The sequence below is a fragment of the Solanum dulcamara genome, chromosome 9 (genome assembly GCF_947179165.1).
Source record: "Solanum dulcamara chromosome 9, daSolDulc1.2, whole genome shotgun sequence".
Classification (NCBI taxonomy): Eukaryota; Viridiplantae; Streptophyta; class Magnoliopsida; order Solanales; family Solanaceae; genus Solanum; species Solanum dulcamara.
In genome coordinates, this window is record NC_077245.1 from 75,219,079 (window position 1) to 75,338,432 (window position 119,354).

Here is a 119,354-nt window from a genome sequence, read left to right on the forward strand (position 1 = left end):
AATTAATTAATGTTATATGAAGTCATGCAAAATTACGGACATAAGCAAAAACTTGCCATATTTAAGAGTTTCCCATATATTTAGGACTCATGTATATGTATAAAGCAATATTAAATATATAATAAAAATAATGAAATAATAATTGAAGGAAAATAATAAAAAGACGATATTGTCTAAATGAAAGTCTTTTAATGAAGGGTAAAAAAATCAATCAATATTTTAAGGGTCTTCGTGTTTTTAATATAGTATAGATTATTTTGACTTAATAAAATAAATATTTTAAAGTTAATTGTTACTAAATACTTTCTCCATTCTATATTAGTTGGTTATTTTACTAAAAATAGTTGTTTTATATTAATTGTCACATTACCCCTGCAATTAATTCTTTTTGAAAGTGTTCACATTTATTTATAAAATTTTCAAGGATTTTTTTAAGAGGTGAATAAGTAAATTTACCTTCTTATTTATGATTTCTTAACATGAGTGTAAAAAAGAAAATGACCAACTAATATAGAAGAGGGAGTATATAAATAAATGTGTCATTATTTCTTGAAACTAACTAAAAAGTAAAGTTTGTCACATAAATCGAAATGGAGGGATTAATATGTTTTGGAGTATCGATAAAAGAAAATGAGCTTGAAATATCACATCACTATGTTTGGATGAATTGTTAAGAGTTACTATATATAAAAAGATAAGGTAAAAGATAAATAAGAATTACTCCATTAAATAACAAGTAAAGATAACATGAGAAAGAAAAAAAGAAGTTACACGATCATAATAAATCCATCGTTACACAAAATGAAAGATTTCTTCATTACCTAATGATGAATTTTAAGATACAGTACAGTAAAATTTAAGTAATAATTAAAATAAATATTATATTTAAACTAACAACACAATACAATATGATAGGTGCCATAAAGAATAAACTTAATTTCCTTACTTTCACTAATAAGAAAGTCATTTTCTTCGTTTCGGAACTTATTTTCTTAAAAAAATTAAGCAACCAAGTATGGAAAATATGAACACACACCCTTAGTAGTAACAATTTTATACTTTGATTTTCTATTAAGAAAATAAATTTAGCTTCAACTTAAGGCTGTTGTATATCACCTGTGTTATGAGTAGCTTTTCTTTTCTTTTTGGATCTTCATTCTCCTTTTAGTTCAATTTGGTATGAAAGTAAGTGGGAAAGAAGGAAAACATTTGGTCATTTTTTGTTTTATCTAAAAGAGAGAAAAAGAATGCCTCCTTCCATTTAAATCAAACAATAAAAAAGAGGGAAAAAATGAATCAATTTTTCCTTTCTTTTTACCCTCATTTCCATACCTCTTAGTAAAAATGTTAATTCCGCCGCCATGCAGCATATTACATATAGTTGTTTCTGAACAAAAAATTCACTGATAAAACAACATCACAGCTATATGTCTGAAAGAACATGCCATTTTCTTATAACAGTAGTGTCCAAGCCAGATAGAACGCTCCCAAACATTTAACACAGTTTCAATAACAATGGTATCCAGGCCAGCTAGGGCACTCCTTGATCACTCTCAAACATGCTAATTTCTCCTGAGGGTAACGCAGTTTCAACAAACTCTCATTATTATCTCTTTTCATTAAATAGAAAGGGGAAATCTAAAGTGACTTCAATAACTGGCAAACTAATTTCTAACCAACAAGTTATTTCTTAGGGTATGTTTGATGATCAGGTCCAATATCACGCGATCCTGTGTTGATGTAAGGGCCACGAAAGGTCGCCTGGGGTGGCAATGGCTTTGATGAATCGATGACTGGAGTTGCCCTTGATGATCTTGACCTGAATTGAAACAATGATAACTTTCAATCAAGCAAATACTATGAAAGATCACCTCTTTATTTTTGACAAGAGATGAAGATTTGCTTACGCCATGTAAAACGGAAAGGATAAGCCAGCAGATGCAAACACTAGCAAGCCTGTGGCAACAATGACATTGCGCTTCCGAGACATCAAGTGAGATAAAATAGGATGTTCAAAGTATCTAACGACTGAGAGAAAGAAAAAGATGAGAAATAAGCGAGAGCCAAAGAAATTTTCCAGGAAATAAAAACCATTAAAACTTCAGCTACAACTCCTATAAAAAAAAAACTACAAAGGAACTATAATTTTGAGTCAAAAGACTATTTTCCAGATAACCAAAAAAAGTCAAAGTTTGCTTGAACAATATTCACACTGGTTAAGAGACATCAAAGACGGCATGAATAATAGGATTAAGTTCAGGCACACCTTCAACATATCTTTCTGCTATACATAACAGTTCAAAAGTCACTCGAACAATATTTATACAGGTTAAGAGACATCCAAGATGGTACGAATGATAAGATTACACTCAGGAACACTTACCATGATATATTATGCTGCTCAGTGATGCACGGAAGTTTTATCAATTAATCGAATTCAAATTACAGCTTAAAAGAACGATTTCCAAATGCCATATCTAGGAGACTAGGACTGATATCAGAAGATAAGACAGAAAAATCCTTTGATTGTACTCTTTTCACCTACAGCTATGGCCTATGGGTACAAGTACTAAAATAAATGATGTCCTTTGTCCTTTAGAATTGATTTTGTAGGATAAAGCAAAAAATATAACAGAGAGAAAACACTGCCTTTCATTTTTTTGTGAAGGAAAGACAAAATACTGCCTTTTTAGGTGAAACATAGTGAAATATAAGTATTTAGCAGTACAGGCACAAAGTTAGTAATAGAATTCCGTCTTGAGGTTGATGCACATAGAGAAGTCATTAGTAGGTTGATAACAATTCTTAACAACTTGAGTCACCTAATACCACCTCACAAGCAAGATCCATCATGATTGAAAACTCCCAATTTTAGATCCACTATCCCCACTATAACTCCTATTTATGATGGAATTATTACCTAAGCTATTAAAAAAATTCTTCCGAAGCACCCAAGGATGTGGCCAAGTGGTCAATGAAGTTGGTGTGAACTTTGGAGACTAGTGTTCAAATCCTAGCAGAGACGAAAAACTCTAGGTGTTTTTTCCATCTACTAAGCCCAGCTTAGCAAAGATAACCGGTACCTATGTTGGTGGGAAATAGCGAGTAGTGTACCTGTAGAATAGTCGAGATGCATACAAGCTGACCCAGACACCGTTCTTATAAGAATTTTGAAAGAAGAAGCCATCTGATGCAATTGTTTGAGAGGCTTTGGAAGAAGCGGTATGTCAAGAGAAGAGGTACACATTACACATTTGTTTTTTGCTAATGACACATTATTTTCCAGTGAATCTCAATCTCAACAAATCATAGCATGGTTTCAAATGCTAATACAGTTTGAGGCAGTATCTGGGTTGAGCATTAACATGAGAAAGCCAGAATTGGTTTGGAAGGTGCACAATAAACACACTATTGTCAAGGTGGGAGAATGCACAAGGTAGTTGAACTTTTCACAAATATTGGTATTGTTAGGAAGAGTTCAAGGATGGTTAACTTCCGAAACTAGTTATATAGGAGAAGTGGCTGGAACAATTCCTCTCTAAGGAAGGAGAACGACTAAAGCAACAAAAGGAAGGAGGACGATTAAAGCAACACTGTCAAGTATATCACGTGGTCATAGTAGCTGAGGGATGAAGAGGAGCATATTCAATCATCTGGATACGTATCCTTCAAAATAGCTTTACAGAATTCGAAGTTGAACGAAGTGAGGTCATTATATTGTATGTACTTTTTATACACAGTTATCCTCAAAATGCTTCTTAATAAAACCTTTTGTAGGAGAGTTTACAAGGGTTGGAGGACCTAGAACAATGTGCAAAGTTTTGTGGCGATCTAAAGCTCCCAAGAAGGTGGAATTCTTCATGCAACATGTTGCGTGCAGAGCTGTTTTGACTGTCGACAATTTGGGGAGTGAAAGATGCATTTTCTTTAGCTGGTGTTAATTATGCTAGAAGCACGAGGGAGACATGAAACCCCTTCTATGGCATTGAAGTTTGCCTCCAAGTATGGAGTATGTTATTCATAAAGTTCAACATTAATGGGGTGATACCTAATTCTGTGGCGGATACAATGGCAAGGTGGACATTAAGTAAATAGGACACAAGTAAAAAGTTGCAGACTGCTCCATTTTGTATCTTTTGGTTGTTATGGAAAGAGAAGTAGGAGAAAATTTGTAGGTTCCCAGAGCACGACATCGAGGTATCAAAAGTTCTCTCTTGTTTATTCCATCTTTCATGCAAATATAACACACACACGCACACCATTTTGGTGCTGTATTAATAGTATTGGAAAAAAAGAACTTACCTCAAATGTTATGACAAGCAAACCCATTGTGTAAAGGGGTTTGCTTGTCATAACAGTGCAACTATCAATATCTCAAACATACGACGCGTGACATAAAAGATCCACTAAGACTCAGATAGTATCTAATGTTTATGTTTAACTAGTTTCAACTATCTCCCCTTAAACTACCTAAATACAATAATCAAGATCAGTACTCAGAATTCACAGCAACCTAATCTTAGATTTGATTTTGTGGTCTATCTACTGCTTGTCAGTATCAAGCCACAAAATGAATCCAAAATATTAACCTCTAGACTCGGCAATACTTACTAACTCTACCTACCAATGCCATTGAACAGAAAGCTCATCTTGAAGGTCAGAAAATGTTGTAGTGGACACTACAGTCAATATTCATTCTTAGGTATCTACAACAACAACATACCAAGTGTAGTCTCACGTGGGAGGTCTAGAGAGGGTAGGAAGTACACAGACCTTACATATAAGACAAATGAAGCAACAAGACAATACGACATATTGGAAAATAAGAAACTACACCACAGCTAAATACTACTAATACTAATGAGTTGAGGAGATGAAGCCTCTCCCATATAAAGTACAACAACAATCGACTAGCTACTAATCGTCTATCCTGATTTTCAACCTTCAAACCTTCATATCTAGGAATCATATCTTGTCCTTCTTAGGTATCTCATTCATAATAATAATAAGAAGAAAAAGATTGCATCTTGGCACCAAACCTAATGAATCATTTCAGCAATGGCCTATGTGACAAACACTTAAACTTTACCAAATAAAATATTTTTAACTCAAAAATTTCAGAAGTACAATAAATTCAGCTCTATAAACTTAACAAATCGAGTTTAAATCCGCTTCTGCATTTCAATTAAATTCAAAAAGCCCACAAAAGTTCCATCAATCATTCCACAAATATAATGAATTTTAACTAAAAATTAAAACGTTACCAGGAAGAATCTGTGCGGTCCTCCGACTGACGATCGCCGGCAAACTGAAGTTTTTCTGCTCCGGTGGTCTCTTCTCTATTGGCTGTACCCGACCCGCTTGATGATTTTGGTGTTGTTTGCTAAATGGACCACAATCTGTTCCCCTAGTTTTTTCTTTTCTTAAACTATTTGTTCAATTTTATTCCTCAAAATAATTTTTTTTTCCAATATAGTTTAAGAATTTAGGAAAAAGCTAAAGGTAAATTAATGATCTAAGTAATACATAACATATTATTTGTATATGACTTTAAAAAAATAAATTTTATCGCTTTAAATATGTTATAAAATTTGTATGACTGTGAAAGCTTCTTAGTAAGAACTAGTATGATAAAGTTGTGCAAGATTAATTTTGGGTGAATTTAAAAATATAGTACTTTGTTTAAGCTAACTAAAAAAATATGTGTCAAATGGACTAAAATGGAAGAAGTATTATTCTTGCAATTAAATATGATATGATTAATATTAATTATTTTCTTTCATTTTACTCTTTATATCACAAGTTTTAATTATTTTAAAAAAAAAAAAATTATCTCAAACTAAAGTATGTCTCGTAAATTAAGATGATTGTGAAAATATAATTTATTACTATAGATTAGATATGTAGTAATCGTAGAAATGAGGATGGTAAAAAAAAGGAAATAAGATAGAAATGAAGATATCTGGAATAATATGTTGCTCTTGATGGAGAACAAGATATAAGAAATTTGTTGGAGATGATTCAGACGTGTAAAAACGAAATGCACAATTATCCTAATGCAGAATTGTAAAAAATCGGCTACGGATGATTCAAGAGAGTCATAAATAGGGCGAAAAGTATAGGAGAGAGGATGACATTAGATAAGAGATTACTGAAACTATAAATTTTATGATAGAAAGTAATAGGTAATTGAGCATAGTTCCACTAATCCTTCTATGCTAGTAGTTATAGTATTACTTCTCCACTATGCTTCGTCATGCCTTATCTGATATTTTATCTTAATTTTTTTATTTTTATTATTTTCTTGAACTGAGGATCTATTAAAAATGAATTCTCTATATTTTAAAATAAAAGAAAAATTTATGTACATACTATTATTTTCGAATGATCAAACTCTACTTATAAAACTACACGACACGAAATATATTGTTGTTGCCGCTTTAAAGTTAACGGTGTCACAACAGCTCAACTGTTTCCAAATTTCAACTCTCATTTCGAAACACATCGCCAGAAAAAAAATGACCCACCCACGCCATCGGAAAAAATCCACCTCCGCCGTGAACCACCGTACAAATTCCCCCAAATCACCGGAAAATCCAACGCCACCGATCACCAAAACAATCTCAAAATCTCCAGAAACTCACAGAGTCTTCACCGAAACCGACGAAATTCAACTCCTCAAAACCCTTTCACAATCCCCAAACGTATCTTCTCCTTCACTCTCCGGTCTCTATACCGGCAATTTCACCGACACTCAGATCGCGAAAAAGCTGAAGAGACTCAAAGAGAAGTATCACAAGTTCGCTAGATCCAAATCCCTAATCAAAACTCCACACGACGTTGAGATTTATGAAATTGGGCGAAAGATTTGGGGTCGAAATTCCGCTAAGGAAAAGGAATTGTTGGTTGTAGAAGATCACGATAACGATGAAGATGTGAATTTGGATGATTTTACGTTTTTGATGAGTGAAATGACGACGGTTTTTCAGAGAAATGAGTATTGTAAAGAAGGGTTAAGGAGATTGGGGAAGATGAAATTGAAGGAGATGAATGAGAGATGGATGGAGCTGAAATTAGAAGAATCTGAGCTTATGATGAACAAAGCTCAGTTGTATCATGAAAATTTGAAATTTGTTGTTGAAGGTTTCAAAGGTTCTAGTAGTAGCAATTAAAGTATTTGATGGACGCTCTATGGAAAACAGTCTCTCAACTTTGAAGCATTTTACCAGCCTGAGGCCTTATTTATCTCATCAATCTATCAGAAACCATCTCTCTATCTCATCCAATATAAGGATAAGGGTAAGGGTATAAGGTCCACATATATTCCACAATTTTGAGTAACACTAATTTGAATTTCCTAGTGTAGCTCTGTTGTAGAATTATTGACGTAAAAAAAACAAAATTTCAAGTGGTATTGTAACGTACTATGTTGTTCTAATGGTGAACTTTCATTTCTTTATATTTGAGTATGTTCTTCATCTTTTGATGTATGTTCATATCTGTTTGTAGTTTCGATTTATCATAATTGAGTACTACTCTTTGGATTTCGATTTCCATACCAATCGATAATCACAGTTTATTTGGTTTTGGTATGATAGTTCAGTATTTATCATCGAAGTATGCACTCTACTTTTTAATTCTCAGAGTAAACTATAAGTTATTCAATTTTAAGTTGGAAGTATTTTACACATGCATTTCACGCGATTTTTCATGTAGGACATGTGTTTACTCCTCTAAAGGATGAGGAAAGAAGGGTGAAGGGAGTTTAAAGTTCTAGATTGACAAAGTAAATCCAATTCTAATATAACCATACAACTTTATAACGAGTAAAAGAATAACACACATTTTTTCTTCCACTGTCTTTGCTCTAACACAAACTGAGGAATGCATAGTCAACTCTGCTCAGGGAAAAAACAGCAGAAGGTCATTCAACTAGAGGAGCCCCTTCACAATAGGCTAGTTATAACAGAATGACATTATTGGTGAATATAGACCAACGAACTTAGATAGAATATAGTAAAAGGACACCTCAGTACACACACTTCTATGTGCTTTACTGCAAAGACTCAAGTTCCTCTTTGATAAAAAGTCAACAGGAGAACACGGTAATATGGTAAAATAAACAAGATATGGCATGTTAAGAGTAGTAGTATCACAAAAAGAAGTAGGAAGTCAAAATCACAAGAATTAAGCATCTCGACCAATGTATGACAAACCAAATTGATCCAACATTGTATGATGCCAAAGTAAAGAAAAGCAAACAGGTCCAGTGACACTTTCATAGAGCATCAATTCCAAGCACGCAGATATAAAATCTGATTGTTTAGAATACGGTAATTCAATACCTAAACTCCACAATATGAAGAGAACTAAGCAATACAGTACTTTTAACATCTTTAAAATCCAGACATTTAACTAGACATCCATAAACTATCATATCATTTCTAGATGAAATGAACAGTTACTATCTGTATATGATTTAATTCATTAGGAAAAAGAAACGAGAGACATGTTTCTTCACTTGGCAAGCAGAACTTGCTGAGCCTGGTTCTCTTGTTGCTGCTGATAGTTCAGTGGCCTCCTGAAGAGCATGATATGAGGCTCTGGTCGATGAATAGCATAGTGCACCCATCCTCTGCTCTGCTGAACTCCAATAGCCCGCCACTCATTCTAACAATCAATCAAATAAGACGAACAACATAAACAACATGCACTACTGTACATCACAATCAGTCGAAACGAAGCAGCACAAAGCCACATTTCTGATGAGTTTTCATTTACTGTAAAATGACAATCTAACTTAAGATAGTAGGCACTAGGCACTTATTTTGATTCGCACATTCTACTAATTATTTCAATAGAAGAAATTCCAAAATGAAAGCACAAATTATCACTGATTTTCATTTGCTAGGCACGACTATCACTTATTTTAATTAGCACATTCAACCAATCATTTCAGTTGAAGAAATTCCAAAATGAAAGCAAAAACTGTCAATGATTATCATTTGCTAGCACGATTATCACTTATTTTGATCAGCACATTCAACTAATCATTTCAATCAAAGAAATTCTGAATAACAGCACAATATATCACTAATTATCATTTTCTAGGCACGATTATCACTTATTTTGGTTAGCACATTCAACTAATCATTATTTCAATCGAAGAAATTCCAAAATGAAACCACAAAACATCAATGTTTATCATTTGCTAGTAAAGGCTATCAATTATTTCCAAGCAGCACAAAGATACATTCCTGACGAGCATCTGAAATGCAGTAGAAGAAATTATCACTTATTTTCCGTACATTGGATACTAATCATTTCAGTAGAAGAAATTCCGAAACGGAAGTACAAAATATCACTGATTATCAGTTACTAGGCACGAATCTCTTATATTGATTAGCACATTTGACTAATCACTTCAATCAAAGAAATTCCGAAATGAAAGCACAAAATGTCACTGATTATCACTTGCTAAGCACGATATTATTTATTTTGATTAGCACATTGAACTTATCATTTCAATTGAAGAAATTCCGAAATGAAAGCACAAAATATTACTGGTTATCATTTGCTAGGCAAATATCATTTATTCTGATTAGCACGTTCGACTAATCAGTTCAATTGAACAAATTCCAAAATGAAAGCACAAAATATCACCGATATCACTTGCTTTGATTAGCACATTCAATAAATCATTTCAATTGAAGAAATTCCAAAATGAAAGCACAAAATGTCACTAATTATCATTTTCTAAGCACTGATAAAATTGAATAAGGAAGAGGCTAAAAAGGAAAACTTTCTGTGTGTTTATTCATCATCTGTACATATGGTTATATAGAGATACATAATAGTTGTAATAGAGACAAGAAAGCATGGATCTCATTTGTCTTATTTGTACAAGTTTTTATTTTACTTGCCCATAATTATATGGGCATAACTATATTTAATTGGATGAGTACAAATTCCAACTGTGGGAATTTATGTGGATGGGGAGCTGCCACCTGTAAGTGTCAAAATGAAAGGCTGAAGAGTTAAAACTCTTCAGCTTCCTTGTTCTTCTTTATTCTTCTTCTTCTTTCTTCATTTTCTTCTTCTTTCTTTTTGTTCTCTGTCGCTGCTTCTTCTCTATTGCAGGGTTGTTTTCCAACATCCCCCCTCAAGTTGGAGGGAGAAGTCATGACCCCCAACTTGTGTAGAATCGCCCGGTGAGGGACCCCAGAAAGGGGCTTAGTGAAGAGGTCGGCAAGTTGTTCTTTGGAAGGAACAAACGAGAGGGTAATCAAACCTGACTGAAATTGTTGGCGCACGAAGTGACAATCTAACTCAACGTGTTTGGTGCGCTCGTGGAAGACCGGATTGCGAGCTATATGGATGGCAGCTTGACTATCTGAGTGGAGCGGAATTGGAAGTGAAATTGGAGCAGAAAGATCTTCAAGAAGGCGGACTAACCAAGTAAGCTCAGCGGTAACACGTCGCATGGATCTATATTCTGCTTCTGCGGAGGACAAAGAGATCGAAGTTTGTTTCTTCGATTTCCAAGAGATCGGAGCTCCTCCGAGTGTGATGAAAAAACCACTGACCGATCTACGAGAGTCTTTACAAGATCCCCAGTCTGCATCGCAAAATGCCAACAAAGAAAAGGATGGGTTGGAAGACAGCAGTATACCTTGACCTGGATCGGAGCTCAGGTAGCGTAAAACGTGTAGGGCGGCCGAGAAATGTGACAAACATGGTCGTTGCATGTATTGACTCAAAGCAAGGACAGCAAAAGATAGATCTGGGCGTGTGTTGGTCAAATAGTTCAATTTACCTATCAAGTGACGATAGAGGGTGGGATTATCCAAGCGAGGACTGTCATCAGCTCGAATCTTGAAGGAAGGATCCAGTGGAGAATTAACTGTGGGCAGATGAGAAACGTTGAATTCATGAAGGAGGTCCATGGTAAATTTGCGTTGATTCACAATAAATCCATGATCTTCTCGCAAAATTTCCATGCCAAGAAAATGGTGAATTTCTCCCAGGTTCTTAACTCTGAACTCTGTATTGAGGAAGCATTTGATGTTCTCAATTTCATACAAATCGTTTCCTGTGAGGAGAATGTCGTCGACATAAACTGCTAAGATGGAAATAAGTGTGCCATTGTGTTTAAAAAAAAAAGAGTAATCGTTTAAAGAGGAGGAATATCCTTTGAAAGCTAAGGCCCCTGCAAGTCGAGCATACCATTGCCGGGAAGCTTGCTTTAAACCATATAAGGACTTCCTCAGAAGACAAACATGATTAGAGCTAGGAGGTGTCAGTCCTGCGGGAAACTTCATAAAAACCTCTTCTTGGAGGTCACCATGCAAGAAGGCATTGTTGACATCCAATTGTGAAACAGACCAGTGCTTCTTAGCTGCAATGGTGAGGAGGCAACGGATAGTGGTCAATTTCACAACAGGGGAAAAGGTTTCTCCATAGTCTATACCTTCTCTTTGTATATCCCCCCTCACGACTAGTCTGGCCTTTAATCGTTCAATGCTACCATTGGAGAGATGCTTTATTTTGTATACCCATTTGCAAGGTAAAGCTCTCTTCCCTTTAGGCAACAAGACAACATCCCAGGTGCGATTGGTTTCCAAAGCCTGAATTTCTGAGTCCATGGCCTCTCTCCATTCTGGATGTTGGGAAGCCTGGCTATAGCAACTAGGCTCAGTGAGATTAGAAAGTGAGTGTAGTAGTTGTTGATTGTGGGGGGATAGTGAAGAGAAAGCATAGCTTTTAGGCTTAAGGGAGTGACCAAAACAAGTGTTCCATGGATTAGTGAATATCACACTATTGCAAATGTAATCTTTTAGGTAGCCAGGTTCATGAGACATTCTGCTAGACCTCCTTGGTAAATCTATTAGAGGCACAGGGGTAGAAGTATCTGATGAAGCAGGTTGAGCTGTAGTATCTGATGATGTAGGCTGAGGAAGTGTGAATTCAGATTGTGAACTGTGATCAAAAGTATTAAGTGAAGGTACTGAGGGTGCAGCTGGGTAAGAGGGATTATTAACAGGTGGTGCTGAGTGATTGTAGAAATCAAGGACATGATCTGAAGGAGAAGGGGAGGTGAAAAAGATAGGTGTGTGTGAGGTATCAGATGAGTTGAAAGGAAAATGTGATTCATGAAATCTGACATCCCTGGATACAAACACCTTTTGTGTATCAAGAGACAACAGTTTATACCCTTTCTGTTGTAGAGGGTATCCTAGTAAAACACAAGCAGTAGCCTTTTCATCAAATTTGTTTCTTCCTTGGCCTAGGGTGGAAGCATAGCACAAACAGCCAAAATTCCTCAAATGTTCATAGGCAGGTTTCTGTTTAAGTAATACCTCATAAGGTGTCTTTCCCTTTAGAACACTAGATGGCAGTCTATTAATGATATGAGTAGCAGTTAAAACAGATTCTCCCCAGTAGGACTTAGGCAATTTGGATTGAAACATCAATCCTCTGGCAATTTCTAAGAGGTGTCTATGCTTTCTCTCAACAGTTCCATTTTGTTGGGGTGTAGCAACACAAGACAATTGATGTAAGATCCCTTGAGAAGCAAGAAATGCTGATTCTTGTGTCCCTTTTCCTAATTCCAAGGCATTGTCAGATCTGATCACTTTGACCCTTACATTGAATTGTCTTTCTACCATAGATAGAAAATCCTTTAGTACAGAAAAGGCATTACTTTTGGTACTTAGTAAGAATGTCCATGTTCCTCTACTGTAATCATCTACTATGGTGAGAAAGAACCTGAAGCCATTGTAAGTATTACACTTGTAGGGACCCCAAGTGTCTATATGAATTAAATCAAAAATCTGTCTGGACTGTATGCTACTAGTAGGAAAAGGTTGTCTAGTTTGTCTAGCTCTGGGACAGATGTCACAAATAAAATCAGAATTGGATTCACATGAAAGAAAACTTAAATGTTTCATTGCTGAAAATGGAAGGTGTCCCAACCTGACATGCCAAAGTTTTACATTAGGAGCAGCATTAGCATGTACTGAATGAAAAATTGAAAATGGTTGTGAGATGGGATCTGAAGATACATGATTTGAATTGAAAATACTTCTAGACTTGTCACTATTGGAATCCAATAAATAGAGTCCCTCTCTAACTTCACCAAAAGCTTGAGGACTCTTCATTGAAAGGTCCTGCAAGAAACATCCACTAGCAGTGAATAGGACATCATACTGAAACTGAACACAAAACTTGTGAATTGAAAGTAAATTATACTTAAAATCTGGCACAAGTAGTACATCAGTGATGACCTGTCCTGAAGAAATGGAGATACTCCCTGTATGAGTTACTCTTACCTTGAAGGAATTAGGCAAGTTAATGTTCAAAGGCATAGGGAGAGGATTTAAAAACAAGAAGGAATTGGGATCAAAACACATGTGTTCTGAGGCTCCTGAATCAATTATCCAAGTATTTTGTTGAAGATTAGTGGGTACAGAGTTTGAGTATTTAAGAATGGTACCAGCTACTGCATTTGCATTGATTCCTGTTTTTCCTGCTTGTGTTGATTTGCTTTGCTTGTACATTTGCATCATTTCTTCAAGTTGCTGTTTGCTGAACTGTTCCTTAAAATTTCCTTCATTAATTCCAATGTCTTCATCTGTTTGTTGAGTCAAACTTGTGTTTGCCTTGATCTGTGGCTGATAGTTCCTGGAGTTGGTGAACTCAAAATCTGCAGGGAATCCATGCAATCTGTAGCAATCATCTTGCACATGCCCTGTTTTCCCACAATAACTGCATGATAGATTTGGATCATATCTTTTTCTACCCTTAAACTTGTTCTGTGCCTTGTCATATCTCTGATTCTGACTTGGATTTGCATACTTCTGATATGTGTTTGTACCTCTTATTGCTTGGTGTTTGAATCTCTGTGCATTTCTCCCCTGTCCACTAGCCATAAATGCTGCAAACTCAGCAATTAGTTTGTTGTTTTGCTGTTTTGCTTGACCTACTGCCATAAATGATCCAGAATCAGAGATACAATTTGTGTTTGCATATACTTCCCTCTGATTCTCATCCTGCAAAAGTAAGGAATATGCAACATCTATTCCAGGTAAGGGATTCATCATAAGTATGTTTCCCCTTGCCTGAGCATATACATCATTTAATCCCATTAGGAATTGAATCAACCTTTGATCTTCTAGTGACTTTGTTAACTTTGCTTTCCCATTACAAATGCATTCACATGAGCAACACACAGTTACATTTATCCCATCTAACTCATCCCATAATTTTTTAAGCTTGGTGAAGTAAGCTGCAATGTCACTGTTCCCTTGTGTCATACCTGTTAATTCCTTTTGCAGGTGGTAGAGTTTGGCACCATTTGATTTGCCAAATCTCTGTTCCAAGCTGTCCCAGAGTTCTTTTGCAGTCTTGGAATTCATCACACTATCTGCAATATCCTTAGATAGAGCATTTGATATCCAACATATGATCATATCATTGACACAACTCCATTGTTCAAAGTCTGCAGATTCCATTTCTGGAGCCTTGCAGGTTCCATTGATAAAGCCAAGTTTCCTTTTGGCTGATAGAGATAAGAGGATGGATCTCCTCCAACCTGGATATCCTCTTCCATCAAAAACACTGTTGACCAGAATCATACCAGGTGAGTCTGAGTTGTTTAAGTAATATGGATGGCTGCTTTCATATGTGGTTCCTTTCTCACCACTTCCTAACTTGACTTGAGTTGTTTCAGGCATTCTGTCTAACTGGAGATGATATTGATATCTAGAGATTTTGAAGGTGGTATTGATGTTTCTTACACAGATTCGGATTGAGCTTAGAAGTGCTCTGATACCATGATAAAATTGAATAAGGAAGAGGCTAAAAAGGAAAACTTTCTGTGTGTTTATTCATCATCTGTACATATGGTTATATAGAGATACATAATAGTTGTAATAGAGACAAGAAAGCATGGATCTCATTTGTCTTATTTGTACAAGTTTTTATTTTACTTGCCCATAATTATATGGGCATAACTATATTTAATTGGATGAGTACAAATTCCAACTGTGGGAATTTATGTGGATGGGGAGCTGCCACCTGTAAGTGTCAAAATGAAAGGCTGAAGAGTTAAAACTCTTCAGCTTCCTTGTTCTTCTTTATTCTTCTTCTTCTTTCTTCATTTTCTTCTTCTTTCTTTTTGTTCTCTGTCGCTGCTTCTTCTCTATTGCAGGGTTGTTTTCCAACAAGCACAATTATTACTTATTTTGGTTAGCACATTGACTAATCAGTTCAATTGAACAAATTCAAAAATGAAAGCACAAAATATCACTGATTATCACTTGCTAGGCACAGGATATCACTTATTTTGATTCACACATTAGACTAATCATTTCAATCGAAGAAATTCCAAAATGAAAGCACAAAACATCACTGATTATCATTTGCTACTTCAACTACTCCACACAAATTTAACTAGGAGTAAAACCGATCACTCACTTCAGAGAGAAGACGATTCTTAGGAAGCAATTTCGCTACATCAGGAGGAAGAACAACATGCCTGCAAAATCAAAAATCCAGAAAACACTGCCAATTAGTAAAAAAAAAAAAAACGAATACCACAAACTCACAATTTCCAAAACACTACAACAACAACAAAAATTACTTAAAATTCAAACCGATTAAACAAACAGAATACCTGTACTCATAGGTATCATCAAAATACTTCTCAGAATACTGGATCTGCCCCATTTTTCAGTCCAAAAACAACTGGAAAAAAACAAATTCATCAAAAAAAAACTGAACTAAACAGATCTGTAATGACTGGAGAAAGCAGATTCATCAAAATTGATGAATTTTGCAGAAACTTTTACCTTTGTGTTGTGCCGATGGAGAATTGGAGACAAAAAAAATGAGGAATGAATGGGGAAAAAAAGGAAGAATATTTAATGCTTTATATATGAAGTTTGGGCGAATTTGTTTGAATTAATAAATAAACAAAATTGTTATACCTCATTTAGAAGTTTTTAAATGATTAAAAAGGGAATAACGGTACCTATTTTAAATTTTGAAATTTGAATGATTTTCCCGCTTAGTTGCAAAAGTTCTTGATGTTTCTATTACATGTGGAATTTCTAGTTTTTTTTTTTTTTTTCAATAGAGAAAGTATAGTTACCAAAAATATAAATTAATAATTAATAATTTCCCTAAAACAAATTTATAAATGAAAACTTACCCACTTACTTTAGTGATGATTCGAGTAAATTGTATTTGCAAATAGTTTAGTAAGTGTTTTCTTTTATGCTTTATATATCGAATTAGGTCAAGTGATTGCTTTTTTTTTCGGCGCTTGACATATTTGGCTCGCGTAAGAATAGAATCAAAGGGGTCTTTCCGTTAAAATTAAGAGTAAGTATTTCTTATTATCAATTAAATCGAAAGAAATCTTTCCTTTACTAATGAGGTTTAGTTCAACTAGCCTAGACAGATCACTGACATTCAATGGGAGTAACCTTTTCTCTTTCTTTTTTTTCAAAAAAAAATTGGTTTTCAACTTAGTTTAATGGTCAATTTTAGAAGAATCGACTTAAATTTTGTTTTTAGAGAAACAAAATAAATGTTTAAATCAATTTTGAAAGATACTTTTTGTTGTTTGGGGGGCGGGGAGTGTAGATACCCTATGTAGTTGTCTAGCAGCTATGAAAGAGGAGAAAAAAAAAAGAAGGTAGGGTGGCAACACATCCAATGAAGCAAACAGTACGACAGACAAGCCTGTCAAGGCATAACATTAGATAATAGACAATCAGCATCACAAGGAACAGTTGTGACTTGTGAGATATAGGCATTCTAGAACAATCATTTGATTTGGTTCATTCTTTGATTGCTCTGTTCCCCGCTTCTGCCCCTCCCAAGAAAAGAAGAGATTGAATTCCTTCTACCTTTCTTGTAAAATTATATTAAGAAAAGTTACTCCTACTCAAGCTCTAAAACATCTTATTCGTTTTTACAAATAGAATAACAAAACCCATCATCCTCTCGATTTAGCTCAATTAACAAAGGTTGAGAGAATTATGTCTTAAATTACAACTTTGAGCCCTACACCAAGCAAACTAAGCATATTTAAGTGAAGAAGTTAGAGTAGGACCCATCACTCCTCAAGTTTCGAAGGCTGCAATTGGACCTGTCTGCTTGGCTAGTCAAGCATGGGCTAATTCATAGATCTTTGGGTTTTGATTACCAAGGAATAGAGACTTTACAAATAAAGCCTGAGGATTGGCATTCCATTGCTGTCATTTTTTATGTATATGGGTACAACTATCTACGAAGGATATTTTGATTAGCCAAAGGTCAATCGAAAAAGTTCCTCCACGGTACAAGAGTAAAGGTAAGATTTATGTACACCCACCCCTCCCCAAACTCCATTTGTGAGATCTCACTGAGATTCTACCCCACAAAGATAGGAGTAAAATCTATACACGTCTATCCTTCCCAAACCCCACCTATGGGATATCATGGGTATGTTGTTGAAAAAGGAAAGTGTGTTGATAATGATTAAAATAACAAAGCAAATGTAGTACGATAAGCCAAGGCGACTTTTCAATTGTTAAATGTAGCAAAAATGGAGCCATTTACAGCAGCACTGAACCATCTCATATAAGATATACACGACAGCACCCTATATCTAAATCTGCTGAACTTCACAGTTTGCCAACTTCCAAAACTGAGATAATCCAATGTTTCTGAACCATAGCTCCTACTAACAACTGAAGTAACATTAACAGGCGTTAACATATGATGTCTACGCTATTCCCTATATATACCACCAAACTGATACTAGAGCACTGTACATCCGTTGTCTTAAGACAGAAAGATCGAAACCATTTTCCACAAAATATGTGCACAACAGATCATGCATCTTCTAAAATTAAATTGTTTTCAGCACATTGAGAACCCCCGACTTGCTTCTGTAGCATGGATGTTCCAGAGAAAACCATCATCTGGTAATTTTTCCGATAGTGTTTCATCTGCAAAGAGAATGATGCATGAATTAACAACAAAAAGCCCTAGAAAAGGGATCGATGGAAAGGTAAGCACTTATTCTTATATCAATATCAAGATACCTGTTCTTCAGGGATCTTCGTAAAGCTAAATCTATTTGTCCAGATTGACTCTGCTTCTTCTGCTGAGGGAAGTACAAGGTTTTCTACATTCAGGGACTGCAAAAGGTTCTCCATACAAGAAAACAGAGATTGAAAGTAGCCCTGTGCAGGAAAAACAAAAATGTTTAGTTACAAAACGGAAAAGACTAGGTACTGAAATCAGACTTATTGTAAGCTTAAAATTAAGTGACCCACCTGTCCTTGACAATTAGTACTAGTCGCAACTAAAGGGAGTTCCGCCACTTCCTTCCCAAAAATACGGATAATACCAGCAGAAACAACCAATGAACTGCAAAGTGGAAAGAGAATCAGTATGGGTTACCATCTTACCAAAGACTTATCTGGAGTACTGGTGAAGTGGTTTCTTACTTGACCAATAATATTGCACAGAACATCCCTCCATAGTCTTGGTCCTTGAAATTCCTTCTGAACATCATGATATGTAAAATAGAGTGATTGAGGTTATGTGCACCAAACTAGGGAGTATTCACGAGAAATGAGAGATCAAATGAAAAGCGAAGAGTTATTACTTACCCATAGACCATGTGTGGGATCAAATCAAGACGGCTAGTACTTGCATCAGCAATTGGGTCAAATCGTTCCTACGCCACAAGGCAAAGAACAGATTATCAAACTCACATGTATATACACAATAAGAATCACTAATTAGCATGACAATTATCTACCATTTAAACTGTATTAGCAGATAGGTAACAAGATTACAATACAAGTGGGGTTTGTTTAACTGAACTGCAAATGCAGCTATACACAAAGGCAGTGTTGTTCGCGGATATGATAATCTGGGATTCTAATACCATCAGACTTTAGTCAAGGCATTGTGAATAGGATTTATAACATTTCATTTGCTTTATGAATTAGGAGTTAGATAGTAGCTATTAGTGGGAGGTAGCAAGTACCTAGTGCAATAGTCATGCACACAAAAATGGTCCGAACACAACCGTTATAAAAAAAAATGATTGTAGTTGTGATAATGGTTCTTTCGAAAATCATCACCAAACTTGACTTAATCCATATACAAAATAAATAAGGGGAACTCTTGAAACACAAAACAACTAATAATCAAGTTGGGAAATGACGGCAGTGGCTGACTGAGTAGTGAGTTAGCTGGTTAGAATTTTGTACCAGAAAGAGAAACAGATGTAACAAAATCCCAGACTAAGGGATGTAAATGCACCCTCATCTAAACCATCACTTGTGAGCCGTGACGCTCCTATTCCAACCCCCAACCCCAAAAAGGTTCCAATTTGATTAAGGCAATGGACCAACATTGTACCAAATTGCGACGAGAAACCGGTATTGGTATAAGCTGAGAGCTTGAAAAGTATTTGCGGGTGTCAAAACTAATACTTACTAAGAAGAAAGATGACCTCTTCTCACTAACCTAACAGGATATTTGAATTAATCATAAAAACACCTCCTTTTTTTTTTTTGGGGGGGGGGGGGTGTACAGGGGGGGCAGGGAGCAAAAGCTTCGTAAAGCTTAGAGTGGGTAAGGGAAAAGAAAACAGATTATTACTTAGTATGACCAGAAATGTACTAATATTAGAATACAGGCACACCAAAGCAAAGCATGGACCCTAAGAACAGGAATGGTCTCTATTTATATCTGATTTCAAAAAAGTTAGAGATGCAAAAATCGCTTGGTTTGCCTTCTAAGGAGGGAGGAACAAACAAAAAGCACACAAAAGTATAATAACCTAGGAGTATTCATGTAAATGCCTGAACGCATATAGAAAAGAGAAGAGGAATGCAATGGGAAAATATAGTTAAGCTGTCTCCAATTTCATAGGCAAAATGAGTTCTTAAAGAAACTAGTAAAAGAAACTTACATGGAAAATTGAAACAGCACTAGAAAGCCAGACCCTTGTTTCTTCGGATGACATTTTCCCACTTAGCAGACGCCATTTAATGTCAAGACTGGAGTTATTCTCTGAATCTTTTCCTTCGCTCTTTTCCTTCAAGACTTTCAACAGAGACTCGGGAATGTTCTGTTCTCCATCTGACACCAGCTTTTCCAGAGCAAAATGAATTCTACTGCAATCTGTGCAGCAAAACCATTTATCTTTTGGCAATTCCTGAAGTGAAGAGGGTTTCAAACGTTGACTAGAGATCAGTATGTGTGAATATGTTCAAGGTTAAAAATCTATTTATAAAACACAAAGGACATATAAGATATACTAGAAATAGAAAAATATGCAATAGAACAGGAAACTGTGCAAACCTGTAAGTCATCTATGTTGTGCTCCTTCAAACATCCAACATGATACTCCTTTTCACACTACAACAAGCAAGGGAAAATTTCTTCAATGCTTGACCTCACTGAGAACTCACAAAAGAGTAAAAACATAAGATATTATATTACTCAATGCTAATAAAATAATACCTGATCACAAATAATTACTGTCCGTGGGCCAAATCCTGATTTGCTGAAATCCTGATCCCTGCAACATCAGCGAAAGATATGAAACTACTGAATAGCACAGCAACAGTGGGAAATTTTCAAATTTTATATAGTTCTAATATATTTGACTTTGCAACTGAAGGAAAATACACATCTAATAATTTCCAAAAAAAAACCTCAATACATATCTGATGATGCAGCAGCATGATAACAAAATGGAACACCCAAAGACATATTTTATATAGAGAACATGTGATGATCACTACCACATGAAAATATCTCACAAGAACGTGATTCATATTCCAGGCATTGTGCTTATCTGGAACACATGCCAACACTTCAGTACTGTCAAGTAGGTAATACAACTTCCACAACTCTCAAGAATTTAAATACATTAAACAATTCAACTTGTAGACTTTGATATGATTTTTCTCTAGCAAACTAACTTTTCAACCATTGCTTTAATATTATTCCTCCATCATTACTAATATAATATCATAATTCAAACTATTGTCTTAAACTACATGTAACCATGTCTAATGTGCATATTGCATAATACGAGAGATTTGGTTTTGTAGTCCTTTACAAACTTGTTTATGTTTTATGCCCTTTTTACAAGATATCTTCATTATCACGCATAAGAGATCTGAAAGGTCATTTTTTAAGGGGCTATAAGAGATCATTTCCTTGATACAGGCTACTGAAAATAAACAAAAAAGTTACCTGCAGAGCACACAAACACTAACTTCAGTCTCTAAAGTTTCCACCATACGAATGCATCGTTTTGTTATCTGCTCGATGGCATCAATTCCAGCAACCCTCCCAGCAGCTATAGCATTGGCATTAGTCTCAACGAATCTTTCTTTTGCAAACATATTTTCACAGTATTTACAATACCAGGTACCCGTGGGAATACTTGGCAAAAACACACACTCTGCAATAGAAACAAATTTGCAATGAGCACATAATGCTCACATGAAAATTAAAGTCTAGGTTGCTTGTCAAACATTCAAATTCACAGCTTGATGACTCACGAAAATTTAATTGCAGTTTCATCATTACACCAGAAAATCTATCTTCAGTATTTCAAAAAATAACTACGCCTTGTATACCAAATTATTGAAACTCTTCCCCTTTTCTAAATATCCCAAATTGTTTTTGACACTATTGTGTTAGTATTATTTAATCCAATTCTCAAAAATTAAAATCATTGGACTATTCAAATTTAAATTTTTCTCCCTATCAAACTAACTCAAAAACTAGATTGCTGTCTTTTTTAACCACCACTAATATATTACAAAAGTCAAATTAACAATTTTAAACCAGAGTCTAGTCAAATAGTGTTACGTAAAAAGGAATAAAGTGAGTAACCTAAATGATTGTAGCAATTAAAACCGTTGTTCTGAACACATAGTATAATTATTTAAACAAAGTGACAGCTGATAGACCAAATAGTGTCACTAATTGACTATAAAGTTAAAGAGAAATCTTCACAGACATCAATAGAATGTACTTCATCCTTCAATAAGAGGAGCATACAGGTCTATCTGTAAATTCCATGTTTTCCATGAGAATGCTACAGAAGAGACCCCATTGGACTCTGCTACTATCTTGTGGACAAAAACTAAGAGTAAAGTGAATCTTTTTTCGGCAGAGGATCCACAAAGAGCAAAAGAAGATGACCATTGATTGCAAACAAATTAGAATTTCATGTAATTCCATCACATTACTATCTGATGAGTTCATCACTTTAGCATCCAAGATGGTTAAGCCTCATTTGTTTTTCAATAAGATTAAGACGTTTAAATCTTAATCATTCAAATGTATTCAGGGAAGGCCCATTGAGTAGTTGAAGCATTAAAGAAAACACTTAATAATTAAGATTCAAATGTAAAAACAAATAGAAATTAATGATTAAGATTTGAATAATTAAGATTAAGACATTCATTAAGTGCAAGCAAATGAGGCCTTAGTAGGCTAATGATGATTTTTTTTGACAAGTAAATGGAGTAAACCAGTATATCAATAGTTATTTTGTATAGGCAGTACATGATGATGAGTAGCCTAATGATTCGGATGGTCTTCTTTAGTCCCAAGTTAAGAAGCTACCAATTATGCAAGAGAGAAGCACTCAGGCTGATAGTTGATGCAGCACAATCCTACGTAATGGACAATGGAAGGAGAACCAATTGACTATACGTATTCCAGAATGTGTATGCCACCTTTTGACTGTATAAGCAAATGTACCTTGCTGGACAATACTAAAGGGGCTACTCTGTACAATGTCTATTTATTTTTCCACTAGCCCTTCTAAAACAACCCGTGAAATTTACTCATATTGTTATATCATTATCTCACTTTTACTATGCTAACTGGAACTATAAATTGGATTTTGAGAAAAGATATGCATCGCTGAAACAATTAACATGGTGCATTATCCCAACTTACTAAGACAATTTGACACTGGATTATTAGAAGGAAACGCAGATAGACAGTAGATAAAGAATTCAACAATGTAAAACACACTAACCTGCATGAAAAGCTCTTGGACAATTGTCACAGCAGAGGAGGTCCCCTCCATCAGCACATATTGAGCAGAGATCATCATTTTCCTCAGCTGAGGACCTTCGTTCTTTCGAAAGTTTAATAGACAACTCATGCAGAGACACCCCGTTGGATGTATATATGTACAAATAACTGTCAAAGTAACACAAAAGGATTAAGGCAAACTAAATCTTTCAGCCAAAGAAATTGCACTAACGCCATTCATGCATTTGAAGAACATTATAGCAAATTGCTTATTGACTTCAACAGACGACATTCTAACCGTTGATTGAAAGAGAATAAGCACTATACATTGAGTAAAGAGAGGGTATGCTACAGTGATTCGGGCGGTTATTCATTAATATGTCGTATACACAACCCATCCAGAAAAGGAATGTAAAAACCACAAGTCAATCAAAAAAGGGGGTAAAACCGGGAAAATGACTTGAATATGTCCCTGATTCCCTGATACCTTACACAACTTATCCAGAATAAACCACATAAGAAACGGACACTTACGGCTTCCGACGTGAAGCGCAACCTGCATGAGCCTCAAACTGTGAAGGGCTGACCTGTATGAAAACGAAGACATTAGCATAGGACTGCTGATTTTAATACTTACGGAACACAGGAAATACATACCTCAGTATTGCAACAGTAGCAGTAAATTCCATGACCTTTCTTATAACCCTCGAGCAATTTCTGCCAGGAGACAGCAAACAAATTAAAATCCCAAAGAACGTATATAACAAAAAAATCTAGTGAACAATTCTTTGATAAGTGATTAATTTTTATTCCACCAAAAGAGCACCAAGTGAATGCTATGAATGTACAAATATAGTGAACAAACTTCTAGCATGTTTGCAACCTATGTTACTCGGACTCTTCAAAGATGTCAATGGGTGCGTGTCGGATTCTCCAAAAGTAGTATATTTTTGGAGAATCCGACACGAGTTTCGAAAGCCACTGAAAGACTCTAATGAGACAAAGATGGGCTGTCAAGAACGTAGAGGAGGTAGGATGGGCAGTTGGTCAGATCTAGTATGGATCAAGCAAATTGTTGATAAAACTCCAAAATGGAATTTTCTTTTGACCCAATTTTTTTCTCTCCTTATCATTTAGAAAAGGGCGATTCCCGAAATGCCTTTCTAGATATTCCTCAATGTCCCGGCTATTCACGGAACGTGAGAAGCAGATGATTAATCATCTGTTTCCGGAAGAAATCGAAGAATTTCTTGGGAATTCTACGAAGAGTCTGTGCAACTTAGTTTGCAACAACACATGTGATGAGCAATTAAAATTGAACAATGTAATGTTAGTTTGAATATTAACCAGTTACAACACAAAAGTGGAGCAATTTAAAATGGAACTATCCAACTGGGTTGAATATTAACCTGTCCACGGACATAATATGCCAATGCAGTTCCATCAGGAAGTGCATCATCCTCAAATACAAGTTTGTGCATGCGCAGGTCCCTGTAGAGACAGAAGAGCAAGAATGAAGTTAAAAAAAAAACACAAACCGATAAAAGTACGAAAAAAAATAATAAAAAGCTGAGATACCAGAGCAATGGCAAAAATAAATCATCAAAAAACAAGAAGAGAAGCTTTAACAAGAAAAAAGGCTTACTTTCTAGTTAACTTTCCGTGAACTTTGCTTTGAGTTCCACTGCCAGAGGGCATTCGATCGGTCAACTTTGTAGCAGGCACAGATGATGTGGACCTGAAACAAATGTAGGAAATAACATATCGACATAAAATGGTGAGGAATCATGAGACCATAAAACATATTCAAAGGAAAATACGAGGCAAATGTTTTAATTATCTAAAACATGGAAATAACATAATGGTGGTATACCCCTTGTATACTATACGGCCAGTTTTTTTGGCCTTGTAAATAAGTGTCCGTTTGGCCATGTGAGATGAAATCATGATACGAAATCATATGAGATGAAATACCAAATTCTCCAAAAGCTTGATTTGAGAATTTCATATCATGATTTCACATTTTTCAAATACAAAAGTTGACCACAAGTTTATATTTGTAAAAAAAAAACCTCATGGTCCAAATGTTTATTTCATCTCATAATTTCAAATCACGAGATGAAATCGCATGTCCAAATGCCTACTAAATGAAATACATTTACATAATCAAAAAAATGGAAAGAACATAATGGTAATGTTCCAGCATCCCATGGTAGAGAAAATGAAATATTACTGAAGTAGAATATATGACAATACCATTTCAATTATTTTACTTTTTTGGGGATAAGATTAATTATATGACACTACTATTTCAATTATTTGACTTTTTTGGGGATAAGAATGTGTATCCATTTATTTAATATCATTTTTCTATTTGTTGGTGAAGCGAAACTGTCTCACTCTTACCAGAATGATTTCCCTCCATAATAGACAACAGAAATAGATCTACATATAAAGTTGGCAGATGTTTAGCTCTGATAGTTATCAGTTCTTTAATGATGCAAGAAGTAGGGATGACAATTCTCGGGCTAAACTCCAACTTAAGGCGCTAGCTTCAGTTTTGAATACCCCAGGCAAGTCTTATTCAACATTGAAATTTTATATGCATAAGGCTAACACCCCCGACCAACCACAGCCAAAAGAAAGAATGAGAAGGGGAAAGGGGGAGACAAAATACACTTGTAAATGACCATCCATGTTCTAGATGATTAAAATAGAAATATCGGATCAAAATCATAAGCAATATGTAAGGTTTTAAAGATATAAAGTTTCCACATTATCTTGGAAAGTGAATAATATCAAAGTAATCAAAACAATGTCACAAAATCTTGATAATAATTATAGAATGATGTATAAGCTTACAAGCAGAAACTTTCCATGACCACGAAAACAGCTAGATGTTTATACCTGCTACTAGCTTCACTAGTTTGAACAGGGGTAGATTTAAACTCCTGGGCAGTCGTGCATGCTGAAGAAAATAATTTGGGGTCTGCAATCCCGATGGCATTTTTTATCACTGTTTCCACTTCATCAGAAGGAGCATCTTTACACATACTTAATACATCCCTCAGACTTTTTCCATTCTCCAAATAGATGTATTCTGGTGGACGTTTGTTTGCACTATTGGCATGCAGCTCAAATTGATTTGGTGTAACAACCTGTATCGAGCAAGGAAATATATCATATAAGGCATACTTCAGATAATCTACTGAAGAAAATCCAAAAAACTAAACTTACCGATGTCCCAAGACAGCTATCACAGAAGCACAATATTCCCGACCCTCTAATCTCTCCGCGAAGTCCTTTTGCAGGACGCCCTCTCCCCTAATTACAATTATTTGGTTAATCTCCAAATAGAATTGCCAAACGGAAACTCAATAAATGCTTCTTTAAAACTCACCTTTGTAATGCCACGAATGTAGCGAACAGGTAAACCCTCCAGCAAACCTGTTTCAAGAAGATCTTTCAACTTTGTGGGAATTTTAGTTAGTGCAACTTTCTTGGACATCTTCAACTCCAACTTTGCAGGAGCAGACATAGTTCCTACAGAATCAGTTTCATGACTCTCCCCAATCTTAATGCTATCGCACTGAAATACCTTTGCATCATCTTCTGTTTTCAAAGCAGACCTAGTAAACCGCCTCATAGGTGTCTGAAACAACACATTTTGCTCATCTTTACCATCACCCTGAGCAGTGACAGCTAATTCAGGAACAACTCCAGGCATTGCTTCAACAATGCGAACACTAGCCTTCACTGTTCTAGCCATTTCAGTCTTCGAATCATCTTGACAATTTTGCTCATTTTTACCATCAGCCTGAGCTACTACAGCTAATTCAGGAACAATTTCAGGCATTGCTCCAACAATGCAATCACTGGCCTTCCCTGTTTTAGGCATTTCACTCTTAGTATCATCTTCAGATTTTTGCTCATCTTTACTATCAGCCTGAGAAGTAACAGCTAATTCAGGAACAATTTCAGCCATCTCTTCATCAAAACCATCATCGGCTTTCGCTTTAGCATCATCTCCACAATTTTGCATGCTAGCATTCCCTTCTTCTCCAGACCCAACAATTTCTTCATCCATCTTACCTTTCTTCTCATCGTCACTATTACAATCCACCACATCGCTCTTCGGCTCCTCCTCTTCACTCAACAAAACCAAATTTTCATCCTTTTTCACAACTCCATCTCTCTCCAATTCCTCACCAACAACCTTCGAATTCGACAAATCATCACTCAACAAAACCACATTGTCATCCTTTTTCACAACTCCATCACTCTTCAATTCCTCACCAACAACAGCCTTAGAATTCGACAAATCTTCACTAACAATCACATTTTTCACCTCCCTTTTCCTCTTTTTCACATAAACCTTATCATTGCTAACGTTACCAGGACTATTCATACTCGATTGTGGTGTTCTTGTAACCCTCTTTTGACCTACATCAATGTCCCAATCTGCTTGAGCCTTCATCATCATTGCAAACTCCCGTTTCATTCCAGTCCTAATGGACGAAACAACAATCTCCCCTTTCTCTGAACCGTTTGCCATTACAAAAAAAAAAATCAAACACACATCAACCAATCAATCAACAGATACACAAAATCCAACTCAAAAAATCAACATCCAAGCCCCAGCAGATTAAAAAAAAAACTAAAATTTCCTTCTCCTGATGATTCTCAATCAATCAACAGATCCAACCAACCTCCAAACACAAGCAGATTCACACAAAAAAGAAGCTAAAATCTCCTTCTCATGATCATGATGATTCTCAATCATAAACAAACCTTAAAAATCCTTACACATGCATATTGGGTGCGATTTAGGGTTTGATTTTTTTATCGGAAAATTTTTAGGAGAGGAAAAACAAAATTGGGGGAAGATGAACAGTTAGGGTTTTCCAGTGAATTTTTGTTCAGATATGAAAAAGGATTTCTTTAAATTCCCCAAATTAGCCCCAATTTAGTCTAAACGGCGTTAAAGTAGTATTATTATGAGGAGGTCCTCGACTTTTTATGAAAATGTATTTTTTATATAGAAAGAGCAATTTGTAAATCATACATGTTTTCATGACTCTAGTTAATTAGATTTTTTTTAAAATCGATTGGAAGAAACGTTTTTAGGTTTACACACAAAGTTGCTCATCTAAATCCGTATACATGTTAGATTTTTCGAATTTTCAGGGATTTTATATAAAATTGATACTTGTTAAAACTTTTCTTCTTAATCTTCTGATGTTGAGGTTTTAAATTTTATCACACCAGATATAAAATTGAACACATTTTTATGATCGGTGAGGTTTTTTCAGTTTACTCTTTTATCAGAAATAGTAGAAATCAGTTATGAAGTATAAAAGGGGAAAGAATGCTCACCATTTTACAACAATTGAGGGTGGTCAAAGAAGAGTTTCAGGCACTTGAAGAGACGGATCTTTCGAAGTAAATCTCCTTTTTTGTGAGGTAAACACCTTGCTAAATAGATCTCTTAAGAACGGCTAAAACAACATGATCTAACTACCACATTGGGATGAAAACGTTTCAAATCAAGGAGAGCTGAACTAAGACGAATCAAATTTATCTAGAAAAAATAATCAATTTAAAGATGGAATTGAAGGAGAGCGGCAGAAGGTATTATCGAAAGTCACGCCTTATAATGATGTTGAAAACCCTAGTTACATCAACTAATTATAAAATTTATCTTTGGGGCTTTTTTTATAAAAGGTAATTGTTCAAGAAATGAAATAAATGTCAATAGTGAAAAAAGACTTATTAATGTTTTTGCAATTTTTTGAAAAAAGAAAGCAAAATAATGAGAAATAGATCAATATAGATAAATAATGGTGTCGCTCAATTGTACACAGTCTCGTTTTTCTGCCATATTAGTAGGCGCATTAGCGCATTATAATTTTCTTTGTGGAGGACGCAAATTAGGATGAAAGGCTAGGTGACTCATTCTTTACACAATAGTAGTTGTAGTTCTGCTCATTGCTCATTGTTTATTGCCATTTAATTTCTGCATTGTATTATTGTTTATAGTTGTGGCGCCATTATACCTTCATTATCTTATTTATTTATTTATCTATAGTAGTTAATGCCTCTTTCTTTTCGTATCATTTTACCATGACTTTCTCACTTTTGTTATTCCTTGTTTTCATCTTGTTTGTCCTTATCTGACCTTTTATCTTGTTTTCTTCTCTTGAAGCCGAGGGTCTTTCGGAAACAGCCGCCCTACCTTTCAAGGTGGGGGTTAGGTCTGCATACACTCTACCCTCCCAGACCCCACATTGTGGGATTATACTGGGTTTGTTGTTGTTGTTGTTAATGATGTCGCTCAATAAGACATGTCACGTCACCTTTGTCACACATTTGTCGGAGCTCATTAGCATTTCAATTAACCATAAAAAAATCAACGTTATTTCATCAGAGATCGCCATACATACAACATATACTTCACATATAATTGACTTCCCATAGTTGACTAGCATTGTGCATACACACTTTGAAAACACATACGTTGAATCAAATTGGACATACACACAATTGATGTCCACACATGCATATACATACATCGAGTTTCTGCTTTGAAAAAGGACAACACACATATATCTAATTTTTTGTTTTGAAAACACACATATATATATATATATACCGTTTGTCACGCATATATACACACAAAATTATAATTAGATATTATATATGTGCTATTTTAATTAGGATTATAATTTTGTATGTATATCAATACAATATATTTTGCTACATTTAAAAGAAAATGTTGCTACATTTTTAAAAATAAATATAAAATCTCGATGTATTTTACAAAATCAAACGCATTTATAATTTTTCTCATTTTTAATCACACAAAATCTAAAGTATTGGTGGACAAGTAGATATAAATATATGTAGCTAGAAAGTAAGAACTACGTAGGACGTATAAATTATTTTTGAGTAATTTAAAATTTTGCTCTAATATGAAAAAAAAAATCCTAATAAAAAATATTTTTCACTTTATTGGCTATTACATATATAACGCGAATTCAAATTGATTGAATTTTTACATAGTGCGAATTCAAATTAATTGGGTCACCTTCTGCAAATTTTTAGCAACACTTTTACGAATAATGGCAACTTTTAACTAGTTTCTTATCATTTTCTCTTTTTTTTTCTTTAGTTATTTTGAACAACTTTCTCTTCTAGTTCCTCTCACTACTCATCTTCGCAGAACCAAATCTGATATTCAGATTCAGGTAAAAGTTTTTCCGGCCACTATCACATTCAGGTAACACCGGCGACCTAGTAACGCCGGCGACTTTTCCGACTAGATTTACTTTTACTTTCTCTTTTTCCTTTTCTTCTTCTCCTCTTCATCTTTTTTTCTCCTTTTTCCTCCTTTTTTAGCTGCAGATCGCCGCTGCTCCATCGCCGACGAATTTTTCCGGCAGCTTTTTCCGGCCATTTCTCCTTTTTTCTTTCCTTTCCCCCTCTTCTCTTCTCCCTTTCAGGTCATTGTGAATAACATCTTGACAATCCAACGTGAACAGTAATTCTGACGTGAACAGTGGTTTTCGCGCGGTAACCAGGTTCATTTCAACTAGAGTTGGTACATCCAGTTTCCATATCTATTCTTTGTTCATACACTTGCAGTTATATTTTGCTGACTTTAGATCTTTAAATAATTTATTAGTTCATACACATTTTCGTGGATTTGGATAGTGATGGTAGACTAGGGTCATGTTCTCATTCAGAAATGAGGACGAATACGAGGGTAAGGAGGGGTAAGTGGGTTAAAGGAGCATCTAGACAGAGAGTAAGTTCTTGGTACATTGGGACGTTAACGGGAAAGTCCATAAGCTAGTTAAGATTCTTAAGAAGATGAGGATAAATATAGCTTGTATCCAAGAGACCAAATGGGTAGGTTTTAAAGCTAAGGAGGTAGACGGGTATAAGCTTTGGTTTTCTGGTAGATCGAAGTATAGGAATGGGGTAGGCATCTTAGTAGACAGTGATTTAAGGGATCAGATGGTGGAAGTTAGGAGAGTCACTGATAGGATGATTTAGATTAAGGTGGTTGTTGAAGGGATCACTTTGAACATTATTAGTGCTTATGCGCCGCAAACGAGCTTAGGCGAGGAGGAGAAGAGGCGCTTTTGGGAGGATTTAGACGAGTTAGTGGGAGGCATACCGCCTACTGAGAAGCTTTTCATGGGAGGGGATTTCAATGGGCACATCGGGTCTATTTCGGGAGGTTATGATGATGTGCATGGAGGCTTTGGCTTCGGGGACAGAAATGGAGGAGAAGTTTCACTTTTAGATTTCGCAAGAGCTTTTGGGTTGGTGATAGCCAATTCGAGTTTCCCAAAGAAGGAGAACCACTTGGTAACCTTCCATAGTTCGGTGGCTAAGACTCAGATAGATTTTTTATTCCTTAGAAAGGATGATAAAAATTTTTACAAAGACTGTAAGGTCATTTCGAGCGACAACCTTACAACCCGACATAAGCTCTTAGTGATGGATTTAGGGATCAAGATGACGAGAAAAAAGAGAGTCGGGGAGGATCGACCTAAAATCAGATGGGGGAGTTTGACCACGGCTAGTGCCTTGGAGATGGGAGAGAAATTGAAAGATATGGGGGCCTGGGATAGTAGTGAGGACGCGATCAGTATGTGGGATAGGACGGCTAGTTATATTAGGGTTATAGCAAAGAAAGTGTTGGGAGTCTCGATAGGTAGTCGTAGTCGGTATCGAGGGGACTGGCAGTGGAATGGAAAAGTGCAAGGGAAGGTGGAAGCAAAGAAGATGGCGTATGCGAAGTTGATAGAAAGCAAGGATGAGATGGAGAATTGGACGAATAGGGAATTTTATAAGATAGCGCGGAAAGAGGAGAAGTCGGCGATTTCAACGGCAAAAACGGCAGCTTTTGAACACTTTTATGCTGAAGTAGAAGAGAAAGGTCAAGGAGGTTAAGGGTGTTGTTCGTAGGATGCGCTGGAGAAGAGCGACCGGACCTGACGAGATTCTTAAGGAATTTTGGAAAAGCGCGAGCTCGGTAGGTTTGGAGTGTATAACTAGGTTATTTAATGTCATCTTTAAGACGATAATTGTAACACCCCTCAAAATTTTCCCTAAGATTCGGGCCTTATTTGTATACGTGTGGGGCCCATCATATTTATTTCGAAGTATGTGCTTGAGTTAAGATGAGTCCCTGAGAAATTAGGAGTATTGGAGGTGATGTGGGGTCATTGAGGACCCCTAGGACCGAGCTAAGTCCAAGAGATCCGTTGTGGCTAAGTTTAGGACGAGTTCATGTAAGGGTCGACTTTTAACGACCCTATCTTTTGAAAGGCGTCAATCTGGGTGGCCCACGACCTATCAAATTAAAGGTCATCGAGTCTTCTTTCCAACGCCACCAAGAACGTAAATTTTAGAGTTCGGAGTCAAAAGATATGACGATCCTAAGATGAACTAGCACGACAGGAATTTCATTTTTTGGCCTGAGTTGCAACTGCTGGGGAAATGGCCTTGGCACTGTAAGGGCGCGATGCGCCACTATCGCGCCAGAAACATGCCTCAGTAGTTTCGTCCCTGGCGCGACGCGCCACTAAAAGTTGTGCAGGGTTTTTCAGGCCAAATTCCCAGAATTCAGAACAATGGGCTTGGCGCTGTAAGGGCGCGACGCGCCACTATCGCGCCAGAAACATGCCTCAGTAGTTTGGTCCCTGGCGCGACGCGCCACTAAAAGTTGTGTAGGTTTTAGGAGTGATTGGCCTTGGCGCTGTAAGGGCGCGACGCGCCACTATCGCGCCAAGGGCGTTTTAGCCTATTTTCAAAACTTTTGAGGAGGGGCAATTTGGGAACTTACCCAAATTATATATATGTAACCCTTGGTCTTTTGGGAACCCATTTGGCAGCCCCCACTCTCTCTCTAAAAAGCCCTAGGAGCTTCTCTCTCTCTCTCTTCTTCATCTTCATCTTCTCCATTTCCAACAAAAAGAGTCCAAGAGCTTCAAGATTTGAGTCCCCCATTGAAGACCCAACATCAAGGTTTCTTCAAAGTCTTCAAACAAGGTATGTAAGGCTATCCAAAACATGGGCTAAGTTCACCCATGTGCCCTATTCTTGTTTGAGGTTAGATATTCATGAAAAATAGAGTTCTTGGTATGGTGTATGTCTATATGAACTTTGTCTCCTATTTATATAATGCTATATGTGTTGATGTTGTTGAGCCAAGAAGTCCTTAAATTCCTTCATGATTAGTATGAATTGATGGAGATGAATTGTTGTTATGTTTTGTTGACCTCTTTAGCCATGTGAATATGTTGTTTAAGTCAATTTCCTTAAATGCGCTATTCTATTTGAATGGTTGAGTTGAAGTCATAGAGTTGTGTTAAATCTTGAGGAGATGTCATAAATGTTCATATAGAGGAGGCTTGATTGAGTTGATATGAGGAAGGAATTGGCAAGTGGACAAGGTCCTAAATGAGACTTGTCATTGTGCCTCAATTGAATTGCAAATGAGAACCGAGTTGATGAAGTGGTATTGTACCACATGAAAACTAGCCGTGAGGGTTTGTTTGAGATGATTTAAGGAGTCTTATGAGCATAGAGTCATGGGAGGAGTATCGAGCACCGAAGCGGGTGAGAGTATAGTCCATACTCGAACCCCAAAAACTACGCCGCCAACGTAGGTAGGGATGGAACCGTTAAAGTCGGATGCTTCCCGTGGGATCGAACCGTTAAAGTCGGATGTTTCCCATTTGTATTGTCCTGAAATGATAGGACTTGACTAATCGATGGTACTCATGATTAGAGAGGCGTTCATACCCTGGCAAGGTATGGACGGACGTGGCAACAACGTCAGATTGTTGTACTATCACCGGCTCATAGGTGATAGTTGTCGGTTAAGAGAAACTCCCATTTAGGCCTTGTTAGTGCTCTGAGTCAGTTGAGTTAAGTGGCTTATGAGTTAGTCCTGTCTAAACTATTCTTGTTGGACTTAGGACATTGAGTGAGTTGTGATGTATACATGTATGAGTTGAGGTCCTGAGTTGATATTGATGTTTTCTTAATGTGGTTTCATCCGGCCATTTTACATACTCGTACATTCCATGTACTGACGCCATTTGGCCTGCATTGTTTCATGATGCAGAGACAGGTACTAGAGATCATCAATCGGCGCTCCGTTGAAGATCCACATACACTTCCAGCCTGTCGGTGAGTCCTCCTAGTTCCCGGAGGATATTGGGCCTTCTTGTACAGTTTTGTTGTCTCTTTTTTTATTTAGATTGTTGGTAGCCATGGGCTTGTCATTGGCACCTTTTAGACTTGAATAGAGGCTTCGTAGACTGGAGTGTGGGGAGTATTAAACTGTTATCTTGAGGAGTCTTAATTTACTATTCTTGTTGGGTTGTAAATGTTTAGCCTTCGGCCCTTATAGTATGAAAAGTATTTCATTAATTGAGTTCCGCTAAGAGAATGTGAATGAATGAATGAGTGACTGGACCAGGTGGTTCGCTCGGAGGTCAGAAATGGTCTTCGGGTGCCGGTTACGTCTAGGGTACCCTCCCGGGGCGTAACAATAATGATGTCCAAAGAATGGAGGTCGTGCTTAATGATCCCTCTATACAAAAACAAGGGGGATATCCAGAGTTGCAACAACTATAGAGGTATCAAGCCATTAAGCCATATTATGAAAGTGTGGAAAAGAGTGGTGGAGAGGAGGGTGAGGAGAGGCGTGTCTATTTCAGAGAACCAGTTCGGATTTATGCCGGAATGCTCAGCTACAGAAGCCATCTATCTTATGAGGAGACTAGTGGAGCAGTATAGAGAGAGAAAAAGGGACTTGCATATGGTATTCATCGACCTAGAAAAAGCTTACGGTAAAATTCCAAGAGAGATACTATGGAGATGTTTGGAGGCTAAAGGTGTACCTGTAGCGTACATTAGTGTGATGAAGGACATGTTTGAGGGAACCAAAACCAGGGTAAGGACAGTAGGAGGGGACTCAAAGCAATTTTCAGTTGTAATGGGGTTGCATCAAGGATCAACTCTTAGTCCATTTTTATTTGCCTTGGTGATGGATGGATTGACGCAACAAATTCAAGGTGAGGTGCCATGGTGTATGTTTTTTGGGGAGACATAGTCCTGATCGATGAGACTCGTAGCGGAGTTAACGCTAAGCTGGAGAATTGGAGATATACTTTAGAGTCTAAAGGGTTTAAGCTGAGTAGGACCAAGACAGGGTACTTATAGTGCAAGTTCAGTGAGACACCTCAGGAGGTTGGCGTGGAAGTTAGGCTTGGTGCCAGGCCATCCAAAACAAAAGTAGTTTCAAATATCTTGGGTCTATCATACAAGGCAGCGGAGAGATTGACGATGATATCACACATCGTATTGGGGCAGGGTGGATAAAATGGAGGCTCACTTCCGGAATGCTATGTGACAAGAAGGTGTCACCACAACTTAAGGGCAAGTTCTACAAAGTGGTGGTTAGACCGACAATGTTGTATGGGGTGGAGTGTTGGTCAGTTAAGATCTCTCACATTCAAAAGATGAAAGTTGCCGAGATGGGAATATTGAGATGGATGTGTGGGCACACCAGGAGCGACAGAATTAGAAATGAGGCTATTCAGGATAAGGTGGGAGTGACCTCGGTGGAAGACAAGATGCGGGAAATACGATTAAGATGGTTTGGGAATGTGAAGAGAAGACACATATGCCCAATGCGGAGGTGTGAGAGGTTGGTCATGGATGATTTCAGAAGAGGTAGGGGCAGGCCGAAGAAATATTGAGGAGAGGTGATTAGACAGGACATGACGCAGTTACAGCTTACCGAGTACATGACCTTAGATAGGAGTGTGTAGAGGACCCACATTAGGGTAGAAGGCTAGTACATAGTCTCATTATTTTTGCTAATTAGTAAGCGCATTACAATTTCTTGTGCTCTGATTTCTGTTATTATCTATTACTGTCTATAATTTGATTACTCTATTTTATCTGTGTCGCTTTCGTTATTTGCTTTCCCATATCGCTTTGAATTTCTTAGCCTTATCCGACCTCTTTTTATGCTTTTATTGAGCCGAGGGTCTTTCGAAAATAGTCGTCCTACCTTGATAGGAGTAAGGTCTGCGTACACTTTACCTTCCTCAGATCCCACGTTGTGGAATTTCACTGGATTGTTGTTGTTGAGGGTATATTACCTTGACAAACAAGAACCTAGAGAGTCATGAAATCTAAATTGTTTAATTCTATTTCAAGAGAACCATAACTGAGGTTTAGATTCTTTACTTGATTTAATGTTAAACCATAAAAAGTACTAGCTAATTGCATAGGACAACAGTCCAGTGCACAAAGTATTTTTTGATAGAAAGTATTTTTTGTCTATACAAAGTTCATGAAAAAATCATATCTCAAAAAAATGTGATGTATGTGATTTATTATGATGTAATTATTAATAACTGATTTCATGGCTCAAATCTATGATCTACTAATCAAAATATACAAGCATATTTTATCTAAATACAACTTTATAATACACCCCGACACCCTCATAGACTTTGTACTACTTCACCTTAGGAATATCAAATGGGCGGATTAATATTTTTAATCTTACAATGCTCAACTACCAATTCATCAAGAACCCTTTGCATTACATCATTGTACACAATTATGAGCAAATCAATCGCTTTTCTACCCTTTGCATTATGTCATTTACATGCATTATTATATATTTTTGCTTATTTTGGCTATGAATTAACCATTGAGCTTTGTAATAAGGGCTTTGTAAAAGCAGTTGAGGAAAAAAATAATTTCAATTTATTAATATAAAATATGTTTAGGCCAAAACTCTAAGGCACTTAGCTATATAAAATACGTTTCATTTATACTCAAGGAGAATTACCCTCCATTCCCTATTATTTCAAGTCAAAGATTTTTTTTTAAAAAAAGCTAATGAGTTTTGTAGTCGAGTAATTAATAAATCACGAGTTTAATAAAAATAATTTTTTGCAAAAATATAAGATTGAATGGGACACAATCCTTCCTCGGAATCTATGCATATCGGGACTATTGAATAGAGAGTTATATATGATTTATTGATGACGTAAGAATATTTTAAGAGATTGATTTTGTAAAATAGGAATTAACTTTTTCTTATGTGTTCTCATTGTCACTATAAACATCACTTTCCGTTCGATTTGCGTGTGTTAAATATACGTAATTAGTTTGACTGTGTATATACTTTAAGAATGTAATTACGAGTGTTTTTTGAATGACGTTGTGTTAATATAATTTAAAATGTGTATAATATATTAAAACACTCTTTAAATCTTATGATCTTAATTAGCATGCTATGTGAGATTTTGAAACTAAAAAGTTACTAAATATATAAAAGGTGGTTTATTTCATAAATTCAAACAAAGAGGCTATAACTAATATGATTATTATCTTTATGTTATATATAACTTATAAAATTCCCTTTGAAAACAAATTGTGTACTATTGTTTAAATTTCCTTGTTACAATTCTAAATTATAATACCAATTTTAACAAGAAAATGACTAATCCATTGTGATAAAAGTATTACAACATATTGAAAATATGAAATGCAGGTTTGAAAGCATGACAATATAGTACTATATACATAACACTATACATCTATAGATCATAGTGCTATATATATTCTTTGATTATTTGCTAATATCAAAAATTAAAATAGAAAACCTAATTAAGGATACTAACCAAAATAATTAAGGAAATTAACACTGCATGATTAAGAGAAGCAAGGGGTATACTAAAAGAAACTTGAAATATTGCCAAAGGATTGGAGTTGCCCTGCAAAAGATTAATTATGAAAAAATTAATCTTTCTTCAAGATTCAACTAATTAATCATCTCATTTTCCTTCATTGATATGAACGGCGAAAAAGGGGTCCACCGGAGCCACCAACCACCGCCACAACTCACCGGGCTGAGCTGCCATGACTGACCGGAGAATCATGGTTGAAAATATTGAGCAACTTGACCTAGAGAAAATTCTTAAATTTTTTCTTCTATATTTTCAAGTTATAAGCTATAGTTGATGAATGACTAGGGTTTTGGACTAGAGCATCTTATAGGTATTTCTATAGGACTTAAAGTTAGGATACACAAAATTCAAAGTCAAGATTTAAATTTTATAAGTTCTGAATTTGCACAAGATTCATAACTTATGTGTGTTCACGCGCTACAAAAAGAATATGCAGTTAATAATGAAATTTGTTGCTACTTTGTCACCAAACTACTCGTAACTAACATTTTTTTTAATAGTTAATCGTTAATGTGTCGTTAAATAGGAACAACGACGAATTTTGTTGTTTGACTACAAAACATTACTAATTTATGTTTTTCTAGTTGTAATCGTTAGTGGATTTTCTAATATAAATAGAGTCTAAGTAAAAATTATTGAACTTGTCTGAAGTTATATCTGATAATGTAACTCTTCCCTTATGTATACACTGATATTGTAAAGATACTACTGGTGTATTTTTAACCTATAATAATAGCTTAATTATCATTTTATCATATTATTAATATCAAGAAATTTATCGATAATTTTTAATTGTATAAATATTTCTTACATTGACGGTGTATAAAAATTAATTAAATTAATATATATGAGAAAACCTAAAATTAGAATATGCTTTCTTCTCCCCATGGGGTTAGTAAAAAGGTATGGCATCTTCTAAAGGATATTCTTGCGACCATCTACATTGCTCCCCACATTTTGTCACTACACTTTTTAGTACCCTTTTATCATAATTTATAGTAACTTTTTCACCTTTTTTTTTAATAGTTTTTTAACCTTATTTTAAATTATATGGTTTTGTAATACCACGTGCCAAGATAAGCACCGTTGCCAAGTGTATTCAATATAATAATAAAATTATAAAGTTTGTGATAAATAAAACTTAAGTCTAACTAAACTATGATTTAGAGTTGTGATACGATAGATAGGATTTATTAATTCTTAGTTTAGAATTTATGTTCGACTCATGAGAATGAGAAAAGATTTAATAAGAAGCACTTTGTCAATTAATAAATTTTATTCAACACAAATCAAAGTTAGTAGAGAACTCTTTAACATGTACAAGACATTCAGTGGAAATAAAAAATTTAATTACACTTATTATCTAGGAAGATACTAAATGATTGAAATTCCTTTACTAGATTTGTATAAAAAATAATAGAGTCGTGGTTATTCTTTTATGAGTTTTGTTGGACTTTTGTATAGTGTAAAAAACTCTTAAAAGAACATGCATGTAGTAAACGATTTTTAAGAAGAATCAACTTAAATAGTTATTTCATTCAATCACTTAAGTTAAAATAATAATAGTAAGAAATAAAAAATTAAATACCAACTTGGCTATTGTTTAAATATAAAATCCCTGTATGAATAATATGAAATTATTTTGTTAGGAATAAGTATTTATCATCTTTAACAATAAATTTCATGTTCGAAAAATCTGGAATTTCGAATTGGCCAAGCTAAACTTCAAACAAAAACGTAGAAGTTTGTTTACACAAGCAAATCCCAAACTTAAGATATTTCGTCCAAAGTTAGGCCTTGACAAGACTAACGATAAACATCATATGTTTTAAGCTTGTTTTGAAACTTAAAGTTTAAATACCAAATGTCTGAAATTGGTTCAGAAGTAGCTAGAATCGTAATTTTTATTACGACTACAACTTAAATAATGATCTCAAAATCGACTATCCGGACTGTCTGACCCAATAAATCCATTTGGGTTGGTCATAGACTGGATCCAATATGGGCTTATGTGTGTTCCTAATTCAAATGGGCTTCTAGCCTACCTAGTACATCATGCTATCATAAACTTTTGGATAATTGTAATTTTGGTCTCTCAATTTTTAGTAAGTTTTAATTATGTCCCTGATAATGTATAATTAAGCATTTTAACCTTAAAAATTGGAACTATAATTAACGAGGAATTGATTCAAATAAATATGATTATTAATTGTCGCATCATGTTTAATGTGACTATTACTTATTTTATTGAAAGAAGACGAAATTATCGACAAGTTTAAGTTTTATGCATTAATCTAGCTGTGATTTAGATAAAAATAAGTAAATCTCTTGATAAACTTTAATTGATAATTCCATCGTAGAGATGTTAAGTACCTATAGACTATAGTCATATATTAGTTTATTTTAAGTTATGTTGAGAATACATATAATGTTTAACTACATATATACACAAAATTAACAAATTATAAGAATAGGGAATATGTGTTTGTAGAGAACAACTTTAAGAATGGTTTTCGAACAACTTGTTAGTTATCAAAAATTATTATCAACCAGATAAGAGGATTCCCTAATTAGGGGTGGATTTATAGTGACGATTACGAGTTCACATGAATCTGATAATTTTTATTTAATCCTTTATATATGTTAAGAAAAAATAACTAAATACTCATAAATATTTTTGTATGAACACAATTATTATAGTATTAATTTGAAGTCGTTATATGAACCTAGAGAGGTGGAGCCACAATATAATTTACGAATTTAATATAACTCAATAACTTAGATTCAAATTTTGTATTTATGTTAAAATATTTATTTAATATGTACGAATAATTTACTTACAACCTAATAATTGCACAAAATGAATTATAATTCTGAACTCATAAACTAAAATTTTGATTTATGTTTTTATATCAATTCATAAACTTCAAATCTCGAATTTGTCATTATTCCTAATTCTATCAGCAAAACTCCTTCCATATTAGAAAAGTTAACTCTCTAAATACTTTTCCTACCTTTATCTCTTCATGCACGATAAGAATATTCATGCAATCATCACTATACAAATAAATAAATATATTTTTTTCAAAAAGCATCCTACATTAAATTGTTATTATAGTTAAAAATAGAAAGTACAATTCCATAAGATCTCTTGAGTTTCTTGCAAGAAATCAAAAGCTAAAAAGCACAAACAATTCATCTTTATCAATTTTATAACATATTTTTTTTGGACCTTATCCTTCCCCTCCTATAAAACTCTCTGATTATTGCTATGTCGATAAGTACACCAACAACAAAACTAAGTCCTGTCAAATAATTCATTCTTAAAATCAGCGTTCTTGAAATCAAAATTTCGAACGTCAGAAAGAGTCGTAAAGACAATCCTTCTATAGTCCGATTCTTTTGAATTACGATAATTCTTAATATTCCTCCCGCCGTTTCCCTTTTTCGTCCCTTATCAAACTCTCTCATCATAATTGTCAAGTTAAGTCTGACAAAACAACATACTGTATTATTGAAATCAACATTTTCAAAGAGAGAAAAACCCTCTTGTAGTTGGATCCTCTCGAACTACAAAAATCCTTAAATATGCCTCCGGTCGCCCCTCCTCTCCCCCAACCTCCACGTGTCGCGCAGCCACGTCAGCCATTTAGTCTTTGCAGGTGCATGGCCATTTCAATTTTAACCCTACTCATCATAGTGGGAATAGTTGTGCTCATCATATGGCTAGTACTAAAACCCCATAAAATGGTCTATTCAATTGAAAATTCTTCTATCCATGACTACAACTTAACCAACAACAACCATTTAAATGCCAATTTCAAATTTACACTAAAAGCCTACAATCCAAACAAGAGAATCTCAATATATTATGACAACATTGAAGTGAAACTCTTCTTTAACTCGCAACCAATCGCATCCAACAATATTGAGCCATTTTATCAGCCTCGTCGGAACGTGACACATCTGAATGTGTCACTTCCGACTAATGACGTGGCGCTTTACGGGGATGTTGCACGTGATTTTAAGACACAAAGGTCAGGGGGAGATGTGGAAGTTGAGGTGAAAATTAGGGCAAAAATAAGGTTTAAAGTTGGTGCATGGAAATCAAGTCATAGGAAGTTGAAGATTTTGTGCACTCCAAGGGTGAATTTTTCTAATTCAAGAAAAAATTCTAAATCATTTTCTTGTGATGTAGATGTATAATTATTAAACTATTTTTTTTTTGAAATTTTTTGGGGTGGCTTTTGGATCTTTGTTCTTTAATTTTTTTTAATTTTATGATGAATTGTTGTAATTTCTTTTTCTTGGATGTGGGATTGTCATTCTGTTTTTTACAATTGTAACATTTTATGTGTTTTGAGTGAAAAATAAAGTGTCTATAAATGGGTGTTTTTTGTTTTTTCTAATCTATTAAAAAAAATGTCACCACCTTTTAAATTTAGTAACCTTGTATGTAACATATTGTGAATCGGTGACGGTTGAAATCAAAAAGGTGTTCACTGCGTATTCACTATCAAAATTGACAAATATGACAAAATTTTGGGAGATTTACAGATACATACGAAATAAATTCAAAATATTTATAAAATATTAAAATATTATTTGATTCTTAAAATGTAGCAATAAAATTTATAATAATATATACTAATTCCAATAAATTCCACAAAATGAGGAATTTAAAATTTTGTCTTTCTTTTATCTTCTCTTCCCACAAATCCTAACGGAACACTGTTTTCATCGGAGAATTATTGGAGTTCCGTTCATTGTTTGTGCTCCTTCATAAGAGTTCTACGAGTTTTATTCTTAGTTTTTTTTTTTTTGGGGGGGGGCATTTGGCGGACGTTCTCTCTCATGACTTCGTCAACTTCTTCTTTTGACGTACAATCATACTACATTGTATATCATTATAGATCGTACACATGTAACTTTAAAAAAAACACTTTACTTTGAGTAAACTATATCGAAATTGAACCTTAATATTATTTGCTTGAATAATTTCTATAACAAAACTTCCAATTAGAGAGAAAGACTAAGCTAAATTAATTACCTTAATCTCTAACATGAGTAGGGCATATAACTTGTATTGTCTTCAAGAAAACTTGTGAACAAAATTGAAATTTAATTTAGACTATTTTTAAAATATATAAATTAATTGGTGGGGGGGTGGGGGGGGGGGGGGAGAGGGGGAAATGTGGGAGGGAATCACAACACAAGATACGAAATCAAACCTCCACATGAAAGTGAAAGTTCATATAACAAAACCAACTAATCTACTAAAATTCTCTAAAGTTATTAAATTATTTCTAGATTGTTACATGTCATTCTTACGTAAAGATTATATTAATCTTCTTTATATCGTTCTAATTTTATCGAACGTCTCCTGAGAGACTATTTAGACTAAACTTTGGGAACAACAAAATTAGGTGGGTAAAGAGTGTGAAGTCCACCTCAAGTGGGAATTGTGAATGGTAGTTGATTAGTCTTCTTTAGAAATCACCTTGACTCAATTGCTAACCTGCTAAAGCTACATGTTATTAATTACTTAAGTTAAGTATCTGTTTTTTTTTTCTTTTGTAAATAAGAAGCTTCAATGTAATCCAATATCTATAAGAAGCTTTAATGTTAATCCAACTAATGCCTTAAATATTATGGTTTGAAGTTGGAGTAGGAATTTGATTATTGAAGAAAATAATTTTCATCCAAAACATTAATTATATTTTTAGGGGATTGATTGGAAAACATTAAGGAATTTTCACTACATAACAAAGTCTACAAATAATCATGTTAGATAGACTAAAAATGATAAAGATCAATCCAAATATTAATTCAGTAGAAAAGAAAAAAAAATGAATTTAGCGACATATGAAATCCGTCGTTAATCTATTCGTCTATGTTCTTGACAACTTATCTTTGTCGTAGTAGTTTTTAATTAATGAACATTTGGATCCTTTTCTTCATTACTTAAAAAGAGTGATCAACCATCGATTTAGATATAAGCTACTGTCATTTTTGTATGGACACTTAGATATTCAACCCATATTTACGACGACTAATTATATAAATTTCATTGTAGGGAAGGGAAAATTGAAAATAACCAAAGAAACATATTACCCATCAACTATCAATTCAAAAATAATATTTATATATTAAAAAAAAAAGAAGCATTTTCCTTTTATTCGCCGCTAATTCCTATTGTTTTGTACAGTTTTGAGACTGAGTTTTTGGAAATCATTTATGTTATTTGATTATTTTTAAAAAAAAACAACTAACTTTTCTTGTTTATGTAAAGTATGTTTTATTTGATTTTGGGAAATAAACATTTTTCAAATCAAAACACGTGTTTTCTGTTTTGTTATTTTGAAATGGGACTACTAAACTAAGATATTTCAAGCTGGGAGACATGAAACCTAATCCAATAACACTTTGTTTTTTTGGCTCTCTTTTTTATAACACAAATATAGGGAAAAAGAATATAACATTGGATAAGATTATTAATAATCTGTGTTACTAATATACTTATAACATAACTTTGCAGCACTTCGTAAGAAACAATAAAGTTTAATGCATATTTTCAAAAACAAAAAGTTTAAAAATCGGTAAAGCAAATGTATTCTCTAACAAATAAGAAATAATATCCAAAAAAAAATTGAGTTCACTGAATGCACACTGTATTTTTAAAATTATTCCCCTCACTCGAGGTTAATGAAATATATCCTCATAGAACAGAATGATTTTACTCACCAATGTATTGGTACAAAAACCAATATCACTCAACGGCAGTAAAGTACACCAGATTTATTTGTGCAAAAGAAGAAAAAGAAGAAGTTTCAGAAAATTCATTATTAAAACTGAGAGAAACCTCTTCTATTTATAGACAACAAAAGACAGTATGAACATGTGCTTATTGTGTCTTATCGAAAAAGTCACAACCCTTTGGAAAAGTTACAATTCTTCGAAAAAGTCACAACTCTTCAAAAAAAATCAGAACGCTTCATTTTCCATTCACACTATTTTTTTGGAACCCCAAGTTAACTCGCAACCGCTACAACCACTGCCATAGCCTCTGCCCTTCAGGCGAGCACTCTGTGATGTGCACTTTGTGCGCACTGGATAAATCTTCACTATGTAATAGCCTGCAAAACACACAGGGGATATAAACCGCACTAGGCAAGTCCTATGCGACAGGCTCGACTCAAAAGGCATTGAGGGAGATTGATCCCGGGTCATCTATGTGGATAATCACCCTCCAAATCAACTGAGCCTTCCTGAATGACCATTCACACTTTTTAAAACACAACAATTGGAGATAAAAAAAGATACCGAGTGGGGTTACTAATCTCTCCTTTTTTAAAAAAATAATTAATTATTAAGTGATTATATCAAATCGATAAATATATGAGATGTATTGTTACATAAATTGTTCTGTATAGTGAAAGTTTATTAACATATGGTTTCATGAAAAATATTTTTGCCCATGAGATATTTACATAAAAAAATAATTAATTTTAAAAGTTAAAAATCAAAGTAAAAATTCTCTCTCTCTATATATATATATATATCACTTGTTTTGAATGAAATACTGTGTTAGAATTCTCACAAAAAATATTGTTACACCCAGTAAAATTATCAAAATACCCCTAGACGAAAGAACGCTCGCGCAACACATCATCCTTAACTTTTTCGGCCAATCCGAGGTCGGAATATCATTCGGGGGGGGGGGGGGGGGGGAATTATGTGAAAAAAGTGGTTTCAATTGAATTTTAGGCCAATCAGGTCAAAAAATATTTTTGGGGGGCAAAAACAGCCTAACTAAAAGCGTGTGCGACAAGTCCGCGTCGTGGACCAGCCCTCACCTAGTTCATTTTCTCACTTTGTTCATAATACGCATTTGACAAGTGCATTTTATGTGTTGCGCGACTTTTGTATATAAATCGTATTTGATGAATGCGATTTATGTGTAATTTTTCCCTATGTTTTTCAACTTTAATGAGGGGAATTTTGATTTTTTTTCCCATCCCTCCTATAGTTAACCCATGACTGATATACGTTGTTTTCTACCTTATAAGGATTTCTAAACTCATTCTTTAGACTTTTAATGCTTTCAAGAAAAAAAAATTAGGACTAAGGAGAGGAGAAAAGGCCAGGGTTCAAAGATTTCAAGCCAGAATCTTGCAAATTTGATTGTTTGTCTTCATCTCAGGTGTTTAAGGCTAAACGAAAGCATGAATATTATTCTTTCATGTGCCCCATGATTGTGATAGGTTGATTTGTGAATGAATTGAGTCTCATGATTGTGTTTCTTGAGAATTTTCCTTAAACTCAACATATTTTTACATAATATGCATAATTGATGTTTTCTATGAACTTGTTTTTTGAACAAATGATTTTTGACTATTTACTTCATAAACTCTTATGACATTTTGACTAATATTGGATGTACATGACTAAGGATTGAGTCTAAAGCCTTGAACTTGTGACTGTATGATTGTGATTGGAATGTGAGCATGATGATAGCCTTGATGAAACTTGATAGTCTTTGTATCTTCATTATTGAACTCAATTGAATAGTCTCAACTAAATGTTGTCATAAATGATTGTCCCAACTATTCATAAATGAATGATTTGGGAATGATTGAAAGATTGATTGGTTGAAAGGATTGATTAGATAGAACCGATGAACTGATAAAAGTCCATATGAGACTTGTTGATTGGTTTGATTGGGATTGATTGTCTTATGAGAATTGAGTTTTGGGAGGAGTATCGAGCACCAAATTGGGTAAGAGTAAGTAATAACTCGTACCCAATAACTACGTAGCCAGCATATGGGAGGATTAAACTGTTAAAGCCGAATGTTTCCATTTATTTTAATGTCCTAAAAAGATAGGACTTGATTGGATGATTTGTCTTTTACCATGGCAAAGTACTGGATGTTTGTGGCACAACAACGGGCTTGTTGTATGGTCACTGATAAATGATTGTTGAGAAACTCCCATATAGGTCTTGATAGTACCTTGATTGGATTAAATTGGATTGGATTGAATTGTATATGATTGGTCTCTGTCTAAACTTTACTCTTACTTTAGACTTATGACATCTTGATTGAATTCCTCACCTTTCTGATTTGAGATATCTGAACTGGTATTATTCTACTTTGATGCATGTTTCATTCTGCCATATTACATACTCGTACATTCCATGTACTGACATTCATTAGGGCCTGCATCATTTCATGATGCAGAGACAGGTTCTAGAGATCATCAACAAGTGCACCGTTGATGATCTGTTCATATTCAGTTTATTGGTGAGTCCTCCCCTGCATTCGGAGGATACCACTTATGTTATTCCTGCTTTGAGTTTAGTCCTTTTTTCATTTTGATTTAAGGTAACCATGAACCTGTCATTGGCACCACTTAAACTGTTGATAGAAGCTTCATGGACTAATCAGTGATGTGTTGACTGAGTACTTTTATTTCCTTGAATTGTTCTTGTCAGACTAATTTTCAGGACATAGATTGGAGAGTTTGATTTGATGGTCCATGACCTTTCTTCCATGAGCTAGATTGTTTGATTGGGATTGTCCACCTAATTGTCTTTTTATTTTGAGTCTTTCGCTGATTGAATGAACGAATAGATGTGTGATCAGGCCAAGTGGTTCGCTTGGGAGCCATTAATGATTTCTGAGTGCCGGCTAGGGTACCCTCCCGAGATGTGACAAATATTTATGCATATTTAGTATTTATTATTTATATCATATCAAGTAATTTAACTTAAATTACTATAAATTTGGGGTAGAAAGTGAAATGTGTTAAAATATATATCTAACTAATTAAGAGTATTTGAAGACATAAAAGAAACCCACAAAATAGACGGTCTTTGATAATTATCGTGTATAATTATTCATCATATAACAATTCATACATTGGTATAATACTACCTATATGATCTTATATTATTATTTACTGCAAAATAATATTTACATAATTATTGGCAAAGCCAAAAATTTTATCAAAGATGTTTAAGATTTAATATATATATTTATGTGTATATGTATAATAGTATTTTGACCAATATATATAATTTTTTGACGAAATATATTTAACTAACCATCGTTTTATCTATGTGATTGTTCTACTATTTATAGTATAATCTCTACAAAGCTGGAGTGAGGAGGATAGGAATGGGCATAGTTTGGGCAAATTCGATTTCTAAATCGAAATTTAATTCGTTTTGAATTTTTAGACTGTGGATTGAATATCGAATTTACGTTTAAAAATTTTAATATTAGATTTGGTACTTCAAATATTTGGATATTCAAAATTCAAAATTTTTATACCTTATATGTAGTCCAATCAATTATCCATATATTCGATACTAATAAGTCTAATACTCTACCCATTAGACATTAACTCATATATGATATTAATAATTGAATACTTTTTGTTTGAACATGATTTTATAATTGTTAATTTCATATCCAATTCAAATTGTCTGAACACTCACCTTAGTGGAAGAATTAACTCTTAAATTTTCATATTCAATTCAAAGTGTTTGAACACTCACTCTAGACGAAGGAATTAAAGACTCCTCAATGTATATTCAAGCTATATAAATTAAACTTTCAACTACTCCATTATTGATATATATCCAATCAAATACTACTAAGAGCTAGTTGTCATCTCAAGAAATTAATTAATTTCATATTTAAACAATTAGTAAAGGATATTTTCAAGCCACAAAATTGTACTAAAAAGAAGAGACATTTCCATTTTTTTCATGCAAAAATCACATGTGTTTGGTGAAAGTCTTCTCAAATATTCAATTTTGGTCATAGCCTTTTCCCTTTCCCCTCTTTCTCTTAGGTACATTTTCAAGTACTTCTTTTTAATATTTTATCCGTTAGATACGCATACTGTTGTGCTTTCAAATGACAAAAACCCCACATATATCTTTTTTTTTTCTTTTTAGTGTAGGTGATATGTTCGAGTCCGTTTGAGTTTATCTCAAATAATTATATCAGAAGTAAGTGTATTATCTCTCATCATATCGATATCGGATATAATTAAAATAAGTTTTTCTTTCTAAGTGATAAAAGAAAGAAGAATCTATTTTCTTTCTTTTTTGATTACCTTTCTCGTGTATGCATAAGGTTGAATCTATTCGATTTCTTTGTCCATAAAAACTTAGATAGAAGAAAGAAATCGTAATTTTTTTTCGTTTTCCATTTTGTATTTGATATCTGCTTTGGGTATGACTACTTTTGATTCGCGTAGAAAAGTCCTATTTTTGGTTGAAACGTTTCCTATTAAAAGCGATTTCATATCATGGCTTGAACCCGAGGTCGCTGGTTAAGAATGAGGAACTTTTACCATTTCACCACAACTTTTGCTAGTACATATATAATATGTTTTTATGTTTGTTGGAATTTAAACCTAACAACCTATATAATCACCTGTTTGGTCAAACTTTCAAAACCTACGTATTTTTCAGAAAAAATAAGTTTTCAAAGTATTTTCGAAGAGTAGCAGTTTGTGTTTGATTAATCAATTTAAAAAAAAACTTATTTAATATAAGAGCAGCAATTTATGCTTGACCGTGGTTCCAAAAGTTCTTTTATTAAGAAAATTACTATTTTTTATCATTAAAAATATATATAAGACCAAAAAGACTAAGCCTCTTGAGTTTCAAAACTGTTACAAAAAAGTGCTATAATTATTTGATGATTGGAAATGCAATTAAAGTAAGAAATGGGGTCAACATGTTACGAATATAATATGATAATGAAGGATGTTATGGCACTAATAAGCCATGATTAGCTTAATTGTACATGTGCAACTTTAATTATGATTTGGACCATTCATAAGTTTTTCTCTTTAAGGAAGAGAATTTAGTTGTAATTAATTTTTGAACGATGATTACTTATGATAATACAAATTATTAAAAAAGCAGCCGACTTTGTAGGAAGTTAGCAATGGGATCCACATGAATTTTATGGAAATGCAAAGTTCATGAGTTTTTTCTTGTTTAATTAAAGTAGTTGAAACACTTTATTAAATCTCAACTTATTGTTGCAAGAAATTGACATAATTTATAATGGTATGAAAATTTATTATTTCAATGTTGGATTCGCCTAATGAGTAATGTGTAATCGCCCCCCCCCCCCCCTTTTCGAGCTCAACTTCCTCATTGAGGTTTGACCACCATCATATTGAAAGAAAGTTCAGTTTTAATATCATACGTAACGATCTTTAGTCAACTATTAAGATATTGTCCATTTTAAATTTTAATCTAAAAGTATTTCAACGATTCATTTTGAAGTGATTCTTATAACTTATAAAGTTCCTAATTTTCTGTCTCATTTCGTCACGGTTTTTTTATACGTAGATAACTTTCATAATTTTCTTCCCTTTTCCAAATGAACATTTATCTTTTTAATCTGTGCTTTCTTAAAGCAACATTTGTTTATATAGTTAGCTTAGTTAAGGCTATAATAATAGCATTATCAGACAAGTTTGACTAAATTTCTTTTCTAAGTCATCTACTAATCATTTTATTCTATTTAATTTTTCTCAATTTATGTCACACTATTTAAATTTTGAGAATCAAACTTTAAAATTTTAATCGTAATTTCGGACATAAAATTTTTAATTTTTTTTAAAATACATATTATATATTGAAAATCACATAAAATATATTATAAATCATAATAGTTCACAATTCAAGATATTTAAAAGACATGAATAAATCACGATAAAAAAACTCGTTTAACTCTTGATATTCGAAAGATACCATATAAATTGAGATCGAAAAAGTATCTTACAATGAAGTCAAAATCAAACCAGGTTGTTTAAGCATTTAGCCACATTAAATCATTTAATTAGAAGCCAAAAATTCAATTATAGGTTCACAAGACAGTACTATAAGCCATATAGAAAGATCTGTACAGAAATAAGAAATTAAAGCCTACATTTCAGCATTATTGTAAGGAAAATGATTTTTAAAATGTAATGAGAGAAAAGAAGAATTTCATAACAACTTTATTGACTCAAAGAATTTTTTTTTTTTTTTTTTTTTTTTTGGGGAACAGACCCTACACGAGGCTCCCACCTCTCGTGCACAGTCAGGGGTTGAGCAGCACCCCCAAGCCTTACCATAAATAATCAAAATAAAATACAAGGAGGGGGACATAAACCTTACCTCCGATCCTATGGTGGTTCATAAGTCGGCTAACCTCTTAAGGTCGGCTAACTCATCCCCGATACAAAAAGAGACTAACTATAACTAGAAAGCATTAAACCTGTGAGAGGACTCCTCTCGGTACAAATCAACTAAGAAAGCATAAATGAGGGAGACTCTCCCCTTCCATGAGAATACAAGAAAGTAGCCTACACTAGTCCTATTCAAGAACAAGTATACGAACCTTCTATCTCGCATGGGTTGGGGAAATTCTTTTCATCTTTGCTCTTTTTAGACATGTCGTACCAAGTAGGTCCAAGGAAAGTTGCAGCAATACCAATCGTAGCCAAGTTGGGAAAATTAGAGATAAACATGTTCAAGAAGGTTGTTTTATCCTTTTTAATCTTCTTCTCCTGAAGCTTGCCATTCCTATCTTGTCTAGCTTTATGTAGCCCTTGGTTTCTTGTGGAAGTTGTTGAAGGTTGTAGATGTGTTGTGTATTATCAAGTGTATGGCTGTACTTAGATAATGTATCAGCTGGAAAATTTGCTTCCCGAAAAACATGTTTGCATTGGAAGTATTCTAGCAGTTGGACCAGTTGTTGGAGTTCATTAACGTAGTTTTGAATGTTCCAGGGTGGTTTGATGTCCAGATTCAGCCACTTGATCACAAGTTCCGAATCTACTTCCAATATTACTCTATTATAACCTTGTTGAATGCACCAATTAATGCCAAAACTGGTTGCCTGCACTTCCGCTTGATTATTTGTTCCAACTCCCAAAGGAGAGGCAAAAGCATATATCAAATTACCCTTATGATCCCTTACTATGCCTCCTGCTCCTATCTTTCCTGGGTTGCCTATGGCACTCCCTTCAGTGTTAAGTTTAACTATGTTAGGGGGGGTTTGAGCCATTTAACCTGGGTTACTTTTATGTCATGCTTACAGTTTTCTATCCAAATAATTAGATCTTTCCAAGCTGGTGGCCATTGGATATATGGAAAAACTGTGGTAATAAGCATGTATATTTCTTTGATTATATTGAACTTCACCCTAGTAGTACTAGATTTCTTTCCTCCATATTTACTTGCACACCTGTTCTTCCAGACATTCCAGCAAATAAATATAGGGAGGGCTTGCAACATGAGTTTATGTACAGCATTGTTTGGTTTGTAGGTCCACCATCTCATCAAGATGTCTCTAATGGAGTTGTGGTCCTGCCTGATTCCCCCCCAGTTGGAGAAATATGTCCAGATGTGTTTAGCAAAGCTTTCAGAGACAAATATGTGTTCTATGTTGTCCAAACCAGGCCTGTAGCAGCATGAGCACTCTGCAGTTTCTCTCCCAAAAGAAATCAGTTTATCATTGGTTGGCAGTTTGTGTCTCAATGCTCTCCAAAGCAAGAATGAAGCCTTGAAAGGGATGTTAGTATGCCATGTCATCCTATCTGTCAATGTCTTGTTTTTTTTTCTTTCTCACATTTTCCCAAGCTGATTTACAAGTGAAATTTCCATGTGATTGCAGCTTCCATTGAGCTTGATCTAGTGTGTTTTGTTGGTACATGATTTTAGTATTGAGAATTGTGTGTATCATGTGTTGAGGGGCCTGTTGCCTGATTTTCTCTTCATTCCATTTTCCATTTGTCAAGAACATGGAGACAGTGGAGTTGTTGAATCTTGGAATATATTCATAGTGATTGGCTAGAGGGCCATTGACTCAAAGAAATGTATGTTGGAAAAGTGCATTACAATATTAATAATGAACAAATTGAAAAATAGGAAAAACTTATCGATCCGTTTGGTCATGAGAATATTATTTTTTTCACTTTGTTTGAAATTAACATTTCGTTATAAATGTTCAAAATACAACTAGAAGTCATATTTGGAATTTGAAAAATCCCCAAAATCATATTTTTACTTTTATAAAATTTTCCTTTTCAAATATATCCTAAACTTTTGTTTTTATAAAATAATCCCATTTAAATTATACTTTATGTTAAAATCATATTTCATATTTTCTTTATTAAATAATACATTCAAATTTTAAATATTTATTGCAAAAAAAATGACCAAACACAACTCTAAGTTTGAAAATTTCAAATAAAATATTTTTTTTTGTGATTGTTTTTATGGCCCAACACCCACTATATTTATTAAAAAATTTGCGTTACGACTAGAATTCAGAATAGATCATTTGAATAATGTAATGTAAATTCATGAAGGAGTTTTTTTAATACTGTGGATTTTTTTTCTTTAATTTGTTGTCAAAAGTTGATTTTTAAGTAATTTTATTGTAGTAAAATGCATTCAACATAAAACGCATTGTTATTGCATTGATGGGAAAGGATTTGTAAACGATTTTGAAATTCCATTCAACAATCACTATTTATAAAATGTATTGGCGGAACACAATTTTAACTTTACAATATTTATACTTTCAAAAGAATTAATTTTAAGAAAAAAAATTTAAAAAATTTAATTAATTCTATTTTGATTTTACAAATTAAGAAAATAATTTAAAATAAATATGTTTAGTAGACAAGTACTATGAGGTGGAGGGAGTAGTTCTCATGGATGAAATTAATTATAGTATACGTATAAAACTAATTATTTAGACACTGGAACTTGGATTACTCTATCTTGATTGAAATGTTACTTTTGTGTAATTGATTAAGAAAATGAATTGCTTATACTTTTTTAAAAAAATATTTTTAAAGTGTAAGGTATTAGTATAATATAATTGGAACATTTCAGGAAAAATAAAGTCATAATTCTTTATTATATAAGTATGTGTGATCAAAATCAAATAAATTATGGTTACATATTTATCATACCGCAAAATATCAAAATTGAACTTTAAAATATTGAACAATACTAAACTAATGTGGTATGTGTTTGCAACATTATTAAAGTGATATAAAATAAATTGCAATCACAAATAAAATATGAAGAAACATAATTTTATTGATAAAAAGATATGGGTACAATTTTGTTCCTCCCTTGATTCTCCTCTTTGAATTTTCTCCATGATTCGAGGGTTATTAGTACCATATTTCTCAAATTAAAGATGATTTAGACCTCCTTGATCTCAATGAAAGGATTTATGGATTTTCTTGAAATATTTGATTATCAAGAAGAGACTCGCATATTTTGGTATTTATGAATATCCAATTTGTATAGACATGAACTAGGATTTAGGGTGAAATAACCTTCAAGAACCCTAACTGAATTTGAACACGTCTTGTTGAGTACCAATTAGAATTGAACATGTATTCTAGACTCCTAAAAAAGTTCAATGTATACAAATGCCCCTTACTTCAATGCTTGTCGGAGTATAGACTTGATGAAACTCAAAGACGTGACTTGAAGTATCCATAAATATGGAATTTCCAGCTTTGCGGTTTTGTGGCTTCAAATTTGCAAATTTGATTTGCGAGAGAAGAGATGAAGGGCAGATTTGGTCCCACTAGGCATGCTAAATTTGTTCGCAATAATTTTTCATAGTGTTGAAAATTAATACACTCAAAATAAATAAAAGAAAAAGTAATTTTATTGATGAATCTTTATGAGTTTAATTTTGTTGTTCTCTTGATTCTTCTCTCCTAATATTTTTCATGATTTGAGGGTTGACAGTAGCGTATTTTCTCGATTGTAGGATGATGTAAATCTCCTTGACATGTATTTGATCTTTGAAAACGTCAAGAAACACTTTGTCATTTCAAGTCGATATCCGAAAAGAACTTCGTTGTCCACTCCTTCAAAAAACTATGTAGTTGGTGTTGTAGCTTTCTCCAATGCTTGCATAATCTCCAATGCTTGGAGAGTGCCTTCAGAAAATTATGTAATTCTTCTATTTATAATTGTAGGAGGGAGGCAGTCCAAGCGTGAATGAACTCTTTTGCCTTTTCTGATTGGTTCTATAAGTCTTCAAACTTATCACAAATGTCATATGATAAGGTTGCTTTTGAGTGGTTGTTGAACTTCGACTAGGATTGCCGTATCATTTGTTGTTGGTGTTGAACTTGATTGGAATGCCAAGTCACCTTGACACGTGGCATGAGTTTGAGCCTCAAGATAAAATAAATTTTGGACTTGAAATTTATAAAATGGACTTATTCATTTGTGAAGTTTAAATTAATTATTCAACTTCAACCGAATTGAACATGAATTTAATATAAATTTTAAATAAATTTAATCCAATAAAATTTACGTATTTTTAATATGACAATAACATAATTTTTCATAAATCATAAATAAAATTACTTAATCAAGATTATTAATATCGTATCATACCGTACTATGCTCACCCCTAATTACAAACACTCGAATAATTTAGAAATAGCAAATTAATTACTTACAAGGCCAAAATGTTAGGAAATTAGAACGACGCCGTTGGGTAGTCATTGTTAGACCCGACCCACGTGGCAAGCACCCATTTCCTCTTACTATGAACATAAAGAGAACAAAAGAAAGAGTTAATAGCACTTTAGTCCCTCAATATTGAAAAATTTAATTTAATTCTTATAATATTACTACACATATTTCACTTAGTTATCGACTTGTTGATAAGTTATTCTTTCTTTAGAATGACTAAAATTTTATTTATTCTATCAATAAAAAATATAAATTTAAAAGTATATGTGTAAAGAAAAAGAGGAACGATAGAGACGTTTGATCATGAAATTTTTTTTACTTTTTTTGAGTTGATCTTTAAAAAATACGTTTGATCATAAAATTTTAAAATCCAACTTCAATTTTTAAGACTTAAAAAAACAATAAAAACGTGGGTTCACTTTTTTTACTTCAAGTTATTCACAAAAAAATAAAAATAAAAATAAAAATAAAAACAACTTCAATTTATATTCATAGTCAAACACAAAACTTTAATTTTTAAAGCTTAATTTTCATTTTGAAAATAAAAACTATTCAAATTTCTCAATAAAACATTGTCAAACGCCACACAAAGTGCAAAGGAAGTTTAAGAGTTTTATTTTGAAAAGAGATATTTTGAGTAGTAGAAAAAATGTTAAGGGTGAATAATAATATAACTAATCAAATTAAAAGTGTCTATTCGCTGAAAAAACATGAGCTATTTTCTATTTATGATTTTTGATTGATTCTAGCTTATGAGCACTTTAGTGCTAATCAGATAGTTAGATACAGACATACGCTAAAAGATATTTATAAATTAATTTGATCAAATTATAAGCTTAATGAAAATTTATCGCAAAATTTTAGAAGTGTCATTATAAAAAAGAAAAGTCAATCAAGGATATGACCTAGTGGTCAATAAAATAGTTGAGAACTATGAGGTCTCATATTTAAATTCTAATGAAAATAAAAATATTAGATGATTTTTTCTATCTAATATAACCTTGATGGAAAGAGTAACCTGTTATCTATTGACATGAATATCGTGATTATAAAAAAAAAAGGAAAATAGACGTTAAAGAAAAGAAATAAATATAAATGCACCAAAAAAAATAGTGACACGTCCCTTCCTTCAACTATTACTTTCCTAATAAATTTCCCCCTTACATATTTTGCTTCTTATATTTCTCTCTCTTTCTCTCAGTTGGACCCAAAAAAAACTGTTCTTTTTCCTCTTTTACTCTGAAAATTACACCACATATTGCAATTTTCTTGTTTTTGGGTTGGTGGGTTTCTTGATTCTTTGAGTTTCAAGTCAAAAACTGAGCTCCCAAGAGTTATTAAAGTCTAAAGGCAAGTTTTTTATTAAAAAAATTCTTTCTTTCTTGTTGGATTTTCAATAATCAAGAATCCTATTCTGTCTGCTTTTGCTGTTTTTGTGGTATTGTATTGTTTAATGTTGTGTTCAACATTCTTTATACAGTTCATGTTTGTGTATTTTTATCTGTAGAAGCTTAATTTTGATTGTCTTTCCAGTTGTATTGAGTTCATAATAGTTCATTTGGGCCTTTTTTGGTTGGATACAGTGGAAATTTTCTTGATTTGTTCTTAAAGATTTGATTTTTATGTAATTTCTTTTCTTTCCCCACTTGTTTAATGGGGTTGGGTGGGTTGTGGGTAGGTGGGGGTGTGATGTTTCTCTGTCTTGAAGGAGTACTACTCAGATTTGAAATTTGAATGTTACTTTTTACCCTTTTGTCAGAGAAAAAAAGGAAGATCTGCTAATCACTTTTCCTCTTTTTAGGCCCATTCTGCAAAAAAAAAAGGAAAAGGTTTTCTTTGGATTACTTGTTGGGAGGTTAGGGGATAAGTTAAATTTTGGGTGTTTTTATTATGAGTTAATCCACATACTTATATTAGATCTTGATGCATATAAAACTATCCAACAGAATCATGGGTGTGTTTCTTTGTTTTTGCTGTTGTTGTTGTTTTGTTTATGATATTTGCAGTTTTTGGTGCATTTCAGCTTTATAAATGTGTATTAAGTTGAATTAGAAATGACTATTTGTGATACGGGTAATCAGTTTCTTGCCGTAATTAACATAATCTTTGATGCATCATGAACAGATCGGTTGAATTCTGGATCCGGATGATTTATTACAATGGTTGAGAATTGAAAGTGTTGAACTGTGGCAAGAGTATGGCTGTTGCTGGTTTGCATAATATTTCTACATTTGGTTCTTCTTTATTTATTGAGTCTCAGTCCTCAGTGTCGAGGCAGCGGGGTGAACATGATAGACCGAGAACTCGAGCATCATCTATTCGACAGATGTGGAGGGAGCTTGAGGGTGAGCATGTGGTGAGTAATTCCTATGGCCCTACCAGAGATAGGCAGAGATCACAGAGGAATGATGGTGGTGTCAATGATGAGGATCAGAATCAAAGGTGTACATCTCAAAGCCATACCGAGTTGGATAATTACTTTGATGATGGCCGAAGCATTAGCTCAGATCAATCTAGTGATCTTGGGGAGGTTGAACGCGAAAGAGTGAGGCAAATTATTCAGGAATGGATGCACACCGGTGCGAAGAATCATTCATCGCCATTGAGTGTGTCACATGTGAACAACTGTTCTAAGGCACAGTGTGTGCGAACGAGTATTTATCAGAGTGGCACAAGTTCTCCTAGAGATGAAGTTGCTGCTGAAATTGGTTCCCAATTTGAACAAGTACGTGATGGGTTGTTGGTCGATCATTCACAACATGGAGAGAGAAAGGCGTTACGCAGACTCTGTGGTAGACAAGCTCTTATTGATTTACTGATGAGATCTCAAAGGGAAAGGGAAAGTGAACTAAAGGGATTGTTGGAGTGTAAGCCTGTATCAGACTTTGCCTATCGCAATCGGATTCAGGTTAGACTTAAGTAGAAATGCTTTCCTTTCCCCCTCGAATATCAAATGTTATTCTGTCTCCTAGTGTATATCATACATGGGAAGTGAGGAATGGAAGTCTCCTTATTGTTGGCATCAAAGTTAAATGTGATTATGATATGTGCATTAAGATGTTCTAGGACATTGTTAAACGGATTTACATGCTAAATGTTCTCATGTCCTTGAGAACAAATGGAAAAAAATTAATGGTGCGAAGCATAAAGAGGTAAACAAAATATGGAGATTGACCAAATTTGCTAGTATCTTGCAAGTTCACTTGGCTAAAGCTAATCACGATAAGATGAAATACTTCACGTTATAATGGTTGATATTCTTGCGCCGGCGGGGTGTGTGTGTGTGTGTGTGTTTAAAGTATTAAACATTCTGCTAAAACGGTCGCAAGTCTCATTGCTGCATTGCGATCAAGGTATATCTAAATCACTAAAAATATATAATGAATATATTTCCAACTGATAATTAATATTGTAAAATTGATTTAAAATTTTAATTTAACAGCCTCCCTACCTCCTGGGGGTGGGGGTAAGGTCTACGTACACCCTCCCCTCCCCAGACCCCGACCCCACATGGTGGGATTACACTGGGATGTTGTAGTTGTTGTAGTTGAGAAGGAAGATCCTTGGAGCAATGTTAAAGTTGTTTTCGTGTTACTTTTAGGTCACGGATTTGAGTCTTGAAATCAACCATTGATACTTTGTGTTAAAGTAGTGTGCCGACATTACACTCCCTTATGGTGCCACCCTTCTTTGGACCCTATATGAATGCGGGATGTTTCGTGCATTGGGATTCCCTTTAATTTCTTGTTGAACCAAATTTGGCATCATGAAATTTTATTATTACTTAGTAATAGATTGAGCCCAATTAAGCGGAATGGTTAACATAGGATTCATGTAGCAGACTTTGGTTGGAATTAAGGCTTAGTTGATTAATTGATTACATGTTTGATATTACTCCCTCCGTTTCAATTTGTTTGTCTTACTTTCTTTTTTAGTCCATTTAAAAAAAGAATGCCTCATTCCTTTTTTGGCAAGTCTTTAATTCTAACTTTAACGTGACATTTTTAAGATCACAATATAAAGGACATTTTGATACATTCGATATATTAGTTTAAGACCACAAGATACAAAAGTCTTCTTTACTTTATTAAACTCCGTGTCAAGTCAAAACTAAACAAACAAATTGAAATTGAGGGAGTAATAAATTATGATTTGATTATTGAACTGTAGTTTGTCAACATGCATAACGAGATTTTTGGTTTAGTCATAGTCTAAGTATTATTTGAACTTATTCTAGTCATTTGCACTTCTTAGATCTATGTGCATACACTATATTTATCCTTGGTCTTAGGCTCATGTACATTTATCCTTGGTCTTAGGCTCATGTACATTTATCCTTGGACATTTTGGTACATTCGATATATTAGTTTAAGGCCACAAGATTCAAAAGTCTTCTTTACTTTATTAAACTCTGTGTCAAGTCAAAACTAAACAAACAAATTAAAACCGAGGGAGTAATAAATTATGATTTGATTATTGAACTGTAGTTTGTCAACATGCATAACGAGATTTTTGGTTTAGTCATAGTCTAAGTATTATTTGAACTTATTCTAGTCATTTGCACTTCTTAGATCTATGTGCATACACTATATTTATCCTTGGTCTTAGGCTCATGTACTTGTTTCATCCAGCTTCTATTATTTTCATCCCTAGATTACTTGCCACCCCTTGCTTGCTCGTAATACTGGAAAATTTTGTGTGGTGCAGTCATTACTCCGGGGAAGGTTTCTACGAAATGATAGCTTGACCAATGATGAAAGAGCTGCTTCAAATGCAGCAAGTGAACTGTGCTTACTGAGGCGAAGACATACTGTGTCTGATTTAAGGTAAAAATGGACCTGAATGTGAAGTCCGTTTATTTTTGAGTTGTTTTCAGTTTTCACTTGCTTGTGGTAATATTATCTTAGTAATTGTCCTCTTCTGTCATCCAAAAGGTACATTTATTCACATATATTATCTGGTAAACATAACTTCTTCTAACCAACCATCTTACCTGACACATGAAATGTTTTCAAACAGGGAAGAAATTTTGTCCAGATTGGACGATACTGTGCGTAGTTCGACTAGTAATATGCAGCCGTCTTCTCCGAAGGATATCTTTCAACCATCTCAGTCAAATAGTGAACAAGAGGTAATAGACGAATGCTACGATCAGTCTGAACTTATCAACGAAGAGAGAGAGATCAATGGATCTCATGCGAACTCAACAAGCACTATTCGTGAGCATGTGAATCATCAGTATAACATTGACCAAATAGCTGAAACATCAGAACAAGATGGAGAAGATGAGGATCATGAGCGAGTCACGTCAAATTTGGAGTTATCTAATAGTTTACCTGAAAGACAAATTAACGGGAATAGAGACATGATGGAAAATGCTGGTGATGGAGGGTTGCAGGAAGAACATGCAACCTTCCATGACAATGATGCAACACAGAGTGAGGCAAGTGATTTTAATGTGGTCGTATATGGTCATTTTCGTGATTTGGATAGAAATATCTTTGAAGATTATGACTGGGAAGGTTCATCAGCTCAGGCGGAGGAGCTACATGAATTTATTGCGGAGCCCGAAGAAAGTGATTTAGAGCAAGCGGAAGAGCCAGAGGAATTAGTAACAGAACATGAGGAAAGTGAGTCACAGCATTTGTATGCTGATCAGAATGAATGGATAGATGATGCGACAGAAAACATGGGTAGAAATTTGCCGGAAGGGACGCCTAATCAATCTTATCCAGAAAGTTTGGATGATGGCATTGAAGAACAAAACCATACCGAAGAACCACATGATGAGTGGCATGAAGAGGCAAGTGATGACTGGTTTGACACGCCTTCCGGTCAGGATGATGGATCCATCGGAAGGGTTGATACATTTTATATACCGGATGATGACAATGTTTATAGCATTGAACTTCGAGAACTGCTAAGCAGGTACGGACTTGCACCGTTTAGGCCTCTGCATCTTCTGTATAACATTGAAATTTCTTGTAATTAACAATTGTGTTCATGGTTTAGGAGGCGCGTCTCTAATCTGCTTCGTAGCAGTTTCCGTGAAAGTCTAAACCAGCTGATACAATCTTATGTTGAAAGACAAGGTAATGCTTCTTTTGACTGGGATATGGATGGAACTTCCTCATACCCCTCTGATGCAGAGCAGGAGCAACAGCAGGAGAATGTAATTCAAGAAGGGCCTCAGATAAATATGGAGGGAAATCGCTTTGCTATGGCTCCACCTCCAGAGGCACCTTCTCAGCCAAATTGGAATCGGATAACTGAGCATCAGACTTTGCGTCGCCAAAGTTCACATCAGCGCTTGGGAGAATCAGTAAGTCTCACCCATTTTCCATGAACTACATGAAGTTCTACTTGGACAACATAAGCGTAGTTGCTTTCTGTTTGTTGTTGGGGTGTCCAACACATGCAAAAAGTATGATGATCATTATAATTAAGGCACATCTGGTATTCAAAGACGCACACTGAATCTGCAAGTTGGATTATGATGCTCCATTCTTTGTTCTACTCTGAGTTTTTTAGCTAGCGTTTAGCCATAGATTTGGATCATATTTTGAAAATCTATCTTCAAATATTTTCAAGTTCCACTCACAAAACTTCAAATTGTTTCCAATTAAGATGCATGTCCAAACACAACTTCAAAAACTCAATTTTCTAGTTTCAACTTTATAATCTATGGCCAAAAGGGAGTTTGTAAACACAGTAACTTCTCGCTATGAGCATTTTTTCCCGAAAAAACTGAAATTATTCACATCCTATTCTTGCTTCACATGACCATAGTTCTTACAAGGAAATGAATACGTGTTTGATCTGTTGCAGGAGTGGGATATCATCAATGAACTGAAGATTGACATGGCTGTGCTTCATCAGCGGATGAACGATATGCAAAGGATGCTTCAAACATGCACGGAAATGCAAGTTGAGCTGCAGAGGTCGGTCCGTCAAGAAGTTTCTGCTGCCCTAAATCGATCTGCTGGTTCAACAGGTTTGATTTCATGCCTTTGTCCATTACGATTTTTTCCCTTCCTCAATCGGAGAAAATCCTACAGTACTTCGTTCATCTAGTTGTCATCTAGTTAATTTCTTTTTCCGTTTATCAGATGTGGATGTTTGTGGTGATGGTTTGCTGAACGATGAATCCAAATGGGATAAAGTGAGAAAAGGAATATGTTGCTTATGTTGTAATAACAATATCGATTCATTACTGTACAGGTAAAAATACGAAACATCTTCGTGCCTTCCTTCAATTATTAAGTGCACGTGATGTTGTTCTGAACTGTCTTAGGGACACCTCTCTTTTATGTTGTTTTCAGCCGTCTTGCGGACACAGTCTTCCCTTTTTGATCTAGTCTGAATAGAAACGTCTTATATTTTCTTCTTGGATTGCAGGTGTGGCCACATGTGCACATGTTCAAACTGTGCAGAAAAATTGGTCCATGAAAAAGCAAAATGCCCAATGTGTCTGGCACCAGTGGTCGAGGTTATCCGAGCTTTCTCTATACAGTAATTGGTACAAAGTTAGAAGAAAATAGTAGACGATAAAATATCAAAGAGAGAAGATAGATATTGAAATAAAAGTTTTATTTGGCACCTGCAATCCTTGCTCCTTTAGTCTAGGTAATTCTCTCCTTATATGTTCATTTGCTATGTGTTCTTCATTTGCCATTTCATATTTTCACTAACTGTACACTCGGATTTGCAGATTTGCACGTATGATTTATTGTCGAATACAGAATAAGCGGGTCAAAACTACTTATCATTTGTCCAAAAAATTCCGTCTATCAGTGTGTAGACATATTGGTTGCTGCCTGACATAGCTAACAGGAAAGTCATAGTTTTTTCATGATGGCTTTTGTTATGTATTGATGAAGTTATGAATATCCTTAAGCCTGGAGAGAGTGATCAACACAAGTGTGTGGTTGCCTCTCCGAGTTGGGAAGGCTGCTTACATCACACCTTCTTTGGGTACGACCCTCTTTCCTGGACCCTGCATGAATGTGAGATGCTTCGTGCACTGAGACGTCTTTTTTTTCACTTCAAATTGGGTCATGGATCTTGGAAGTACCTTCCATTTTGTTCCCTAATTTATGTTCAAGTGAGATGATATATACGTTCTTCTTTTTTTTCATCTCTTTTCTAAGATGGGAAACTAATGATGTAAAGTTTAAAATATAGTATTTATATACATTAACTCATTGAAATGAAAAATAATCTTTATTTTTTATTTTTTGCATTTCTTAACTATCACCTCTGTATCAATTTGTTGGACACATCATGAAATCTAAGATTTAAAATTTGTGATCTTAAACGTGTCATAATATTTGTGTATTTATATAAAAAATATTTAAAACTTATTTTGAAAAAACTTGTGTGTTTTCTCTTGTATCTATTATGTAAGATAAATTAACTACATAAAATATTTCACATACTTTAATTATACGCATTAATCTCAATTGAAACAGACTTGAGATTTTTCGGCTTATTAAGACTCTATGTTTGTAATAATTTAGGTGACATTTTAAGTGATTAAACTTATTTACACACTGAGCAGTTTTTCCAAAATTTACGTTGAAAATGTTTAATAAGATTTATCATGTATTCAAATGTTCAATTAGAACATGTTATAGTTCGAATGTCTAAATAAATTTTATGAGTTGTCAATATATTCCGCCTAGTTTAAACATTTCATAACTTTTATATAGCTATAAAAGTTCTCATTATATAAAAACTAATCATTATATTCTAATGAAGTAATAAGAAAATAATGTCCATCTGAACTAATACTTTGCATGTCAAAGCAAGTCTGCTTTGCAAAAAGAGACAATTATCAAATTGGAATTACTTTAAATTGCTTCAAGGCATCTTCTGCCAGTGCTAATCAAGTTAATAATAAGCTTTTAATGTAATTAAGCAATCAAAAGGTATACAAGTAAACCTTACTTTGAGTTTCGAATTTTGATGCCACACTTACAAAATGATGAAGAAAGTATAGTTCTTCCCTTAGAAAAAAAAAAAGAAGAAAAAAGAGGAAGGAAATATTCCTAATTTGGTCCAAGTGATGCATTAATGAATAGATTCTAGCTACAACATCCCCAATGTTATTTTGATAATTAACAAGTGAGGTTTGACGAGTACGTTGTACACAAATTCTTTTTATGTATTGTAAAAGTTGTTTTTTGATAAATTCACAATTGTAAAAAAAATTATTTGAAATAGAATTGCACGAAAAATATAATAGCAAAACATCAAAATACATAATACATGAAGCAATATATAGCAAACTCATTGGAGAATAAGAAATTACGCGATTACTAAATACTATTACTAATAAAGTTGCAAAGAAATGGGGCTAAACCCCTGCCTCTCCTAACTAAAAGGCGACAACACTTGATTATCTACTAATTTTTTACCTTGATTTTCAACTTGCACACTTTTCTATTTAAGATTATGTCCTCGATTAGCTGAAACAGTTCCATATTCTACCTAATCATCTCCCCCAATTCAACCTACCTCTATCTCTCCAAAATCCTCCTACAACCAACTTCTCACCCCTCTTTACTAATGTATCCATGCAACTTCTCTTTATATGTTAAAATCATTTCAGTCTCGCTTTTCACATTATGTGGACATAAAGATCGCTCCCAACTTGTCCCATATAACTTTTTTTCTTGTTTGCCACAACCATCTGAACATTCTTATTTTTGCTACACTCATATTCTACTAAACGTAAACGTCATTTTTGGGCCACTACTCTGTTCATACAATAATCTTTGATTTAACCACCACTTTATAGAACTTACCCTTAAACCTTCACGACACATTCTGATCACATAAACCTCAATGCGAATCTCCATTTCATCCACCCCTTCAATCAATACAATGCACAATATTATCATCAATCTTCTTTATCTCCTTGAATTCTTGGAACTTCCTTTTTCAAGTATAACTTGTCCTTATGCCATCAATCTTCTTATCTCCCTTGAATTCTTGGAACTTCCTTTCTTAAGTATAATTTGTCCTTATGCCTTTACTTACCCCTCTGCTTCCTGCGTCACATCACTTTGAACTTTTGATGATCCATTCACATTTCATTTAGTGATACATTCATCCTTTTAATTACGTTACTCATCAAAGAATTTGTAAAATTTGAAACTTCATAACAATATACTTCACAATAAATAATAAATCACAATAATTAGTCAATTCAAGTGCTGTACAAAAGTAGTAGTACTAATACTTACAAATTCTTTACAATTTTTTTTCTTTTTTTTCAGAAACTTGCACTTCTATGCAATGTTACTCTACTCCCCAAATCTGAAGAGCTACATGATCTCCTAATGCTCCTACACGTGTCACACTCCTGAACCGTTGATCTTTCACTCACACCATTCTCATTTCTTACATCAACTATATCCAAACAAACCTCATCCACCTCCTTGAAAAACTGCGTGGACCGACAGAGTGGACAAGTCACGTGCGATGCTAGCCACGTGTCAAGACACTGTTGATGGAACACGTGACGACAGTACGGAATGAGTCGAACGAGTTCACTCACCTCGAACTCAGTTAAACAAATCGGACAGTCTTCGATCAAGTGCTTCGCGGCTCCACCGTAAGAAATCAACGGCAGTGACTGCACCGTCGATGGGTCCATCCCTTTTCGGCATGACCTGCATTAGGATCGAAATAACATAACGTTACGTCAAAGCTAATAATTATTATAAATTATGACGATGAATATAAACATAAAGTACATTTTGGATGCTATTATATGAGAAAATTATTTTCTACACACAAAAGTTTGTCAATAAGTAATTGTATGATAATGAGCTACAAATATCTGTTTTTGGCAAAAAAAGACGAATTGAACTTATATTTCTCCGTTTTAACAGTACATTCAAACACAGAAGCTTCTAGAGTTTTAAAATAAAAATAGAAAGAGTTATATAAATATCATAGTGTTAATAACTAATTATATTTTATTCCTATTATCTCTTAAATTTGGTGTTATTAGAATACATCTCCAAACGTCAAAATAAAAATAGAAAGAATTATACAAATATCATAGTGGTAATAACTAATTATATTTTATTCCTATTATCTCTTAAATTTGGTGTTATTAGAATACATCTCCAAACGTCTTGATTTTTAAAAACGCCGTATTGAAATGATGAATTCGGCTTATACATATTTTAAAATGTCCTAAAATGTTTTGGTAATCGATCGATACATATTTCGAAATGTCCTAGTAAATTAATGCATCCAACTGATACATAACATAAAAATGATTTGATCGATACTTAAAAAATTTTATAATGTTTTTTTGAAATGATATAAATTTTGGAGATTAGGATAAAATAAATCATGTATTTAGATAATTTTTTCATAAAAATATACATATTTGAAAACTAGGAAAAAGTAACGTAACAAAATTTCAACTCGGATTAACCAAATATACAAGAAATCAAAACTTTTTTCTCCATTTTCTAAAAAGTAAGAAATTTAGAGCAATTACTAACAACCTGGGCGCCGCTGAGGAAGACGATGACGGAGATTGATTTCTCCGGCGTCGTTCATCGGAAGCAGAAGTAGTTGTATCTCCGGCGAAGTGACGTATGTAAATAGAGAAAAAACCCATGAAAAACAGAGCAGTAAGAAGTACGAGAATCGTTAACCCCATTGATGAATCGAAAGGTGCAGAAAACTTAAATGGTCTTCCAATTGCTGTAGCAGCAGCAGAATCATTCATAGGGTGGAAAGTAATTGTTGGATCTGATGAACTTATTGAAGAGTGTAAAATTTCTGGGCTTGAATATTGTAATAATACTCTTCTCATCTCAACAACTATTAATATATATATTTTTGGGTGTATAATGTTGTAGAAGATACTGGAAATGAAGGTTTTGGGGGAGAGAAAAGAGTGAGAGTACTGAAAAGGATAAGAATGGCTGGCGGTGATTATATATATACATATGCGGGTTGAAATTTAATTAAATTTAAATTTATATATTTATAATTATGTTAAATTTAATTTCGAAGAATTTAAAGATTTTATGGGTAAAGAATCTCTATTATAATTTATTTATCTTATTTTAATTTATATATGTCATTTAAGAAAAAAAAAATTATGATTGTAGACTGCTTTGAAAGAATTTGAACCAATTATGTCATAGTTAAGCATTTTTGTCCAATTACTATATAGACACAATACAATATCTCATATATATATATAAAATATATTAAAATATCAATTAATTTTATCGAAAAAAGGATATAAATATTCTTTCTAAAACTAACTACGAAGGAAAGTAGACAAATAAATTAATGAAAACAATATAAATTGAATTCACAATAAAGGGGTAAGTACTCTTCTATACTTAAAAAGATATCAAATTTGATTTCTGAATATGAAATCATTTTTAAATATTTATAGAATAAAATTTAAATTTAAATTAATTAAACTTTAAATAAATATTTTAAGGAGTGTGTAAAATTTAAAATAAATAGGGAAAGTATCTTTTAATATGGATATTTTGATAAATTATTTATAACTATCATTATTTTTGCAAATTAAATATAATTTAAAATGGATAACTAAAAATAAACGACGAAAACATCAAATATCATAGTGAAAAAACAAGCAAAAAAAAAAAAAACCACAGTCGGCAGCCCCTAGTCTAGTTGGTGATTGTGATGTGTATACTAAGTGAATATTGTGGGCTAGCTACATGACGATGGTGTGGGGTCGAACTCGTCGCATCGAATTTATTTGGTATAAATAATTTTTTTATATAATTTATAAATTATAAATTAAAAGAGAATTTTATTTTATATGCGTATAAAAAATAATGATCGTGAATTTTTTTAATCATAAAATAATAATAATTATTGTGTTAGCAAGAAAACAATAAATTGGGTCCATCTTTTGTCTTTTCAATACTCCCTCTATTTTCTTTTATTTATCAATTTTTGACTCGACATACTTATTAAGAAATTAATTATTGATATGATAAATTTATTATTTTATCCTTATTAATCACTAAAGTCATAATTCAAATTTTAAAATATTTTGATACCAAAGATATTAACTTTCTCTATAAATTGAGGGTATAATAGATTAAAAAAAAATTACTTTCTTAATTTATCAAATTTAATAAATAAAAAAAATCAAATAATTTTTTTTTTTGACAAATAAAAGAGAATAGAGGGAGTAGAAGATTTAGGATTTTTTTTATTGGACTTTAAAAAAGACAAAAGTTATAAATAGATATAGAGCCCGTTTTGATTGGCTTTAAGTTGGTCAAAACTAATTTAAAGCCCCTTTTTAGCTTTTGAATGTGTTTGCCTAATGCTGACTTTAAGCCATAAAGTTCTTAAAGTCAGTCAAAAATGAAAAATTAGGATTCCTAACTTTTTTTTTCCAAAGTGCTTAAAGTCATTTTCTTTGACCATGAAAATTACTTTTATATCTTTTATATTTTAACTAAATTCCTAAATTATCTTTTTTATTCTTTTAACCCTAAAATTCACATCATAAGCACTTTTATCCAAACACTCAACTGTTATTTAAAAGAATAACTTTCAGCACTTCAAAATTATAAAAGCACTTCATACATAAAAGTTATTTTTTTAAGCCAATTCAAACAGACTCATATTCATCATTCATAAATGGTTACGTGGTGTCTCCTAACATTTCCTTTGTATGTAGGCTGTCTGACTCACCGTCTCTTTTATTTTTGAAATTGATATTTATTTTAAAATTTAATTAATTTGAATTTCACATTTAAAAGTCTTATTTTTAAGGAATAAGGCACTCCTTATAACTAATAATGTGGTTTTAAACGTTAGACTTAAATTTGATTTAAAAACAAAAAAAATTATTTATTATTTTATTAATGCATTTAAGTTTATGCACGTCACACTTATTTATTTGAAGGGAATATTTAGAAAAATATAATATATTCGTGTTTACGAACCAAATTAATAAGAACCAAGATAGATGTCATCACTCATCAGCAGGGTATGGAGGCTTTATCTTTTCTTGTTGCATTGAATTTTGGGAACTGATGGAATGATGACAACAGGGAATGAGAAAAAATAAAATAAAATAGTTACCTATTCATAATAGTTTATAATATTATTTTAATTGTTATCTAAATGTTAATTGTATCGTACTATTAAATTTATTATTATGTATGGATGTAAAATCCATTTAAGTGCGCCAGAGTTATTACATAAAAGTCTTTGGCAATGGACTTTCTGAAACGTACCTTTAAGCTTTTTATGGGCCTACTTCACGGAGAAGTATGTTGACCCTTGAATGTGTGCATAGTTTAACCCTGCTTCCTCCGTCATTTGTGCAACTTTAAATGCTATAAATGTATTGTGAATCGTGTTTGAGACTATACATATTACTCTCCTGAGTCATTATAAAGGGTTTCGTAAAAGTTTTAAATTTTTTTATACCAAAAGTTATATCATCATAGTATTCATAGGCTAACGATAATAAAAAAAATAAGAAAATCGTTTAATTATTGTTGAGTGATACTTAAAGGGTATAAAAATGCCATGAATCATGACGAATCTACACGTACTGCTACCTTGGGTCATTACGGAGGATCCCGTACAAGTTTTGAAAAAAAATTAACCGAATATCATATCACCAAAACCATTCATGAGCTAAAAAACACGAATGAGAAAATCTCTTAATTCTGCTTGAGTGACCCCTAAATGTTATTTAAAGATATCAGAAAAAAATAACCGAAACCATACCACTAAAATATTCATGGGCTAACACGCATGAAAAATAATAAAATTGTCTAATTTCATTTGTATGAGCCCTAAATGCTATTAATTTACCGTGGATCATGTCGAGTCTACACGTACTGTTATCCGGGTACTTACGGAGGGTCCCATAAAAGTTTAAAATTTTTTTTGACCGAAAGTCATACCACCAAAATATTCATGGGCTAACACACAAGAAAAATGAGAAAATCACCTAATTCCGTTTGAGTGGCCCCTATGTGCTATAAATATACTGAGGATCGTGTTGAGGCTAAACGTACTGCTCCCCCTCCCCACCAAGTACTTACGTAGGGTACCGTAGAGATTTTGGAAAAAATATTGACCAGAAGTCGTACAACCAAAACATTCATGGACTAACGCACAAAACAATTATAAGAAAATCGCCTAATTTTGCTTGAATGACCCTAATGCTATAAATATGCCATGGATTGTGCCAAGACTACATGTACTGCTCCTCCGGGTACTTATGGAGGGTTCCGTAAAGATTTTGAAAAAAAATTAATCGAAAGTCATACCACCAAAATATTCATTGGCTAACACACACGATAAATAAAAAAGTCGCCTAATTTCGTTTGAGTGGCCTTTAAAAGATATATATATGTCGTAGATCATGCCGAGACTACATATACAGATCCCCTGGTACTTATGGAGGGTATCATAAAGGTTTCGGAAAAATAATTGAACGGAAGTCATACCACCAAAATATTCATGGTCTAACACACACGAAAAATGAAGAAATCGCCTAATTCCGCTTGAGTAGCCCCTAAATGCTGTAAATATGTAGTGGATGATACCGATACTACACGTATTTCTCCCCAGGTACTTACGGAGTGTCCTATAAAGATTTCGGAAAAAATTTGATCAGAAGTCATACCACCAAACTCTTTATCGGTTAACACACACGAAAATTGAGAAAATCATCTAATTCTGCTTGAGTGACCCCTAAATGCTATAAATATGTTGTTGATCGTGCCAAGACTACACGTACTGCTCCCCTGGAAACTTACAGAGGGTCCCATAAAGATTTCGAAAAAAAAATTGACTCAAAGCCATACAATCAAAATATTCATAGGCTAACACACACGAGAAATGAGAAAATCACCTAAATACTATAAAAATATTATAGATTGTGTCAATACTACACGTACTTCTCCCCTGGATACTTACAGAGTGTCTCGTAAAGGTTTCAAAACAATTGATCGAAAGCATACCATCAAAATATTCATAGGCTAACACACATGAAAAATGAGAAATCGCCTACTTCCGCTTAAGTGACTCCTAAATTCTACAAATATGTCGTGTATCGTGCCAAGGCTACACGTACTACTCTACCAAGTACTTACGATGAGTCCCGTAAAGGTTTAAAAAAATTGATCGGAAGTTATACCACCAAAATATTCACGAGCTAACACACACAGAAAATGAGAAAATCGTCTAATTTTGCTTGAGTGGCCTCTAAATGTTATAAATATGTTGTGGATCGTTTCGAGGTTACACATCTGCTCCCCCAGATTCTATCGAATGGTCCCATAAAGGTTTCAAAAAAAAATCTGACCAAAAGTCATACCACAAAATTATTCATTGGTTAACACACACGAAAAATCCGCTTGAATAGCCTCTAAATGCTATAAATATGTCGAGGATCGTGCTGAAGCTACACGTACTGCTCTCCCTGGATACTTACGGAAGGTCTCGTAAAGGCTTCGATTTTTTTTTACCAGAAGCCATATAATTAAAATATTCATGGGTTAACACAAACGAAAAATGAGAAAATTACCTAATTTTGCTTGAATAATCCCTAAATGTAATAGATATATCGTGGATTGTGCCGATTTATATGTACTACTCCCCTGGGTACTACAAAGGGTCCCGTAAAGATTTTAGAAAAAAATTATCCGAAAGTCATACCACCAAGATATTCGTGGGCTAACATATACGAAAAAAAAGAGAATATCGCCTAATTTCACATGAGTGGCTCCTAAATGCTATAAATATGCCGTTGATCGTGTCGAGTCTACAGTACTACTCCCTCGGGTACTTACGGAGGGTCTCATAAAAGTTTCAATTTTTTTTGATCGAAAGTCATACCTCTAAAATATTCATGGACAGCACACACAGAAAAATGAGATAATCGCTGAATTCCTCTTGAGTGACCCATAAATGCTATAAATATGCTGTAGATCGTGCCAAGGCTACACTTACGGCTCTATTGGGTACTTATGGAGGGTTCCGTAAAGGTTTTGGAAAAAAGTCGATCTGAAGTCATATCACCAAAATATTCATGGGTTAACACATACAAAAAATAAGAAAATCGCCTAATTCCGCATGTGTGGCCCCTAAATGCTATAAATATATCGTGGATCGTGCTGATGCTATACGTACTGCTCCCTCGATTACTTACGAAGAGCTCCATAAAGGTTTAGAAAAAAATTTGATCGAAAGTCATATCACCAAAATGTTTATAGGCTAAGATACATGAAAAACAAGAAAATAGCCTAACTTTACTTGAGTCGTCCCTAAATGATCGGAAGCCATACAATCTATTCAACATTGTATTTTTTAAGATAATACAATACAATGCAAAATACATTATGAAACTATATATGTAGCAACCCTCCAAAGAAATTGTAAAACTAAGGAAATTTTGAAAAAATATACGGTAATACACAACACTTTATACTTACATAGTCACATTTAAATTTATATACCCGTATGGTTATAAAAAGAAACTATTTTACAATAATAATGTAAATAATTATTTACCTAGTATAAATTTGAAATTGTATATAAAAAAGAATCTACTATAAAAGTAATACAATGAATAAAAGTGTATAACATGTCCCTAGTTAAAGAGACAAACTTATTTTGTAATTCCAAGGCTTAGAGCCCGTTTGGATTGGCTTTAAGTTGGTCAAAACCAACTTAAAGCCCCTTTTTAGTTTTTGGACGTGTTTGTCTAATGATGACTTTAAGTCATAAAGTTCTTAAAGTCAGTCAAAAATGAAAAGTTAGGATTCCTAACTTTTTTTTTTCAAAGTGCTTAAAGTCATTTTCTTTCACCATGGAAATGACTTTTATATCCCTTATATTTTAACTAAATTCTCAAACTATCTTTTTTTATTCTTTTAACCCTAAAATTCACATTATAAGCACTTTTATCCAAACACTCAACTTATTATTTATAAAAATAATTTTTAGCACTTCAAAGTTCTAAAAGCACTTCATACATAAAAGTTACTTTTTTTAAGTCAATCCAAACGGGCTCTTAATGTTTGTTATTTGTAAAAATTTCCCTTTTATAAATCCAATATGCTTGAGAAGTAGGGGAACACTTATTGGGCTTTGGGAACCCATGTTATGGGCCAAATAAAGTGCATTTCTCAAAAGCCCTACAAATATTGTTACAAGATTCAAACATCGATATCGTACGTACTTTAATTGAGCGAAGTGCACAAATATTCATTTTTAGGACCCATATTTAACAATAGTCGAAATTTACGAAATTTTAAAGTTTAATCTCCTCAAAATCAACTTTAGTTTCACTGGTCTGAAGCTTGGCTTTGTCAAAATCTAACTTCAGACCTTAGTCTGATTCTTAAGTTTGCTTGAAGTTAAGTTTTGTCAAAACTGAATTTTACACTCGTAAGTCTGAATTCGCAATAAAGAAACAATGTGAAGTTTGTCAAATCGGCTAAATTTTAAATAGTTTTTAAAATCGAATATATTTTTACATGGAGGTGTCAAAAATGGCTATATGGTGCCATTTCTACATTCTACTAAATCCACAATGTATAACCCTTTAAATGTGACCCATTTAAATATAGGACTTTCAAATTTAAGCAATGTGAAGATTTATTGTACCATTGTAATTTTAACCTCTTGAAGTGTGTTTATTTCGTGTTTATGTTATGATTTTTTACTCAATTTATTTTTATCAAAATAATTGTTGATTCTTTATTATTCTAAACTTGACCATAACCACATATTTGACACTCTTAGGGTGTCCTTAACCCATAAAAAGTTATCCAATCCCTCGAGTTTGAGTTATATCTTGAATTTGGGAATCATAACTAAAGATTAGTTAATTTGCTCATATATAAAAAATATTTTTCTAAAGGTGAATCATCATGACCATGAGACATTTTTTTTTTCTCCTTTTAACTAAAAAATTCAACAAAATCATCACAATGCCATCTATTTTGGGCCACATAGATCAATTCAAAGATGTTCTTTTTCTCTTTTAATTTTATCTTATTTGGACCACCACTTTTGGCAAAAAAATATAAGAAAAAGGTTGTTAAATTTGTTGGCAGTCAATATCAAGTAAATAAGGAAATATTGTAAATAAGAAAATAATTTTTAACAATCATTTTGATGATCTTTATGTTGCTATTAAATAAATAACAAGATTCCGAAAATTTGCTCTTTTTTTTGTTTGACTCCAAGGTGAAAACAATGAATACATTTTTGTTCTTTTTTGCATAAATCCAGATTGAAAACTTAAAAAAATAGAAAGGAAATTGTATAAAAGATCTTTATTCTTATCAAATTAAGAATAACCTGATAAAAAATAATGTATCAGTGTAATTTTATAAGTAAGGTTTGTATAGAGTAGCATATATATGCAGATCTTATTTTATTGTTATGGGAATAAATCAGATGTTTCCTATAAATCCTCGACTCAAAAACAAAAAAAAAAATCAAAGTGAAATTACAAGAAAAAAATAATAATACGACAACACAATATAACAAGAAACAAAGCAAGATATCTAAACATAGTAGATAGAGAAAAAAAATAATAACAACAAAATCACAAGATAGAAGTGTCGCAACAATTAACAATTAAAACAAAGTAGAAGATACTGTGCAAGTAATAAACATGGACGACTCAATGAAATTGGTGGTCCAAAGTCAAATTATAATAAAAGATTTCAATAAACTAATTTTTACATGTATTTTAATCGTGCGTCATACATTCATCTCCTTCGTGCATTTCGTACGTCACACGCATTTCATGTTAATTAATACAATTTTTTTTTTAAATTACATATATATTATTGTTAAACATATGGATAAAATATACATTTAAAATTTAAAAAATTAATATAAGCTCAAAATAATGACGGGTAATCCTATTTTGACCGACTTGATGGTTTAAAATAGGGCCAGTTAATAAATCATATGCACACATTATTGGAGTGCACATGTTAATATTTATTTTCTATATTTGTTAATGACAGGTTGTCTTCTTTTTTTTTTTTAAAAAAAAGGGTCCAAAATAAAAGGATCTCCATCTACCAAAGAAAATTGCTTGCTTCTAGAAAGAGAATACTAATTATTATTATAATGACAATTTTTTTAGTGGTATCTGAATTTAATAACACTATATGTTATTCTTTAATCAACGTGAGTTGTGGTGCAGTAGTGAAACTGTTTTATCCTCATTCAAAGATATCGATCTTGTGTATGAAGAAAATTCTGTTGGAAGTATCACCCTCAAATGGGCCTGCAATGCACGATCCTAATTTAATCGGGGCTCAAAACCAGCTCCAAACACCGCATAGAAAGTCAAAAAAATAAATATATGTGTTATTCATTTACCAACCTGGGTTGTAGTGCAGTAGTGAGACTATTTCGTCCTCAACTAGAGGTCTCGATCTTGGATATGAAGAAAATTCTGTTGGAAACGCCACCCTCAAATGAGCCTGCAATGCACGATCCTAATTTAATCGGGACTCACATATCAACTCCAAACACCGGATAAGAAATTAATAAAATAAATATATATGTTATGGGTATTTCGAAAAACCTTATTTTATCCGTGAGGTAGGAGTAAGCTTTTGGATTTGTTTGAATGGCTAAATATAATCTAATTATAATTTGAATTTTTAAATGAGGTTTTGTTTACGTAATTTAACATTTTTAAAAAATGAAATTGCTACATTTGAAAATATTCCAAAAAGTTGGCCATATTGATAAGAATTTTACATTTTTATCTTGGATAATAGTTAAAAATAAAAAGAGAAACTTTCGTAAATATACTATATTAAGAAAAATATTTATCATCTATAGCAATAAAAAAAAATTCACTGAACACTTATAATACATTTATAATACAGTTTTAATACATATTGCAGATAACTATTTATAAAACATATATAATATAAGTTTTATAGATGGATAATACATTTATCACATACTTTAATAGACTTATAATACATTATGTCAGTTTCTTACTTCACAAACATAATATATATTTTAAAACACTTATAATACATTTATATTGCATGCATAATTTATTTTTAATACAAGTGTAGATTTATCATAGTATTACTATATATTGCTATAAATAGTAATAAATAAAAAATATCGTTAAAATCAGTAATTAATTTTAAAAAAAAATACTCAATCAAGAAATTTTTTCAAATAAAAACTAGTATTCCCACTTGCACGTCACTCTATTAAAAACATTGACGTAGAAAGGTAGGATAAAATTGACCCATGAACATCAAATTCCAACACCAATAAATGAAACTCTGAGAATATTATGTATTATTTCTTATGATATATATAATGGTCATTTGGTTGGTCGATAATAATTTTAAAATAAAGATATGAAATTATTTTATTTTATGATTAGTTATGAATATTAATTAGTTTTAAAATTATTTTATCTTGTTATTTATATTAAAATAATGAAATTCGATATTTGATATAAAATATAAAATAATTAATTCATGAGATATTCTTATTTATTCATTACACCAACCAAACGATTCCTTAGTGATTAAATTTATTTCATATTTAGTTGTAGATATTAGCTACAAATTAGGGTATAAGTATGATGTGTTTATTGGATTATCATACAACTGAACTCTTCTGTAAAGTCAAATTTCCAGTGTACTTTTCCCCTTTATTGCTGCCACTTTTTTTGTTATTTCAGTTAAAAAGACCAAAAATAAATAAATTATACTCTTATTTGATCATAGATTTTAAAATTATTATTTTAAAAAAAATTGTATTTGTATATTCATTTTATTAGATTTTTTTCTTAAGTTTTGTGAGTTACATATCAATTCTTGAAAACTTGAAAATATTTAATTATCAGATTATTAAAATCTAATTAAATTTTACAGTCAAATATATATTTAATTTTTTAATTTATAGTCAAATGCCACCTATATAAAGTTTTCTCTAATCAATCATCAAATTCTCAATTCTCTGTCACCACAACTTTATTTTTTTCTTCTCTCTGAATTCCATTTTTCAAGAAAAAATGGAATTGAAAAAATCCCTTTTTGTTTTTTCTCTTTTTGTTCCATTGTTGTTCTTAATTCCATTTTTTCATGGAGGAATAACAACAGCCATTGCTGCAAGAAATCAAGATTCTTCAGAATCATGGGGTTATGTTGAAGTTAGACCAAGTAAGAATCTATAATCATTTTTATTGGATTTATTGTTTACTTTTTCTAACTGATATATACAGAGGCGTAGGGAGAGTATTAGTTACGAGTTCAGATAAATTCAATAATTTTTGTGTAGATCTTTATATTTGTATCAAGAAATTCATTAAAATATATAAGTATTTAATTGTGGACTCAATAACTAGATGAGTGTTGGCTGCATAGTAAATTTAGAACCTATAAACTTTAAATTCTGGCTCCATCAATAAGTATACATTGCTTATACATGGTTATAGACATATGTTTCCTTTACTTGAACCGAGGGTCTATCTAAACCAACTTGTCTGCCTTTATAAAGTAGGAATAAGGTTGCGTACACACCATCTGCATCAGACCTCATTCGTGAAATTATATAGAATATGTTGTTGTTGTCGGCTATTTTAATTTAAACAATTGAGTGGATGACTAATTTAATTCTTCCTTTTTTGTGTAATTTGCTATTATGATGTTGAGTTTTTATTTTAATTTTTTTGGTGGGAATTATGAATATTGAATATTAAAATATTTTTTTTAATTAAAATAAATTACAGAAGCCCACATGTTCTGGTGGTACTACAGAAGTTCATACAGAGTTGAAGATCCAAATAAGCCATGGCCAATAATTCTATGGTTACAGGGTGGACCTGTAAGTGTTGCATTATTATAAAATATTAAAATGAAAAATTGTACTTTTGTTCATTAATTTATATTTGCAATTTATGCCTTGCATTTCCCTTTATTAAATTGATTTTTTAATTAAGTTAACAATGTTTTTGGGATTATAATTAATGTTTATAGGGAGCATCAGGAGTTGGAATTGGGAACTTTGAAGAAGTTGGACCATTGGACACTAATCTTAAACCTAGGAATTCAACTTGGTTGAGAAAAGCTGATCTTCTTTTTGTAGTAAGTGCCACTCAACTTTTTTCTTTGTTTTGTTTGAAATGAGCGGGGCGGAAACGGAATTTTTATTGAACGGTTCAATATTTGAATTACATTATATATATAATGTAATTTTTAGACGATGAATCTCCCTTTTGTTCCTCTAATTCCGATGTTGTATTGAACCATTGAGATTAGAAGTGGATTTAGTAAGGTTCAGAAGTTCAACTTAATTCATTATTTTTTGTTCGAACTATGAATACATACAGTGATAGAGCTGGGAGGTTCAAAAAAACCTTACACCGTTCATACGAGTTCAACCTTTTTTTTAAAAAATAATTTGTAATATAATAAGTTATATTGTATATATATACACTGTGATTTTTCAAAAGTAAGGATGCTTATCGTATGAACCCCCTTCCGTCCCTATATTGAACCTTTTTAGACTAAACACGGATTTTAGTATGAGTTTTTGCGGATTCAATATAATTATCTGAGCTGAAGGAGGTTCAACTCAAACCCTCTTCTGTCTTGTGTTCAACCTTTAAGATTAGAAGCAGATCGAGTATGAGTTATGCAAGTTCAACTTCATTCAATGTACATTTTTTTTGGCTTGAATTATGTGTATATATATATATAATAAATAATTATAAACACATAATAAGATCATACTAGTCGAGGATATATCTGAAACAACCTTTCTACCTCACATAAGATAGGAATAAGATTTGCGTACACATTGCCCTTTCCAAACCTCACTTATGAAATCATACTGAATATGATGTTATAAAATCATACTAAACTAATTCTAAATCATGAATTCGTCTCTAATTTTTTAATTTTTTTTTATAGGATAATCCAGTTGGAACAGGATATAGTTATGTGGAGGACAATAAATTATTTGTGAAAACAGATGTGGAGGCAGCAACAGATTTGACCACATTATTAATTGAAATTTTCAATAGAAATCAAAGTCTTCAACAAAGCCCTCTATATATAGTAGCAGAGTCCTATGGAGGAAAATATGCTGTTACTCTTGCACTTTCAGCCTTGAAAGCCATTCAATCTGGCAAATTGAAGCTCAAACTTGAAGGTATATATTAATTCCCGTCTCAATTTACGTGACACTGTTTGAATTTCGAAAATTGATCGAATAATTCTTTGTCCTAATTATTTCATAAAAAAAGAAAAAGACAGTCTTGATACACAAAACATTTCGCTTTTACTCCCAAAGAATGTGATGTACATAACCTACCGACCCTAATGTAGGTATTAATGGTCGCTTTTACGGATAGAACCCATGATCGTGATTTTTTCATAACCTTTTAATTTGTTAAAAATTATTGCTTACAGTACTTTTTATATAATTTTTAATATGTAAACTTTTTTTCAGAAATTTTAAAGATTTTATATCTAATTCATGATCAAAAGTTAAAAAATTTGACTTCAAAAATCCGAACAGTGACATGGAGGGGGAGGGGGGGGGGGGGTTACTACTTTACCTTGAGTTTTAATTTCTAAATGGTGTAGAAATATGTACATAATTAAATCACGTATAAGGTAATATGAGGCAATTTTTTAAAATTCCGAGCAATATAAACGATATATTTATATTTATTGTGACGTGATTAAAATTGTAAATAATCAATTGTCACATGTTAGTAATATTTACACTGTCAAATGTATGTAACATAAAATCGTTTTTTTTTTAAGAATACAATAACCAAAAAGGGTCATCTTGAATATAATTGGCTAGAATTTTTTTAAATCATATTGTTTATTAATGCTATAATATCTTATTATAGGAGTGGCATTGGGTGATAGTTGGATTTCACCTGAAGATTTTGTGGTAAAGAATTTTGAATTTATTGCTACAATTTTCAACTTCAATTTATTACATTCCTTTGAAGTAAAGTTTAAACCTTGAATTGTCACTTTATTTATTTTTATCTTTTTTAAAAAAAACTGCAGTTTTCATGGGGTCCTCTTCTGAAAGATGTGTCAAGAATTGATGGGAATGGCCTACAACAATCAAACAGGTCAAATATTTTAAACTATGTACAACTACAATTTGGACCCCCCCCCCGCACAATAAAAAATACAACATAACCTCTAAATATTGTTGTGTTAACAAAAGATTTTGGTTTCGAATCCTGAAAATAAAAAAAAATCTAATTGGGGGTGCTTTTTCTTTAAAAAGACGAGGTGCGAATCTGAATTAGTTAGAAACCCTACAGGATCTCAAACTTCCTTTTGATTTCGCTTTGACTTTGTGTTCCAATCAGCTAGTAGGGGCCTACGCTTCCCTTCTTAAAGGACCTTATAAGGCGAGTCTAGATTAATTAGAATCAGGTATATGACACTCGAAAAAACCCTAGAGCATCTCAATTTCCTTTTGGTTTTACCTTGACTTTCGATTAGTCGGGACCGTATGCTTCCCATTTTAAAGGGTCTTATTAAGGTGGGGTATTCGACATCGGAAAAAAAATCTAGATGTTAAAACGTCCCACATCGGTAGAGGGATGAAAAATTGGTCTCCTTATATGAACTTGGACAAACCTCCCCTCATGAATTAACTTTTGGGGTTGAATTAGGCCCAGATGCCATATCTTTACATGGTATCAGAGTCACACCCATCCCAATTTGTTGTTCACCTGTGTTGGCCCCATTTATAATGGTTCACGCTCTAGTTGAGGCTTGGGTGTGGGGGGGAGTGTTAAGAAGTCCCATATCGGTAGAGGAATGGGAAATTGATCTCCTTATATGGAATTGGACAAACCTCCCCTAATGAGCTAGCTTTTGAGGTTGAATTAGATCCAAATATCATATCTTTACATTAGAGCATCTCAATTTCCTCTTGGTTTTGCCTTGACTTTGAGTTCCAATTAGTTGGTATCCTAAAATGGATCCCGACTAATTTGAAGCCTTCATCGGGCTATCTGAATTAGTCCAAACCCTAAAACATATACTGAACATCGAATGTAAAGAAAAAAGAACTACCAACATTTCAATTTTGCTTTTTGCATTGAATTTCAGTTCCAATTATCTAACAATTCTATTTTATTTTATTTTTTCTAAAAAAAAAAACAGTTTAGCTAAAACAATAAAGCAACAAATTGATGCTGGCCAATTTGGAGCTGCTACAGATTCATGGAGTAAACTAGAAAACGTCATAAGCGAAAACAGTAATTCAGTGGTATATTATTTTATCTTATAAGTGATTTGATTATATAAATATTTTTTTTTATATTACTAGAGCGTGTATAACTTAAAAAACGCTTATTAATTTAAAATTAATTGCAGGATTTCTACAATTTCATGTTGGATTCTAAAATGGATCCTTTAGCTTTAACATCTTCTGAATTATCACAAGCAATTGGAATGAAGAGATATTCAAGATATTTACAATCATCTAGAATTACTCCTGGTGGTGATGATGATCTTGATAATTTGATGAATGGTGTTATAAGAAAAAAATTGAAAATTATTCCAAAAAATGTTAGGTAATTTTTATGTATTAATGTTTTTTTTAAAGAAATTGTACCATATTTATTGTTTATTTTTTAAATAAAGAAATTGATCAAATACTATTTTTTAATTATTTTTTTTTGCAGTTGGGGAGGACAGTCTAATGATGTGTTTACTGCTTTAAATGGTGATTTTATGAAACCAAGAATCAATGAGGTTAGTTGTTTTATTGAATAATATTGTTATAAAGTTTCAAATTTTATAAGTGAAATTTCAAAATATAATTATAAGTGAGTGACTCAGTAGGGCGTGTATCGGTCGATTCGGTTTGGTTTTAAGTATTATCAGTTCGATTTATCAGTTTTCGGTTTCTAAAACGTTAAACTAATAACCAAATCAATAAGATATTTGCTATCAGTGTTCGGTTTTATTGATTTTTGGTCTTTAATGGTTCGATTTTCGATTTAACCAATAAGAAAAACTTTTAAAACAAATATACAAATCCTGGAGCCGCCGTCGTAGCAACTTGCAAATCTTTACCGCTGAACCTAAAGTGGCAAAACCTATAGGATAAATACTAAAATAATAAATACTAAATAGTATTATATAGTAATTAAGTGATTATATATTTATATTAATATTTTTTGTTTGACATTTGTGTATGAGTAAGAAACTAAAAATTAAATTAGTAATTATTATAGTCTTAATGGGTTATCGATTTATCCAATAATCCAATATTATAAAATCAATACCGAACCGATAACTCAATAATTATTTTTTATAAAATTATTAAATAACCGTTAACCCAATAATCCAATAGAAATAAGCCAATAACACTTTTTTTCAATTCGATTTATCGATCAGTCCGATTTTTGTACACCCAATAACGATTTTTAAAAATATAAGGATGGAAAAGTAGCTAGTGTGTATTATTTCTACTAAAAAAGATTATTTTATTTTTATGCAACATTGAAAAAAAATTAATATTTTTTGTGTGTAATGTGCAGGTTGATGAATTATTGGCTAAAGGAGTGAATGTGACTGTGTATAATGGGCAAGTAAGGTCCTTCTTCATAAATAGGAAGAAAATAGATAAAAAAAAATATCAATTTGAGTTTTTTTATTTAGGTTACGTTACACTTCAGATGAATCTTACATTCGAAATGAGAGAAAAAACATTCAGAATATATTAATTATTGAGACACTTTTTAAGTTAAAATTCCGAAAGACAAATTCATACGAATTTTTAGACTCAATGTAGACAATATCTTAATAGTTGGATCAGAGTTATTATAATTTTATAATTTTTTTTTTTTTATTTTGGAAAATTATTTTTTGCAGCTTGATCTCATATGCGCAACTAAAGGAACAGAAGCATGGGTTGAAAAGCTAAAGTAAGTAACAAATTTCTAACTATTATTTTGGATGATTTTCATTTTCATTGATGTCATGTTTGTCTCTTAATGCTTTTTGGGTATATTATATGTCTTATAAGATTTTTGTACTTTTTTTTTAAAAAATAATTAATAATCTAATCATAATAATCTGTCTAAACTATCATTTTTATATTTTTCTCAGGTGTCTCATAATAATTAATAACCCACTAATTGAAACAGTAAGGCTCGATTTGAAAGGAAAAACAGTAATAAATAATTTCTTATTTTTCTAAAGCACCAAATATTATAAAATCAAATTTAATTTGCAAAAAAAATAAAATGATTAATATGTTGGGACCGGAGAATATAGGATAAAGCTCAAAATGAAACTTTTCGGCGCGAATTCAAAACTCGTCAAGTTTAAAACAATAAAAATAACACACTCATGCAATCCCATAATTGGAGTTTGGAGGAAACAAATATTTTTTTCATTGCGAATCAGTAAAAAAATTGTGCTATAAAACATAGTTTTTGCACTCATTCTTTTTACTGAATCAGGTCATTGGAAAAATACATGGTGAGAAACAAATTCTTGCTGAAACAGTGGGAAACTTCCTAATTTTTTCTTATGAAAACATTACAAAATTTTCCTCATTGATTCAATCAAAATATCTATGAAAATAACCACTGGACATTTTTAGTGGGAAAAAGTGATCTTTTAATAATGGATATACGCATATCTTACATCTGCCTGTATGAAATAAAGAGGTTATTTTCGATAGATTCTGAAGACAAAACAAATACCAAAATAAACCCCCCAAAAAGGTGTATAATTTTCTCTTGACCTACTATATTGTCCTCTTGTTTGAATCATTATTATTCTTTCATGTATTTGAATTGTCATTTTCTCATTCATTATAATTATTCAAAATGATAGGTGGGAAGGTTTAAAAACTTTCTTGAACATGGAAAGAAATCCAATTTATTGTGGAGGTGTCAAAGGTACAAAAGCTTTCACAAAATCATACAAGAACCTCCACTTCTATTGGATTCTTGGAGCTGGCCATTTTGTAAGTCCTATTTTTATGACATGTGTTTTGTCAAATTATTATTATTTCCTACTCCCGTCTCAATTTATGTGATGCTGTTTGACTCAATACAAAGTTTAATTATTATTTTTATTCGAAATTTATGGTGTGAATCAAGTTTAAACTCCATGTAAAATTAAATTATATCATATAAACTGAGATGTAGAGAATAATATTATTTGAAGTGTCACTTTCATCCTCTCAATATATCTATGTGACCAACCAACATTGAATTGAATTGTATTGTATAACAAGTTCCCTCCAACTTTCTATTGTAGTGTCAATCAAGTATAGTACCTAACTTAGAGGTGGTAAAGTTTTCTAAGTTTTTGAGTTTTGACAATACAATACTGTGTCCGAGTTAACTTGCACACACTATTATTATTTCAGTAGATATATATTTTCTTTCATCAGTATAAATATCAATACATGCACTTATAATTTCTAAGATAACATAAAGTTTGTAAACATGGATTAAATTTATTTTGTAATGTGTATAATTATTATTGTTTTATTTGCTTTGTATTTTGATGTTTTATCGTCATATTTTTTTTATACCTCGCCTTAATGACTTTTTTTTGGGGTCGAGTGTCTAGCAGAAACAAACCTCTCCACCTCATAAAGATAGGAACAAGATCTACATATGTCCTATTATTGTCGGACCTCACATATGATATTAGACTGAATTTGTTATTGTTGTTGGATTAAGTTTATATATCTTCACATAACATGCATTTGTTTGTTTTATATGTTTGTATTAGAATACATAGAAATATGTGTCAAAATAATTTTGTTTTATTTTATGTGGAAACAGGTACCAGTTGATCAACCTTGTGTGGCATTAGATATGGTTGCTAGCATCACCCAATCTCCAGCAGTTTCAAAAAAATAAATAAATAAAAATTCCAACAATTAAAGGTGAACAATAACTATAGGAAGGGAGATGTAACAACAACCAAAAAAAAAGAAATAAAAAAAATATCTCTCAGGAATTGAATTTTTATTGAGAAATTGTTTTTTTTTCTATCAAGAAAGTATTATTTGTTTCTTGTACAGTTATGTCTAATTCGATAATTCGTGTATTATTTGTCTATTCTCACCGCAATAATTTGGTTAAACAATGTATAGTTGGTAAATTTTCCGAAGGAAATTGACAAATATAATTTTTTTCTTTCACTAAAGGCATTTGTTTTAAAAAAATGATCGATCTTTTCTCCAACCAAACATAATGAGTTAAACATAAATGAAAAATAAAATTGCAAGAGTTAAAAATTCTAGTATTACGATTGAGTTAATAAATATATTATACTTAGCAAAAATTTGGCTATCTGGCCTCTTTCACCAATACATCTCCAACATTTGTATAGTGTATTTAGGCGTTAAAGTGTCTTAGCTTAGGTAGAGTAGATAACTTTTATATGATCTTGAAATATTCCTAATCAACCCATCAATATTTTGAGTGTTTCCCAACCCTGGCTCCATTATAATTATTATGTTATCCACACTTTAGATATCTAATCATGAGCTTATAACGTGTCTCATATCGCCTTAGGTAGAAGCTAATGTTTTTTTATATGATCTTGAAAAATTTAAAATACAGTACGATTAAATTAAGCTCAAGATCCAGCTTTCTTTCAATTTAAGGATCACTTTTCAAATAACCTACTGCAAATCTGCAATAAGGTGAAGGAACACTTGTATTTGATAACAATACAATAAAACACATTTACTGTAAACCCAACCCTGCTAATATATATACTTTATTTTGTACTATTAGAATTCATCCTTACACTTTGATATGCCTTGGAAAGGAGAGCGTTATTAGTTACACAAATGAGAATAAATTTACAACCTTCAAATAATCGCGTTACAACAATCTGGACATAACGTGACGGCCCGATTTACATCGATTACACACAAAAAAGAAGAAGAAATCATAGTGCAAAACTGAACATGCGTGATGCTCACCGATAGGGGTGTCAAAGTTAGCCCATGAAAATATGACACGCCCATTTGCCACCCCTACTCGTGTCCCGAGTATGAAATCACTCAATCCTTTCCAACACTTCCAACCTGGTTTTCCTCTTCCAGCCTTTCATTGTAGAGACTAGGTTGATTAGACCAACAATCTGACTTTTACTGTATTCCTGCAACATTTGAAAGATACAAAACTTCTTAGTACGATGTCAAGATAACAACACTAACTAGATTTTGCACTTGAGATTTTCTGTACCGGATGAGCACGTGACCAGTGCACAAATTCGGTTTCTGGAAGATAGTAGGCCTGTTCAATGAATTTACACAGAGGTTAGTAACAACAACATACTTGGTATAATCCCATGGGTGGAGTCTGGAAGGATAGAGTGTACATAGACCTTACCCTTACCTCTTGGAGATGGAGAGGCTATTTCTAAAAGACCATCAGCTCAAGTAATGCATATCAAAGTAGTTTGAAAAGGAAAATACAGAAGTAAAGAAGATATCAAATAATAGGAAAATTATGTAATGCATTCAAAAAGACAATGAACAGTAATGACAACCAAATAATGCGATAATCCAAGCACACATGTATACATGGAGGTTAGTAATGATGGTTTAACTGCGATGGAGGTAAGACACCAATGCAAGAAGCAAACAATGAGATCAACGTGGATTTGTTGAGAAACTTCATGTTTCAAGCTCCTCTTAAACTGACCTTGATGAATGTTTCAACTATCTGTAGTTTCGGTCTCACGTCTACAGAAATGAAATGCTTCAAGCCATTTATCAATACCTGAAACATATCGAGATTAAACTCTAATTCACTTAGAATTTAGAGAAGGCAGAGTAGAGACTAAAGCAAACGAAAATCCTATAATGGTAAGTTGAAACCTGAAGATCTAATGACATAAGAGCTCGTCCTTCATCAGTACACCTCTTCACCCGAGATAGGCCTTCAACGAGAATTTCAGCAACATTATCTACTCCGTATTCTAAGAGGAGGTCTTGGACCTGAATATATTAGAAGGGAACAGTTAGGAAGATAATTACAATTTTCTCTTTCTTAAGAGACTCTCATCTATTACTCTAGCATAGAGGAAATTTCATGCAATGCATTGACAAATACATTTACCCTCTAGAGTGCCTTACATTATCATCTTCATTTAGGTGGTCACAGTAGGACATCTAAGGAGGTCTAGAGTAGGACATTTAATCAGAGATGAACTACAAAACCAGGTGTTTCAACCATGTTAAGACAACTCCCTCAATTCAAGAGAATTGGTTTAAAAAAAAAAACTGTATGAGTGCCTAATCGCCACAAATCCAGAATTAGATATGCCAAAGAAACTCTCATTAATTCAAAATGTTATAGACATTATTCTGTATTCATTTCAACATGCGCGGATGAGAACACACACAATCAAGGAGAGTAGGTTCTCCGCATAATAATACACCTTAAGTCACAGTAGAGCAAGAACATTGAGTGCAACATGTTTGTAGGTTTTTCCCTTAAGTTATGACAATGAGAGAGATTGTTTAACAAAACGATCTTTACTATCAGTTCATCACCAATGACCAATCCTTTTCTAGACAAGGAGATCAAAATTGATCGACTTCAGTATTGTGGCTCTTCAACCAGCAGAAGCAAGAAAGAGGATTGGGAAGAAATTATTTGGTGCAGGAGTAAACTTTGTTTGCAAGTAACATAGAATGACAGTTCCATGACCTCAGTTTCATATGAAATGTTGCAGATCCCACAGCCCACGCGTTTACCCGGGTTTCCCTAGTGTACTTATGATCTCAGAAATGACTGAATGATCTAAGTTCTAACTATAAAGGAGAATGGAAGTTGACTATCCAGATTCTGACGAAAGAATAAGATAATTTTCATGCAAAATGTTTGAGCAGCTGCTTGAATATTACTCTCATTGTCCCATTTATCTGTCATATTTTCCGTTTTCGTTTGTCCCAGAAAATAATGTCACACTTGCTAATTTAGAAACAATTTAACTTCCAATTTTCCCCTTGATGAGATGTTTATAGCACACAAATGTCTGTTATAGACCACAATTTTCAAAAGTCTACTCTTCTTTCTTAAAATTCCATAACCAATCAAACACTGCCTACATAAGTTGGGACGGAGAGAGTAACATATATGATGTTCCGCCACCAATTTTAACTCTTAGTTGGTGGTCATTACCTCCTTCCGAATTCCTCCATGAGCAAGCCTTGTTTTATAGTGCTTAAATTCTCCAAGCAAAAGATCTACATATCTGCAGCACAAAAAGTGGATTAGACCGGGGGGCACATGGATGAATATTGATGGTACTTTAGCAACATTATATGTCAAACAACTTTATGGTTAGGTGCTGAGAGAGTGCTGAGTGAGAACAGGAAATCTTATCGTCAATTCGACAAAAAATAAATATATTGTGGCAAAATAGAGTGAAGTTCACCAAGAAATCGAATAGTAGAAAACTTCAAAGTAGCTAACTTTTTTGGTTATAATAAGCACCAAGCTAGTTGAGAAGTGCAAAATCAAGTTGATCATAATGTGTCTACATCCGCATTCCCATTTAAGAAAGCTTGTTAGCTTTGTATTAGTTCCAATTACTTAATGTCCCCATAGTTGCATACGAATCAAAATTGTTTGCAACTAATTAGAAAAAAGATGATACTTCATACAAATATCTATGTTCAGTTTCTACATTGGGGAGTCACAACTAACGTATCTACTATGGGAAAACTTACCATCTCCAAAAGATACAGAGGTAACATAACAACACCATCATCCAGAACACAAAGCCTATTAATTTCTTCTTTTTCTTTCTTTTTTCCAAAAGATTTGCAGAGAATGGAACAATTTAAAAATTTTCAAGTAGTGAAAATACAATAGAGTCAACAAGATAAATAGTTGGTGAATTGAAGAGGTAGCCAGTTACTAAAAAGATTAAAATACACAAAAATGTCATACAGTAACACTTAATGTCTTTGATAGTAATGGAACATTTAAATATAGATTTTCTCACATATTCTAAACCTTGCAGTCATTGATGTGCTCGATGGCAAGTTGTTTAACATAGAAAAGTGAAAAAAAATGTAAAAGATAAAAGTTTCTGACACAAACATGTTAAAAATTCAGCCTAAGAGCCTTCTCAGCATAGCACATCGAACACATTTTCCATCATAAGCGCGATTAAATCCAACCTTGATAACACAATTAAGTTATTGTACTGCCTTAGCTATTTTCTCGGCCACTTGATAACACAATTAAGTTGTTGTACTGCCTTAGCTATTTTCATGGCAACTATTGAATACTTACCATCCTCAATATTCCACACTATTGAACACTTTCCCAACTGTCCAATTACGATGAAAAAAACATATAAAGGCTAGATTTCAGTAACCATTCTGAAGATTCTGAAAGGAAGAAGACTTCAGTACATACCCATTGTGCTCTACTCCAAGCTCTTTCACCTCCCATTTAGCACTGGCAATCCGATCAACATACCTGCTTAAATAGTTCCAGTCAACATTACTTTAAGCACTTAAGCTTCGCGATTGTCATGTTAGGTAAAATATAAGTTGAAAACAAAAATAAATTACAAGTGTAGCTCCAACAAATATATAGATAACCAATGAACCAAGTTCCAAGTTCCAACATGTGCAGGGAATTCAGTCGCAGGCAAGTAATATAAGTCCTCGTACTATGTCCCTGCATTCTCCCATTTATGTAACAAACACACAGATCCACAGTGTTGGGAACCTATGAATAGATGGTGTTTTCCCTTTTATCTATTTTCATTATAGCTTTTATTGTCCTATATTTGGCAGATCTAGTTACCTTACACAGATCAACATTCATTATTAAAATCCCAGTGCAAACCAAAGAGACAAGATGAGGAAAAAATCAGAACATCCAAAATTCTTAACTATACAGACAATGAAAGCATAAAACTGCATCCATCATGATTGACAACAACTCCCTAAGGGGAGTGCATTGATATCATTCACCTTCATAAAAGCAAGGTAAACCAGCTATCATAACATAATAGAGCAAGGACAGATATCTCACCCATTTATGTGGAGAAGTAATCTAGCAGTCGTTTTATGAATATGATCTACAAGGTCTGGTACAGCATCCACCTATGGAAGACAACAAAGGAAAATTTCTTCACTTAATTGGTTCTATAGTGAAAGTATGAAATGAAACAACAACGTACTGTAAGCATGTCCTTTGATCAAACCTGACACAGTCAACAACATTTCATCACTTCAGCACATACAGATACAGTGAAGAACCAATTAAACACTTGCTTATGTACCTTTTCTATTCATTTGTACATTAAACGGTATCATAGCTATCATTTTTGTGTGGTCATGTTAGTTTTATCAGAAGCCTACATCACTCTTCCATACAGAGTGAAGCAATAGCTCACTACAAAATTCTAGATACATCAACAATCAGGACACGTCCGGGATCATTAGATAGGAATCCAAAGGTGAAGAGAGAAACAAAAAATATCACTAGTGTAAACGAAGAGTTTGAGAGTAAGCATTACACAATCTCCAAGATGAATTTTTTGAAAAAAAAAGAGGAGAATAGATCATTACAAGGAAATTATCTCACAACAAGCAAAAGTCTGGAAGAGACATACCAAATGTGCATAGAAATCCTCTACCAGTGCCGCATTATTTTGAAGCATTGACTGAAGATGCCCTTTAGATCTATGCAATAACCGAGCAACAACAAATATAGTGTCAGCACCTGCACATCTTTCCTGCAGCACAATATTGATAGACATTCAACATATCAAATATTTAAACTGTTAATAACATAGCTGTACATGAGAACAATCTGCAGATGATGTGCACTCTGCTAAAGAAGGGAAAGATAAAAATTACATTCATAATGCTTTTAGAGGAGATTTTTATGGTTTTTCTTTGAGATTGCTTCACCCTTATCCAATAAAAATGACATAAACCTACCCAAAAGAAGAGATTAAAACAAACAAGTTGTTATGAAAGTGGACCTTGGGCTTGCTTAGCACAAACGAGACCACAGTCCATACACTTCTAACACCCATTTTGAATTGCATTACCACGTCGTCTTAAGACTTAAACGGGCAGAGATGGGATACTTTTTTTATTTTTAATACGCCCCTCCAAAGCTTAGATTGATAAGAGACGCGATACTTTAATTTTTGGGATAGTTACCTATATATACACCATTTGGCCACCTAGTTTACCAAAAATAGACAAAGTATACTCTATATACACTCGGTTGTGTGTGTTGTGTATATGTATGTATATTATATGTATAGAAATGTATAGATATGTATATTAATATAAAGTATACATATATACTATTTACATATTTTGTAAAGTAGATGGCCCAAAGGTATTGTGCTGTAATTTTCTTTTAATTTTTTAACACACCTCCTCACATGCTGATCTGATTCTCTTTTTCTTTTTTTTTTTCCTCAGGTCAAGCATGTGGAAATATTTGACGGATAAAAGATTTGGATCTAGAACCTTTGTCTGATAGGTTACTATGCTAAGAAAATAAATCTAGGGCCTAACTCAATCCCAAAAGCTAGATCAAGAAAAAATAAGAAGACAGCAGCTGATATGCTTGACCTTTGTGGAATTCAAACATACGCAAGGGGAAATGTCATATTTAGCCATAAGTTGCTTCAGAATGGAAAATACCAGTTGCCATTGGTGAGAGCTTCCATAACAGATCAGCGCATTTGGCTAATGCATCAAAAACCCCATTCCAAAGGAATTTATCATTTACCTTATCTATCACAAAAAATGGCTCTCTGTTCTAAAATTAGATAGGTATCAACAAAAAAGAAGCTTTACTGATAAAGATCTTGTTTACAAAGCATATGTATCATCAAATTCCAATTACTAACCATGAAATTAAAAGGGAGGTACAAGAATACAGTGAAAGAGAACATCTTTGTATTAGCTCATGAAATCACATATAATAGAAAGCTTGAGCATACTTGAATTACTGCATGCAATTAAAGAGGTTAGTAGTGCCGCTCAAGAAAATTACAGAGTTCAGTAGTGAACTACTTATAATCCGAGCTTTACGAGTCAAACTTTAAGAAGACATTTGCTGAATAAAAATCGAGCCTGGTAAGCATAGGTAACTGATTGCCAGCTACCAGGATAAGGTTAGAACATGAAAGACCAACTCATTACATGAAGCAAATAAGAAGGCCTTCACCAACATGCAAAACTACCAAATCCATATGGTAAAACAAGCTAATTTCTTAATCACTTATATAGACTGTTAACATAGTTGATATTCAGGCTTTACACTTACATTAGGTTCGCTGTCTGTTAGGAGCATTGTTACTCAAGTTAGAGACCTGTATATCTGTGCGATAAGTTTGAGATTTAGAGAACATCTAGTTTTACAGAACCTCCTGATGATATGTTTTTTTAATAACCGAAAAATTCCCGAGGATCGATGGCGGTTCGAACTCAGTAGATAATGTCCCCATCCCTCTACCCTTCTTCTTAAATACCATGTTTGGTCGCAACAGAGATCAAATCCATGACGTGCGCCTAACCCATACATCACATGATACACTCTTAACACTAAACCAAAGCCTTGGAGGCAGAACCTCCTGCTAGTACTGAAAGACAAATTATTTATTATTGAAACAAAATGGACCTGAAAAGGTAAAATGGACACAGAGGATTCATTTAGCCAACTATTTTTTGATTGACGCACAATTGATTCACTGTTGTTGAACTTCATATTTTTCAAGTTGACGGTTGGGGATTTGAAACTGGGTTTAGCCTTTGGCAAGGAAGTATTTATGATTGTACTGAAGGAGGTCAGCATCAGACAATCAAAGAAATCTGCACCGAAATGGTTGAAAAAGACTTCAAATATTTCTAGCAGCTGAAAAACAAATAACAAAAACCATCTTGACACCATGCCTAATAGATGGCACCCTTTAACTCCATAAGAGTTTTTTAAACTATAAGTTAACTCTGATTCAAAACCAAAACCGATAACTTTTCATGCTCTACAGATCTTGGCGAGGACTACACAGACGAAGCGAGTAGATTGTAACACATCATTATTCATTGCCATCCATTTAATCATTCACGGTAAAATGAAGCCTGTAGTAATATAAACATACTGGGAAGAAAGGTGAACCATTCAAATCAAGACATGCTGAATATTACAACTTAAAGATGAAGCTTTGAGATGGACATGAAATTAGCACAACTGAAGTGTAAGCTCATTAGTTGTAGTCTCCCAAGAACCTATAAAGTTTTTATAACCATTTATTTAAATAGATAACTCTGATTCCAAACTGATAATCTTTCATGATTCTGAGCTCGTTATTAGAAAGGACTACACAAGTGAAGTAAATTGCAACACATCATTACTTGCTGCCATTCATTTGACAATTCAAGGTAAAACGAAGCCTATAGTAGTTTAAACATAGTGGGAAGGAAGGTAAAGTATACATATAAAGACACGCCAAATATTGGACAGCAATATGGAGTTTTAAGATGGACATGAAATTAATAGTTCAGTTGTATCTTCACTAGAACACCCCAACCCACTAGCAAAGAATTGAGGAGAAAGATCAGTGACCAAGCAAGTATCAATACCAGTACAAGTACAGTAGTCTCATAAAAGTGGACCAGATATTTGGAAAAGACATATCCCATAAACCATACTTTTGTACAGAAGTAAGTACCTTCAGTCCCAGGGATGCACCAGTTAAGTAACTTGGGGGGCTGGTGGGAGTGACATCCATGTGAGAAAATGTACTTGAGCTTGAGGGAGAAGAGGAAGAAAATGATTGAGATTGGGGTTTCATCCATTGGTCACAATCTTGTGTTATTCGTGATAATGCAGTCTTCAGCCTATCTGGGACCATGAGGGAAACAGGGATTTTATAAAGGGTAAAATGCAGACCAAAATCTTAATATACAGGAAAATAAATGAGGTAAAAAATTAAAAAAGAAAGAAAAAACTGCAATAGAGGAATGAATCATAAATAATTCCTTTTGAGAGTGTTGGAGGAAGTGAATGAATAAAAATACTTACACGACAGCGTGTCAGTCACAGCCTTTCCACTAGGATGAATACTTTGCTGACCGAAGGTCTCAAAGACGAAGTGAAAGAAGATCCCAAACAATTGGCAAAATCCCTGTTGAGGAAATCATTTTTTCAAAAAAAAAAAGAAGGATGAAAGGAACATGAAAGCAAATCACTAGACAGAAAAATATCTGATTGGAGATCAATGACATCTAAAGGCAGTAAAAGTACCTTAAAAAATTCAACATTAACAACCTCTAACTTCTGCATCAGCCTCGCATATTTATCCAATGACCTGTGTTGCATTTATATTCAGCTTGAAAGAATTCTTCATCATCATCATCAGCATATCCAAGTATGACCAGTATTTACCTCAGGAGGCTAAGTGATGATCCTGTTTGCTCTTTTATTTGTTCATTGTTCCAATGTGAAGAACGATTTCTTGAATGACCAGGTTTAGAAATCCGGCTAGGTAGTTGGCTATCTTCATCAATAAAATCAGCATGAAGATCTTCATTTTCATCTTCCGATAAATTAGTATTCCCATTGACATGATTTACATCACTGTTTCTCAAAGAACTCTTATCCAAAGAATCTTCATTGGAGTTTCCACTTTCTTGCATTGCAGATCCATTAGGCAAACACTCCAAGTATTCCCTCGAACTACCATTTAGTTTTGGCAGAAATGGATTTCCACCCTTAAGCCAACTTGAAAATCCATTCCTCTTAGAGGAGTTAGTTTGGATAGGATGTACAGGCTTACGTACTTGCAGCAGTCGAGCATTCGGAGAGGTCTCAGATGAAACTATCAAAGCTGCTCCATCACCGACAAGCCCAGCGAAGCTTACTACTTCTATCGTCTCCGGTGGCAATATCAGCCAATTCTCCCTTTCCAGCACCATCTTGAGAGCCTGTATGAGGAAAGATTGTTAAAATCTTATCAAGTAGAGGGTGCAAAACATAGGGTAACTCTTTTTCCAGATAATGAAGGATCTTTAATGATCATGTTATTAAATCTGGCAATGACTTCGTATTGGACACACTCATGAGTTAGGTTGCATAACCAATCAACATTTCTCCAAACACAAGCCCCGGTACAGATGATGAACTTTTTCATGAATTTGAGGTTGTACTTTATCAAGCACAATTTTTCACAGTTATAACCATACTAACAAATTAAAGTATAACTGGCTGCTAGTTAAGAGTTTTCATGGATGAACTTGCAGAAATGACACTCACAGGCAAGAAAAAGCTTGAAGAATTATGTTTTATGCAAATGACAAAAAACATTACATGTAAATTGAGGGTCTAACAAACATCTTCCAAATACTGTAAAAGTCAATATTTTTGTCATGAATTTCCACAAGTCATTCTTCCGGGTAAGAGAAGTACTCAGTCATAGACCAAATTCACAGGGTTATTCTTCTATACACATGCAACTTAATAAAATATCAACCAAAAGTGTTGCCTCTTCCCTTCACTCAAAATCAATCACAAACATGAAACTATTTGACCCTTCATTACAATTCTCATCCCCTCACCCCTAGGGCTGCAATACAAATAGTTCAGCATAAACTGGTATAAACGCATGTATAAATCTACTTACATATATATTTTGCCGATGGAAAGCAGCTAAATAACTTTCACAAACAGATTTCACTTTCTGCCTGAACTCAATTGCTTCACTTCCACAAAAGGCTTCCCCAGCCAGTACAAAAATGTTTAAATCTTCATAAGTTATTAAGAATTGATGGATGCTAGCTGAATGAATAGCTGGTGAAGAAAGCAAGACAGCTGCACGACTTGTTGTAAGTTGCCAAAGATTCTTTCGACCTGTAAGTAATGTATGTGAAACAAAGGTCGTAGCATCTTTCCTCAGCTGAAACCAGGGGGATCCACTGCTTGACGCTGTACTTCCATCATCCCTTGCCTCTTCAACCCTATAATTTATGTTGGATGAACCGTGCATGGCAGTGTCAGCTGAAGCAACAGAAGTAGTTGGAGGGTCTTCAACAGAGGATAACGTTGGCGCTCTCTCTGTGCTTGGTGGCGAAATATCTTCCTGTTGTCAATCACAAGAAAATTTGGTTAATGTGTCGACCATCTCTAGTCTTGTATCTTAACCTTTACTTGACATGTGAGCAGGGAAAAGAGAGGAAGGCAGACTGCTCATTTTAAGCAAGTGCTCTGCAGACTTGAGCTATTCCAATGCACTTCAGACATAATTGTCTACTTAGTTACTATCTAAAAAATTCAAACCTGTATCATCAAAATCATACTGCACTAGCTTCTCTACTGAACTCTTACCATAAATTCCATTGTTAGGTACAACCTGACAGAACCATAAACCTTCTACAGAGGGAAAACAGATATGTATTCACGCAACTTTGATAAGTCAGGCTCAGGAAGGAAAAAACAAACAGCATCACATAGCAAGCAAATCTTGAAACTAGTAAGGTGAAGTAATGGGGTTTTAGAAAAGAGGGTGCTGCCCATGCAAAATTGCCATCATAAGAAAAGATACCATTACCTATGGAAAGGCATAAACTTTGAGAAAAAGTTGACTCTTCTATGCTTTGCAGCTAAAATGATTACTTTGAACAAGTTAAAGAGAAAGGTTAACACTTGGTATGGTACACCATGCTTCCCAAGAGAGACCACAAGTACAGAGGAAAGAATGTCATGCAGAGATGGAACAATTTACAAGGTATACCTATGGGCTATGGCCACCAAGAACTTATACGCCTGTACCTAAGGCATACATCCAAGGCAGTAGTGCACAAAGCATCCCACGTACACGCAAGTCTAGGGAAGGGTCACATCTCAAGGGGTGTGATGCAGACAGCCTACCCTAATTGCAAGCATTAGTGGTTGCTTCCACAGCTCGAACCTGTGACCTACAGGTCACACGGAGACAACTTTACCGTTGCTCCGAGGCTCCCCTTCGCTTAAGCATACATCTAAGGCATACATGAAGCACTTAAAAGCTTCCATGGAGTATACATTAATCATCACTGTACACACCTTATCCTCGGGCTGAAAGCTCTGTATTGCATGATATGAACACATCAACCTAAAAAGTACAGCTAGTGTTGCTAGCAAACACTGCCTGAACTTGGATTCAGGTATCTGGGTGCACAGATCACTATATGTGAGCCTGAAAACCGGACAAGAACGACAAAATCAAGAGTGAGAGAGAAGAAAACCACAATTAGTGGAGGTCAAAAGGCATGAAATATATACCTAGAACTTTGCACATTGTTGTTATCCAGATCCTGCAACAAGAGGAGCTATCTTTAAACAAATAACTTTAAAAATTCAATGCTCTTCAAATATCCTCCAACAAAAAGGGTATGCAAACTAAGCTTAATTCTATTCCTTATATACCTAATACTTTAGCCATATATCCCCCAAAACTGAATACAACACACCTCTTGTACGGTAGTCTTCAGCGCAGAGTGGGTTTCAGATAGAACCTCCTGCATAAAGAAACTCTGTATCTTCTCAGCAAGGCCAGCGACATCTCCAATTAGTGCATAAGCGTCAACTACCTGAGATCAGTACAAACACAACAATGAAAAATAGAACCAGAGTCGCTATTTCACAGAAGAGAGAAAGATGTACCCCTTCCAAACAAAAAAGTATATTACAAGGGGTTTGAGAACAAATTATAATGTGGGGATTATAATACTAGGATTAAACAATAACGGGATTATTTAGTGGATAAATAATTTTTTAGATGTTTGGCTCATTGGATTAAAAATGGAATATACGGGTTATAATATAAAACATGAGTTTGGTTTGGTACTAGATAAACTTAGAATAACTTTTGTTTCCAGTTTTGACTTGGCCTTCTTAAAGGACTTTGGGAGAAGAGCTTTGAAGAAGGGCATATTTGTCATTTGATTGTTTTATCCCAGGATTGTTATCCCACATAGAATGTGGTATAAAAATAATACCTCAATAGTGGTATAATTTATCCTTGGATCAATTATACCAGAATCAAAAATTATAACAAAACATAAGATAAAATAATCCCATTTCTTATCTTGGGACTCTTGTCCTTATCCCTTCAACCAAACAACTCCTAAAGGTGGTGCATATCCCACTTAGAAGCAAAGTGAGTGAGTGTGAGAGAGAGAGCGCGCTTCTACAGAAATTTCAAGGCATTAGCCAACTTGAACAATGATTCAAGGAATTGAAAGACCAGTTAATCATTTGTGCTTTTACAAAAGCAGAACTAAAGGGGAAAAGAAGGAATGAAGAATGAGAGAAAAGCATATAAAAAATCAATTTTGAATAGAGAAGTAGTCTGTCTCCTCGTCCTCTCTCCACTTACCAATTGGCACCTTGGACAGAAAATAACTATAATGATATTTTACCAATTTATAATGTGAAGAAGGTTGATTCACTCACAGTTACATAGTTCTCCTCTTTGAAATCCTGGCACACTCCTAATAGAAGTGAATCCAGCTTTTGAAGAGTCTTCCCTAACCAAACCTGCAAGATTTTTGAGAATATCAAAGAGCATGATCAAGTTGTTCACATATCCAAAAGGTCCAAAACCACCACAAGAAATGATGAGAAAAGCAACCACAAAGAAGAGGAAGGGAAAAAAGTAGGTGAAGAAGTGTAAAAACTAGGAGAAGATATGCAAAAGAGTTTCTCAAAATAAAAAGAAGTTTTTCTTTATTTAGATAAGAGATCTACTTAGTTACCTCAACACCACGGCTCATCTCTTGTGCAGCAGAAAGCTCTGAAAGTGTGTCCAAAAGTTGTAAATATTCTGATAGTACTTGGAATGCCTACAAGTTCGTTGCTTGGGCATTATGACAAGGTACGTATGCTAGAATCATATAGCAAACATGACAAGCCATAAGAAGGAACAATATCACTAGAGGAAAGAATGTGCAAGATGTCATGCTACCCTAAGTAATATCAGAAGTTGAATGGAACCTTTGAGAATCTTCCTTCCTCAACAAGAGTTTCAAGTGTTGATTGCATGTCTAGTGCATGGCGCAGCTCAGTCAGGACAGGAAGCACATCCTACAAAGAGAAACAATTCTTAAAAGGTTCATATACACACCGAAAAGAGGAGGGAATTCTAGACTCTATGTAGAAAACAAGTAGTACATCACAAAGAGAGATGACTAAGAACACCCCCACCTGGAAGTAAGAAAACAAGGAAAGCAACTTTACATATACATATATATAGGGTTTTGCTAACCTACTACATGAAGGTAGTAGGATAGCAATGTACCATTTTTCAATTTACCAAAATACCCTTACTATTTTGTGCCAACACGCTAAATTTAAGGACCATTTTATCTTTCATCAAAATCCTCCCATTTCTTCTCTAAAATTCCCAGTCCTCAACAACTGTTCTGAGTTCTGACGAATAACACGGATTGTAGGACTAAGTTTATCTTCAACAATGGTTCTTCTCAAATTTCATAGGAACTATGTATGTGCATTAGTACAATTTTAATACTGAAGGAGCAGACGCATCTTACTTCTTGTTTTTCATATATATGTTAAATTGATCTAAATGTTGTCAAATATTATAAACAAAAAAGTCGTAAGTGAAAATTTGTAGCACGAATTCAAGCATAAGACTTCTTTGGAACGGAAATATAACCCCAAAAGAAAATCATTCAACAATTCTCATAGACTATTTGTAAAACCTAAGATGGACCATCGCTTCTATTTTGTCTTCTGTTATTTTCTGTTACCTTTCTCTGTTCTTGAAAATTGAAGGCCCGAATAACTCATAAGATCTTGACGCATGGGATTGTTTTATTTATTGTTCTTCGCTGAGAAAAAGAATATGACCAAATGGGTTTCAATCTCCTTCCCATAATCATCAACAGGCCTTGAATCATTCTTAGTATTACTTTTTTTGTTTTTAAATTTTAAATTTGAATTGGAATTGCCTAGAATTTCAATATGGGTATGCAAAAGAAAGAAGGGGAGGCGGTAACGGCTGGAAAGCAACCTGATGGAGAGGAATGAAAGTTAGGTTTAGTTTTTAAGATGGAAGACAAAAGTACTCAGTTCACTAAGGTGTTGACTATGTATTATAAGGTGTATTTAAGAGAAACAAAAAATGGGTACAATGCTAAACTGCTACCTTCATGGTGTAGGTTAGCAAGACTCATACATACATACATACACACACACATAAATATTCAACCAAAAAAATTAAGTATGCATCTTATATTAATATAAATATTCAGAAAAACAAGAAAGTGAACCCTTCGGGTGGCCCAGTGGTTTGGGCTTGGGACTTCTATGTTGGCGGTCTCAAGTTCGAAACCCCTTGCCAGCGAAAGCAAGAGGTTTGCCTTCTGGGTCGAGCTCATTGCACTGGGTTTGCCTAGTGGGGGTTACCTCTCCTATGTAGTTTGGGAGCTATTGCATGGGAGCGGGTTTTGCCCAGTACACACCCAAAGAATAGCGGTTGCGGGTTTCCCTTGTAATAAAAAATAAATAATAAAAAAAAACAAGAAAATGTGTACTTTGAAATGTTTATCGTTTCTAATGCGAACTTGGGGAATTGGAATAAAGGAATAAAAACTTGGAAACTGTCAAAAAATAGTTACAGCTTGTATTATGGTATAATGAAGTTTTAATCATTAAAAAGTTATTGCATTCCTAGTATCACCATACAAGGAAATAATGAGATTTTTTAAGTAATTAAGAAGGTAAAATAATGAAAAAACAGAAATACTGAAGGTCATAAAAGTTCATTATTTACAATTTTATCCAGCATATAATACACATATGAAGGGTAAAAATATCAAAATTCCATGTTGGAGAATCGTACTTTCGTAATAGTATAGATATGTACATTTGTTTTTGTTTATTTATACATATGTGCATTTGTATTGTATACACATATATAGTAATATAGAGAGAGAATGAGTGCGTACTTTTTTGAGAAGGAATTTTTTATTTTTTTTGAGAAGGGAGGATGGGTGTGTACTACTGTACTACAATCATCTGATGCAAGAACAATTGTCTTTTTTCCTCAGAATGTGTGTGCGCGCACAAAATTTGCCAGTCAGCAAATTGACCATTAGATTGCAATGCATATCACCACTGTACCAACGTTCTAAATTTGTCCCAAGAAAATGGAGAAGAACTTATAGAAAATTTCATCGCGAATTCCAGTAAAGTTTGTCCTCCAGGTGGAAACACATAAAATAGCAAGATTTTGCCTTCAAAGATGCAAAAAGATACCAGATCGTACAATTTATTTGAAGCTAACTTTAAGATGTGAAATACTTTTATGAAACATTACCAGGAGAAATATGAAATTCTAACCATCAACGAGGAATGACATGGAATGTCATTGCTGAATAAGGAACAAAAATATGGGCTTACTTGGACACAATTCTATTACTTCCCACTAAAGGTAATATATATGTTTGTTTAAGGAAAAAAGGGGTGGTGGGGGAAGGGGAAGCAATAGTATCACTGATCTGTGAAAGAGTTAAGTATGGGACAGTACCAAGAGTGCTTGTTTTCTTTTAGAATTGTTGGAGACAATGAGATCCCTTGAAACCTCATTCCTTGAAGAGGTTAAATACCGGCGACCATTCTGCAAAACTCAAAAAAGAATGAAGTTTGGTAAACTGTGATGAAGCTGCCTCTAACCAAACTGTTACAGAAACTATCAGAAGCAAGTCATATTATCTTAATGCAAAGAAAAATATAAAAGGTGATCTACCACTGAAAGAGATTGCAACAATTAGGAATCTTCTTAGTAGAACAACAAGAAGTCCCAATGCAACAACATCAGCTGCTTACCATGCAAATGACATTCGCAATCTTCAAGTCTCTTTCTAGTTGTCTCACAAGATCCATTCCCTTCACTGCAGATACAACAAAAAATTCCAAAATTAGAAGATAAAAGTTCACATGTTAACTAAATGATAATAACCAAGTACTACTCATTTCCTATTGAGGGACTCGCAAAATGTTTAACATCAATTCCATCAATAATGTTATTCTATAAAATTTTCACTAGTTTAGCAATTCAAGGGAAAGTATGGAAGAGGGGAAGGAAGAGGGGGGAAATGGGGATAAGGGTACAAACTGTTGTTTATGGATAGTTGATAGTAAAATCATTAGTTGGAATGTGAGGGTAATGAATGACCCTAACAAAAGGGCCATCATCAAGGTGGGTTTAATGGAATTGGGTGCTGTCCTTGAATGTTTTCAAGAAACTGGCATGGAAGTGATGTCTGATAGTATTGTATGAAGTGTTTTTTTTTTTTGAGAATATTATTGTAAGAAGTATTTGGGGAGGAAGGTGGGTGAAATATGAGTTTGTTCTGGCTAGGGGGAATTCTCTTATCATGGGATGAGGGAAAGTGGGGCAGATGGAGGTAAAGAAAGGAGAGTTCTTGTTAGCAGTTAGATTCTGCAACTGTGAAGATGGAGTAGAGTGGGGATTTGCAGGGGTGTATGGCCTTGTGGGGAGAGGGGTTCAAAGACGAGATGAGTGGGATATCCCATGGTTTTTAGGTGGATACTTTAATACTATTCAATATCCGGAGAGGGATGGGTGTAGGGTGATTTCTAGAGCTATGGAGGAGTTCTCTAAGTTTATTAATGACCATGTTCTTATTCATCTTCCTCTAATAGGTGCTAGTTTTACATGGTCTAGATCGAGATTAGATAAATTCTTGGTATCCACCACTTGGGAGGAGATGGCCCCGAACTTGATTCAAATTCCTCTACCGAGACTTACATCAGATCATTCACCTATCATGCTATATGGATGGAGGGGAAGAAATATGAGAGCTCCTTTTTAGATTTGAGAATATGTGGTTGAGGGCACGGGAATTTAGGGATAGATTTGGGGGTTGGTAGAATAGTTATGTGGTGGTGGGGAACCCATCCTTCCGACTTACAAAAAAAATGAAGATGTTTAAAAAGGATATTAGGGTGTGGGACAAAGAGATGTTTGGGAGGGTTGAGGTGAAAATGAAAGAGATCATAAGTGACGTGGGGGAGTTAGAGAGGGTAGACGAAGAGGGGGAGTTGGATGCAAGGGAAAGAGAAGTACAAAAATGAGCTAGCTTCCTTGGCATTGGCTCAAGAGATCAGTTGGAGACAAAAATCTAAGGCACTATGGTTGAAAGAGGGAGATTCTTACACAAAAATTTCATAGAGTAGCTGTGGAAAATAGAAGGAGAAATTTCATCAATTCAATTGAGGTAAATGGGGCAGTGCATGAGGAGAAGACGGAGGTTGAAGGGGTGATAGGGGGTTGTTATGAACATTATTTAGAGAGGAGTTAGATTGGAGACTGAAATTAGAGAGACTAGAATTTAATCAAATAGGGGAGGATAAGAGAGAATAGTTGGAGAGGGTATTGGGGAAGAGGAGGTATGGGAGGCGATGGAGTGTTGTGCCCGGGATAAAGCTCCAGATCCAGACGATTTTACTTTGGCATTTTTTCAGCATTGTTGGAATATAGTCAATGTTGAAGTGATGGAGACCATTGAAGCTTCCCAGGTTACCAGTGGACTTTGAATAAAGCCTTAATGCTTCTTTCGTTGGCATTATCCCAAAAAGAGAAGGCGCTACGAGTATCAAAGACTATAGGCCTATTAGTCTAGTGAGAAGCACCTAAAAGATTATTTCTAAGGTGCTTTCCAATAGACTAAAAAGGTCTTGGATGAGACAGTTTCTACCTCACGGAATGTTTTTGTGGAAGGCAGGCAAATTTTAGATGCATCACTGGTGAGTTTGATGGAACACATTAGAATGCTAAGGACGTTAGAATGTTAAAACAGTCCTTAAGTGTTTGTATGTCAGAAGTCATCCAAGCATGACGTGAATTGTATCTCATTTAAAGTGTCTTGTATTTCATTTCATTAAACCTCCAATATGTATGCTCCACCTGAGGGGTAATGTTGAAAGTATTGTAGATATTAGAACATATAGCTATTAGAATAGATGATGCAGCAATCTTTCACTTTGCTAGTGATGAGGGGGTGAATTTAACACCAGGAACTTAGGTAATATGTGAATTACATATGCTAGCTTGTGTTTTATGTGTATATTTTCAAATGAAGATGTGGATCACCTCTTATTGCATTGAAAGTGACTACACGATTGTGGTAGATAGAATCAAATTGGTTCGACTTGCAGTGGAAAATGTAGAGATCAGAAAAGAACTACCTCATCGTAGTTGTGCCTTTTAAATAAAGAAGAGAAGACGCAGGGCATCGGATGTTGCGGTCTAGCCATAATGTGAGTGTTGTGGAAAGAGAAATAGGAGAGCATTTGTGGGGAAAGAGAATAACTTGTACATTTGAAGAATAGTGTTTTGTTCTTCATTCTTGGTGCACTAGTGAGTCCTTGTGTGTGTAGATTATGATGTAATTCTTAGAATATATTATATTTTGTTGTATGTCCTCTATTTTTCACAGAAGTTTTTCCAAATTAAAAAAATTACTTACCTTGTCAAAAGAGTAAGCGCTTTGATTTGATTGGTTTGATGTAATTGTGCCTAGTATCAGGAATTTACCAAGTCTGGAACATGTGCAAGTAATAGAAATTCCCAAAAACTGATGGAATAATCAAAGTTGTTCGATCATTTCTTACCCTTTTTTCCTATCTTTTACACATCTAAACAAGATACTGAGTAATAGAACTACTAGTGCACAAAGAAACTAATAATATTAAAGAAACAAAATAGACTGAAATAATATCTAGAATCAATACTCAGAAAGAATTAACCAAACAAAGGTGGACGAGACAGAGACCAGCAGTAACCTTCAAGCACTTTTAATGGTTCCAATAGATTGAAGGGGAAAACACCAAGAACAACTCTTACCCATTACTTCATGATGCTCCATAACATGGCGTGACAAGCGTTCAGAAATTCTGTCTAGCTGCGATAATCTAAGAGTGGCCTACAGTTTAATACATAGCAGAATCATTGTTTTAGTAATGGAAAATTCATTTATACAGTTGACACATATCTCATAAAAGCATACTGGTAAAAAGTTCCAATGCACTTTTATCCATTACAAAGCCAATTATATAAGGTGATTTCAACATTTTTTTGTACTATGAGTTGCTTTTCTAATGAAAAGAGAATTATTAACAAAATAGGAAAGCAGCTGACAAAAAGAAAAGCATATACTCAATTCCATCAAATAAACGCAAAATCCAGGAAAACCAGCTCCATCATGTAATTGCAGATTACCAACTCATAAGCCATCAAACAATCCCAACTACTTTTTACAATGAAATGTGAAGAAAAGTATAGATAGAGTGGAATATTCAACTACTTTACTCTTAAAATGTACAAAAGCACAAATATTAGCACTATTCCAAGCTTACCCTCTTATTGAACTGAGCCCAAGAGATTACTATGTACCGAGCCTAGTCCAGCTCGACCTGAGCTCAACCAAACTTTCCATATTAAACAAGGCACGGAATATAATAAAGAAGGAAAGACTTCTCGAACTAATGGTCTTAAACATGTCCTGACAGGAGATCTCTGTGGCTATAAGAGTATGTCCTCAACACAATACAATCTTAACAGAAGGGGTTTTCAGTTGGTCAACAGATGCAATATGTGTAAGGAAAGCCTGGAGAGTGTCAGTCATCTATGTTTACATTGTTCAGTGACTACTGACCTATGGAGTATGTTCTTTTGTATTTTTGGTTTGAACTATGTCTTGCCACAACACTTGAGAGAGGCATGCATAAGTTGGGGCCTGTGAAGAGTTGATAAGGCCATCAAGAATATCTGGAGGATAGTTCCTCCTGCGATTTTTGCTGTTTGTGAAATGAAGAACCAAAGATGTTTTGGTGGCATCTCAACTCCAAATCACTCTCAAAGCTAAATGTTTACTTAGACTTCTTTGTTGGATCAAAAGTTAACACCTGTATTTAGTACTGACCAATTTTGGACTTTGTTAGCTCCCTATTGATAGATTGACAAATTGTGGGCTTTAAAAAAAGTGCAAAAGAAAGATTTGAAAGCCCCTTTACAATTTGTCAATCTATCACTAGGGAGCTAACAAAGTCCGAAAATTATGTTCTAGTGTTTATTGTAATCCGTAATTATGCATCTTCTTGATGCCTTTAAATGAAACACCTTTACTTCATCAAAAAAACATATGCAAGTCCTTAAGGATAAAAAAAGTTAAGAAGTTTGCAACTACAGAAAGACATCACTCTTTTTAGAGGCCAAAAAGTTGGGTTGTAATAATAACAAATTGAAATGGACAGAGTACTAATTCACTAATTGAACTTAATGGATGAATATTTTTTAAAGTAATCAATACATGACTCAACTGAGTAAACCAAGTTACGTCGAGTAAGCTCAGTTGAGTTTGAACTTGACCAAGTCAAGCCAAACTTTTGACTAAAACTGAGTCGAGCTTCAATGGAAACCAAGTTGAACCAAGCCCCGACCCAGCCCAACTCTTTTACTTGGCCAAATAACAAATTTCCACATACTTGGGAAGAAGAGCACTCCCCAAACATAAAGAATAAACTCAAATGAGAATAGAGCTCATTTCTAGTCCCTTTTTATCTAGCTTTCACAAAAATATCATTTTTTTTCTCAGATTTTATTTTATAAGGAAAATTTGAGCAGATTCTATTATTGCAAGTCCAGTATTGTAACGTCTGAGTCTGGCGTGTAATTGAGGCTTGATACACAAGTCATCCAAAAGAATTGAGGTTTCAAGTATCTTGGGTTTACTATCCAAGGGAATGGGGAGATTGATGATGATGTCACACATCGTGTTGGTGCAGACTGCAAAGTGGATGAAATGCAGGCTCGCAAATATTGTGTGATAAGAAGGTGCCACCAAAACTTGAAGGCAAGTTCAACAAATTGGTGGTTAAACCAACTGTGTTGTACGAGGTGGAGTGTTGGTTAGCCAAGAACTCTCACGTTCAGAAGATGAAAGTTGTGGATATGAGAAAGTTTCGTTGGGAGAGTGGGCATTCTAGGAGAGATAAGATTAGAAATGAAGACATATGGGACCAAGTAGGAGTAGAGGACAAGATGTGGGAAGCGACGCTGAGATGGTTCAGACATGTGAAGAGGAGATGCACGGATGCCCTAGTAAGGAGGTGTAAGAGGTTGACTATGGATGGTTTCAGGAGAGGTAGAAGTAGGCCAAAGAAGCATTGGAGAGAGGTGATTAGAAAGGACATGCACAATTGCAGCTTGCTGAGGACATGACCTTAGATAGGACGTTGTGGAGGACGCGGATTAGGTAGAAGGTTAGTAGTAGAGCGTTTCTTGTTTATCCTTCCTTACTAGTAGAGTATTTCTGTTGTAGTTTTTTGTCCTCCGAATTCTATTACTATCTACTATCTTTTGAACTTGGACTATCACCCTATTTTGTTGTTAGTTATTGTTCCTTTTTTTTAGAATGTTTTGTCATGCTTTACTTAGTATTTGCTTTAATATGTTTTTCCTTGAGTCGATATTCTATCGAAAACAACTTCTCTACCTCAAGGTAGTAAAGCCTGCGTACACTCTATTGTCTACTCTACCAAACCCCACTTGTGGAATTACACTAGGTATGTTGTTATTGTTGTATCATAAAATAAAGATGTGAATTGTCTACTCTACCAGACCCCACTTGTGGGATTACACTAGGTATGTTGTTATTGTTGTATCATAAAATAAAGATGTGTATTGTCTACTCTACCAGACCCCACTTGTGGGATTACACTAGGTATGTTGTTATTCTCGTATCATAAAATAAAGATGTGTTTTGCTAATTGACTTACAGTTGAAACATAACAAACAACAATCAAACCTGTACAATACGTCAATAACAAGCATATGGCAATTCAAATGGAGGATTCTCTCCCTCCTCCACCCAAAAGAAAGAATTTAAGTAATACCTGATCTTCCAAGTAAGTTAATTCACTCTCTTCAGATGGCATATGCTCCAGAATATGACCGACAGGATCAAATTCCTATACATAGATATCCCAGGAACTATCACAAAAATTAGAGTGATATGGATTGCAACTGTTAAAGTACAGGGACAACTAAGGGGAAGAAATGAGAGAAAATGAAGCAATTAGATCAATAAAAATAGATCTACAACAGGCTGGCAATGGGGGAAAATCATCATTTGTACAACATCAACTCTGTCCAGCATTATAGCTCGTACTTGCATATGCCCCCCATCCCATCCCTATGACAGATGGAGCATGTAAATAGCGGGTTCAGCCGAACCCATCATTTTCGACATGAAGTGTGTGTGTGTGTGTGTGTGTGTGTGTGTGTGTGTGAAAAATCACTAAATTTCAAACATTTTGAACCCATAATTTCAAAATTGTAATAGGTTAAGGGGTAAAAACCTAAATGCTGGACCCATCAAATTAAAATCCAGTATCCACCTTTAAAAGGCTAAAGCAATGTCAATTTTTTACCTAGATCATCCTTTCTTCTGTTTTTTCTGGGATTTGCTTATTTCCAGTGATCCACTAGAGAATGTACATGACAGAAACACACATGGCTACAATATTTATTAAGATGCAGAAGGTGAACCTCTTCATAGAATTCTTCCTCCAGCTCCTCGACAACTTGACCAGGAGGTTTGCTCCCATATATTGAGCTCAGTTCTTCCGAGCTTGATGACAGAGTGTATCTCTGATGAGGAGGTAGTCCAGCTAGAACACGTGCAAGTGCAGCAGCGGCTGCAGCTCGTTCAGGAACCTGCAGACAAACTTTCATCTTGTGAAAAAAAAAACTGAAGATTGTTCATTTCATAGTCATCAGAAGAAAAATAGAAATGACGAGGGTTAAAAAAATGTTTGATATTCTTATCATTATTTCTACCCCTCCCTCAGAAAGAAAGACTGGATTATGGCATTAGACTGAATTCTGGCATTTTTATTTCCAGCCAAATCTACTAACTAAAGATGCACATTAGGGAAGCATGCATGTGACATGTTTATTGTTTGTTTGTTGCTCTTTAAAGCTTACACCCCAAAAGTTGACAGATAAAAGAAAACTTTAGTCATAAGATACACTGTACACATAAGAGAGAAGTAGACACCTTCAAGAAAAGGACATAATATGCCATCCAATTTCTCCAAACATTGTTCTTAAGTATACCATCCTTTTTAATGTTGCTTATTCCAATTCCGCTGAAGGTGGAGAAGAGAAAAAATAGTCTTAGAAATAATTTATTGTGGGATGGCAATGCTGACATTAGAAAATTCATCTGGTAAGGTGGCAAAAAGTCACAAGATGCTAAATAGGTGGTGTCCTTGAGGTGGGGAATATTCGAAACTGAACAGATGCATGCTATATAAATGGCTGTGGAGGCTTAATGAAGGAAAACTGCTTTGTAGAAATCTGTTATTATCGCTAAGAGCTTGATTGGATTGGCTTTTGGCTTGTTTTTATTATTTTGACTTAAAACCAAAGCACTTTGTTGTTTTATCCAAACACAGTTATTTTGGGTTAAAAGCACTTATAATAAGACAATCTAAACAGGCTCTAAGTATGGTAAAAGACAGTTTTAGAGATCCTCAACCTGATAATTTCCCTTATGGAGCTGCTATCTGGAAGCAGATTGTTAAGCCGCGGGGAGGGAGAATTCAAAAATACTATTAAACTGTCAGATGGGGAATGGAAAAAGGGAAAAAGGTTAGATTATGGACAGACTTTTGGAGTAAAGCTGGACTGCTTAAAGACCTCTTTCCAACCCTGAATAGCATTACTGTGAATAAAAACCGGTTGTTGGCTGATTACTTGTCTAATGCTGGTGGTAGTATTCAGTTCAGACTGGGAAATTGCTGAAGCTGGTCTATTTCTGCAAAATTCAATTGTGATACTAAATGATTGCAAAGAAGACTCTCAATAGTGGTTCTTTTTCTTTTTGATAAGTAAAGGTATTAACGACTCTCAATGGTGGTTAATGAATTGAGAAGGAAAGTTTACTGTTAAATCCTGTTATGACCTACTGCATATAGAATCAGATGAGTTTGTTGATTATTAGCCTTGGAAAATGTTGTGGAGAACTAATATCCCACCCAAAGTTGTTTGCTATGGATGGGTTGCCTCACATAGTGCATGCTTAACTCAAGACTATTTACAAAGAAGAGGCTTTATATGCAACATGTGCTTTTTATGTGGATGTGCTGCAGAAACTATGAGTATTTATAGCTGCACCGAAATTACTTGGCAGCTTTGGTCCTTATCTTTTAATGTTTTGGGGGTTCACAGGCTGATGCCACAAAGCTTCAAATATTTGATTAGTGGTTGGCAGGCACAGAGGATTAACAGAAAACTGAAGAAGATCTAGTACATCCCTTTGCACATCATTTGGGCAGTGTGGGTGGAAAGCAATAAACGATGTTTTGATGGAAAAAAGGAATTGCCATCTTTTGCGTAGTTCAGATGTATTCAAATTTTACTTTATTGGCAAAGGGGTTTTTTGTCACAAACATTACTGAGTTTATGGACTTGTAGGTTATTTACTTTGTAGTTCTGTAAATTTTTATTTACTTAAGTACTTCTTGGTACTTTGTTACAAATAATATTACCTTGCCATGATCCAAGAAAGGAAGTATACCACATGTGAGAAGCAGAGCATTGAGCTCCTAGCATTCATGTGTGTATACCATAAGAGAAAGGAATGGAGAGGTTTCAAAAGGGAGGAACACAACTTTGTACAGATTAGGGCTTAATCTTAATTTTAGTTTAACTTTTGGAGCACCCACAAAATTCCATTTTCGTACACCATTTTTATCACAACCAAGAGCTTCGAGATGCTCAAACACTTCCATAACTATCTTATCTCAGCCAAGTCGGCTTAAAGTTTTAACCAAGTTGGTGCCTCCAATTTTCAATGCATAATAGTTAACTCCATAATCCATTCTGATATTAACAACAACATACCCAGTGAAATCTCACAAGTGGGGTCTGGGGAGGGTAGGATGTACGCAGATCTTACCACTACCTCATGGAGGTAGGGAGGCTGTTTCCGAAAGACCCTCAGCTCAAAAGTCACAGTTTCAAGTACGAGAGAGAAACAATATATATCGCATAATGAAAAAATAATAATAATAATAATAAAAATAAAATGCAATGCAAAATTTACAAGACAAGAACAATAACTATAGCAAAGTACTGCGATAATCAAAGGCAATAGCAACACAACTATAAAGGCACGCTTAAACCTACGACCACCCTAGACCGACATACGGTAAGACACCATTTTATCCCTACTAGTCTTCTACCCTAATCGGCGACCTCCACTCTTTTCTATCCTAAGGTCATGTCCTTGGTGATATGGAATAGCGCCATATCTTGTCTAATCACCTCTCTCCAATATTGTTTTAGTCTACTTCTACCCCTCCGCATAGCCCCCAAATCCAACCGCTCGCACCTCCTAACTGGGGCGTCAACACCCCTCCTCTGCACATGCCCAAACCATCTTTGTCTCGCTTCTCTCATCTTGTCGACCACAGATACCACTCTCACCTTCTCCTGAATAACCTCATTCCTTATCTTATCACTCCTAGTGTGTCCACACATCCATCTCAGCATGAACATGCATTTTCTGAACATGAGTTCTTTACTGGCCAACACTCCACTCCATATAACAACGCTGGTCTAACCATCATTCTGTAGAACTTATCTTTAAGTTTAGGTGGTACTTTCTTATCACATAGGACTCCAGAGGCTAGCCTCCATTTCAACCATGCTGCCCCATTGCGGTGCGTCACATCATCATCGATGTCCCCATTACTCTGGATGATGGATCCAAGATATTTAAAGTTTTCTGTCTTAGGGATAGGTTGGGTGGCAAGCCTCACTTCTCTGCCTTCTTTATCCATCGCAACACTAAATTTGCACTCCAATTATTCTATTTTGGTTCTGCTCAATCTGAATCCTTTGGACTCCAGTGTTTGTCTCCAAACCTCCAACCTATCATTAACTCCGTCCCGAGTCTCATCAATCAAAACTATGTCGACCGCAAATAGCATACACCATGGAACCTCCTTCTGAATAGACCGTGTCAGCTTATCCATCACCAAGACAAAAGGAAAAGGGCTCGACACAGATCCCTGATGTAGTCCCACCTCAACAGGAAAATGCTCTGAGTCACCTCCCACCATTCTATCCCGAGTCTTGGCTCCAGCATACATGTCCTTTATCGCCCTAATATACACCATCGGGACACTTTTAGCCTCCAGACACCTCCAGAGAACATCCCTCGAAACTTTGTCATAAGCCTTTTCAAGGTCAATGAACACCATATAGAGATCCCTTTTTCTTTCTCTAAATTTCTCCACCAATCTCCACATAAGATGGATTGCTTCAGTAGTCGACCGCCCAGGCATGAATTCGAACTGGTTCTCTGAGATTGACACTCCTCTCCTCACCCTCATCTCCACCACTCTCTCTCAAATCTTCAATAGTGTGTCTTAGTAGTTTGATACCCCTGTAATTATTATAGTTTTGAATATCACCCTTGTTCTTGTACAATGGAACCATAGTACTCCACCTCCATTCATCAGGCATCTTAGCAGTTTTTAAAATAACATTAAACAACTTAGTCAACCACTCCAAACCTGCCTTCTCAGTGCTCTTTCAAAAGTCCACCAAAATCTCATTGGGCCCGATTGCTCTCCCCCTCCTTATCCTTCTAACAGCACGTCTAACCTACTCAACCTTAAAACACCTGCAGTACCCAAAGTCTCGAAGACTATGAAAGTATGCCAAATCACCCAATACAATGTCTCTGTCTCCTTTTTCATTTAGGAGTCTGTGGAAGTAAGCTTGCCACATTTGCTTCATAAAGGTCTCATCCACTAACACTTCACCTTCCTCATCCTTGATGCACTTTACTAGATCCAGGCGAGCCTATACAATCTCTTATCCCCATTTTTTCCCCTAACTTGACATACAGGCGATCAAAAGCTGCCGTCTTAGAACTGGTGACCGCCGACTTCACTTCCGTCTTTGCCTTCTTATAGATATCTTTAAGCCTATTCTTCTTCTCCTCATCCACGCACTTCAACCACTCCGTATAGGCAACCTTCTTGGCTTTCACTTTGCCATGTACTTCTCCATTCCACCACCAATCTCTTTGAAGACCACCAAAGATTCCTCTCGATACCCCAAAAACCTCGGTAGCTGCTTTTCTAATGCTCACATCCCCGCTACTACTCCAGGCCCCTAAACCATTCAACTTCTCCCCCATCTCCTAAGAAAAGGCGGGAGTTAAGCCCTTCCATCTAATCCTCGGTCAATCATAAAGGGTCTTATTTCTCCTATCCCTCTTAATCTCCAAGTCCATCATCAAAAGCTTATGTTGGGTGGTAATATTTTCACTCGGAATAACCTTGCAATCCTTACAAAGGCCTCTATCACCCTTCCAAAGGAGTAAATAGTCAATCTGAGTCCTGGCTACCGTGCTACTAAAGGTGACCAATTCATTATCCCTCTTCAAAAAACACGAATTAACAATAACCAACTCAAAAGCTTTGGCAAACTCCAAGAGAGAAACCCCGTCGCCATTCCTTTCCCCAAAACCAAAGCCTCCATGGACATCATCAAAACCATTAGAAGTTGTACCGATATGACCATTGAAATCTCTACCAATGAAAATCTTTTCGATACTAGGTATACCTCTCACTACTTCATCCAAATCTCCCAAAAGAGCCTTTTGACTTATTCATCCAGACCCACATGGGGTGAATACGCACTAACAGCGTTCACAATAAGCCTGCCTATAACTAGCTTAATAAACATCATCCTATCACTGATCCTCTTTACCTATACCACACACTCCCTAAGATCCGCGTCGACTAGAATACCTACTCCATTCCTATCTCTTGAGCCTCCTGAGTACCATAATTTAAATCTGTCCACATCCTAAGCTTTGGAACCTACCCATCTAGTCTCTTGAACACAGGCTATATTAATCTTTCTCCTCTTAAGACTCTTCACTAGCTCTATGGACTTTTCTGTAAGCGATCCTATGTTCCACGATCCTACTCTCAACTTACAAAAACTCGTCTCCCTCTTACCACTATTTTCCCTCGCCTTCACCCCCAATTGAAGACATGACCCTGGTTCACCATCAGTAACCAAAGCCACTAAAACGATATGAACTACAAAGTGAAAAAGAAAACTGATAACAAATAAATTAAGAGAATACAAGCAACGAGATAATAATTGACAATATAGAATGTATAATAAAGAGACAACACACACTAGCTAATATGCAAATCAAGAACCGTACACACTAAGTGAAGAAGGAAAGTGAATAACAAACAAAATAGAACCTGGCCCAGGAGATATTCAGTCGCCGGAAAGTTCGCCAGGAGGATCTCGCCCGAAATCACTAGATCTAGGTCCGATCTAAACAGATCTGGAGGTATTTCTCCGGAAAACAAGAAAAAAGAAAGAAAGAGAAAGAAAGGAAGAAAGAGAATTTCGCCGAAGAGAGCCCTAGAATCGTCGGAGATGTGGCAGTCCGGGACAAAGTCGTTGGAGCAGTGGCACACTCACTATAAATGAGTGATTTCCTCTTAATTTTACGTTGGATGAAATATAGGAAACAAATGAATGAAATTCAACAAGGAGGAGCAAGAAATCACAGACACAGGGATAAACACCAAAAGAAATAGAAACAGAGGCAGAAATGGAAGATATCACCTGGACAGAGTTCTACACTGCTGCAAAATTGTCGCTGATACCCGCAAGAATTGCGGTTCACAAAACCATTCTGATATCATTATCGTAATTTTTAACACAACCACCTCAAGGAAAAGTTTTAGTCTATATTCTCTACACTCAACCGTTTAAGAACACCAGCTGCCTTGTACAAAATTGAACTAATTCTAATCAAATTGTACGTTTTATTGTTCCAAACAATTCAAATAAGTCAAATTACCTAACACCCAAATAACACTACCCACTGAGAAATAAAGATCACCATAGACAACCCGGAGCTGATAGTAATTGTTCAATCACATGTTTTCCCAAACCCACATACTAATTTGGAGTTCACTGTCAAAAATGAGTGCCATCCTCCTCGACAAAATTAGCAAAAAAAAAAATTGTAGGCAGTAGTGGATGCAATATAGAGATACTAGGTTCATCTTACCCCAGTACTTTTAACGTGGAGCATAAATTTATGACTAAGAAACTACTAAAATTGCAACAAATAGTGAGTCAGAACCTATAATTTTATAAATGCAGTGGGTTCCTGGTACAAAATTGAACTAATTATAATCAAAATTTTACATTTCAATGTTCTAAACAATTCAGATAACTAATATTAGACAACACCTCAATAAAATAATCCACTGAGACATAAAGATCATCATAGACAACCTGGAGCTGCTATCAATTGTTCAATGTATTCACAGACATAAATAGAACTCAAAATCCAGAATCCGCCTCCGAGACAAAATTAGCAAAAACAATAGCATGAGGACAATCGGAATTTACCTCAGGACGATCATCAGAAGAAGGGAGGAGACCAAGAGATCTAGCAGAACGAACAGAACTCAAAATCTTCTCTCCAACTTTAGACAAGTCCATACCGTCGTCGCCTCCTTGAGAGAAGAGCAAAGAACCCAAAAACAAAAACCTAGATAATTCAAACCCACCTTCGCTCAATTGACCGCCATTGAAAAGAACAAGTGGAATCAAAGGAAAAGGTGGAGAAGAATTTGACTGCATTTCAATCTGCAATTTCCAAATCAACCCTTTTCGATCTCATACTTCTGAGATCCGGATCAAAGAAGAAGAAAAAGACTAGTGTTGTGGCTTTTTACAATGGCTGGCTTCAACACTGACAATATGATTGAGAAATTTTTAGATATTATAGTGATGTGAGTGAAGAAAAGTCTGCAAATTTGAGTTGTTGTAGGACTTTTTTGGTTGAGAAGAAATAAAAAGGTAGGAAGGAAGATGGTTTGGGCTCAAATACTCGGAAGCCAAACGTCAAAGAGCTGTCACACTTGAGACTTTGAGAGGCTAGATTGGTCGTTTTGGTGGGACTTGTAATTACATGGTGATTTAATTTACCTCAACAATATAACTCGGTGTAGTTCTACAAAGTGGATTGAATATATAAATTTATTTTCTATAAATACTCGGCTTAAAATAAAAATAATATAGAAAAAAGTGTAATGAAAATATAAGAGATAATATATACTAATAAAAATGATACTCCCTTCGTTCCATTTTAGTTGTCATGTTGCTCTTTTCGAAAGTCAATTTGACTAAGTTTTAAAGTTAAATTATATTACTTTAACTCAATATTATAAAGTAAAAAATTAGATATTCAAAAATTCTACGAAAAGTACTATAAGTTATAATTTTTTTCATATCAATATAAGTTATAATTTTTTTCATATCAATATCAACTACAAAGTCTCGTTATACTGCCTTATTAGTAGTCGCTTTAGCGCAGTGTGAATTTTTTTGTGCTATGATTTCTGTTATTAGTTATTACCCTTTGTACTTTCAGTATTTTATTTTATCTATTTCACTTACGTTATTTGTTTTTCTCATATTGCTTTGTACTTCTTGTCGTATCTGACTTCTTTTATGCTTTTATTGAGCCGATGGTCTCTCGGAAACAGCCGTCCTACCATGGTAAGAGTCAGGTCTGCGTACACGTTACCCTCCCCAGACCCCACATTGTGGGATTTCACAGGGTTATTGTTGTTATTGTTGTCAATATGATAAAAAAAATATATCTTAAAATGTTAGTCAATGTTCATATAGTTTGACTCTCAAAGAGGAAATTATGACAACTAAAATGGGACAGAAGGAGTATATAGTAGTAGAACTTTACTATATCAAATAACAGTGTAATAGAACTATAGGAAATAACAGATAGTAATAGAAATTCTAGTAAGGGCAACACGACAATGCACTCTTACCTACCACTTGGACGCACTCCTACCTACTAACTTTTTACCTCAATTTATGTTTTTCATATCTTTCTATCTACGATCATGTCCTCGGTAAACTGTATTTATATCATGTCTTATGTAATCATTTAGTAGTTTTATTTCTAAGAATTTTTTAACTTTTCTTGGTGGTAAAGTGATTTTTTTAGTAGTTATTGCATCATCAGTTTTTGTCAGAGTAACGACTTTAATGTTAGATTTCGCACATGGCAGACTTGTGATTTGATTCGATATAATCGTTACTTTAAGTAACGTTTTACCGTTAAAACGTGCTTCACAATAACGATATTTATAACAAAGATTTTGATGTGGCAGAGCTGCAAAGACTCGTTGATGGTAACAATTTAAGCCTAAAACGTTACTATCAGTAATGTATTTCCTTTAACGTCGTCTTCCTAATATATTTTGGTCCATTAATTTGTTAAAATGAAATATAACCTAACACATTATACTACCAACAAGGTTTATACTAGTTTTGTAAAATTTCAAAGTTCCATACTATTTTTGGTGAATTGATTCAAGTAATAGATTATTTTGGTCAAAACTTCAAATAAATTATATACAAATCTTACGTTTATTATATATATATTTTAATTCATATTCTATGTAACACAAAAATATTGATTTTCACATATCATAACGTGGATATTATTTGATGTCGTCAATCAAATGATGCATTGAATAATAATATTATAATAAAATAATGAGTGCAATTTCATAATGGAGACTAAAAAAGATAAATTATACGAATATCGTACATTTATCTCGGTGAGATAAAGGGATGCTTTTGATAGATCCACAACTTAAAAAACTAGTACTGCATTAAATAATGCACTGGATAATAACATTATATATAATTTACTTTTCACATTACATCTGAAGTGATTTGTGACATTGAGAAATGGATGAGAAGACCAAGCTATCACTTGATGTTATAGATGATTCTATTGTTGCGAATCATTGAATCTTTAAGTGTGATAGTTCTTTAATTAGTCTAAAATTTATATTTCGACTAGAGCTGTTTGTCTAAAAGGTTCAGTGATTAATATAAGGTTTAATGAAATGTCAAATGTATCATACTACATTCTTGTACTTGTCAAGACATTCTTGCCATATATTTATTTTAGAATTTTATCTTAAAGAGTCTTTATTCTCTTATTATTTGACAGTGAAAATAGATCATCTATTTCTCAACTCTTGAAGAAATGTTTATATAATTTTTTTGAAATTTACCTATGGTGTATTGTAATATGTGTGGGTTTCTCACGAAAGAGAATAGCTTGCCACTCTTAAATAATGTGTCTTGATAAAGCAAATTCTCTTATTAATAATGTTGCTAAAGATGGCCCCAATATGAAAATAATCAAATAACACTTGGTAAAATATTTTTTAGAATGTAATTTGTAGAAGTTTAAAGAGAGTAATATGTAACATAAAAGTATTTATTTTCACATAACTTAATATGGAAATTATTTGATATTGTCAATCAAATGATGCATTGAATAAACAACAAACATACTAACATAATCAAACACTGATGTATTCAACGAGTTTATAGCTTTGACTGATAGATTTTGATAATCTTTGAAATTTCATCGTGATGGAGATAAATCATTGCAATTGTTGGTCTTCATCGAGGAATTCAGCTTGCGTTGACTGCGTCCACGCCCTTTGTACACACCAACCCTCCATAAGTGTAATTTCATAAGTGAAGATTGGAAAAAGTAAGTTATACATAAATCTTACATTTACTATACGCCATTCAGAATTCAAATAAAAAAATAATCATAGTAGAAATTAAAAATATATAAAATTCT

The 119,354-nt window shown here is 34.0% G+C and overlaps 7 protein-coding genes and 1 non-coding gene across 10 annotated transcripts; 2 read left to right on the forward strand and 6 right to left on the reverse strand.

The window, feature by feature from the left end:
- Positions 1-1,294: 1,294 nt before the first annotated feature.
- LOC129904550 (uncharacterized) lies at positions 1,295-5,555 on the reverse strand. Its single transcript, XM_055980109.1, has 3 exons — positions 5,265-5,555; positions 1,908-2,028; positions 1,295-1,819 (listed from the first exon to the last, which is right to left on the reverse strand). The coding sequence occupies exons 2-3, from the start codon at positions 1,988-1,990 to the stop codon at positions 1,684-1,686; spliced, it is 219 nt and encodes a 72-aa protein (XP_055836084.1). The 5' UTR covers positions 1,991-2,028; positions 5,265-5,555; the 3' UTR covers positions 1,295-1,683.
- Positions 5,556-8,247: 2,692 nt separating this feature from the next.
- LOC129904579 (cyclin-dependent kinases regulatory subunit 1) lies at positions 8,248-15,958 on the reverse strand. Its single transcript, XM_055980141.1, has 4 exons — positions 15,852-15,958; positions 15,677-15,747; positions 15,478-15,538; positions 8,248-8,670 (listed from the first exon to the last, which is right to left on the reverse strand). Exons 2-4 carry the CDS (start codon positions 15,727-15,729, stop codon positions 8,518-8,520), a joined length of 267 nt encoding a protein of 88 aa, XP_055836116.1. The 5' UTR covers positions 15,730-15,747; positions 15,852-15,958; the 3' UTR covers positions 8,248-8,517.
- Positions 15,959-17,549: 1,591 nt separating this feature from the next.
- On the reverse strand, positions 17,550-28,005 carry LOC129902359 (uncharacterized). Its single transcript, XM_055977581.1, has 17 exons — positions 26,489-28,005; positions 26,326-26,412; positions 25,996-26,246; positions 24,734-24,826; positions 24,498-24,579; positions 23,746-23,805; positions 23,623-23,675; positions 23,090-23,256; positions 21,283-21,493; positions 20,542-20,599; positions 20,380-20,436; positions 19,988-20,233; positions 18,672-18,739; positions 18,507-18,563; positions 18,333-18,426; positions 18,099-18,239; positions 17,550-18,002 (listed from the first exon to the last, which is right to left on the reverse strand). Exons 1-17 carry the CDS (start codon positions 27,641-27,643, stop codon positions 17,886-17,888), a joined length of 2,997 nt encoding a protein of 998 aa, XP_055833556.1. The 5' UTR covers positions 27,644-28,005; the 3' UTR covers positions 17,550-17,885.
- A 15,173-nt stretch (positions 28,006-43,178) lies between these two features.
- On the reverse strand, positions 43,179-43,281 carry LOC129904823 (U6 spliceosomal RNA). Its single transcript, XR_008770497.1, has one exon. It is a non-coding gene; the product is annotated as a U6 spliceosomal RNA (small nuclear RNA).
- A 13,332-nt stretch (positions 43,282-56,613) lies between these two features.
- Positions 56,614-63,649, forward strand: LOC129902701 (uncharacterized). Its single transcript, XM_055978069.1, has 9 exons — positions 56,614-56,786; positions 57,561-58,344; positions 60,144-60,262; positions 60,456-61,364; positions 61,449-61,758; positions 62,265-62,430; positions 62,546-62,657; positions 62,835-63,062; positions 63,148-63,649. The coding sequence occupies exons 2-8, from the start codon at positions 57,634-57,636 to the stop codon at positions 62,950-62,952; spliced, it is 2,445 nt and encodes an 814-aa protein (XP_055834044.1). The 5' UTR covers positions 56,614-56,786; positions 57,561-57,633; the 3' UTR covers positions 62,953-63,062; positions 63,148-63,649.
- Positions 63,650-65,610: 1,961 nt separating this feature from the next.
- Positions 65,611-67,391, reverse strand: LOC129903087 (RING-H2 finger protein ATL57). Of its 2 annotated transcripts, none has more exons than XM_055978571.1 (2): positions 66,965-67,391; positions 65,611-66,115 (listed from the first exon to the last, which is right to left on the reverse strand). In XM_055978571.1, exons 1-2 carry the CDS (start codon positions 67,279-67,281, stop codon positions 65,716-65,718), a joined length of 717 nt encoding a protein of 238 aa, XP_055834546.1. In that variant the 5' UTR covers positions 67,282-67,391; the 3' UTR covers positions 65,611-65,715. The 2 variants fall into 2 exon arrangements, with proteins under 2 accessions (XP_055834546.1, XP_055834548.1); XM_055978573.1 differs by having other exon boundaries at positions 66,968-67,390.
- A 10,086-nt stretch (positions 67,392-77,477) lies between these two features.
- Positions 77,478-85,591, forward strand: LOC129904165 (serine carboxypeptidase-like 51). The gene is made up of 13 exons (XM_055979708.1): positions 77,478-77,674; positions 78,244-78,338; positions 78,491-78,598; positions 79,427-79,667; positions 80,380-80,423; positions 80,546-80,613; positions 81,665-81,770; positions 81,878-82,077; positions 82,189-82,258; positions 83,050-83,100; positions 83,384-83,436; positions 84,356-84,488; positions 85,321-85,591. Exons 1-13 carry the CDS (start codon positions 77,527-77,529, stop codon positions 85,396-85,398), a joined length of 1,395 nt encoding a protein of 464 aa, XP_055835683.1. The 5' UTR covers positions 77,478-77,526; the 3' UTR covers positions 85,399-85,591.
- Positions 85,592-86,231: 640 nt separating this feature from the next.
- On the reverse strand, positions 86,232-116,591 carry LOC129903414 (uncharacterized). Of its 2 annotated transcripts, XM_055978965.1 has the most exons (25): positions 116,063-116,590; positions 109,133-109,300; positions 108,478-108,552; positions 105,428-105,506; positions 102,385-102,449; positions 102,086-102,175; positions 99,529-99,618; positions 99,291-99,377; positions 98,989-99,072; positions 98,004-98,123; positions 97,816-97,847; positions 97,597-97,729; positions 96,179-96,634; positions 94,945-95,483; positions 94,804-94,867; positions 94,582-94,684; positions 94,229-94,401; positions 91,145-91,267; positions 90,562-90,632; positions 89,935-89,997; positions 88,687-88,759; positions 87,378-87,497; positions 87,202-87,279; positions 86,740-86,790; positions 86,232-86,653 (listed from the first exon to the last, which is right to left on the reverse strand). In XM_055978965.1, the coding sequence occupies exons 1-25, from the start codon at positions 116,294-116,296 to the stop codon at positions 86,552-86,554; spliced, it is 3,273 nt and encodes a 1,090-aa protein (XP_055834940.1). In that variant the 5' UTR covers positions 116,297-116,590; the 3' UTR covers positions 86,232-86,551. The 2 variants fall into 2 exon arrangements, with proteins under 2 accessions (XP_055834940.1, XP_055834941.1); XM_055978966.1 differs by lacking the exon at positions 87,202-87,279 and having other exon boundaries at positions 116,063-116,591.
- Between the last annotated feature and the right edge of the window lie 2,763 nt (positions 116,592-119,354).

Bases quoted from the DNA above. Each gene is read 5' to 3' on its own strand.
- LOC129904550 (XM_055980109.1), bottom strand. From the start codon at position 1,990: ATGTCTCGGAAGCGCAATGTCATTGTTGCCACAGGCTTGCTAGTGTTT. The intron at 1,820-1,907 runs GTAAGCAAATCT...GTTTCAATTCAG, and splicing joins TCCTTTCCGTTTTACATGGC to GTCAAGATCATCAAGGGCAA.
- LOC129904579 (XM_055980141.1), bottom strand. From the start codon at position 15,729: ATGGGGCAGATCCAGTATTCTGAGAAGTATTTTGATGATACCTATGAG. The intron at 15,539-15,676 runs GTATTCTGTTTG...TTGATTTTGCAG, and splicing joins GATGATACCTATGAGTACAG to GCATGTTGTTCTTCCTCCTG. The intron at 8,671-15,477 runs GTGAGTGATCGG...ATTGATTGTTAG, and splicing joins AGAATCGTCTTCTCTCTGAA to AATGAGTGGCGGGCTATTGG.
- LOC129902359 (XM_055977581.1), bottom strand. From the start codon at position 27,643: ATGGCAAACGGTTCAGAGAAAGGGGAGATTGTTGTTTCGTCCATTAGG. The intron at 26,247-26,325 runs GTAAGTTTAGTT...TGCTCGATACAG, and splicing joins ATAGCTGTCTTGGGACATCG to GTTGTTACACCAAATCAATT. The intron at 20,600-21,282 runs GTAACTTTTTTG...CTGATGTTGCAG, and splicing joins AGTGTTTGTGTGCTCTGCAG to GGATCAGGATTTCAGCAAAT.
- LOC129902701 (XM_055978069.1), top strand. From the start codon at position 57,634: ATGGCTGTTGCTGGTTTGCATAATATTTCTACATTTGGTTCTTCTTTA. The intron at 60,263-60,455 runs GTAAAAATGGAC...GTTTTCAAACAG, and splicing joins CATACTGTGTCTGATTTAAG to GGAAGAAATTTTGTCCAGAT. The intron at 62,431-62,545 runs GTTTGATTTCAT...TCCGTTTATCAG, and splicing joins TCGATCTGCTGGTTCAACAG to ATGTGGATGTTTGTGGTGAT.
- LOC129903087 (XM_055978571.1), bottom strand. From the start codon at position 67,281: ATGAGAAGAGTATTATTACAATATTCAAGCCCAGAAATTTTACACTCT. The intron at 66,116-66,964 runs GTTAGTAATTGC...ATCCTAATGCAG, and splicing joins TCCTCAGCGGCGCCCAGGTT to GTCATGCCGAAAAGGGATGG.
- LOC129904165 (XM_055979708.1), top strand. From the start codon at position 77,527: ATGGAATTGAAAAAATCCCTTTTTGTTTTTTCTCTTTTTGTTCCATTG. The intron at 77,675-78,243 runs GTAAGAATCTAT...AATAAATTACAG, and splicing joins TTATGTTGAAGTTAGACCAA to AAGCCCACATGTTCTGGTGG. The intron at 78,599-79,426 runs GTAAGTGCCACT...TTTTTTTTATAG, and splicing joins AAGCTGATCTTCTTTTTGTA to GATAATCCAGTTGGAACAGG.
- LOC129903414 (XM_055978965.1), bottom strand. From the start codon at position 116,296: ATGCAGTCAAATTCTTCTCCACCTTTTCCTTTGATTCCACTTGTTCTT. The intron at 99,073-99,290 runs GTAACTAAGTAG...AAAATCTTGCAG, and splicing joins AGATGAGCCGTGGTGTTGAG to GTTTGGTTAGGGAAGACTCT. The intron at 88,760-89,934 runs GTATGTACTGAA...TTTGTGCTGCAG, and splicing joins CTTGGAGTAGAGCACAATGG to ATATGTAGATCTTTTGCTTG.